Source organism: Chanodichthys erythropterus, chromosome 5 (assembly GCF_024489055.1).
Source record: "Chanodichthys erythropterus isolate Z2021 chromosome 5, ASM2448905v1, whole genome shotgun sequence".
NCBI lineage: Eukaryota > Metazoa > Chordata > Actinopteri > Cypriniformes > Xenocyprididae > Chanodichthys > Chanodichthys erythropterus.
This window is the reverse complement of record NC_090225.1, coordinates 11,433,834-11,567,783: the sequence shown is the minus strand read 5'-3', so window position 1 is coordinate 11,567,783 and position 133,950 is coordinate 11,433,834. Positions and strand designations below refer to the sequence as shown.

At 36.1% G+C, this 133,950-nt stretch overlaps 8 protein-coding genes across 13 annotated transcripts; 3 read left to right on the top strand and 5 right to left on the bottom strand.

Moving 5' to 3' along the window:
- Positions 1 to 20,667: 20,667 nt before the first annotated feature.
- adss2 (adenylosuccinate synthase 2) lies at positions 20,668 to 39,713 on the bottom strand. Its single transcript, XM_067386070.1, has 13 exons — positions 39,425 to 39,713; positions 34,348 to 34,450; positions 32,402 to 32,470; positions 32,264 to 32,314; positions 30,793 to 30,859; positions 29,545 to 29,652; positions 29,255 to 29,336; positions 28,924 to 29,050; positions 25,920 to 26,074; positions 24,953 to 25,077; positions 24,756 to 24,853; positions 24,536 to 24,685; positions 20,668 to 22,500 (listed from the first exon to the last, which is right to left on the bottom strand). Exons 1-13 carry the CDS (start codon positions 39,611 to 39,613, stop codon positions 22,448 to 22,450), a joined length of 1,377 nt encoding a protein of 458 aa, XP_067242171.1. The 5' UTR covers positions 39,614 to 39,713; the 3' UTR covers positions 20,668 to 22,447.
- Positions 39,714 to 47,049: 7,336 nt separating this feature from the next.
- desi2 (desumoylating isopeptidase 2) lies at positions 47,050 to 53,764 on the top strand. The gene is made up of 5 exons (XM_067385183.1): positions 47,050 to 47,564; positions 51,247 to 51,319; positions 52,372 to 52,465; positions 52,579 to 52,720; positions 52,814 to 53,764. Exons 1-5 carry the CDS (start codon positions 47,526 to 47,528, stop codon positions 53,054 to 53,056), a joined length of 591 nt encoding a protein of 196 aa, XP_067241284.1. The 5' UTR covers positions 47,050 to 47,525; the 3' UTR covers positions 53,057 to 53,764.
- Positions 53,765 to 59,397: 5,633 nt separating this feature from the next.
- Positions 59,398 to 87,904, bottom strand: dctn1b (dynactin 1b). 3 transcript variants are annotated; one of them, XM_067386060.1, is made up of 31 exons: positions 87,872 to 87,904; positions 83,895 to 84,146; positions 83,726 to 83,804; positions 83,604 to 83,635; positions 81,729 to 81,773; positions 76,401 to 76,418; positions 74,961 to 74,990; positions 74,710 to 74,883; positions 74,253 to 74,450; positions 73,940 to 74,144; positions 73,405 to 73,483; positions 73,153 to 73,312; positions 70,907 to 71,011; positions 70,597 to 70,788; positions 70,360 to 70,473; positions 68,077 to 68,229; positions 66,873 to 67,033; positions 66,543 to 66,711; positions 66,014 to 66,082; positions 65,723 to 65,935; positions 65,461 to 65,622; positions 62,756 to 62,887; positions 62,552 to 62,677; positions 62,325 to 62,467; positions 62,015 to 62,184; positions 61,879 to 61,908; positions 60,740 to 60,849; positions 60,460 to 60,646; positions 60,307 to 60,380; positions 60,138 to 60,227; positions 59,398 to 60,057 (listed from the first exon to the last, which is right to left on the bottom strand). In XM_067386060.1, the coding sequence occupies exons 1-31, from the start codon at positions 87,902 to 87,904 to the stop codon at positions 59,920 to 59,922; spliced, it is 3,843 nt and encodes a 1,280-aa protein (XP_067242161.1). In that variant the 3' UTR covers positions 59,398 to 59,919. The 3 variants fall into 3 exon arrangements, with proteins under 3 accessions (XP_067242161.1, XP_067242162.1, XP_067242160.1); XM_067386061.1 differs by having other exon boundaries at positions 60,740 to 60,852; positions 61,897 to 61,908; positions 74,970 to 74,990; positions 81,753 to 81,773; XM_067386059.1 differs by lacking the exons at positions 61,879 to 61,908; positions 83,604 to 83,635 and having other exon boundaries at positions 60,740 to 60,840; positions 61,997 to 62,184; positions 74,970 to 74,990; positions 81,753 to 81,773; positions 83,694 to 83,804.
- Positions 87,905 to 96,864: 8,960 nt separating this feature from the next.
- Positions 96,865 to 100,222, bottom strand: LOC137020460 (probable N-acetyltransferase camello). 3 transcript variants are annotated; one of them, XM_067386064.1, is made up of 3 exons: positions 100,136 to 100,198; positions 99,528 to 99,600; positions 96,865 to 97,589 (listed from the first exon to the last, which is right to left on the bottom strand). In XM_067386064.1, exon 3 carries the CDS (start codon positions 97,582 to 97,584, stop codon positions 96,907 to 96,909), a length of 678 nt encoding a protein of 225 aa, XP_067242165.1. In that variant the 5' UTR covers positions 97,585 to 97,589; positions 99,528 to 99,600; positions 100,136 to 100,198; the 3' UTR covers positions 96,865 to 96,906. The 3 variants fall into 3 exon arrangements, with proteins under 3 accessions (XP_067242165.1, XP_067242166.1, XP_067242167.1); XM_067386065.1 differs by lacking the exon at positions 96,865 to 97,589 and having other exon boundaries at positions 97,915 to 99,600; positions 100,136 to 100,222; XM_067386066.1 differs by lacking the exons at positions 96,865 to 97,589; positions 100,136 to 100,198 and adding an exon at positions 99,881 to 100,128 and having other exon boundaries at positions 97,915 to 99,600.
- Positions 99,560 to 112,270, top strand: rhd (Rh blood group, D antigen). Of its 2 annotated transcripts, XM_067386063.1 has the most exons (11): positions 99,560 to 99,687; positions 100,195 to 100,277; positions 103,818 to 104,010; positions 104,796 to 104,946; positions 105,795 to 105,942; positions 106,596 to 106,771; positions 106,996 to 107,133; positions 109,374 to 109,498; positions 109,676 to 109,755; positions 111,677 to 111,750; positions 111,956 to 112,270. In XM_067386063.1, the coding sequence occupies exons 3-11, from the start codon at positions 103,838 to 103,840 to the stop codon at positions 111,980 to 111,982; spliced, it is 1,092 nt and encodes a 363-aa protein (XP_067242164.1). In that variant the 5' UTR covers positions 99,560 to 99,687; positions 100,195 to 100,277; positions 103,818 to 103,837; the 3' UTR covers positions 111,983 to 112,270. The 2 variants fall into 2 exon arrangements, with proteins under 2 accessions (XP_067242164.1, XP_067242163.1); XM_067386062.1 differs by lacking the exons at positions 99,560 to 99,687; positions 100,195 to 100,277 and adding an exon at positions 103,003 to 103,345.
- A 180-nt stretch (positions 112,271 to 112,450) lies between these two features.
- On the bottom strand, positions 112,451 to 118,942 carry tmem50a (transmembrane protein 50A). The gene is made up of 7 exons (XM_067386068.1): positions 118,793 to 118,942; positions 117,858 to 117,973; positions 117,634 to 117,746; positions 115,095 to 115,162; positions 114,917 to 115,009; positions 114,731 to 114,797; positions 112,451 to 113,684 (listed from the first exon to the last, which is right to left on the bottom strand). Exons 2-7 carry the CDS (start codon positions 117,957 to 117,959, stop codon positions 113,639 to 113,641), a joined length of 489 nt encoding a protein of 162 aa, XP_067242169.1. The 5' UTR covers positions 117,960 to 117,973; positions 118,793 to 118,942; the 3' UTR covers positions 112,451 to 113,638.
- A 256-nt stretch (positions 118,943 to 119,198) lies between these two features.
- Positions 119,199 to 122,117, bottom strand: mgst3b (microsomal glutathione S-transferase 3b). The gene is made up of 4 exons (XM_067386069.1): positions 121,857 to 122,117; positions 121,595 to 121,717; positions 120,747 to 120,819; positions 119,199 to 120,297 (listed from the first exon to the last, which is right to left on the bottom strand). Exons 1-4 carry the CDS (start codon positions 121,980 to 121,982, stop codon positions 120,197 to 120,199), a joined length of 423 nt encoding a protein of 140 aa, XP_067242170.1. The 5' UTR covers positions 121,983 to 122,117; the 3' UTR covers positions 119,199 to 120,196.
- A 479-nt stretch (positions 122,118 to 122,596) lies between these two features.
- On the top strand, positions 122,597 to 127,568 carry rsrp1 (arginine/serine-rich protein 1). Its single transcript, XM_067386398.1, has 6 exons — positions 122,597 to 122,855; positions 124,067 to 124,642; positions 124,973 to 125,201; positions 126,713 to 126,731; positions 126,990 to 127,070; positions 127,147 to 127,568. Exons 2-6 carry the CDS (start codon positions 124,075 to 124,077, stop codon positions 127,282 to 127,284), a joined length of 1,035 nt encoding a protein of 344 aa, XP_067242499.1. The 5' UTR covers positions 122,597 to 122,855; positions 124,067 to 124,074; the 3' UTR covers positions 127,285 to 127,568.
- Positions 127,569 to 133,950: the final 6,382 nt, after the last annotated feature.

Here is a 133,950-nt window from a genome sequence, read left to right as displayed (position 1 = left end):
GCGTTTTGCACGGTGGTACTTTTACCTTTTGCACTCTAAAATGTGACAGAAAAAAATATCAACTGTGGGGTTGATTTGTTTTCTATGCTTTCATTTTCTTTACATTTTTGTTGGCTTCTATTGTACTTGACCGCCTTAAACTACTGTTATCAGCTTATTATACTCAGAGGGTGAAAACTGGAAACTGTCGCTGGAATACTGGATGTCTTTCTTTGACTTTTGTTCAATGGAAATGAAGCTGTGAAATGGCCTATGAAGCATATCCATAAATTGGACACCCCTTTAGTTTACTTGAAACCCGGGAACCCCAGTGTGAAGAACAACTCTGTCAAATTCAAACATGGTGGCTAATGAGTATGGGAAAGAAAAATAAATATGTTGAATTCAAAGACAATCGCTGTCTGGATTTAAAAAAAAAAAGAAAAAAAAAAAAGATTCGACTTCACATGTAATTGCTTCCCTTCTGAGATTTTTTGCTATGTTGACATTGTTCTTTTTATGGATTTAGACATTTAGCTTTGACAATCATAGTATGTTTCATTTTCTCAAGGGAAGTAAATTATGAGGCTGTTTAGTTTTGTACTTTTGGTGTGCTGTTGGTGAAATTTTTAAATTGTGTGCAAACTGCAATAAATTATAAGAACCTTAAACTCTCCGTGCCATTTTTCTGTCAGAAACTTCTGGCGGGATTGCCAGTGCAATGACGATGTGCAGATTGGTGAGACGGTGTTTGTGTTTTTGCATTCAGTTCAATAATCTTATTTACTGTAGATGCTCGTGTGGGTGGAAACATGTTTTCCAGTGCGTGAGGTCTGTGGATTGAGTATACTGTCCGAATGAGTGTGTGTGTGGACGCGTGTGTATGCGTGAGTGAGTGTACGTGGTCTTACATGGCTCATGTGTATATGCTGCTTTAATGTCTGGCTGGTGCTCCAGTAAAGGCGTGGGTTGGACCTGGGAAAATGTGCAGCAGCTTGTACGAAGACCATCCCCTCCCCCTGCCTCACACACACACACACACACACACAGCTACAGGCTGCTTCCAAAGCTCCTCAAGTACAGTTTTCCAGAAAACAAATCAGCTTTATCTAATGTCTCGCTGTTCGGCAAACCTGGCCTACAGATGCACTAAAGGCTGACCACTTTTAAGTCAGCGAGCGTTACTCAACAGGCCACTGCCACAGATGGTCCCATGCTGTAAGCCTGCCCCCCCTTCCTCATACACATACACACGGCACCTCCTTCTAATTGGTACGAGATTTAGTTTTTGAACACGTTTTGGATTTAAGATCCATTTGTGCTTTTATTATGGTGGAAATATGAAATGTGCCTTATTGTTTTGTAGACTTATAAAATAATTGTAATTTAAACAGTAAAAAATGTTTAGGTAAAAACCTGTTAATTCACTCAAAAAAAAAAAAAAAAAAATGCTGGGTTAAAAACAACCCAAGTTGGGTTAAATGTTTGACCATCCTGCTGGGCAGTTTTATTTAACTCAACTATTTATTACAATTACTATTTGGCTGGCTTAAAATGAACCCAAAATAGGTTGGAAATTAAAAATCAGACAGAAAATTACTAGAGGTAACAATAATAATCAAAAGGTGAACATGTATTTAATAAATGCTTATTGTTTAATTATTATTCATTAAACATAACAATAAATGTTAATTTTTCAACCTATTTTGGGTTAATTTTAAGCAAGCAATACAGTATCTTTTAAACAATAGTTGAGTTAAAGTAAACCCAAGAGGTTGGGTCAAACATATAACCCAAACGCTGGTTCAGAACAACCAAATCGCTGGGTTTGTCCATATTTAACCCAACTTGGGTTGTTTTTAACTCAGCAGTTTTTAGAGTGTTGGTTAATGGTAAGTTCCCATACATATGGTGAAAAACTAATAAATATTGGCATTTCAAACTGCTAAATTTACAGTTTTGGGAAGTAAAAAAGTCAAATTATAATTTACAGTGAAATAACTATCCTCCTTCTTAGTTTTTTTAATCAGTTATGTACATTAGGGTTTAATTTTACATCATAAATTAATGTTTATTGCATTATTTTAGTGTCATGTGTTTTATGACTGTGCACCTTCAAAATATTAGCATTTACCAGCATTAGCATTATGTGAGTTTGATTCATCGTATGTGGATTTTTCATTACCACCTGTGTTTTTGGTGGTTGTCAGTGTAACGTAAATGTACAAAACAGAATTTAGTACTTCATTAAGTTGCTATAAGATTATAATAGTTAATTAAATATACAATTTTTATGTACAGTTGTAAAAAAAAAAAAAAAAGTGTATAAATGTTATTTCTAGACAATATCGTGCACACTTCTGCTGATTTTCCGAGAGATGAAATTTGATTTGTGGCTACATTCACATACAAATCTGCACCTAACATCTGGTTGGAACGGACAGTTGATGCGTCGCCGAGGCATAATGGTTTTCTCTCTTTGCTTTTTTACTATGAATTTAGGTCATTAATTTGTATCTGTCCTTTGTTTACTCAAGGAGCAGAGACAAAGGGGCAGCTGTGGAAACATTTGGCTGTGCCGAAGGGTAGTGGGCTCGACGTGATGAGTGTATTACCAGCTTGGGCTTCTATATGTAGCTCCACCACAGAAGTTAGCGGGAGCTGCATGCCAGCGTACTGGGGGAGAGCGCCGCACATGGCATCAATAGGGCAGCCGTTGCACTGAGGTATGACTGATGCTGCCCACGCAGATAGCTGCTGAGTGCCTCACCACTCTCTGTGACCAGCTCCAAATATAATGTACATTAGAGGGGCGCAGACAGGAAGAGGCCTTTCTGTTTGTTTGCATTCAAAGAGGAATTGCAGCAAATGCTGCTCTTCGTGAAGTTGGTGAATTTATCAGATGTTGTTAACTCTTGTGTTCTGATTGGCCATTTTAATAGCTTATAAAACAAAATTTAACAGTGAAGTGTCCTGTTGATTCTTTATGACTTTTCTTAATCTTATGAGAAATGATTATAAATGAAATGAATTATAAACAAATTTGATAACACTTTTGCCATACATGTTACATTAATTATGCTTAGAAAAAATTATAGGATAGTCTATGCACTGTAGAGATACACTTCTGCCAGTTGTTTATTTTGTTTTCTTTTAAAGTTTTTTTTTTTCCCTACAATGTGTTTTATGCTCAGGTCAAATTGACCTCAAACAGATATGTTACTATAATGAATACCAGTCACACTTCTGTCTACTTTGAAAAAAAAAAAAGGATGGTTAAAATTCTTCAAAATATGTATATCATATATTTGCATCATATTTGCATCAATGGATCCATGAAGAACCTTTAACTACCAGGGAATCTTTCCAGTGCACAAAAGGTTCTTTATAGTGGACAAAAGACATACTATAAAATATAAATGTAAATAAAAATATAAATAAAATGTAAATAAAAATTTAGTACCCTTATATATAAAAATTTATATATAAATATAAATAAAAATATAAATGTGACCCTGGACCACAAAACCAAGTCATAAGTTGCACGGGTATATTTGAGGTTAATTAATATGGGGGTGTGCGGGACCCCAAACCTAAAGACAATCAACACAACATAAAGGTTAAACATATTAATAACAAAAACAAAATTAAATGAAAATGAACTCAAATTGACCCTGAAGTCATACAGAAACATACTGAAAAAATACAGTAACACAGACCACAACTCATTAAACAGTTTAAGTATTAATCAACAAATATAATTTGATCATAAAGGATAGCAGTGTTGCATATATATGACCTGTTATAATATTCTTAACTAAATATTAAAACAAAATATTTAATTTAGGCTTCTAAACCCCATAAGAAAATTAATTTCATTTCCACTTCTCAAGAAAGTATGAGTCAAAAAGTGCTGAAAATTCAACAGCGGCCATCAGTTAAGATGTAGGAATTTGAGGGAATGAAAGGAGCATTAAGTCCTACATGAAAGAGAAAGGAAAAGAGGAAAAAAAGTACAAGGGCTCAGCAGATAAAAGGTGAGAAAAGCAGGCAGGAGGGACGACGTCTTCTTTCTTTCAGTTGTCTGCCTCATTTAAAAGGCAGCCATTGTCGAGCGCCCTGTGCACAGACAGAAGGCAAGCAACAAGCGGCCTGTCTTGGCCCTTCAGACAATGCAGTGGTGCTACAGCCTGTCAGGGGTGGGGGAGAGGGGTCTGCGTGGGGGAATATTTTTGGTTTAGGGAGGGGTGCGTCATGCACCCTGCGTCCCCCAACAAAAGAAGACGCAACCCCAACTTAAATGTTAGTATGAGTGTGTGTGTGGAGTGGAGTGAGGAGTGAGCGGCACAGACCTCACTCCATCCACACAAGCACACTCGGGGGGTCTGTGGAGCTCTCTTGAGCACAGATAAAACACAACATTTCTTTTGTGTGATTCTTCCATAGCAAAGGGGGGTGGTTATCTGAAATGAGTGCACAATTTTTTGCCAGTTTTCATATGAACATTTTCAAATCCAGAATTTAACTGACATTGAAATGTTTGAAGGAGATATTTAACTTCCTGGTAAAACACTACAACTCCTTCACTGTCCTATGGAAGAATTCCAATTCATTTCAATTAATTAGCGATTGTTTTTGAAAAGTCTTTATTATATATTATATTATATTATATTATATTATATTATATTATATTATATTATATTATATTATATTATATTATATTATATTATATTATATTATATTATATTATATTATATTATATTATATTATATTATATTATATTATATATACTAACATTAAAAAATAACCATTTTGAAAGTCTCTTTTACTCACCAAAGCTGCATTTATCAAAAATACAGTAAAAACAACATTGTGAAATATTATTGCAATGTAAAATAACTATTTTATTATATTTTAAAATGTAAATTTTTTATTCCAGTGAAGGCAAAGTTTTACTTAAGTCTTCAGTTTCAAATGGTACTTCAGAAATCATTCTAATATGCTGATTTGCTGCTCAGGACACATTTATTCTTATTATCATTGTTTAAAGCAGTTGCTGCTTATTATTGTTTTTTTGTTTTTTTTCTTCTTCTCAGGATTCTTTGATAAATAGAATGTTTAAAAGAACAGCATTTATTTAAAATAGAAATCTTTCATACCATTATATATGGATTTTCTGTCACTTTTGGTTAATTTAATGCCCCTTTGCAGAATACAAAAAATAATAATTTGTTATTAAACAAATAAAATTTTGAATGGTATAGATTAGTGACCACTAATGACACTGTATAAATGACCGCTGTCCCAAACCACAGATTTCCTACATAGCTGGGTTTCTGTCATGTCTCTCTACTTTCGCAATTTCTTCTCAAATAAAAAGAATAATTTCTATTAAAATTAACATTAAACAAGTCCATTTAATTGGTAATAATTGCTATAATGTACAGTCAGTCAGTCATTATAACAAAATATACCCCTAATCCGAGACTTATTGTGCAATAGTTACAGGTTGACTTTACATTATTCCTTATTAGCCAATACAATTTAACACTTCAATCAGAAATTGTTTTAAAATAAGTCAGGACTCCTGCATTTCCCTGTCTTAATTCTGTTCATGTTGTAGGAATGGCAAACCCTTGATGTGAGTCGTTTGGTCGGCTGTTTCATTCTCTCTGAACCAGCTGTTGGTCGCACTTCTGCCCACTGTAGATAAGTGGGCAGCAGGGTGTGGGATGTTGATAGGGGTTCTTGGCAGGATTTAGTCAGCAGCGAGTCAGCACTTTTCCTGGGTGCAGTGCTGTGACCTTACGGGGGTCAGAAAGGCACTGCATATATGCATCTGTTTATCTACCTACATTAACAAAGTTGTCCATATCTTGCAAAAATTATAATATACAGTGCTGTTCAAAAGTGTGGGGTCAGTAAGATTTTTTGTTGTTGTTGTTTTTGAAATAAATGAATACTTTTATTCAGCAAAGATGCATCAAATTGATCAAAAGTGAAAGTAAATACATTTAAAATGTTGACGTTTAAAAACCATGAAAGAAATGTATCATGGTTTTAAAAAAAACTGTTTTCGCCATTGATAATAATCAAAAATGTTTCTTTGAATACCAAGTCAACATATGAGAATGATTTCTGAAGGATCATGTGACTGAAGACTGGAGTAATGGCTTCTGAAAATTCATCTTTGCCATCACAGGAATAATTACATCTTTAATATATATTTAATTTTATATATATATATATATATATATATATATATATATATATTTATATATATATATATATATATATATATATATATATATATATACAATAGATGTTTTTATTTTTAAATAATAATTCACAGTATTAATTTTTTTTTTTTTTTTTTTTTTTTTTTTTACTGTATTTTTGATCAAATTAATGCAGCCTTGGTGAGCATAGAGTTCTTTCAAAAACATTTTTAAAAAATCTCAGGATAGTTTTTGAAACATTGTATTAATGTAAAATTAATGTAAATGGTATGTGCATAGGTTTGGTCTTGGTGGACTAGATCTGCTATGCTGCTGGAGCTTTGGTTTCTGCGGCTGATGCCGAGCAAGCAGGGGCATAGTTTGTGGGGGGATGGGGGGAGATAACCCCCCCAAATATTCAAATCCATCAGTTACAACCCCCAAATATTTCAACATGAAAATCACAGTAGATCTATACTAAAATATGTATAATTCATTTATTTTGTAACAATAATTTTGTTTATAATCGAATATGTGTTTGTCATAATAAAGTAGTCAAACCCCCCCTCCATTGAACCGATTGGTAACGTCCAGCCAATGCGCATCGCACTTTCACCAACACAACGCGAGTGGAGCTCTACTGTTTGAATGAAAGAGAGCAGGTAGCACCAAAAATGAAGAGAACCACTGCCCAGCCGACTATATTAAACTATATTAAATATCAATGACAAAAGTATTCAAATCTGTGTTTGTTTTCTTCCTTAATTAATCTGACTTTTGAAGGAATTGGCTGAATGAACGATTTAAGTAGCTCACTCATTAAAACGTCGAATCGCTGCCACCTACTGGCAGTTTCAATATATAACATAATTTATTTCTTTTTAGAATCACTCCGTTATGTTAGAATTTGATGAATGGTTATACATAAATTCCATAAAGTTATGATAGATAGATAGATAGATAGATAGATAGATAGATAGATAGATAGATAGATAGATAGATAGATAGATAGATAGATAGATAGATAGATAGATAGATAGATAGATAGATAGATAGAAAGATAGAAAGATAGAGAAATAAATTATCCAATAACGCTACACAAAAAAACAGGCAGCATACCAATGCTCAACCCCCCCAATGTTGAAACCAAATCTACGCCCTTGAGAGCAAGTACGACTTGCTTCTGTGAAATCCTCAGAACTTAAAATGAATGGAAACATGCTGCTTCTGCTAGAGACAGATAGATAGCAGATTTAGGCAGGTGGTGCTGGGGAGGTGGAGGGCCAGAATAAGAATTTGCATAGCGAGCAGAGCTAGTGTGTTCGTTTGGATGCGTCGTGCATGGTTATAAGAGAAAGTAGTAATGTATATGTGAAATCAATTGGCTGTGGAAGTTACATTTTGAAACATCCAATCAGAACATGAATAGAGTTTCATGGCTGAACTATAGGTGCATTCACGCCATGTTGAAATTAGCATAATTTTGAGGTTTCAACTTGTAAAAAGCGTTTACGTCCTTGTAGAGCTCGTAATTACAGGATGCAAGATGGGACTTTTCTGAAATCTCCTACTTGTACATGTGACCGCTGTACCACCTGACCACTGCAGATTAATTTAGTTGATAGTGTCGCCACAGAAACACATAATTGGACGTGAACAGCTCCGAATTATTAAAATCTTATCAGAATTTCAAAATGTGAATCATAGATTTAACAGAATCATAGATTTAACAGTCGCAATGTGACCAAGACAGCACATCAAACAGTAACAGATTCCATTCACAACTCAACCAGAGTCCCGACTATGAACACGGGAAATCTCGCAAAATCTCTCGCAGTTAAACGTGACTTTAGAGTAAACAAACATGGTGGATGATGGGTTTAACGTTCTTAAATCACTCTTAACACCACAACACAAGATAATTTGATACGATAATCTTTAGAACCATCAAGATAATTGGGACTTTGATTGTTAGAAGGGGAGAACTGGGCCCAAAATCAGCCCGATTATCTTGTAGTATGTGGGTGCCTTAACAGGTCAATACGTGCTCTACAGAAGACACTCTCAGTGGTGTGTCTGCAATAGTCATCACTAAAGAGACCCCACACCTGTCCACCCTGAACGTGTGACTCAGCAGGGCTCACACACTCTTTACACATGTGGCAGGAACTCCACATGAAGATCACACACACTGTTAGAGCAGAATATCACACTCCTACACCTTACAGATATGGCCATGCCAATACAAACCTCACATTCATAGAAACATTCATCAACACTTTACAGTAAGGTTGTATATGTTAGCATTTTTGACAATACACGTTGTATGCATTACAGTGAAAAATATTATGTGTATAAATTAACATCAACCAGCATGATCATGTGAAATACCTTTTACCCACTGTGCAACATAACATTACGAATCAAGAGTGCAGAAACCTGCCTCATCATTTTCGAATCATAAGCTCTGATTGCGTACAAAGAGGAGCATTGTCGTCTCAGCCGGAGATGCCAACCTCTCCGCTCACTGCGAGGTCCGGCAGCGCGGGCCCCATCTGTCGCCTCCACCAACCTGCAGCAACTCAGAGTGGCCCGAGGCCGACTCACAGGATTAATGCGCACATCCTGAACTGGGTTAGGGAGAGGGAACGTGGGCTCAGCCTGTGGGACCTGGCACAGCCAACGTGCCACATTCCCTCTCACAATGCTGCATTATCCACCACCGCACAGCAACCTTGGCAGGGAGCTGAAAAGAAATCCTGAAGGAGGACGGATGTGATACTGGTACTTTTAACATTGATGCGTCCTCCAAAAGGCCTCTTTATTATATCCTTGCATTGAGTATGGATGTTTGCAGTAACTGCTTCTGTGTTCACAGGTTATGAGATGTTTGTGATGAGAGACACAGCTGAATGGCTTCTGAGTATCAGATCTCTTGCTGATGACACCGTATGTAAACTTTGACAAGCAAGATGTAATATAGGCCTATAACCAAATAAACACTACAGGCACCTACTAGCACTTTTTTTTTTTTAGGGGGCATCAGTGGCAGTCTTGGCTCACTTGGTGCTTATGCGGGGAAAGACATAAAGAAAACTCATACATAAGAAATTTGAGAGGTCTTTTAAGAAACTTGAGGTCTTCTAAACTGTGTTGTTATTGTGAACTTAAACCACATATCGTAGTTAACATTTTCTGAAATGAAACTGAAGTAAAAATCTTAAACTTAAAAAAGTTCAATGAAAATTAGAAATGTTCCCTTTGCAACTGAAATAAAATAAATTTAAGTTGAAGTAGTCTACTAACATTACTAAAACTGAAATAAAAGTAAAGCTAAATAGAAATATTTAAACAAAAACTAATAAAAATGACAAAAGCACAACAAAATTACTAAAATATAAACTAAAATAAAAAACATAGCCTATTTAAAATATGACAGTAAAAGCTAATTCAAAACATTAAAGGAACACTCCACTTTTTTTGAAAATAGTCTCATTTTCCAACTCCCCTAGAGTTAAACAGTTGAGTTTTACGATTTTCGAATCCATTCAGTCGATCTCCGGTTCTGGCGGTACCACTTTTAGCATAGCTTAGCATAGTTCATTGAATCTGATTAGACCGTTAGCATCGCGCTTAAAAATGACCAAAGAGTTTTGATATTTTTCCTATTTAAAACTTGACTCTTCTGTAGTTAAATCGTGTACTAAGACTGACGGAAAATAAAAAGTTGTGATTTTCTAGGCTGATATGGCTAGGAACTATACTCTCATTCAGGCGTAATAATCAAAGAACTTTGCTGCCGTTCCATGGCTGCAACAGTGCAATGATATTACGCAGCGCCCGTGAGCCCCTGCTTGCACAGGGAACGTGCCTTGCAACCATGGAGACGTTTGTGAGAGACGCTGTGTAATATCATTGCACTGCTGCAGCCATGGAACGGCAGCAAAGTTCTTTGATTATTACGCCTGAATGAGAGTATAGTTCCTAGCCATATCAGCCTAGAAAATCGCAACTTTTCATTTTCTGTCAGTCTTAGTACACGATTTAACTACAGAAGAGTCAAGTTTTAAATAGGAAAAATATCAAAACTCTTTGGTCATTTTTAAGCGCGATGCTAACGGTCTAATCAGATTCAATGAACTATGCTAAGCTATGCTAAAAGTGGTACCGCCAGAACCGGAGATCGGCTCAATGGATTCGAAAACGGTAAAACTCAACTGTTTAACTCTAGGGGAGTTGGAAAATGAGACTATTTTCAAAAAAAGTGGAGTGTTCCTTTAAGAATTACTGTAATATCATATAAATAATAACAAAATAATACTGCTTTGAAATTATTAAAGCTGCAGTCCGTAAGTTTTGCCTCTTTGTCGCCATCTCTGTTTGAAACCTGCAATTGCAGTAATTTGCGGAATTATCTTTACATGCGTTGTGCCTCGGCACGGCTCCTCAGCGCGGATGAATCTAATGTTTGCTGTCAGTCACCACACTGGTGTGGATACTGTACTTCAGAATCACAGATTCTACGCCTTGGAAGTATGACCAATATAAGAATTTTTCACCGGAAATTGTCATCTGAACATGTAAGTAACATGTCTGCCACTTGTTCTGACCATCTGAGAAAAAAAAGCATTACAATAAATTGTGCTGCCAATGGTGATTAAATCTAACGATTGCTTAGCTCGGATCATGTCAAACTGTGCAAATTATTATTATTGATATACTTTGTTCTCAATTTCAATTCTTTGTTCACTTCGTGACTGTGTATTTAGTGTGTATTAGTGTTACCTGTAGATTTAAATTTCTCTAGCATCTCCACAGTCGTCTTTTGCTTTTGACTACGGAAAATCTCCAGTTGGCACTGATGATTGTCATTTGGACCTTTCTGGATTACAATCCACCATCAAAATGATAAGTTTAATTATTCCAGATGCTGTGAGAAAAGGTTATAAATGATCCGCTACCAGCAGCATCCTCACATGTGATATAATGTACTAGCTGGTACTTGTTATTTATGTATAGAGACGTGACGTAATGACGCAAAGACGAACGGCTGCATGCTCGAATTCCCCGCGGAAACCCACAAGTATCGCTCTTATTATAAAACATTATTACAAGCTTACGGTTGTGAATCGGACTAAGGTAAGGAGATAGTGAACACTGGCTGGTTATGTACTTGCTCAAAAATTGATTTTGGATCATTTTTAACCAAATAAGTTACAGACTGCAGCTTTAAATAGAAATGTAAAAGTTATTTTCATGGTGCAGTCTTTCAAAGTTCTTTGCACAACTAGCATCAATTATCTAAAAACTTTTTTAAATAAAACACTATTTTTTTTAATTGTTTTTTGTGATGTACTATATCTATCATAATGACAGTATTTGTTTTGTTTCATTGACATACCATCTAGCTGCAATTGAAATCACTTTAGTTGGCATACTGTTGCCACGGTGAACGTGATTTAACCAAGTACAACATGTTCCTGGATCAACATTACAATCAACCAATCAAATTTGAGTGACAAGTTTACAGTTTATATCAAGTTTAGTCTTACAACCAGGGTTAGGTGCTTCTACATCAATGTTATTCATCATTTCCCTCTGATTTTAGGGATACGTTATGGGTAGAGTTAGGTTTAGGGGTAAGGATAGGGTTAGGACTAAATTTTCAGACAGGAATATTGTTCCAAGATCAACAAAATATGTTGATCCAGGATCATGTCTCACTTGGCAAAATCATGGTGACCCTGTTGCCACATAACTATGGTTGCCTCTTCTGGCAAACATACAGTAGCTTCTGTTTGTTAGCATCTGTTGGGTGACATACATGCTTTGACTAACTTGCAATCTAACTGAAATGATAATGACAGAATATTAAAGCAAATGATTTGTGAAAGTTGCATGTGATTGGGTGACTTTCACTGTGTTTTTTTATACTTTTTAACCTTGCAATAATCGTTCAGCTTAATTATTAAAGACACTTTTTTTGGAAGTTGCAATTAAAATCCACTTGATTTGAAAATATGCACTTATTACCTCAAAACATTTAAGTAAACTAACTCATTTTTTAAAGTTGATAGAACTTACAATTTTTGTGACAAGTGGGGCGACAAAACTAACATAACAGAACCCCCCTGAATCCCAACATAACACAACATTAAACATTAACTTATATCTCCATATGTTAATCTTGTGCAAAAACACACAAAATAACACTTAATTTCAACAGTTATTTATATGGTCTGACGCAAAGCATGCTGGGAATTAGAAATCTGCTGCAGCTCAACTCAATCATATTAAGTTCAGCTTACTACAATGAAATTTTGAGTTCATGCAACTTTTTTCTATTAAGTACAATGAACTTTCATTATTATCTGAGTGAAACAAACTCATTTAATTGAATTAATTTCACTGTTCGGTTTTACAGTGTGAGGGAACAGAAACTTTGTCAAAGCAATAGTGCTTTATTTAAAGGGGACCTATAATGCAACTTTTACAAGATTTAATATAAGTCTCTTGTGTCCCCAGAATGTGTCTGTGACGTTTCAGCTCACAATACCCCACAGATCATTTATTATAGCTTGACAAATTTGCCCCTATTTGGGTGTGAGCAAAAACATGCCGTTTTTGTGTGTGTCCCTTTAAATCCAAATTAGCTACTGCTCCCAGCCTGCTTTCCAGAAGAGGGCGGAGCTTTAACAGCTCACGCTTCATTTGCTCAACAACAACAAAGCTGGAGAATCTCACGTAGCCAAAATGAGGATTGTCAGTAAAGGTGTTCAACCTTACATTGTTCAAACCGGAGTTGGATGCTGATGGAGAGACTCAGGAAGGAGTTACAACTTTTAGAATGCAACTGGATGTTTCTGAATGGTTCATGGATAAATTTATGTAGTTGTTGTGGAGTTGATTCAACTCATCGACTAGCATGTGCCGTCCTGTTAATCTTTTGTGCAAATCCAGCGTTGAATTGACCCTCGTTTGTGAAGCAGTCCGGCGTAAAATGACGGCGTGGTAACAGCACTCTACTACAACAACACTTCCTCTGCTCTAAAGCAGCCCAACATGGCCTCACCCCTTTGCTCTTAGGGGTCACTAACCCAGGAAGAAGCTTGTTGTAGTCCCTACCAGCCATGAAGCCCTTAAACAGAGAATTCTTTAAAAGAAAATATCTCGCTTTGCATTGAACTTTGACGGTCGTAACTTTGCAGATGTTATTTATGCTCTAACAGAAACATTAAACACTAACTAAAGTTAAAAAAGTGAAATCAGAATTAACCAGCCCTTAAATTAAAGCCAGAAAGTCTTGATTTTAGCTTCACATCTGTATTTTATTTCCTCATTCTGAATGACTAGTGACTAGTTTTGTTTCACCAATACATTCTTGGTGTAAATTTGCAGAACATCCCAAAAACGAAAACATCTGCCTCTTCTTCTCAACGTCATTAGCTGCGTCTGTGTGGCGTACATCCTCGTCCCAGCCTGAGATCAAGCAGGCGGGCCACAGAGAGTGAATAAGTGAAGAGTCGCCCTCCTCAATGAGCGTCTGCACCCAACACACATCTGCACACAGCATTATCATTAGTGCTCCCGCATCTCCCAGGATCACTGACAAAATGAACAATACCAACAATCACTCCCTTCAGCTGCAGCCATATGGGCGCCATACTTAGATTGCAGGGGAAGAGGAAAAAAGACAAGCAATTGTACTGGCATCTGTTTGGCAGTACTTAGAAGCTGTTGCAAGATGAATCTGCTGTGCAAGGAAAGTTTTTCCCTCTGCTTCCCTCTCTCTTTGGACAAGTGAAAGTATTGCAGGTTGAGTTCCTGTCGTCCGGCTCTTGCAATTACTGTACCTGCTCTTTAATGTGCCGTCCTAATGGGATGGGCGAGTACAGGCCCAGATGGTGAGACAAAGTGCTTTCTTCCAGGCTTCTTCTGAGACGGTGCAGCTGGATTACCTTTCTCTTTCAGCAGTCAGCACAGCTTTGAAATTTCTCACACTTCAGTTACAAGCAGTTTTATCAAATGATATCAAATAAATAAAACAGAATTCTTAAAAAAAACAACAACATTTTTAGATTTATTTTTCCCTCAGCTTGTTAAAAGTTGCAAAAAGTGATTAGTTTAACTAGAAAGGGTCTTTTCATACTCAGTGGCCACCAAAAATCCGAAATCACACTTAAAAATGTAAGTATTTGCATGTAATAATATATTAAATGCAAGCAAACAAGCAAAACATTTAATAGAAGAAGAAAAAACATACAATTTATCTATAATAAATTAATAAAAATATAAAATTAACATGTATACACATGCACACATACATATAATATTATATGTATAAATATAAAAATATAAAAGTAATTTGAATAAATTTAAATACATAAATAATTTAAAACCTATATATTGTGAATATACAGTATATAAATCTATAGGTAAGTGCTATATTCTTTTATATATTACATTTTATATAATATATAAAACATTAAAAACAAGCACACAATTAAATATCTATAAAAAACAAATAAAAATATAAATTTAATATGTATACACATGCACACACATATATGTATAATACATAATTATATATAATTATATGTATAATATGTATAAATATAAAAATATATAAAATACAAGTAAATTGCATAAATATAAATACATAAATAAATTAAAGCCTATATATTATGGAATATACAGTATATAAATCTATAGAAAAAGTGCTATATTCTTTTATATATTATATTTTATATAATATAAAACACATTAAAAACAAGCACACAATTGTCATATAAAAATGTACAAATATAAAAACTAGTATGTAAATTATTTGAAAAACAGATTAAAAACCTATAAATTGATAAATGGATAATCAGCTTGACACAGTTGGTTAAAATGAATTACAAAATGGCTCAGAAAAATAAAGTTAACCATTTGTTTGCATTTGCCACTTGCTTTGATATTGTGTTTCTAATCCAATAACATTCGTCAGATCTATCATTTTCAAGTGTCACTTATGCATCCAAGAGTGTCCAAATACACTTTGGGGCCACTTTATAACAATTGGCGAACATCTGAACATAACTTAAAGACTTCACACTCCTCCAGACATCCAGTTCTGCTGGCAGGTTTATGTGTTTGTACAGGCCGTGCCTCTTTGTTGGCCAGTCCGTGTTGTTCTCGTCCTATTACACCCAGCCGTGCAGCCTTACCCAAACAGGGCAATCCCTCCTGGGCAAATATTTAAAGTCAAAACAGCTCTGGCTCCATAAAGCTAGTTGGGTGGTGTGGCTACATCTGTCATTTGGGGGAGGTGTGTACGAGAGTGCGTGCGTGTGTGTGGACGAGCGTAGCAGCTGCTGAAACGAGTCTGGACGCTGCTGACGCCAACACCTGTCCGCTCTGGAGACATGGTGAAGCAAATGTCCAGGCAGAGCTGGCCACAGACTCCCACTGCTGTCCAACCACAGGGTGGATGATGATCTTAAAGAGGGCCACGCTTCAAAGTGCTGCCTTTTCCAGCAATGATCACCATTGTGCATGTGTGTGGCTCGACTGCCAACAAATATTGAGTTACAGTCATTTTGACTTCAACAATTTAAAGGAATATTCCGAGTTCAAAACAAGTTAAGCTCAATTGACAGTATTTGTGGCACAATGTTGATTACCACGTAAAATAATTTCGACTTTTTTTGTAACACTTTATTTTAAGGTTACGTAGTTACGTGTATTTACCATAGTAGTAACAGTAAATGATGCATAATTACATTTAACTAAACATAAAACCAAGCCCTAACCCAAACCTTAACCCTATACTAAGTAATGCTAATTAATACTATTTGTGTAATTACACTGTAACAACATCAACTTAAAATAAAGGGTTACACTTTATTTTAAGGTGTCAGTATTACAGTGTAATTATACATATACGTACTGAGTAATAATATTTAACTATATGCACTTACTATTGAGTTAGGGTTAGGATGAGGGTTTGGTTTAGGGTAAATTCCATGTAATTATGCATAATTTATAGTTATTACTACAGTAACTACATGTAACATGTAACAATGACACTAAAATAAAATGTTACCAAATAAAGTGTAGCTTTTTTTAAAGCAAAAATTGAGGTTATGGTGAGGCACTTAGAATGGAAGTAAATTGGGCTGATTTTTTGTAGGATTTAAAAGCAGAAATGTGAAGTGTATAACTTTATAAAAGCACTTACATTAGTTCTTCTGCTAAAGCTTGTGTATTATTTGAGCTGTAAAGTTGCTCGTGTCAGTCAGTAAGCGATTTCTTTTCACATTAAAATCATGTTGACTAAACTATTGAAACGGTGAGTATTTTAATGTTTATGAATTGCCTCCATTGTATAAGCGTCTCATTGTAACCCAGATTTTTGTTTGCTTTTTTAAAGAAAAGGATGTTTTTTGTAGTAATCACCATTATGCCACAAGTGCTGTAGATTAAACCAGTGTTAACTTGTATTGAACCGCACCGCACTCCTATAATTTTAATAGAACAAGTACTTCCTGGCTAAAACGATGCCAACAAACGGCTGCACGCCACTCTTCCGAAGCACTTCCGACGCCCCTCTCGGGCTAATGTTTTTCTGAGCCATGTGTTGCGTCTATAACCTCCCTCCATAACCCAACCCCCAGCCCTTATGCCCCACATACAAACACAAACTCCACAAGTTTCCCCCCAAAAAGCAACAGCCAGTACTCTAAACTCATAAACACCCCCCTGCGCACACAGCCAGCCCCCATCTGGCGGGCCCCTGGCCCTGCCCCCGTTAGAGCTGGGGTGGAGCTGAGGTCAGGGATCAGGCAGACGTTGGCCCTTTGCTCAACAGCTGCCCGTGTTCACAAGCCAGGAGGAGGAAGTGGCAGCCGCCACTGCAGCAGCAGCACATCTGCTCTAATGAGTGTGTCAAAGCCACTAATGCACTGATACACAGACACACACACAGATCTGGCCCTCCCCTGACCTTCTCTTCACACACTCAACACACCATCAGGCCAGAATAGAGCCCTTTGTGTGACAGTGTTTGTGTGCAGTGTTTGGTGAAAGGTTCAGAACTGTGTTGTGTAATGAGTCAGCTGTGACAAAGAGAAGAACCGCAAAGACATTTAAATTCATGAAAACACAAACACAGGACATTAACACACTTCTAAAGAAAACCTCAGATCTATCTATCTATCTATCTATCTATCTATCTATCTATCTATCTATCTATCTATCTATCTATCTATCTATCTATCTATCTATCTATCTATCTATCTATCTATCTGTCTGTCTGTCTGTCTGTCTGTCTGTCTGTCTGTCTGTCTGTCTGTCCTTCTATCTATCTATCTATCTATCTATCTATCTATCTATCTATCTATCTATCTATCTATCTATCCTTTGATCTATCTCTATCTATCTATCTATCTATCTATCTATCTATCTATCTATCTATCTATCTATCTATCTATCTATCTATCTATCCTTTGATCTATCTATCCTTTGATCTATCTATCCTTTGATCTATCTATCTATCTATCTATCTATCTATCTATCTATCTATCTATCTATCTATCTATCTATCTATCTATATTTCTATACTTTGATCTATCTATCCTTTTATATATCTATCTATCTATCTATCTATCTATCTATCTATCTATCTATCTATCGTCTGTCTGTCTATCCTTCTATCTATCTATCTATCTATCGTCTGTCTGTCTATCCTTATATCTATCTATCATCTATCTATCTATCTATCTATCTATCTATCTATCTATCTATCTATCTATCTATGTATCGTCTGTCTGTCTGTCTATTCTTCTATCTATCTATCTGTCTATCCTTCTATCTATCTATCTATCTATCTTTCTGTCTGTCTATCCTTCTATCTATCTATCTATCTATCTATCTATCTATCTATCTATCTATCTATCTATCTATCGTCTGTCTGTCTATCCTTCTATCTATCTATCTATCTATCTATCTATCTATCTATCTATCTATCTATCTATCTATCTATCTATCTATCTATCTATCTATCTATCTATCGTATGTCTGTCTGTCCGTCTGTCTGTCCTTCTATCTATCCTTCTATCTATCCTTCTATCTATCCTTCTATCTATCCTTCTATCTATCTATCTATCCTTCTATCTATCTATCTATCTATCTATCTATCTATCTATCTATCTATCTATCTATCTATCTATCTGTCTATCTATCTGTCTGTCTGTCCTTCTATCCATCTATCCATCTGTCTTTCTGTCTATCCATCTGTCTTTCTGTCTATCCTTTTATCTATCTATCTATCTATCTATCTATCTATCTATCTATCTATCTATCTATCTATCTATCTATCTATCTATCTATCTATCTATCTATCTATCTATCGTATGTCTGTCTGTCCGTCTGTCTGTCCTTCTATCTATCCTTCTATCTATCCTTCTATCTATCCATCTATCTATCTATCTATCTATCTATCTATCTATCTATCTATCTATCTATCTATCTATCTATCTATCTATCTATCTATCTATCTATCTATCTATCTGTCTATCTATCTGTCTGTCTGTCCTTCTATCCATCTATCCATCTGTCTTTCTGTCTATCCTTTTATCTATCTATCTATCTATCTATCTATCTATCTATCTATCTATCTATCTATCTATCTATCTATCTATCTATCTATCTATCTATCTATCTATCTATCTATCTGTCTGTCTATCTGTCTATCAATCTGTCTGTCCGTCTATCTGTCTATCAATCTGTCTGTCCGTCTATCTATCTATCTATCTATCTATCTATCTGTCTATCTGTCTATCTGTCTATCTGTCTGTCGGGTCCCACTTTATATTAAGTGTCTTTAACTACTAAGATTTAAATTAATAATTTGGTACAACAGGGGTTTCCCACTGTTATGTCATAGAGGAACCATCATCAGGTCCCTGAAGAACCTTTCAGTGGAAGGTTCTTAAAACTATTATTTCTTAGTGTGTGTTTCTTATAATAAACTATTAACATAAACTACACTTTAAAAAAAATGATTTTCATGACTCATTAACAACATTTTTTCTTTTTTCAAATCAACTTCAATAATTAATGTGGTTCAGATAACATAATTTTTTGAGTTTATGTTGATTAAACCAATCGCCTTCATTGTATTAACTCAAATTTTCAACTTCAATGAACTCAAAATTAAGGCAACCAGGTAACTTACTTTAAGTTAAACCAACAATTCTTTTTTTTACAGTCTACAAACTACAAGAAACTACAATTTTTAATATTCAAAGTCTATAAACAATAGTTGTTTTTTTTATGAAAGACTTGTCACAATAAATCAATCAAATCAAATAATTGTTTTTTCTCCTTTAAACCAATATTCTGAGAAATTCGATATTCTGGGGAAATAAAATACAAAACAAATTGTATACATGAATATTATAATACATTATATTAACTTAATACTATACTGTATATCCAACATCTAAATTGTGACTAAATAATAACAACATTATACTGATAAAACACTAAATCGAAATATGTCTAAATAATTATATCAAAACTCAGCACCCATAATTAGCATCAAAAATAAGATCTAAACGATAATCCGGCAAAGCTGATATGGTTTGAGTGCACTGAATACCTAATGAGTGCAGGAAGACTCCTTCATTCTGCAGAGTGTACAGTATGAGAGATCTCATCATTCTCACCACAGTCGTCACCTCCTACTACATCGCACATATGTGTACATTTATATCCAGGCACCTTCACCAGCCAAACAAGCCATCACACATACCTCTAACATATAGATCTGGATGTGAAAGCAAAACATTTCTATTCCAATATCTTCAGTAATAGCCTTCAACTTTAGATACTTCAATTATCCATACAGCACTCTTTATTTTTCATTCATATATGACTAGACCTTTTTAAAGCAATATAAAGAGCACTAATATGAAGAGATAGCTAATTTGATGGACCTTTTTAAAAAGGTGGAAAAGTGGTGACAAAATTAAAATGACCAAAAATGAGCACCTAAAAAATACGTTCCCATATCTAATTTGCAAACTAAATGTTTGTGCTAATAAAACATTTTAGGTTCAAGTTAATCAACTTAGGCTACAGCTGAATTTCACCTCAACTAAGCCACGCATATGATCACCTTCACCAATCAACACTTAAGAAATAACGAGGGAAAATAGTCCCGAGAACACAATGTTATTATCATCTGAGAGTAATTTTGTAAATCACACAATACTGTCAAACATAATTACGGAGCTCTGTGTTTTTCGTTCAAATCAGACGATTTGCACAAGACTATGATTGTCGCCATTCAACGCCTATTTCAAGGTAAATGTCTCCCTCTGGTGGCAAGTTGTTGAGCCTTATATTTCCATGGCACTTTTTCAATTACAAATAATGCCACAAATTACCGCTAAAAAAATAAACGAACACAAAAAGTGTTTCTTACTATATTACTTTATTGACTGGAGTGTCATTCATCCAAGATATATTACAAAGTGAGTGAGTGTTTGAGCAAATCCCACTAAATGAACATGCACACCCACCGGTATCCATCACCAGCAAAGTGTACAGTAACAGTAAATTCAAGAGAATATGGCTTTGTGTTCTGTATATACATACATGAAAACCCAGTCAGCAGCAATACAACACAGAATTCAAAGGATTTCAAAAACAGAAAAACGTGTTTTTGTGCAAACATACTGTTGTTTGAATGTTTCCGCTGTCCTATTTGTTCAGAGGAAATGTGATAATACAAGATAACTGGTGTGAAATAGACACTACTAAACATTAAACAGGTTATATCATTTATTCAGCAGCTGTGAGCGACAGAAAAAGAGTTTTCATTCTGGGTCATTTACAAAGGCTCTTTATATCACAGCATTCATTTATCCATTAAGATACTTCTTTGGATGCATGTATACTTTTGGCAAAATGGCAATGACACTAATGCCCTCGAAAAGCTAAACTATTGAAGTTTATCAATTAAAATCCATAAAAGCTCAATCAGACTAGTTTTCAAGTTTCATTGTTCATCTGTATTAACAAGGCACACTTTATCTTATATTACTCATTTATTGGTAGGTGCAGAACTGAAGGTGAGACAAGAAGCAAATCTGGGTTTATGAAACAACCCAGTCATATTTAAACATACAAGCTCTAGTGACTCTTTCGTTCAACTATTCGGAACATCTCTAACATTTAAAGGTTCTGCAGCAGCTAGCAACCGTAGAAGAAGTTTAATCATCAGTGCGTTTTACTGGCTAAACTGTACGTCCTGAGGTGGCGTCTGAATGCACATAAATGTCTTAAGGATCTATACTTTGACAATCTGTACTGAAAGGCAAGTATCCAGATATCTCAGTACTGACAATTAAAGTGGCTTTAATATGCCTGTGGCATAAAGTTGTAAAGTTGAACAATAAACATCCAAGGACTGTGCAAACATTTACATACATTCAATGGAATCAAGAGCCTAGCTTGTATAATAGTATATGCTTCAACTCTTGCATGTTTCTGTATCTTGAGGCACATTATAATTAGTTTGTTACATACTATTTTTTGGAGCAAATTAAAATGGTTTCAAATTTGAAAACGCTTCAATAAAACATTGACTGCTTCTACGTATTTCTCATTTAGAATCACTGAATCATGAATCACGCGAGTCAAAAGATTCACTTTTATGCATCTGGTAAAGAAACATTTAATCCGTCTTTTAAAAAGCGTATGTTTAAATGAAGTTGACTTGAACAAGTCAATCATACAGTCCATTTAAAACAAGGACAAAGTGTGGTAATATACATCGCATAACCATTGAAACATGAAATATGTATAAGTAATTGTTTTACCTAACCTTTTTGAAAAACTGATATCTAACAACTACTGAAGTCTGACTGTTTGAAGTAGTAGCACATTTACAGCATATGGACTCAAGATGGAGATAAGTGAGCTTACGACAGCTCAAAATAAAAAAGAAGAACAGATGAAAAACAGTTACATGATGCCAAATCCTGCCTTTTTGATTTACCACAGAAAATATAGAGAAATACTCTATTTAAACAGGCTGTAAGATGATCTGAGTGACAGAAAATGTTCAAATTTCTTGCCATGGAGCAACTGAAGTGAGGTGGGAGAGGAAATGTACGAGGCGACTTCCCGTCTCCGGCACAGAGTCCCCGAGTCCAGAGCATAATCCAGCCAGTGCTACATGCAGGCCAAGCAGCCTCTTAAAAGAGCTGGATCATTGATTCCCTTGACTTCCCAACACCAATCCACTTCACTAAAGCAAACATGGAGGAAGTCATAAGGATTAATGCATTTTACACATTCATACTGAGGGATGACTGAGGGTACTTTTACATGACAATGATGTACTAAAAATGGAAAAGTTTTTCTTTTGCATTTTTGAAAAGTTTTGCATACAGATGACAACATTGTCAAAATGATCACAAAACCAAATAAAACTCTGTATATGCATGCCAGGCCAGTAGTTGGCTCTGTCACTTTGTTGTTTTGGTTGTCAATAACAATAAACACAAATTTGCGTTTTTGTAGTTTACACGGAGACGATAACAGAATCATTTTCAAAAACTTGCGCTTTGAAACCCGTTTTCAAAAGTTTGCCTTTTCAGGCACCCAAAATGCCGTTGTCATGTAAATGGATGGTCAAAACGAATAAAATCTTCCTCGTGTAAACACCCTGAGTAACAGATTTTTTTTTTATTTTTACAAAAATCTAGAACCTGAAATCTGAAAAATCAATACTTAGGTTACTTTTTCAAAACTCTTCACACAGAGAGCATAACAGCAGTCTGTGAGCTAAACTGTAGATTATTTATAATTTCTCTGGCACAAAATGCATTCGATGACTACATCTTTCAAATTATATGTCTGTAATTTGTCATGTTTACAATTACATTGAACCACCACCAAAACTCTTTGTACCTACAGGCCAATTTGCACATTTACATACTCTTTTCAAAACTGTTAAACCTAAATTACAACATAATACAACACTGAATAAGACTAAGATTTCTACAGTAATATCATACCGAAATATATTCGAAATTGTCTGGGACATAAATTTTGTTGTAGTTTTCTACTTCAGTTGTAGTGGTGTTAATTCACACTTTACAAAAGAAAACATTCTGAACTGAACTGAATCAACACTGAACTGACTTGAGCTGAATAATGACATTATTGTCTTCTGTAGAATTGCTTTACAGCAGAATTGAATTAGTCTCATATTTAAAGAAATTTGCATCAGTAATCATTATTTTCCTGTTTATAAATGTAAAGCTGCTTTAAAACAATCTGTATTGTATAAAGCATTATGTATAATGGTGACTTGACCTGTTTTTTAGGGCATTTTCACACCTGTAGATCATTTGCTTTGTTCCAAAACAAGGATTAAAATTGTTACATTGTTGCAATTTCTTCTTGGTTTGGTTCGCTTTCACACAGCAACATTTCTAAATGGACTAAAATTAGTTAGTATGAGGAAAGTATGAGTAAGCTCTCCTCTCATTGGTCAGCTCACACCTGTTTATATTCTAGGATTCGGCTCATAGCATTCATCAGTCAGGATGGATAGACAGCTCGTGGGTGGATTGTGGCTTTCTTTGTAGCTGTCTTTATATTACTTTCTTACATTACTTCTACTATTCTACTATATTACTTCTACTTTATATTACTAATCATTTTAGCAAAAAGCAAGGCTTTGTCTGTATTTTTATGTGTTTTGGGAATTGGAAATTTCAATAAGGCATTTCACTTAGTCTTTGCTCCAGGTTAACCCACAATTCATTTTGAGAGGCATTAGAAAAACAAACACTGCAGCTTTTCATGCAACATATGTAACTGCCCATCATATATTGTGATACAGCCTGGTTCATTGGTCCGTTGGGTTAGATTGATTTCACCACAAGCGAACTGCTCCAGAGTTTGTTTGCAATCGGGCCGAGACCACCTCGTTCAGGCAATCTCGAGCCGATTATTTTGATGCGGATCTGAGCTTGACTGCCATGTTCACATATGCCTAAAATGAACCAAACCAAGCGAGAAAATGCACTAGGTTGCGAAACAACTGCTCCAAATGAGCCAGGTGTGATAATGCCCTTAGATCAGTGAATGTGTTTGTTGGGTGACAATCTTTGCTAGTGTTATGGAAAAAGTGTTTTGTTACTTTTAGTGAATTTTGAATGTGAAATTTACTGCAGTGCCAAGCTGAAGGTTGGTAAGGAGAATGTGTGAAGAGTTTTTGAGAAATGACCCAAGTATTGAGAAATGTGTCCTAACGATTGTAAAAGTCTTACCAGGCACACCCAACTGATCTTCAATGTAGTTGACGTATTTCTTTGCATTTTCTGGAAGCTCATCAAAGGTCCGGACAGCAGACGTGTCTGTTTTCCAGCCTGGCAGAGTGTCATACTGCACTTCAACCTTCTGTAGCACTTCTTGGTTTGCTGGGGAAAATGTATGATATTTAATAACTACACTAGATTTTATAAAATCTATATGTGATGTGCTGCTTACCTGGGAAATGTGGGATGGTTTCACCATCTACTTTGTATGCCACACAAACTTTGATCTCGGGAAGCACATCTAAGATGTCTAGTTTGGTGAGAGCTAAGCTAGAGAGACATATAGAGGGTATACAGATGCATATAAGATAACTGTATTTTATAGAACACAGATACATAAAACAAAAGGAGAAATTTCTGAACACTCACGCTGTGAAGCCATTAATCATGTGAGCATATTTAATAAGCACAAGATCCAGCCAACCACATCTCCTTTTGCGACCTGTGGTCACACCCACTTCCTTGCCTCTCGTCTGCAAGAGCTCTCCGGTTTCCTGCGCACAAGTACACTATGACTAAAGTGCAACATTCAATTACTTTGTGTATTTGTGTATGGGTATCTGAAAATTTATAATAAAAAAGTTAAACAGTCAAGCTTTTGTGAACATTTTAATGGTGACACTTTACAATAAGGTTCCATTAGTTCACACTAGTTAATGCATTAACTAATATTAACTAACAATAAGCAATAATTTTTTTTTTTTTACAGTAATTATTTATCTTTGTTAACGTTAATTAATAAAATCATGTTAGTTCATGTTAGATCAGGTCCATTAAATATTACCAGATACAACTTTTGATTTCAGTAATGTATTAGTAAATGTTGGAATTAACATTCAATGAGACTAATAAATGCTTTAGAAGTTGTTGTTTTTTTCAATCTTATTTAATGTTAAGTAATGTAGCTAACTAATGTTAACAAATGGAACCTTAATGTAAAGTTTTTCCATTTTATTAACATTTCAATTTCATATTTAGTTTTTAAGGTGACCCATAACATTCTTTTCAGTGACTACAGAAGACAAATAGCATTTAGATATCTTATTTAAAGTAATGTTTAAGAATGGTCCTCAAACCATTTCAAATCAATACAATTTTTATTTTTACCTAAATGTCTCATTCATTATTCATTGTCATGTAGTGTGATAGATTACTGACTGCTGTTCCTCCGGACTCATTATTGCTGTTTAAATCTATCCATAACAATAAACGTGCTCGAGTAAAGTCAGAAAAACACTCACAACACTTAAATTCAAGGGAAAAGAAACAGTAGCGAGAGCTCATTAAGCATCCAAACACTGCGAGAAATAAAAGAGGAAAACAGGCAGCTGCTTACGTTGTTCTGTTCTGTAGGGAAAGCCCCAATCCCAACTCTCGTGGTGTAGGCTTTGACAACTCCATAGACTTCACCAACATTCTGGGGTGGCATGCCCAGACCCGTACACACCCCTCCCACAGTGCAGTTTGAGGAAGTCACGAAAGGATATGTCCCTAAACGAGAGCGTCACATCACAACACTTTATTTTGATTGTCCTCAACAGACATTACACTGACTATAAGTAACTTTGTGAGTACTTCAACTTATTCTACTAATCTTAAACCCTAAACTGACAGTCTACTAACCATCTAAAGTTGACATGTAGTTGCAAAGATACTCATAGTTAGTAGAATGCCTAAAGTGGACCATCGAAATAAAGTGTAACCTTGAAGGGTTAGTGAAGCTTTAGGGCCTAATGCTTCACTAAGGCAATGACAATGTTATTTTCATTATGTACCTCTGCATCTCTCGATTTTTTAATTTATTTTAAAAAAGCTAGTGGCACACTATACTGCTTAAAATCACATAACCATAAAAACAAAAACATTAGGAACTAAAACATTTCTTTTAACATACAAGCTAAATATAATCTGTTGCAATAAAATAAAATTAAATAAACTGTCTTGTTTGTGTTTGGGAAGCTTTAGAAAATGTAATGACAGTTATCTTTATTACTATATGTACTGCAGCGTGTCAGGCATCTGACATCCGTCAATGTCTAATTTACTTTCAAAAATTAGAGGCGCAATACAGTCATGTCACATAACCATTAGGAACTATAATAAAAAATGATTAACATGGTGAAGAATAAAAAAAATAAAAAAATAAATAAAAATAAAAATAAAAATAAAATAAAATAAAATAAAATAAAATATTTTAATAAAATAAAATAAAATAAAATAAAATAAAATAAAATAAAATAAAATAAAATAAAACAAAACAAAATAAAATATGGGGTGAAGTTTACAACTGGGAATCAGCTGGTTAGCACACTGCATAGTTGTTACACATGGCCAGGGAATGGCATGTGCTGTGTGTTTTGGTGTTTTTCATCTGTCAATGTCTAATTTACTTTCAAAAATTAGAGGCGCAATAAAGTCATGTCACATAACCATTAGGAACTATAAAAAAAATGATTAACATGGTGAATAATAAATATAAGCAGCAAAAAAAAAAAAAAACCTTTATAAAATAAAAATAAAATAATAAAAAAACAAAACAAAAAAAAACAAAATAACACAAAACAAAACAAAAAAAAATAAAATAAAATAAAAAATAAAATAAAAAAATAAACTAAACTAAACTAAACTAAACCAAACCAAACCAAACCAAACTAAACTAAACTAAACTAAACTAAACTAAACTAAACTAAACTAAAATAAAATAAATATGGGGTGAAGTTTACAACTGGGAACCAGCTGGTTAGCACACTGCATAGTTGTTACACATGGCCAGGGAATGGTATGTGCTGTGTGTTTTGGTGTTTTTCATCTGTCAATGTCTAATTTACTTTCAAAAATTAGAGGCGCAATAAAGTCATGTCACATAACCATTAGGAACTATAAAAAAAATGATTAACATGGTGAATAATAAATATAAGCAGCAAAAAAAAAAAAAACCTTTATAAAATAAAAATAAAATAATAAAAAAACAAAACAAAATAACACAAAACAAAAAACAAAACAAAACAAAATAAAATAAAATAAAAAATAAAATAAAAAAATAAACTAAACTAAACTAAACTAAACCAAACCAAACCAAACCAAACTAAACTAAACTAAACTAAACTAAACTAAACTAAACTAAACTAAACTAAACTAAACTAAAATAAAATAAATATGGGGTGAAGTTTACAACTGGGAACCAGCTGGTTAGCACACTGCATAGTTGTTACACATGGCCAGGGAATGGTATGTGCTGTGTGTTTTGGTGTTTTTCATCTGTCAATGTCTAATTTACTTTCAAAAATTAGTGGCGCAATAAAGTCATGTCACATAACCATTAGGAACTATAATAAAAAATGATTAACATGGTGAATAATAAAAAAAAAAAATAATAAAAAAAAAAAATAATAAAATAAAATAAAATAAAATAAAATAAAATAAAATAAAATAAATAAAATAAAATAAAATAAAATAAAACAAAATAAAATATGGGGTGAAGTTTACAACTGGGAATCAGCTGGTAAGCACACTGCATAGTTGTTACACATGGCCAGGGAATGGTATGTGCTGTGTGTTTTGGTGTTTTTCATCTGTCAATGTCTAATTTACTTTCAAAAATTAGTGGCGCAATAAAGTCATGTCACATAACCATTAGGAACTATAATAAAAAATGATTAACATGGTGAAGAATAAAAATAAATAAATAAATAAATAAATAAAAATAAAATAAAATAAAATAAAATAAAATAAATAAAATAAAATAAAATAAAATAAAATAAAATAAAATAAAATAAAATAAAATAAAATAAAATAAAATAAAATAAAATAAAATAAAATAAAATAAAAATAAATATGGGGTGAAGTTTACAACTGGGAATCAACTGCATAGTTTTTACACATGGCCAGGGAATGGTATGTGCTGTGTGTTTTGGTGTTTTTCATCTGTCAATGTCTAATTTACTTTCAAAAATTAGAGGCGCAATAAAGTCATGTCACATAACCATTAGGAACTATAAAAAAAATGATTAACATGGTGAAGAATAAATATACGCAGCAAAAAAAAAAAAAAAACTTAATAAAATAAAAATAAAATAATAAAAAAACTAAACTAAACTAAACTAAACTAAACTAAACTAAACTAAACTAAACTAAACTAAAATAAAATAAAATAAAATAAAATAAAATAAAATAAAATAAAATAAAAATAAAAATAAAAATAAAAATAAAATAAAAATAAAATAAAATAAATATGGGGTGAAGTTTACAACTGGGAATCAGCTGGTTAGCACACTGCATAGTTGTTACACATGGCCAGGGAATGGTATGTGCTGTGTGTTTTGGTTTTATCCATTACTCACCAAAATCAATGTCCAGCAAGGCAGCATTGGCACCTTCCACCAGGATCTTTTTTGGAGGTCCATGTAGCGCATCATGCATGAAGAAGACTCCATCTCTCACCATGGGCTTTATCCTATCTACATATGACTGAAAAAAAAATAGTCAATGACAGAAAGTGTGTGAGGATGTTCAAAAAATGTGTAATATCAGTTGATAACCAATATGATAATGATGTGTTGTGCATCTCTACCTCCTTTATGATAAATCCGAACTCTAACTTGTATCAAACTCTTGTAATCCTAACCAACGTTATTAACTGGTGTTAACTGGTATGACATTCAAACTCCTCACCTTGAGTTTCTCAAGTTCCCCATCCACATCAATCTCCAGTGTAGGGTACATAGACTTATACTGTGAGGCCAAATTTTTAAATCTGTGAGAAGAGACATGAGACTGCTCAGTTTACATTGCGATAGAGTAGTAGCGTGATCAGTTGCTATTCCATTGTTTCTGGTATGGATTAAGAACTGGAATAAGTGTTTTTACAGAGGGTGTGGTTTAACAGCATCTATTGAATGTGACATGAATGGGTAAAATAGTTGAGTTGTCAAGTTCAGTTGAACAGGTAAGCACACCCTGACCTCTCTGAGAAATCCTTAAAGTCAGCCAGAAGGTCACATATCCTCAGGCCACTGCGAGCTGCTTTGGCTGAATACACGGGGCCGATTCCCTTTTTAGTTGTTCCTAAACTAGGTAGTGAAACAGAAACAAGGTGAGACTCGTGAGTGATATTCATGTGCATTAGATAGACAGACTCTCGTTCCATGTTGGATGTATGTGTTGTGTATGATTTAAAACAGGGGTCTGCAACCTTTTCAGGGACCGCTAAGTAAAAGAGAACAGAGCAGGAACACTCTGTTACATACATTATATTTACATACACTATCATTCAAACATTCGGGGCCAGTACATCTTATATATTTTTTTTTTGAATTAATATTCTTATTCAACAAGGATGCATTAAATTGATAAAAAGTGACAGTTTTTATCAATGTGCTACATTTGTTTCAAATTTCTGTTTCAAATAAATGTTATTTTGAACTTTCTATTCATCAAAGAATTGTTAAAAAAAATCATGGTTTCTAGAAAAATATTAAGCACCACAACTTTATTATCAAAATTGATAACGTTTTCAACATTGATAATAAGAAATGTTTCTTGAGAACCAAATCACCATATTAGATGATTTCTGAAGGATCATGTGACACCTTGATGCCATCACAGGAATACATTAATAATGTCATAATATTACTGTAATAAAGCCTTGGTAAGCATAAGAGGCTTATTTCAAAAACATAAAAAAAAAATCTTTTTTTTTTTGAACAGGCACTGAATGAATCATTATTGATGTACGTATCATTTATTTGTACACTACATTTTAATTTAATTTAATGTAATGTAGGAGGGACTATGAAATATTCAGCTGAACTTTAGCTTTGATTAAAGTTAACTTGTGGGTGTCAGGGAAAATGCACAGATTATCCAGTATTTCATATTGGATGGTATTAAGATTGAAAAATGTTTTCTTTTAACTTTGCAAGACATAATTACTTATGATTATATATAAATTGTTTCACATAAAATAAATAAATAAATAACCATCTGGGACAGGAACGTGCCTGTATTATCCAAGTCTAGAAAATCACATTTGATTTGTCCATTATAAAACAATTGCAAAATACAGATAAACCAGTCAGCTACTAAGATCAACCAGAGAGCTTAGAAAAGCCTCAGTTACATCTCTCAAAGCAGGTTCTCTTTTGTTATGAACTCTTGTCATAACATGTTGCTAGCGTGTTGTATGCGTGTGCATAAAGCAGGGTTTTTACTTTTTGCCAGCTTGCTGTTGCCTCTCCTGTTCCTGGACTCCATCCACAGCTTGATGGAAATCAAACACTAGAGGCAGGAGAGTGTATACATTACAGTGAGACAGAGCACTACTGTGCTGGAACTCATCTCTCTGAGCTCTGAACCCAACATGCCAAAGCAGGTCACCATAACAACACTTGTGTTGACTACAATTGATCCCAGTGTCCTTTCATTTTAACGGCTCCTGCTGAGAATCTTGAATTACAACAATACACTAAAGGCATAATAATTCAAACACATACCATTCATTTCATTGGATTTTGATATGCTATTCTATTAAGTTTTAAAAGACTCTTTGATTAGGTGACATCTGAGAGTGGTATCTGCCCACTTCACATCCCAAAAACGTAAACACAAAAAAGCAGGAGGGTAAAAATGCATTGAGGAATCAAATAAAATTTCAATGCATTAATTAGAAGTTTTAGTTTTAAAACTTAGAGCTAGCTAGATTTGCAGCTCCCGAAGGAAATGCCACTGCTTGCAAGGCATCAAAAGAACAGTGTTAAAGATTTAGGTTTAGCTTTGGGCTTTTTTTTTCTTTCAAAAGCATTGCTCAGTACAAAGTGGGTAATAAATGGTTCATATATGTAAAGAAGACAGTATGCAAATATTATGACAATCTCATGGCCATCAGTTACACTTTGAATGTGGAGATAAAGGGTGGTTTTCAAAATGTAATCTTAAATTTCTTGATCAAGTACAAAGTTGTTGTTGTTCCAAATCCAAAACCCCAATGGACTTCATAAACATCAATGCATTCCTTTGGCTTAAATTGCATACACTACCATTCAAAAAGTTTGGGATCAGTCAGAATGATCCTTTCATCCAAGTACACACTCAGAAAAAAAAAGTAAAAAGGCTGTCACTGAGGCACATTTGAAATTAAAATATATTAAAATAGAAATTTAAATTGCAATCAAATTCACAATATTACCTTTTACACTGTATTTTGAGCAAATAAATGCAGACAGTGAACATAAGTACGGAGCCCCTAAAGGGACATGATATAAGAGGAAAAATAAGTCAATGCTTTTGCGTTCTCTCTCTCAAAAAAAAATTGCGTTCCCCCGAGAAACGTAAAAGTTTTTTCGAGCGAACGCAAAAGCATTGAAATATTTTTTCCCTGCCATCTTATATTTTTTCCATCACCATGTCTCTTTAGGGGCTCCATACACAAGAGAATTCTTTCAAAAAACAACCTTTTGAATGGTAGTGCAAGTGTATTCAGCACATATTTAAAAGTAACTATGAATCCAAAATAATCAGATCATATTCTGACTAAATTTCAGATTTCATGATGACATTATTTAATAATTACGTTGTAATAAAACCAGATTATTTACAACCCAACAAAACCAAATTTTGTCTGTAGTTCTGAATGTAATTCAGGGATCTGACAGTGTTTATTTATCATGGGAGCCATCAACCTACCAATGTGTGCACGATCAGAGATGATGAGCCTGTTCTCCCAGCCTTCTAGACCTGCAAGCAAAATCACTGTTAAACTCATATCAATGCTCACTGAAACTCGAATATAAAGCACAAGGGCACAAACAGATAAACACAAACCTTTTCCTTTCCGCAAATTCTTCTCAGCCTCCTCGAAGAGGCCCGGCAGGTGAATGACTACACCATTACCTGCAATCAAATGAGGAGCTGTCAGTCATCATGGCTTTCGCACGACACTTAAACCTGAGTTAACTGCATCTTTACCCTGGGAAAAAGGCCAGTTTTAACCCTGGAGTGTTAAATAATGTGGTGCTAGAATGTTACAGTGGGTTGTTTAGCAACAGACAACTTACCTCATTAATATTCATGCACAGAAACTTGTTTCTTGTGTCACGCTGTGTTCGGTTACAGTGGAAACACTTCCACAGATGGACGTGCAATTAATGTCCAATTAACATTATTAACTTCGTAAATGTGCAAATAAGAACATCAACCCTTACAAAGGTGGAACAATTTACATGTCTTCTGGCTGTGGTGAATTAGTATTTTAAAAATGAATGTTTTGACTAGAATTCTTTAGCCACTACAAATGTTACCAAATTCAATTATTCTCGTAATGTTGCTCTATTGGTTTTATTACGCTGTATATAGTAAATTAATTTAAAAAAAAAATACCCCAGGCTTTAAAAATGTGAAATCTTGAAATATGAAACAAAAGGTTAAAGGTGCCCTAGAATTAAAAATTGAATTTATATTGGCATAGTTAAATAACAAGAGTTCAGTACCTTGAAAAGACATACAGTGAGTTTCAAACTCCATTGTTTCCTCCTTCTTATATAAATCTCATTTGTTTAAAAGACCTCCGAAGAACAGGCAAATCTCAACATAACACCGACTGTTACGTAACAGTCGGGGTGTATGCCCCAATATTTGCATATGCCAGCCCATGATCGAGGCATTACACAAGGGCAGTTAGTATTACACAAGGGCAGAACGTCTGGATGTGCACTGCCGAATAATCAGACTAGGTAAGCAAGCAAGGAAAACAGAGAAAAAAGGCAGATGGAGCAATAATAACTGTTAGCATGTTGCTAATGTACTGTTAAATGTGGTTAAAGTTACCATCGTTTCTTACTGTATTCACAGAGACAAGAGCCGTCGTTATTTTCATTATTAAACACTTGCAGTCTGTATAATGCATAAACACAACTTCATTCTTTATAAATCTCTTCAACGGTGTAGTGTTAGCCAGTTAGCCACAGAGCACAGGCTCAAACTCATTCAGAATCAATGTAAACATCAAAATAAATACAATACTCACATAATCCAACGCATGCATTCAGTATGCTTGACGAACACTTTGAAAAGATCCATTTTGAGGGTTATATTAGCTGTGTAAACTTTGTTTATGCTGTGATAGAGTCGAGAGCTCGGGAGGGGGTGGAGAGCGCGCGATTTAAAGGGGCCGCAACCTGAAATCGGCTCGTTTCTAATTATGCCCCAAAATAGGCAGTTAAAAAAAATGTATTTAAAAAAATCTATGGGGTATTTTGAGCTGAAACTTCACAGACACATTCAGGGGACACCTTAGACTTATATTACATCTTTTAAAAAAAAGTTCTAGGGCACCTTTAAGAATTAATCTGGATCTAAAAAGCCCAAATGTGTCATTTCAGGAGCTGGAATGGACAAGAAAGGTAGGAATACTGGCAAGAAATATCAAACTTATACAAGCAGAGTATACTTGCATTAAGTGGTAAAGTGCTCTGTACTAGGAACATCAAGCATTTCCTATAGATCATACTAATCTACAGTGCGGACATATGAATCAGAAGGCCAGAACACAGTGGTGGCCATTAGCAAAATTGGATCTTTGCAAATAAACTACATAGATTGCACTCAGCTATATTAGTCTGAATAATCTGGCCAGCATCCAGACTCTCTAACAGGAGAGGGTGGCATCCTCAAAGAAAGAGCCACAAATATAGATCTGCTGTATTGTATGCTGTATTGGTTGCATACAAGACACTCTATCCAAACAGAGAGGGGTAATTTGACATACTCACCAATGAAGGCTGTGACCTTAGGGTTGATAATCCCACTTGGTAGAAGGTGGAAATCATATTCCACTGAATCAACCACGACCGTGTGTCCTGCATTGTTGCCCCCCTACAGGAGAGAAGAACACATAGACTTTGGGATAGTTCAACTCAAATATTAAAATTCTGTCATCATTCCAGAACATCATGATTTCACTTCTTCTGTAGAACATAAAATATATTTTGAGAAAAACCTCAATGTTTTGTCCATCAATGCGCTCCAATGTCGTTTGGACCTCAAAGTTCCTCAAAATATTGTTTATGTTCCACAAAAGAAAGCAAGCTTTTGGTTGAACTATCCATTTAGCTTACATCAAGCATTACTATTGTATGGTACAGACATGCTTAGACAAGCAGTTGTGAAATGGAACATTTGAAGCATGTAAACACTGATTTTGGTTGTTGGGTGTGGATTCAATGTGAGAAGAGCTCTACTGCTCAATTAGACAACATAAAAGTAGGAATCCAGACGCACTCATTCCAATCACAAACATTGCTCTTAGGCAGAGTTTAATTTGTTTCATTTTCATTTTAACTGTCACGCCACATGACTAAAGAGCAGGGAAACCTCAGAGCACACTTGCTACGCCAACTGTTACCATTCTTAAGAATAATCAAGAGTCCTCACATGTGTCGTTTTTCAACATGTCGTCAATCAGCTCTGACCTTGTGTCATGTCTGAGGGAGTTCCCACAAAGTGTGCACAATAAATCAGTCTTTAATCCAGCAAGGAACAGTGCAGAGCTATTTCAGGACAGGTCTCCTTTGACCAGTTTAGTAGTGCGTGTGTTTGGATGCCTCTCCTTTTTAGATCCATTTACGATGTTCTCATACCCATGGTGACCAAAAGTGTTGCTTGCTTTAGCATTACTATTATGGACTCCTATTACAAGGTTGCTTTTGAGTCAAAGGGCCCAACCTGGGAGGTTTAAGCACAGATTGAACTAATACATCACATTGTTATTAGCAGCGTGCTGACAATTTAGAAACTTTAGAAACATTGACTTCATGTAATGAATGTGGTGTTTCTGTAAGCAAAATAATCACAGCATAGTATAAAAGGATTAATCTGTTCTATTGTAAAAAGTGTAATAAACAGGTTTAACAGTTATTGAACATACATTCATAACCCATTTTGTTTGAATAATTTCCAAGTGTAATATTATTCAATGAGGAAAAAACATTAAGGATGGGATTTGACTCCATTGGGAATAGAATGGACTGTGAAAAGTGGCTTCTATACAGTTTGGTAGCTTCTTTTTTTTTTTTTTTTTTTTGAATATTCTGCACAATTAATGAGTGCATGTTGTGTTAAGATAATAAATAGGCTCAATTCTGATTTCATGTTGACTTTAAAGCAAATTTGTATCAATATTATATACAATTTTATAAGATGTGGTTTCTAGGGAAAATACGTACAGTATAATTTGTTTCAGAGGAAACTCAGAAGAGCTGAGTTATTAACTTAAAACATTACTTTCATATGATGTTTGTCACGTTTGCTCTCATGACTATCTCTGGGGTTTTAGGCCGTGTTGGATGACATCCAGCATTCCAAACCTGGCAGGCTAAAAGTGGCTAGAATGAGTGATCTGCTCCAATGTCTGTTTGAAGAGTAACAAGGGGTTGAGGAAATAATACAGGGATTACTACCAGAATGCAGTTGAAAAGGTACCAAACCAATTCCAAAAACTAGTTTGACTGAATATTGCTTTGCGTGGTGAGATTAAAATTGTGTTTTTTATATGGCTTGGTTTGTTTTGTTGGTTTCTCGGAAAAAATAATATTTTCAATATATCAATTTCAATACAAGAATATTACTTTTTGCATTTACTGAATTTAAAAGCATGTCTAAAGTTCACAAGAAAGAAAAAGCTGGCATTCAGATCTCTCAAGGATGATAAAAGATATGTTCCAAGTCAAAAAAAGGTTTAGGTTTTAGAAATTGCACTCTCAATGGGCAAATTCTATAGCAACAAACCAATTCGAGCTGAGCATATTATAATAACATTTTCAATTTCTTCTCTAAGTCTAATTCTAGCTTTAAATTTCCTTGACCTTTCTAGGTTTCTGCAGAAAACAGTCCTTTAAAGATGCACATTATCTTTTGTTTCTTTGTCATGCACTTTACAGCAAAAAAGCAAAGGTTTTCATTGTAGAAATGCATTAATACCAGTCAGCCACAATGTATTTATTTCTACAAAGCAAAGTGTATCTACAGAGGAAAAAGGAGTAGCTTTGGAGTAGCTCATGAGGAGTAGCTCGTGTCATTTGAACATTTAAGCTCCTAAGATGCGGTCTGCTCTATGTATAATGAAACAGCTTTTATTAGTCTTGAAACATTTCAAAATTTCTGTGTGTAAAAAACAAAAGCGAGAAACACCAGAAATGAATCAGGAAATCAGCTGATAAAAATGTCCTCAGTCACATAAAGTATTTGGGACTTAACTGATTAACACTAGGTTTAAAAATGGCAGCATAATTATCAGCAAGCAGCATTCTTGGCCTCACCGATAAAAAAAAACAGCTGTGCATTACACAGTTTATCATGCATGACCACCGCAACACTGCAGGCAAGAGAGTGAATTATCAAGCTGACCCCAAGGATTCAGACATGCCTGACATTTATGGTTAAAATACATTAAAACAATAAGTGGCAGATTTATTGTCTGAAACAAATTGAGTCAATTACACAGTCAGTACAGCATATCTAATCTATATTTGACTGTGCAACTTATCTGTCAGAGCAACAGATGGCCGTTCATTCTTGTCAGACTTGGTGTTAAAGTAGCAGATCAAGAAAGAAATGTGATACCAAAAGCATATAGCTTGACTAAAGGATGTTCATAAACACTCCTATAGACGGTTATAGCTCACAAAGATATCAGTATAACAGGCTTGTAGTGCCATAATAGATCTGTAAGAGTGACCATTTCAAGCCTAAAAAAAATTTAACAAGCCCACATGCCTGGAAAACCCATAACCAATAAGCAACTGATTTGTTTTTCCCCAGTGTTGTACTTATAAAACATATTTAACCACACAAACTAGGCTTACATGAAAAGAGTTTAATGTGCAAATAAAACGGACATCATAAAAAGACGCACAGTATGAAATGGCTGTTCAGACGGCATCATATTTGATCCTCTAGTCTGCCCCGACATATCAAATTGGTGTGACACGGAACAGCATGATGGTCTTTCTTCCATTCCATCTGCCCGTAAGGAAAACCAGTCAGACTGCTGAGTGCAGTGTTTTTATAAAAAGACTAACACTATCTGCTTTCTGTCCCATCCGCTTGGACAGCATACACATGACGCTTTGCATAGTGCGCTGCAGAGTGACTTGTTTAAATGGAGTCACAACCTTGGCAGAATACAAACTTCTTAGGAGAGAATTCTTGCAATGTGAGCCTGTTATCAGTACCATACATAGCAACAGGGGGGCGTAAAGTGGCCTGCTACTGCTACCACAGTGCAGTAGTGTGCTGCTTTCTAGCATAACATAACATAACACAACCACTGGGGTATTCATACCTCAACAAGTTGCCCAATTGTCCCTAAAAGTCCTTTTTTCACAAATCTAAACATTTAAAATCAACCGGTGTACAATCTATATAGAATAGATTAGTAATATAATAGAATAAATGTGTGTTAATGTGTGTGTGTGTGTGTATTATAATATATATATATATATATATATATATATATATATATATATATATATATATATATAAGTGAGAGCACAGCAGTGTCCAAAAGTCATAAGGCTGTTATAGTGACACCTGTTTCTTTCTGACTTGTAATGGGAGATATGTTGACACATGGAGCCATATGCTATGTAAACCTTACTTTACTACCTGAACCAACTGCTTAACAATATATATGTGTATTTTTAACTGATGGAAACAAGCATTTTAAATTTCTCTAATATTAGCATGTTTTTCATGACCATGGAAACCTTGTATTGAGAGGTCATAGATTCTTGAGTAGAGAGAAGTTGAGGCCTATTGAGTAATATGTGTCAACAACATCGTCAGATTGCCAAAAAAAATTGTCAAGTGTTTTTACAAACTAAGGGCACAGCTATGAAATCTAATAAAAGTTTAAGTAAGGCAAAGGTCTACTGTTAAAAAAGTACATCTTCCTTTTCTAAACACAAAATAATGATTCCTTAACATGTTTATATCAATATTTCTGCTTAATGTATTTATATTAATATTTCTGTTTAATGTAGACCAAATTTAATTAGATTTGTGTTTAAAAAACATTCTATTGGTTGAAAGTATAAATGTTGCTAAAGGCAGGTAAAGTTGTAGAACATCATGTCTCAAGAATTACTGAGCTGCACAGTTGTGTATAACACATGACAGAAAATCAAATAGCTATAGGTTAATGTTGAGTAAAATCAACCATTGTTTTAATTATTAACAAAAACAACATCTGGTTTGACTGCATTACTCATAAAAAAAACCACACCTTCGCGCGCGTCATAGACTTCAGAGGAGTCCTGCGCTCATGTGAACAACAGTCTGTGTTTACATCCTTAAAACACATCCCGGATCATCCAAATATTAGCTGATGTACTAAATAAATCTAGTTAGATTTCAAGCCTACAATGGGCAGGCCTGCGGTCAGCCATCACTCTGGCTTCAATATCACATAATTCAGTCAAGGTGACATTAGCAAACACCCTACATAGTGCACTGCTAGCGAAGCTAAATTACACAGTACGCACGAAGAGCAGCATTGTAATTGACGTCGCTCGCGTGCAGACAGCGTCGTCGATAATAATGGAAGCGCGCTGTAATTCCTATTTCCGCATTAATAATACAGCAGCGAACTGCTTCACAAGAACTGGCCAGCAAATTCTACGCGAGCACTCACAGCACTTAACATTCATTTCACTAGTTACACAGGCTGCTCACTGATTATCCGTGAATATTTCCGTGCAAACCTCGTGGATGATGTACGCAGCTCATCACAACTAACAGTTACACAACATACATATTCGCATATTCCGGGAGTACTGCTCATAAACTAACCTGGCATCTGCAGACCATATCAGCGTCCTGAGCCAGCAGGTCTACCACCTTTCCTTTCCCTTCATCGCCCCACTGCGCTCCGAGCACCACGGTCACTCTGTTGCCCACACTTGGGCTCGTCACCCGGCTCGTTCTGTCCTCGCCGTGGGATCCTCCGTCCTGCGACTGTGCGTTCCCGCTGTCTGACATGACCGTATCCCCTCTGCTCTCCCTGTAGCTCCGCAATGTTCCTCCGACACACGCACACCTGAGCAGACACCGAGGGCGGAGCACTGCTTGCGTACTAGCAAGTGGTGCTCTGCAGAGCCAAATGACGTCCAGCTCCCCCTCTCTGGGTTGAGCTTGACCTCGTTCAGCTCCACCTCTGTGGGCATGAATAGACTGTTTTGGTTGGGGTGGAGGGATAGAGTTATGGCATTAAATGGTATTAAAGGGATAGTTCACCCAAAAATGAAAATTCAGGGTTACACTTTATTTTAAGGTGTCTTTGTTACAGTGTAATTAATATATATTTCATTACTGAGTAATATTAATTAACATCATGTACTTACTATAGGGTTAGGGTTTGGTACAAACCCTTTTGGGGTAAGTACATGTAACACCTTAAGGACACTGTAAAATAAAGTGTTACCAAATTCTGTCATCATTTACTCACACTCAGGTTGTTCCAAACCTGTAAAAATGTCTTTGTTCTGTTGAACACAAAGGAAGATTTTTGAAGAAAGTTTGTAACCAGACTTTTTTGGGTTTGAGTTCTAACCCAGAACTGTTCAGTTTTCCACATTCTTTAAAATATCTCAACATAACAAAAAAAATAAATAGGTTTGGAACAACCTGAGGGTGGGTAAATGATGACAGAATTTTCATTTTTGTGTGAACTATCCCTTTAACTAGTTATTACAGTTTTTGAAGCTGTCTTGTTGGAAAATGGCTTGATTTTCTGCATAGTAGATGAGACAACAATGATGGAATATTGAGGATGAATCCAATGAAACTAGGGGTTAAAGGCCTGACTTCTAGGACTCAGTGTCTTCCATTTGTAAAACTCAGTTGAGTTACAAAAACATGGTGTAACACAGTTAGTAAGTGTGGGAAGAAGGAGGCGGGAACCGGCGAACGTTCACCAAAACTTTAATTCAAAATAAACAAATACAAAATGAAAGTAATGCCGGCAGACCCTCGCGGACGTCTGCCGGCCACACAAACATAATAAAACAAAATGAAGTCCAGGCCTGGTCCTCTCTCGTCCTTCACTGTCGTCGCTCCTCCTTTTATGCTTCCGGAGCTCCTCCGTGAAAGACTCAAGGCCGGTGCGCCTCCCAGGTGGAGCTCATTAACTCTCGCGCCACCGGCCTCATGCCGTTCTCTCACGGCTCTCGCCCGCCCTGGTCGCCACACATGGACTATCTCTTCAGTTTCACTTATAAGACTTTAAAATTGCTTCTGTTATTGCATGGAAAGACCACTTTATAATGGTGGAGAAACTCTGGATTGGAAGACTAGCAGCTAAATATGAACGGTTTGAGTCTTCCCCAAACCCCAAAACCATGTTTGGCAGAAAGGATGGCGCACTGTTGATGTACACTGACAGAAGACCTTGTACGACTGCTCACATCCTATGAGACTGAAGGAGAACCAGAACTTTCTTGAGTAAGGATGTTTACCAAGGCCCATTTCAGATGCTTTTTGTCAGCTCAGCTTTAGAAACTCTGCTGGTAAGAACAGACACTATGCTTTATAGTTTTCACAATGATTTAATGGGATTACCTGCAAATAATGGATTCATGCAACTTAAGCCAAGTCATCATGTGGTCGGGGGTGAGTGGCAGAAATCAGATTATCAGAAGTATTTCCTTTAAAATACATTTAAGATTCAAATACATTTTATTTGGAAAAATGTGATTTAAAAATAAAATGTTCATTTACCTTGGTGCAGAGTTCACCCGAAAGACTAATTCGCCGCTGATGGTTCCCTCAAGATTTTCTTACGGGGTTTTATGATAGGGGTTTTGAGTAAAATAGGGTCTGTGCGGTAAACATAACTTGGTGATAACATTTTGGTCTACAACATAAATTACACACACCCATATCGAAAACACATTTTGAAGCTGTTATTTTATCTTAAAAATGTATGCTTCTATAAGTAACTAGATAAAACTGTTTGGGGTGTGAATGTGTGCAGTGTGTGAACAAGAATCGTCAAGTTATGTTTACCACAGACCTCTTTGTACTTAATAAACTGAAAAACCCCATTGGAAAATCTCAAAGGAAACACTAGTTGCAATGTAGTCTTCCAGGTTTTGACATCATCCCTGCACCACTCTATTAGTTGTGTCCCAAATGACACACTATACACTATGCACTTATAAAATGCATTATGTACTCAACTGTGTATTGTACCAATATTATAAGGTTATTTTGTCATTTAACATCAGAGACTAAAAGCCACTTCCCCTCCACATAAGGAAAGATGCAACAGTTGAGTGCATGAAGTGTCCATACTTTGTTTTTTTAGTTATTTAAGTGCATCATCCAGGTATTTAAAGTGCATCTTTTCAAAATGTTCAGTGATAACACACTGTTTTTACTACAAAACAGGATAAAATATTGCATAAGTACACAAACTATTGTCACATCTATTGTCATGTCCCATCCTTTGTGATTCTCCTCAACAGATCACTCGAGGAACATGCTGGTAAAGATGGAGAACAGCGTGTTGTTCTTTTGTAAATTTGGCATGAATAGACTTCTGCTGCTTCCCAACTGGTATAACCCTAGACATTCCGTGGTGCTCTACCTAAACCAGAAGGAGCAAATTACTATCCTGAAAATGTTGGACGGAGGTCTGCATGTGGAAAATTACCCCTTGCAGATGGAGATCAGGAGTGCCATGCGAGGGGGGTCCACGACTGTCCCTTGGTTCAAACACAACATGAACAGACCTGTCTGTTACATTGACAAGAGAGAGGGCATTGAGTTGTGGGCCCAGGTGAGTTGGAATAGATCTAGCTTATGCATCGCAAAAGGAAAGTGTTCCTTCACAACTCTTTGTCTTTTATACATGCATTTTGAGTATTCTGGTTTGCAATATTCATAAAAACTGAAATTTTACAGTTGCAAAGAAGCATTAGTGGTTTTAAATAGCTGTATTGTGATGACCTGCACATTAGGTATCTGTACTGTAGGCCAAGTACAGAAGTTACCAAGTGTACATTTAAAGTCACCATGAAATCAAAATGGACAATTCTTCTTCTCTTCTCTGATGATATTGACTGGTGCGCGGGTGGGACGACCTGTCACTCATAAGAGATTGCAAATTGCAAAGCACAACGACCCAACAATCCAATCAATTCACGATGGACAAAATGAAGTCCTACGGTTTTTTTTCTCACTCGGATATACGTCACAATAGGGAAGAAAAGACTATCAAAACTTCCGTTTCATGCCGACATTAAAAATAAAAGTTCCTAAAAGGTTCCAGCAATGCAATAGAAGAACATTTTTGGGTTCCCCAAGAACCTTTCAGTGAAAAGTTCTTATAAGAACCACTTTTTTCTTAGTGTAAAGCACATTTTAGTAATCTAAAGAACCTTTTGTGTAATGGAACGGTTTAATGAATGTTAAAGGATCTTCATGGAACCATAGATGCCAACAAAGTATCTTTTATATTTAAGATAAGAAAGTGAGACACTTCTTCTTGTCTACCATGAAACATTAATGTGAAGCTACACAGGAACAATGACCATGTGTTGCAGATCACAGAAATGACCCATTTTGAGAGTGCATGTGCACCATTACTACAAACATGGTTTGGTCTGGTCTTTACTGAGCTGTGTTTAAAATAGTATATAGGGAGTGAGTTGTTTATGATACTCATATAAGCCAAGATTAAAAAAAAAAATACAAATTTTAACTTTTATTTTACTTAGTATTACACTGTCATATTTATTGAGAGTATATGTTTTTTTTTTGTTTTCAGACCTTCAGCATTTATGAGGATGCAGACTACAAAGACATGACTAACAACTGATCTGTTGTTTTAAATGGCATCATTGAAAGATTCTTGTACAGACAAACTCAACAGAATTAGTTAAGGCATCCAGTTCATCCAGCTATCATAACAACCAGTTATATAATTAAAAACAGTTTGAAATCAAGTGGTATGGAGCTGCTACCAAACAATATTGGTAATTCATGCAATGTGCTTAAAAAGTCAGGTAAGTTGTTTGGGTACTGGGGGGTTGGCGATGATTCTCCTTTTTTTCTATTTGTGAAAAATCTGAGAAGAAAACTACTGTGGATACTATAGCACTAAATAAGGCATAGATTGTTTGTAGATTTCCCATTTTATGGGCTGCCCACTAAACAGACACATTCATGTTATGAAGTAAGTGTTGTCTAATTGTGTAGCAATATAATTTAGAAACCATATCATATGACCATCTAGTAGCTCGAAGCCTTTTAACTGAGTTATCGTTTTGTGTCTTGTAGACCATCAAGGGAGATGTACACTTTAGACAAACACAATTCCAGGGTAATATTCACTAAAAACTTAGCACTTAATAATAGAATATGTTCAATTTGCTGTTATACTTAATCATTTTCTCAATGTATTGTTCACAGATTTGTTTTAAGTAATCCATCAAAGGATCTGCTAAGAATGTTTCTTAGGCCTATGTATTATGTAGATTCTAATGCTGTAATTTAATCAGCATATCTGAGATAAGTATGAAAAGCACAGTGTTGTTTTTGTCATACATATTTTTCAGGGGGGTAAAAAAAAAAAACAAAGCCACTATGTTATGAGGACCAGAGCTATGACAGCATGTTTTTCTATAAAAACAAGTTGGTATCATTTTTTCTCGCAGTGAAATACATGTGAGGCAACTGATGATAGTCATGAGTTCTCTTAATGTCTCACAGCTTGTGTACTGGAAGAGCTTTGGCTGTGTTGAGAATACACTACAATGATGCCTTTTCGCCCATGCAGACATCGATTTGTGAGTATGTATGACACATGCGAATTGACAATCTTTAAGTTCAAAAATTAAATTAATCCTTCCTAAACAATTAGCAATATGAGCCACACATACAATGTTTAACTGGGGAAGAAGATTGTTATACAGTGGATGTGTGCAAGTGTTTTGATATTTTTCTTTTCTTTAGGTATAATGGAGACAACTTTGTGCACAGTGTTGAAGCCAACTTCATTGTGTAGGAGACTTACTTTAATGCAACCATGTTTCAGGTAATATGCATCAGGTGTGTGTGTGTGTGTGTGTGTGTGTGTGTGTGTGTGTGTGTGTGTGTGTGTGTGTGTGTGTGTGTGTGTGTGTGTGTGTGTGTGTGTGTGTGTTGTAGAAACACAAAACATTCCTTTGGCTCGGTAGGTAGCCTTGCCTTCATGAGGCCCTTGATGAGAAGTGTCATGAAGAGGCCTGGGGACCTCATGTGGGTGCAAGTTTATCTCAGTTTAGTTTTCATAACCTGGCTTTATCTCAGGGGATATGAGCAGTCAGATGGTTTATTAGCAATGGAAGAAAAGGGAATGTGTTTCATGTCTTTCAGAAATACAGGAGCTGTTTTTACTCTGAAAAACTGGGTAACCTTGAACAACCCTATGAAATTATGAATAGGAGTTCCAAGAATTATCTTACCTTTTCTCAGGAACACAGTGCTATTTACAGTATACAGTCTTTATTGTAAAGATTGTGGAGACAAATTACGGGTGGATGTCGCTTTCTTTTCAAATAACTCTTCAAGATATTAAATACTAAAAGGATTTGCTGTGTTAGCAGAAAATATGCAATGAAAGTGCTCGGTTTCAGTGGAAATCATAAGAACTGATAAGTTGAAAATGTAAAGTGTACTTTACTGCATGTGCATATGCACACAAATTCGTTGTAATGTTAATAAATTTGGGGTCTTCTCAATGAGCGTCTGCATGTCTGAGGTTAGTAATTTGCATAAAACACATCCATACTATTTCCATAAGGGTCTTCCACAACCTTTACTTACATATATGATGAAATATGTATTTAAATAAAATATCTGCCTATGTATAAAATTTTGTCTTAACACATTTATAAGGCCACCCAGAGTACACTGTAAAAAATAACTGTTGGTTTACCTTAAAAAAGTAAGTTACCTGGTTGCCTTAAAATTTTGAGTTCATTGAAATTAAAAATTTGAGTTAATACAGTGAAGGTCATTGGTTTAATGAACAGAAACTCAAAATATTATGTTATCTGAGCTACATTAATTATCTAAGTTGATTTGACAAAAAAAAAATGAAAACAAATCATAAAAATATTTTTTACAGAGTATGTGATTTTTGCATTCATGTGATTTCAGTTACTTATATTTAGAATACATTTTAGTATGAAAATTATTGATGAATCTTGATTTGTCAGTGAAAACAGTGTACGTAAATTGCACACAAATTTTCTTGCATATAGGCACAGTTAGTGATTGAGACTAGATTTTAGGATGTCTTACTGAAGCTGATTTTAGGATTAGATACTACTAATAATAATATAATTCATATATTGTGTTCAGTTTAATATTTGTAGTTGATGATCTTGACCACATGATGGCAGAAACTTGATGCTCTGTGGTGAGAAATACCTTCTTATTTTTTTCCAGTCAGCTTTAGAGATCTTCGTGCTGTATTTGCAGTTCAGACATATATGGAATCTAATGTAAGCTATTCATTTCTCCTGTTATTCCTGAAAATAACAGACATTTAATAATAATTATATATATACATAATGAAAACTATCTGTTTTCTTCACAGACGTGACCAGCACTTGTGTGGTTTTGATCCATGCCTTCATTTTACTCATCATACTGTGCTTTTCCAGCTATTTTTTGGTGTAGATTTAGTTCACTGGGACAATTTATGTAATAATGGATATAGGAATGATTTACACAGCTTATTTGTTTTATAAATATAGCCCATTGCTAAAGTTATTTCAAATCACATATAGTTTAGATACGCTCTATGGACCTTATCCATTCAACACAAGCAGAATGAATTATCTGTTTAATTTATAGAAATTACCAAACCATTATTGTTGATTAAGTTCACTGGGGCCTATTTTTTAAAGTTTTTAAAATCACACAACCAATGGATGTTTGTTTGTGTTTCCTTCCTTTTTTTTTTTTTCCCAAATGTATGTTTTCCTGTATTATATTGTCACAATGAGCTCTGTTATTTGTGTTACAATTGTTATTCTAAGTTGCTTTCTGTATGGATTCGAAACAGGCATGCTTATTTATTATAACCATTTAATTTGCATAATTATAAACTTTTATAATCGCTCAAGGGTTAATTGTCATTTCCTTCCCCAAACACAAAGCACATACAGGTCTGCTCTTCTTGTAAAATATATACATAGGCTACTTCTTTTTTCTCTGTTCCACAAGAAAACTGTAAAAAAGTTGATATATCTTTGGTTTTAGTATCGTAAGGGTGCGTATCGATGCGATACATTACTGTAATGATAAAGTGTCCATATGTGTAGGGTGTTTTGTTCTACAAAAGCATCTGAGTGGCAGTAATGCACTGCTGTGAGGCTGGGCATCATCATCATCAGGCACGCGCATTCACAGTTCACCCGCACTATCGCAAGACAAGACACACAAAACGGGGGAGGCTGCTCATATCGTGGGTGCTAAACGTCTTCCTTTTATCTGAAGTACATCTGCTTTCATTTCCGTTCACTGTAAATATCACTTCGTCGTCTGAATGGCTGAATCTTCAAGGATATTTTTATCTTTTGTGTGCCGTTTATTTTTGCCTCCGCTGGTCATGAAGCTAAATGGCAGTTAGCCTAGCAGCGTCGCTACTCCCTGTAGCTGGACTAAATAGAAGTGGCCTAAAAATTCCATCAATGAAAACCCCTTTCAGGACCAGCTCTTAGATGTCTCTTAACTGTTATAAACCAGCAAAGGTCATAAGGACGCAGCAGCGGTGCTTACAAGGGAAACAAATAAATCCGGGTGCTGAGAAATAGAGTGAAAAGAAAAACGGAGGACAGCAACAGCAGCAGCAGCTGGTCGGCAGCTAAAGTGAAAGAAAAACATCTAGATCCCTGTGATGGCAAACGAGCCGGTTATTCTGAACGTTTATGATATGGTAGGTGCTTTTAAAACAAATACAAGTAACTCACTCCCGGGATAGAGGTGTGTAGTATTGCCATTAATTCGACACATCCAATAGCTGTGTCCTAAAACAAAGTGAGCTGCTAATTAGGCAGCGTTTTGGACACGTTTGAATGCGTGCGTAGTCAGCTTACTAGGTTTTGAGACACAGCCATGTCAGCATGCATTTTAAAATCGATAAAGCACCATTAGTAAATGTAAAAGAAAGAGATCATGTTTTATAGACTTAGGAAATGTGTGTACGATTCCATTGGCAGCTTATCAGAATGGATCCAGCCTCTTTTAACAATATTTAAGTCTAACCATAGCTCTGCAGTAAAAGTTCATCAAGTTTATTCGTGTGTATTGAGATGTGACAGTCTAGCTAAAAGCTGCGACCCAGTTAATTCAACTGTCACTTGAATCCACCTGTGTGATCTGAGACAGCTGTTGTCGAGAAATCATGGTAAACACCGTTATCCTTTCTAAAACGCCTCAATTAATCAGTATCACGCGAATAAGAGAGTATTTGGACTCTATATCAGCCTACACTCCGCACTACAGCAAACCTTCGAGTGACACTTCTTTTATAGTCCAATAAACGACTAATTAATATCAAGTAACTTGAGTTTCAGAACATTTAAAAAAACTTAAAAGCGTCTAGCTTTGCGTGTCAGCAAGCACGGAACAGACAAAATTCCGGACTGGAATAGCGCATAAAAGTGGAGCGGAGCGACAGAGAATTCCCATCCTCGCTTAAAGCGTTCTGTAATCACTCGAGTAAAACTCCACTTCAGGTTTTCTATTCCATGCTCCAGAGGAGTTTCAGAGAGAGCGGAAATGGTGCAACAGTCGGTTCCAGGGTTCCAGAAGTAAAAAATCCCATTCATTTTCTCCACTCCGTGGGGGAATTGATTTTTAACAATAAAATATAAACCGTTAAAGACAGATGTACAGTGAGCTACGAGGTAGTTAATCGATGGTATATGCTTTTGTTGAACTCATCAATCCTTTTTTTAAATGATCATGTTCAGCAGTGGAATTAGCCTTTCGCCGAGCCCCGCCCCCCTTAGTTACTGTTGCTTTGTCCGACAAGCCGTAGCGCTGTCACTCCACAAGCAATAAAAAATACATCGCGGAACAAAGGATACTGACCACACATCGACAGACAAGACAGAGCAGGTTACTTATGATATTAAACAAAGTCCCAGCTTTCAAATTGTGTAGTTATTAAAGAAATTCAAACAATAAAAACCGTTTTGTTGCTCTTTAATGTGTCGTGACCATGGTCGTGACAGATTGCTGTAGATCCTCAGTTCAACCGCTCATAAAAACCGATCATCTCTTCCTATTAGTCCATGAACATGAGAATGAATGTTGTTTCAAACGCGGAAAGACGTCAATACACACCATTTTTCAAGTTTAACTCCATCGAGGTTAATCTTTTAACTACTGGCTGCTTTGTCGGACAAAATGGCGTATGCGGCGTTCTGATTGGTTAGATCGCTTGTCAATCAAACTCCCGGCGAAAGGTCAATTATTGCTGGAAAATTGGTAGTTTAGTCAGTCTCATGTCATATATAATGCAAACCACTTTATTTTGCAATTAAAATAGTCGCTTTGTGTTGTGAAAGGTCTATTTTTTATAATAAATTATAACATTGATTTTACCCCAAATGTACAAATGCAATGTGAGCTGAAAAGAGACTATAAAAATTGATTAAAAATATTGACGTAGTGTCATTGATCACTTAGTAACGTGAATAGCCTCCATTTAAAGATTTACTCTGTCTCATGTGTCTCATTGACCCCTTAAAACAGGGTCATGGAAATGTATACTTTCCTTAGGACTCTTCACTTATGTTGGGCTATTTTGAGTTTATGTTCTCACATAAAGATTAAGACTAGAAATTTGAGCCTTGCCAGGTTTTTTTTTTTTTTTTATAAAGTTGTCAAGTAATCATAATTTGAATGAGAATCACTTTACAATCTGTATTAAGCCTATAAACCATGAAGGATATTTATAGCCCATTTAGCTAGAGATGGGAAATTTGTCCATGTAGGGGTGCGTCCCGAAAGCATCGTTAGTCAACTATGGTCGTAAGTCCCATTGAACTCTATTAGTAACGAGGGAACTTGCGACCATAGTTCGCTTTGGGAAACGCAACCCAGGATAGTAGCCTGTGATTTCTAATGTGTAGTTTATAATTTTGAGGCTAATTCATTATAAATGTTAAGTATGATATCCATGTATGCATGTTCCCTGAAACATTGGTGTCATGAACCGAGGTTCTAGCATGACTATGAGGTCTTTTATTTAAACGAAAAGTCCCCTAACAGCTGTTCCCATAGAAACTTATAAGTGTGAGCTCTCCCACATAGTTCAGGTCGGAGCTTGTAGATTTTATTTTCTAATCGCAGCTCTATTGGCATGAGAGTACTCTCACTGAAAATCACACTTAGAAGCCAGTTGCTGATCACAGAGAGACTAATCCCCAGTTTTGTGATGAAGGATATGTATAATAAGCTTTGAAGTAATTGAGGCCAAAGGGATAAGTGTCTTATTTCACAGCCCTGAATGAGGAGGAGTTGGAGAACTGTCTAGTTACTTGTTTTTTTATTTTAAATTGCTTCAACAAAACATCATTTTACTTGCCAAAATCCTTTTGGAGCAATATGCATCTTGGCTACTTTTAGGTATATGCATGAATGTATTACAAATATAAACTTAATGTTGTAAAGCATTGGTCATCTACAAAACAGCAGGTTCACTGACATCTTATTTTTTGGTGAAACAATCAGTTGGGGCAGCTGTCAGTAGTTACTTCCTCAAAGAACAGAGATAGGTTCATGAGATAGGTTTGGGTGTGAATACAAAGGTTTTTCAAGTACTCAGTCACTTGTACACACCCATATGTTAGCATCAGGAGTTGCCAGATTTTCACAACAAAACCTGACCAATTGCTACTCAATACTAGGTCAAATCCGCATTCCAGGGGTTAAAAATAATGTTATCTGGCTTGGCAACACTGATCAGCATACTTTAATGGTTGCACAGCAATTCACAACAGATTATTTCAAAAAGATCAACAGAATTCTACAGAATTTTAATGCTTATTCACTGAGTTCTACACATCCCCACCTCTTGTGTTTATTGAATATTTTGGATATATTCTGATAATGTTTATAGCTAGCTCTTGAATGTACACTTCAAATATTTGAGCCACCCACAGCATTTAAAAAAGATCAACAGAATTCCACCACATTTTAATGCTCATTCACTGTTCTACACATCCCCCACCCCTTGTGTTTATTGAATATTTTGAATATATTTTGATAATGTTTATAGCTAGCTCTTGAAGGTACACTTCAAATATTTGAGCCACCCACAGCGTTTTAAAAAGATAAACAGATTTCCACAGAATTTTAACACTCATTCAGTTCTACATCCCCATCCCTTGTGTGTTTATTCAATATTTTGTTTGAATAATGCTTTAAGTTGCTTACAGTATGGTAGTACTGCAAGAATGGTTTATGGAAAATGAGAATCTATTGAGTATATAAAGACACATTATTAACATCCTTTTCAGATTTAACCACTAAATCATCCCAGTTGTCCTTGAAACGCTTTTACCGTTTGACAGTACGTCACTCAGACTTGTTATGTTTCCTTATAGTACTGGATCAATGAGTTCACTACCTCTCTGGGAATCGGAGTATTTCACTCAGGAATTGAGATCTATGGCAGAGGTAAGGTTTGCGTTATGACTCAGACACAAATGAGTCAGGCTACTCAGAAATCCAGTGTTTAACTTGCATGACTTTACAAAGAAAGAAGGAGGTGTTTAAACATGACTAAACCTCACATCATAGATGATCTGTTGATGTAACAGGAAAAGACCTTGACATTTTCTGTGGTTTCTGCCTCCAAAGGCTTCCAGTTTAATCAGAAGAAAAGTTGTTTTGTTTGGCAGTTCTAGAGAGTTTGCATTGGCATTCTTGAATGTTTTCTGTGTGATCAAATTAACTAATAAGAGCCTTCCAGGGTATGCTTCAAAATAAGGACACAAACTAAGGTGTTTTTATATTTGCTATTCGGCAAGGTACTGAGTAGTACAGTCAAACTTATGTATGTTTTTTTATTATTAAAAATAAGTACAAGGAAAAATACAGTGTAAGAAAGATAAACAGTGCTTAAATTTTCAGGAACAGCTGGTCTATTTTATAGCAGCATTCAAGTAAGAAATTTAATAATGAAATATAAAAATAAAACTGCATAGTCTTCACTGTGTGAATTAAATACCCACTGATTCTTCTTACATACTGAGTCTTATTAAAGCTACAAAATTTCTTCAGTCGAGAGTCAAGTGATTTTTTTTCTCTTTTCTTTGCTGTTTGATTAACATTAATGACACAGCAGCAGGTTTATTAGACTGCTGTCACTTTAAGACCGAATGTACGGATCTAATTTAATCTCAAACAGGTTACATTCACTTAAGATATAACCGACTGTGTTTATGTGAACCTTGTGTATTTTTGACATAACCTTGTATGTATTTGACAGTTTAAGCATAATAAGACTTTTGCTGTGACAGCTTCATGTGTGTGCTCTGAAAACCAAATATTAGAACAGTGTGTGTGAAAAAGTTTAAACTGACAAAGCTTTAAAAGCATGCAAATTCTAAAATATGCCCTGTAGCACAATACTAACGATCTCTCTGTAAAGGCAGGTCGTGGAGACATTTGAATCATTCTCATAGTCATATTGCACACACCTAACTCATACTTTCTCTTGTTTGTAGAGTTTGCCTACGGAGGACATCCTTATCCTTTTTCAGGTATATTTGAGATAACACCTGGTGACGCCACAGAGCTCGGAGAGACATTCAAATTCAAGTGAGTCCGAATATTTATCACCATAGCGATCAGACTGAAAGATATGTCTGTAAAAACCTATTTCCTCTTTCGGCATCTCTCACACCCTATTCAATTTCTACTTGCTTTCTCAGAGAGGCCATTGTTTTAGGGAGCACAGACTTCACAGAAGAGGATGTGGAGAGAATTGTGGAGGAAATGGGGAAGGAATATAAGGGGAACGCCTACCACCTCATGCACAAGAACTGCAATCACTTTTCCTCAGCACTATCAGAGGTAAGCCGAAGGAAGTGAATACATTAATCTAGTGGGTCCATGTTGCCATAAAGAGCCAAAAATCTCACCATATCCTTATCACGTCTGCTCCAGATCCTCTGTGGTCGAGAAATCCCACGATGGGTGAATCGACTGGCCTACTTCAGCTCTTGTGTGCCCTTCCTTCAGAGCTGCCTGCCAAAGGAGTGGTTGACGCCGGCAGCACTGCAGTCCAGTGTTAGTCAGGAGCTCCAGGGTGAGCTGGAGGAGGCGGAGGATGCTGCGGCCTCTGCCTCAACGCCTTCCTGCGCTGTGGCACCCGCTCCCAGACCTACCCGACACCAACCGCGCCGATGAACCCCGCTGCCTTGACTGACAGGCCACCTCTGGTTAGAGCTGAACCACAGCTTCTGCTGCCAATAGACCCCTCGCCCCTTCTCCTGAGAGGCTAGCAATTCACCAGCGGACTAGATGAAACCCACCTTCTGTGTTCACTGATTTATTTCAGTACGCTCAAGTGACCGTTACGGGCATGGAAACTATCAATCTTGTTTACTGTAAAACTTTCCATGGGTTCGTCAGTGTTTTGAATTCATTTTTTTGGCCTTTTATGTTTTGTTTTAAAAACTCAGGACTTGAATACAATGGCTCTGTTCAATCACGTTTTTTTGTTTTCTTACGCTGGAGATGCTCGCTAGCCTTTTTCCCCTTATTCCGAAAGAAAGCGCCTAGTCAGAGACCTTTTTTATGGAGAACATTTGTTTACAGATTTCTTGTGTTCCAATCCGTGTATGATTGTGTTTTTGTGTGCGGATTACAAAAGCCAAATCTCCACACTTTTGTAATGACACACATCCCACACTATGGTGACTGTGCCTGAAGATTTTTACTGTTACATGCTCAGAGAGCTCTGCACTCTTTCTCTACCTGTTTGGTCTGATTTTAGTGGCAGACTTCTTATCCTACGAGACCTTCCTCAGATGTTTTACACCTTTTTAGTTTTTAGAGTCTTGTATGTACTTGAGACAACATTTGTATTCCATTTTATGAATATTAAAGAAAGTATACAAGTTCTTGAACAAGAGTTCATTCTGACAACTCAATGGTAACATACAAGAGTGTTGTTAAAAGCAGAATATGTAAGATTTTTGGATTAAAATATCCAAAACACAAATATGTTTTATAAGACAGGTGAGCAACTGTTTGGATACATTAATCGACAGAAAACTAATCATTGTTATATAGCTCAACACAGTAAGTCTTATACATAAGTCTTATACAGTCTCAACATAACACCGACTGTTACGTAACAGTTGGGGTGTACGCCCCAATATTTGCATATGCCAGCCCATGTTCCCAACATTATGAAAGGCATTAGACAAGGGCAGCCAGTAATGTCTGGATCTGCACAGGTGAATCAACAGACTAGGTAAGCAAGCAAGGAAAACAGCGAAAAATGGCAGATGGAGCAATAATAACTGACATGATCCATGATATGATATTTTTAGAGATATTTGTGAATTGTCTTTCTAAATGTTTCGTTAGCATGTTGCTAATGTACTTTTAAATGTGGTTAAAGTAACCATCGTTTCTTACTGTATTCACGGATTTTCATTTTTAAACACTTGCAGTCTGTATAATTCATTAACACAACTTCATTCTTTATAAATCTCTCCAACAGTGTAGCATTAGCCGTTAGCCACGGAGCACTGTCAAACTCATTCAGAATCAATGTAAACATCAAAATAAACACTGTACTTGCGCGATTAGACATGCTGCATGACGAACACTTTGTAAAGATCCATTTTGAGGGTTATATTATCTGTTTGAACTTTTTTTTTTAATGTTGTTTAAGGCAAGCGCGAGCTCTTGGGGCGTGGAGCACGAGATTTAAAGGGCCGCACACCCTGAATCGGCTCATTTCTAATTATGCCCAAAAATAGGCAGTTAAAAAAATTAATAAAAAAAAAAAAAATCTATGGGGTATTTTGAGCTGAAACTTTACAGACACATTCAGGGGACACCTTAGACTTATATTACATCTTTTAAAAAAACGTTCTAGGGCACCTTTAAATCTTGTTTTCTTGATTTACCGCGAGTACCATGTTTTACCATCATTAATATCAATCTAGCTTACTGCAGAGTGCAACAAGTGTCTCATAGCAGCCACCGAGCGAACTCACAGAGTAGCGTTATAACAACTTTCAACACACAAATATATATAATGTGATAAAACAGCGCTGCGTTACCCCACATATGCTTGACCGGAAGAAGTGGAAGCGCTCGTCTGTGGCATAATAAAAGTTCCACTGCTCTCGAGCCATGTGTCGCGCTCGTCTCTCATTAGCAATCGTTCCAGTGGCCTCGTTCTGCTCCGATGGTTTTCAGCCACACCCTGCTTCATACAGTAATGTTAATAAATATTTAATACGTTAGCTCATCCATGAATATGATTTCTGCCCGAGTCCCGTCGGATTCTTTTCCACCGGCTGTAGACGTGAAGACAACACCTCCCATGATTCTGTGAAATCAAGGCATCATCAAGCTACACCTTTGTTTTGAATAAGTGACCTCTAGTGGCGAAAAATTACATATTGTGCCTGTAAAAGGGATAATTCACCTTGAAATTTAAATTCTGTCATTATTCATTACATACAGACGCTTCTGTCATTATATACTCACTCGTTGTTTTAGATCCATATGATTCTCTTTTCAAACACAAAAAGAGATGTCAATCAGAGTGCCTGATCTTCTCCATAGAATGAAAGTGAAAGGTTACTAGTCTACAAAACTGACAAGCACCATGAAAGTGGTCCATACAACCCATTCACTATATTCTAAGTCACCTGGAGCTATATGATAGCTTTTGTGTATGAAAAAGAGCAGCTTGGATTTTCTACTAAACATCATGTGAATTTCAAAAGTTATAAGACTTTAAAAGTTAAAAACTTTTTTGGGGTGAACTGTCCTTTAAATGTCTAAATAGTTATTACAGTGCACTAAATTACTGTATATCATCAATATTTAACATAGTACAGCTAAAGGGCATTCAGTAGCACACATCTGTCAAAGCATTATTTCACCCTTTGTGTCAAGCCGAATATTTTTCAAATGAGCGAACCTGTTGGGATGTAGAATTCGAGTTACCAATATCAAATCATTTTATTATAATGGCAAATTTACTCACCCTCATGTTGTTTCAAGCCTGTATGACTTTCTTTCTTATGTAGACCAAAAAAAAAAGGTCGGTAGCTAAACAAATTTGGTGACCATTGACTATCATTGTATGGACAGAAAAATCATTGAGACATTTCTCAAAATATATCCTTTTGTATCTCACAGAAGTAAGTATGTCATAAAGGTTTGAAACAACACGAGAGTAAGGAAATTATTACAGAATTTTCATTTTTGGGTGGCATAACCCTTTAAACTAAGCTGTAAGAATGTAACAATCAAAACAAACAATTATTAGTTCAATTTTTTGATTATCAATTTTACGATTATTATTCTCAGAGCACAGTTAAGATACCAGACACTGTTTCCACAGTGTCTGTATTCATAGTCTCCATATTCTGTGCGTTTGTCCTCTTACAGCAGGGAAAGGCCTTCAAAATGTCACTAATTCCATTCGTAAGAAGGATTGAGAGGAATGGGTCCACAAGTGGGCCGAGATAGAGAAGAAGATCAGATACAAGTCCCAAGTAGCAAACGTAGGAGCTTAGAGACAATGCCTTGAACAGTGTATTTAGGACAAAGGGGAGGTAAAGTATACTGTAATTACACAAGATAGCCGCCTGCATACCCAGAATCTTGTTTCTGTTAGTCACAGGTGCTGACCATTTTGTACACCATAAGGCTCTGAAAGAATCCAGAAAGAAAAACACCAGGAGTGGTAGTGGGAGAAGAAGAGCTATGGAAAACAAGACGTCATATCCTTGGTAAACCAGAAAGAGTATTGCAAACGGAGCTGCCCACACAGCCAATGAAATCATGCTTGACTGCTTGAGTTTTACACAGAAGGTGTTATATTTTGGACAGGTTACCAACAGATATCGCTCCTGTGCAACGCAGACCATGAACACGATGTTGGAAATGATGCCGAAGTAGAATATCAGGTAGGATATATCCATACTCTGCATACTGGTTTGCTTGTTGCCCTCCGCAGATGCCTTCGGCCGGCCAAGGATGCTGAAGATGTCGGATGCGAGCAGGCTGATGAGGTAGACAGGAGCAGCCTTGCCGGTTTTTGCCTTCATGCCCATGAGGTAAATAGAAACGCCGATGCCTGGAAGCCCAACAGCAAATGTGATCCATCTGACAATCTCTTGGATGTTACCTATTGCGCTGGTGCAATTGCTGTGAGGAGACGTATTATTACCGTCCAATATTTTGGTGGTATCCATATGTTGCAAAATCACACTGGTAGTTCCTAGTTTTGTTCAGACACCCAAATTGTGATTAATATATCCCATCTGATGCCATGTTAAGAAGAATATATTCATCAGTTCCAGTAAGTGATGCAGAGTTGTGTGGCTCTTGACTGTGGTAAACAGATCAGTAAGAGCAACATAAAGAGGGCATATTTATTCAACAGTTTTATCTATCAGCATTTTTATGGCTCTTCTGCAAACTGTTTCTATAAGCTCTTTCATTGCTGGTTAGTCAATGCAAATATGTCCCATGTATTCACATTAGTTTTTATCTATGCAAGCTCTTTCCAAAGCACCTTTGCCCCTCTGAGGAGAATATAGTGCTGGGTTGCGCCAGGAAGGGCGTCCTGCGTAAAAATTAATTACGCCAAACAATATGCGAGTAATAGCTTAATAATTTATTTAAATTAATTCACTCACAATATATATAATATAAAGATGCCAACACATTCAACAATACTGTAACAGTATGCATTTTGTACAGTTAATAGATTAATAACTTAATAGTAACAAAGCAAACCATTGCTAACTTAAGACCACTTGAATACTGACAAGCTCTTGGAGCAAATATACAACAGTTAATAAATATTGTTATCTAATGTCCTCTTTTTATTTGAGCCAACAGTTGCATCTGCCTGATGCTTTGATCTCGCCCTTGCTTGGCACTAAATCTGATCATTCACTCAAAAGGACAATTGTATATTCTTTACAAAAGCACATTGGCGTGGCACATTCAGGCATGACAGTTAAGCACACAGAGTTGTTAAATCTTTGACTTATTATTTATGTGAAAAGCATACTCTCTTTTCGACACCTGGATAACTGTTTTGAGTATAGAAGAGGGCAGAGCCAGGCAATCACAGCATCTGATGTGCTGATGACCAGTTATTGAACATGCACTCAATCACAGTTATGCAGAATAAATAGAGCCCCAAAATTGTGTATTTGTCGATCTTTGGCCTCCCGATCCAGAATGTTCTGGATACACTTCATGTATGAAATGACCAAAGTCAAAGGTTTGATACTCACCTTTATATCTGAAACACTTGATTATCAAGGTGAGGTTACATTAGTGAAATTTCATGAGCAAAAATGTTCTATTGTCAAAAGCCATGTATGAAGCACAGCTCAGAATCACTTTCAAACCAAGCAGCTTTCTGTTGATCAACGCTGAGAATCCGTGTGACCAACTTTGAAATTTGCATGGGTATTCCGAATTGAAAGGACTGGATTTCAGTAGTTCAAAAGTAAATGTGACCAGACAATGAATTGGTCAACTAGATTTTTATCCAACTTTTAATATTTTCTGAAGATAATGTAAGCTTCAGGTAGTTGCCAAAGCGTTGCTATGAGGTTTTCAATTGTTTTCATTGGTTTATAGTATGTTGCGATACAATTGCTAGGGTGTTTGGTGGTTGTTTACTGGTCGAATCACATGGCTCGGGACTTTCCTCCTATTTTATTGGAATTGTTTTCCTGTTTTATCACCTGTCAGTTGAAAATCATAAGTCTAATCACTTAAAAAGCACCACTAATTAAACACATAGATGGTTTAAATTTAAATCCTGTTAGCTAAATACTTGTAAACATGGATCAATGGCAATCCAAACTGGGAAGAGAAAGAAAGGGATTACATGGATACAGGTACAGTACAAAGCAGCAGGGGTCATGCTGAATCATCCATTTCATACCTTGATAATAAAATATCCTCAGCATGTCTCGTGTTTCAAATCTGTAACCTTTTTGTATCATTTTCACAAATTTTGTTGTGGTAGATATTGGCCACGTACACACTAAGTTTCAGGAGTGACAACCGCATTTAAATGAGGGAGTGAATCCCCTAAATTATCGTTACATGTGTGTACGGAACACGACTCACTCTCGAAAATGCGATGATTGACAGCATGGAAACCATAGTGACGTTCTGGCGTCTCTCGTGTTTGGTATCCGTTATCGTGACCAAAGTAATATTAAAGTGACAAAACACTCGTTATTTTCAGCAATTTAACTAAACACGCTAACACAGTCGACGGAGGCTTCGTGTTTTGTTTATGCTTGTATAGCCAGTTTCACACAACGCGCGGCACTCATTCTGTGTTGCCATGGTAACTCATTATAAGCTTGTTGTTTAAGCTAGTCTCATAAAGCAAACGGATTTATGGAGTTATTAAAGTGAGCAGACATGAAATACCTGTATTTTTCGGGAGTTAATACGGTTGTAGAATGCGGTTGTCACTCCCGTATTTTACAGAACTGTGTGTGTACAGAACGAGATTAAGCGCTAAAACGTGAACTGACAACCGAATTTAGCTGCAGTGTGTACGTAGACCTAATGAAGCACTGGTTTGTGAACATAAATATGGATAATAGTTGTTTACACAATACATTCTCCATAATCCCAGCTAACAAAAATATATTCTAAGAACATTTTGCTAACGTTCCCATTAAGTTATGAAAGCGTTATTTCTGATTGTTCCCTGAACGTTCAAAATGTCCTGAACGTTAAGGAAACATTCCACTTTACAATTTTGCAAACATAATGCGCTAACATTTTGACAACATTATTAAAGACCAGATAACTTTGAATGATATTAATGTTACTGGAAGAATGTTTGTTCATAACTTTGCCAGAACGTTAGACAAACATTTGACTATAACGTTTCAGAAAAAACATTAACCAAAGTTCTGAGATTGTTCCCTGTTAGCTGGGATGTCTGTTTTTTCAATTCTGGGGTTTTGAAGATTGACTTTGAGTAAGTTTCGTTGTTTGTAAAGAGGCGATGGGTCATTTTAAGTCTGGAGAAGGTGATGAACTCTCTGTAACTGTGTCTGTGAAAGCACCAGACGATGCACCTGTTCCTGCCCTCGAGCGCAAGGCATCATCACACGGCCGACTAAAACAGCATCTCCTTTCTTCTCCTCCTTTGCCTGAGAGCACAAAGAAAACGAATGAGCGATTTATACAGACCCAAACGATGTGGATCAATGTCATTCTGTGCATCTCTTACCTTCACAAAGGAAGTGCAGGGAAAAGTGGCAAAATCAGACGAGACTTGAGCTCCAGGCCTATGAGTCACTACATGTTCAGCAACCTCATCCTTCAAAGAAATATGCTGCTTAAGTAAATAGAGGAGACATTTTAATGATGTCTATGGTTTTTAAGCATTTTGATTTTACCTTAAGCCTATCGAGGGTGTCGCTGAGCGACTGCAGTCTTGCAGTTTGCTCTAGGAGCTGCGCACTGGGACTCACTGTTAATCAAACACAAATAACACATAATTCATGTAAAAACAACAGAAATCTGTGTTGTCAAGTCTAATTATGACAAACCTGGAGATTTCCCTGTGATGTCCACCACTTTCACATTGGCACTCATCTGGAGCAGAGTGTCCAGTAGTTGGTCTGTTTTGCGGTAGAGGGCGCTAGACAACACCTCCGGCCTGCAGCCCTCTCGCCAGCCCAGCTTTGTCACGTTCAGAGGAGGGAGAGACGCCAGCTGAACACGCATCTTTTCTGCCTGCATTTCAGACACACGAAAACAAAAGTGAGAGTACTGTATTTCCTCTGTGCCTGCATTGGGGAAATGTGCTTGTGAGGAAGTGGGAGAGACCTTCAGTCTGTTGTTCTCGTTCTTCAAGTGCTTTATGCTGAGTCGCTGAGCTTCGATCTGCTGAGTCAGCAGTGGGGAATCTATCACTTGCACTCCAGCAGCTGCACACACTCCTATTAAATTACATGTTAACAAAGACAGAGACAACTGATATATTTCTCTAAAATATTTAAAAATATATAGAGATTAAAGAAATTAATGCAAGGACTTTGTGAAAATTTAAAAGTGCCAGTAAAGAAATTTATAATGTTACAAAATATTCTATTTCAAATAAATGTTGTTCCTTTGAACGTTCTATTAATCAAAGCATCCTGAAAAAAAATGTATCACACAAAAATATGAAGCAGCACAACTGTTTTCAACACTGATAATAAGAAATTCAGCTTTCTTGAGCAGCAAATCAGCATATTAGAATGATTTCTGAAGGATCATGTGACTAATGTGAGTAATGATGCTGAAAATTCAGCTTTGCCATCAAAGGAATAAATGACATTTTAAAATATGTTCAAACAGAAAATAGTTATTTTAAATTGTAATTATATTTCACAATATTACAGTTTCTTACCAGTGTTTATTAAACTATTATATTAAAACAAAACATCTCAAAGGAAGCATCTTCCAGGTGGATTCTATTAAATCCATTCAGGATTTTCTTAATAGGCCACCAAATTAAGATAATAATAAAACAGCTACAATAACTGTGATTTCAAATATTAGATTGGTTTACAAAGCATATATATATAAGTGATAATGCACATTATCACAAAAATAAACCTAAAACGTTATATTTAACTGACTAAATATATTAGATGAGAAGACAGAGACCACAAAGTTTATGGGAGACATGAAATACCATGCAGAATGCTATAAGAAAGGAAACTAAATTGTTGTGAATTGTTCAGCAGTTTTAAAATGATTTGAGCAGAATGTCACAACTGACCAATCAGAGTCAAGAGCTGTGCATTAAACAAGCCTACCATAAAGCACATGCAACTTGTGAAAGGGAAGCATGATCAAATATTTGTAAAGCACAAACTAAATATTATTGCATCTAGTAACATACACAAGAATAACTTGCATGCACACATGCAGCACACAGAAAGACCATGAGTAAGAAACTGGAGATATTTAAATGCCACACTGACAAACAAATTTACCTTTTTGTTCTTCTATAAGGAATACAAACAATGAAAGACACATTAGACCGGTTAAAATGAAACTTAAGAAAGACATTTTAACTAATTGTTTAAGTTAAACTGATTAGCGGTCTCTTACCAGCAGTGATGCCACAAGTCACAATGGAGGCTATGCCAGAGGCTTGACTTCCTCTCAATCCCTCAATGGTCATCTTTGATTGGCTGTTGATTCTCTGCTTAAGCTCTGCTTTCTCTGCCTCTAGTTGGTCTATGTCAGCCTGGAGAGCATCCATAGTCTCCTCAAACTCCCTATGGATTATAATCCACATATTAAATGTCTTTTTTACAGTATTATCCCCATCACTATCCTAGGGCATTAAGAACCACATTAGGAGTTAGGGAGACAAGCTGCTGGATAAATATGTGCAAGAACCCCCATCATCACATACTTTTCTTTCTTTTTCAGGATTGAATGCGTCTCATCTAGGATCGTCTGAATCTTCTCCACTCGCTCATCTGCATCTTTAGATGCACTGTCCAGCTTTTTCTCCAGCAAACTGAGACGCACATTGGCCTCACTCAGTTCCTCTCCCTATATGAACAGGACCATTTTCACATAATTTGAAGATTTTGTTATCTTGTGCCTCCAAGTATGTCTGAGTAAGAGTGTTTCTACCTTTATTTTAAGGGATTTCTTCAGCTCTTTGATTACTGTTTCTCTGTCCTCAAGTTTGAGACCGAGTCCTTCAGCATCAGTGATTTCTGCCCTTAGTGCCGCTGCTCGGACTTCAGCAGGAGATATCTATACAATAGATACATAACAAACATTCATATCCAGTGTTATACAGGCAGATGGACAAACTGAGAGAGACAAACTTACCCCATTCTGTGGTCTGTCAGAGTCATATTCTCCCTCCTGCATAGCGGTAGCCATCTTGTTCATGGTTGCTATGACAACACTGCATGACTGCCGCAGACACTCTTGAGGGTTTATGCCCTGTGACCCATAGATCTGAAAAAAAGATCCAAAGAGATTAAATTACATCCTCACATTGTCATTTATATATTATATTATATTATATTATATTATATTATATTTAGTGCTTTAAAAATCGCTTAATCATGATTAATCGCATCTAACATAAAAGTTTGTAAATAAATATATATATCTGTGTGTGTGCATTTATTTATAAGCTTTTATGTTAGATTGCGATTAATCGATTTGACAGCTCTAATTATATTATATTATATTATATTATATTTAGTGCTTTGAAAATCACTTAATTGTGATTAATCGCATCTAACATAAAAGTTTATAAATAAATATATATATTTGTGTGTGTGTTCATTTACAAACTTTTATGTTAGATTGTGATTAATCGATTTGACAGCACTAATTATATTATATTATATTATATTATATTATATTATATTATATTATATTATATTATATTATATTATATTATATTATATTATATTTAGTGCTTTAAAATCACTTAATTGTGATTAATCGCATCTAACATAAAAGTTTGTAAATAAATATATATATTTGTGTGTGTATTTACAAACTTTTATGTTAGATTGCGATTAACCGATTTGACAGCACTAATTATTATATTATATTATATTATATTTAGTGCTTTAAAAATCACTTAATTGTGATTAATCGCATCTAACATAAAAGTTTTTAAATAAATATATATATATATTTGTGTGTATTTACAAACTTTTATGTTTATTTATAAACTTTAATGTAGATTGTGATTAATTGATTTGACAGCACTAATTATATTAGATATTATATTATATTTAGTGCTTTAAAATCACTTAATCATGATTAATCGCATCAAACATAAACGTTTGTAAATAAATATATATATTTGTGTGTATTTACAAACTTTTATGTTTATTTATGAACTTTTATGTAGATTGTGATTAATTGATTTGACAGCAATAATTATATTATATTATATTATATTATATTATATTATATTATATTATATTATATTATATTATATTATATTATATTATATTATATTATATTATATTATATTTAGTGCTTTAAAATCACTTAATTGTGATTAATCGCATCTAACATAAAAGTTTATAAATAAATATATATATTTGTGTGCATTTACAAACTTTTATGTTAGATTGCGATTAATCGATTTGACAGCACTAATTATATTATATTATATTTAGTGCTTTAAAAATCGCTGAATCGTGATTAATCGCATCTAACATAATCGTTTGTAAATACATAAATAAATAAATAAATATATATATATATATATATATATATATATTATATTTGTGTGTGTTTATTTATAAACTTTTATGTTAGATTGCGATTAATCGATAGCACTAATTATATTATATTATATTATATTATATTTATTATATTATATTATATTATATTATATTATATTATATTATATTATATTATATTATATTATATTATATTATATTATATTATATTATATTATATTATATTTAGTGCTTTAAAGGGATAGTTCACCCAAACATGACACATGACTTTTTTTCTTCAGTCGAACGCAAATTATGATTTTTAACTGCAACCGCTGCCGTCTGTCAGTCAAATAATAGCAGTGATTGGGAACTTGAACAATAAGAGTCGAAAAAACAAATCCAAATGAAACCCTGCGGCTCATGACGACACATTGATGTCCTAAGACACGAAACGATCGGTTTGTGTGAGAAACCGAACAGTATTTATATAATTTTTTACCTCTAATACACCACTATGTCCAACTTCGTTCAGCTTCCGGCTAGTGAGGTCGGATCGCGCTCTGACAACGGAAGTGATGTCTCGCGCTCATTGAAGTATATGGGCGAGACATCACTTCCGTCATCAGAACGCGTTTTTTGACCTAACTAACAGGAAGCTGAACGAAGTTGGACATAGTGGTGTATTAGAGGTAAAAATTATATAAATAATGTTCGGTTTCTCGCACAAACCGATCGTTTCGTGTCTTATGACGTGTCGTGTCGTCACGAGCCGCAGGTTTTAATTTTGATTTGTCTAAGCAAGTTTTATTTACTGTTATAGTTGAAGTTCCCATCTACTGCTATTATTTGACTGACAGATGGCAGCGGTTGCAGTTAAAAATCATATTTTATTCAGTAAGGATGCATTAAACTGATCAAATATGACTGGAAAGACATTTATAATGTTATGAAAGATTTATTTTTCAAATAAATCTCTTTCAAAGAATCCTGGAAAAAAAAAGTATCACCGTTTCTTCAAAAATATTAAGCAGCACAACTATTTTCAACATTGATCAAAATAATGTTTCTTGAGCAGCAAATCAGCATAATAGAATGATTTCTGAAAGATCATGTGACATTGAAGATGATGCTGAAAATTTAGGTTTGATCACAGGAATAAATTACATTTTCAAATATAATATTTCCCAACATTGCTGTATTTTTGGCCAAATAAACGCAGCCTTGGTGAGCATAAGAGACTTCTTAAACAATCTTACTGACCCCAGTAGTGTGTTATTTTTAATTTCGATTTTGTGGTGACCCATACATGTTATTACAGGGTTCACCCAAACATACCTGTTCAGCTGCTTTAAAGGCCATGTCTTCCAGTTTGACGGCTGGAAGTCCCTCATGTTCACTGAGAGGGGCGATGAGCTGAGCGGCTGCTGCTGCCACTTCCTGGAGCACAGCATTCACCCAGGCCAGCTGCCTTCTGCTCTCTGCCAGGGTCTCACACACCTACACACACATAAACCCCATCAACGGAAGGCTTAGATATTGAAGATATGTATAGAATTTAACATACAGAGTATATGAATAAGATCTGGGTGCCCATCACCTGTGGTCCGAAGCTGAGGGCAGCTGGGATGCCTGGTGCATCTGTGCCTGGCATACGACGGCGGATCTTCTTGCAGAACTGTCGTATGTCACTACAGGAAGTGTCCAGATCCTTCAGCAGCACACAAAACCCTTCCTCGTCCTGTCCCGTTTGTATGAAGGCCCTTAGACGCCCCACTTCCACAGCCATACAGTCCAGAGCACTCTGGGTAAACTGCAGACACACATGAATTATGTGTTATAGATGTGTGTAACAGGCCCGCAGTGTGTCTCTATCTGATTTTTTTTTTACTTTGATGTGGTCCGCTAACTGCATGGTACAGTCCTCAGGCTGTTCGGCCAGATGGATACTGTAAAGGTGCTGCAAAAAAGAGAAATGCATGTCAATAAATAACTAGACTTGCACTTTCTGAAGAAAATACCAGAGTTTGAAAGGTGAACAATATTAGTGTCTTAGGTAAGTTCAGGTTTTGGTTTGTAAATGTGGGACTGGAGCTGCAGTGTACATCTTGTTTTCTGTCAGTTAAGAATGAGAATCAACACATAACTCAGCTTCTTCTTTGCAGTGTAAATATTGTGGGTTTAAATAGACCAATCATGTACAAATAACACAAAAAAAGACATCAAATGCAATGTCGTATGCAAATATTAGCAATGACAGCATCACTGTCTGTTATTTTAATATAATATAATATAATATAATATAATATAATATAATATAATATAATATAATATAATATAATATAATATAATATAATATAATATAATATAATATAATATAATATAAACTAAGTGTTACAAATGGCATTATGCTATGATACCTGATAGTATTTAATAGCTTTGGTTAGAGGTTCCACATTGACAGTTTCATCCAGCAGGTCTTTGTACAAGAGGTCTATGAGGAAATCCAGGGAACGCTCATGGACGCTCATTTCAGAGTACAGAGAACCCACACGCTTGTACACGTCCACACTGCACTGACTCAGAGCACTGCAAGAGACAGATAAAGAGGGAGACATCTTAAAAAACAGTATGCCTTTTGAGGTTGCTTCAACAGCAAAAATAAAGGCATTTTTTGACTTATTTCATGAGTTCTTTAATACTCTTGAGGATGGTAAAGCTTCAGAAAGTGCAAGTTCAGGTAAACCTACTGTTCATATTTGTGCAGTGCAGCCTGTAGCAGAGTGAGAGAATAGATGAGTCCTGCAGCAAAGCTCAGCCGTTCGCCGGCGGCTCCTCTCATCCCAGCCCTCTGAGAGCAAGTCTCAGTCAATTCAAACTTCTCCTGGGCCTGCTTACTGATCAGCTCTGCCTACAACATATACACACACAAACACATTCAACCAAAACTTGCAACAAGGAATCTTGGACTGGAACTGTGGGACTGAACTGGGTCTGTGGATATGTTTAGAAAATGTGTAAAAAATTTAACAAAATAAAAAAAAAAAAAAAAAAAAAATTAATAATAAAAAAAAAAAAAAATTAAATACAAGCAAATAAAATAATACTAATAGCTTAATATGAGTAAAAATAGCTTAAAACAAATAAGTTAATGATTAAATAAATAAATTAATTAAAATAAATAAGTTAAAAAAGTAAATAAACACATACAGTTAAGACATCTTAACTAAATATTTTCCAAATAATTTTTTAGACATATATTTAATATTTTCGAAATAATCAAACAAATAAAATAGTAAATAATTAAATAAATTAAAACAATAATATTAAAATAAATACATACAAAAAATGATTAAAACAAAATAATAAAAATAATTAAAATGTAAATGAGTAAATAAATGCATACATAAAAATAAATATAAAATAAATATTTTAAAACAATCATTAAATAAATGAATACAGTACTAGAATCGTATGAGTTCAAAAAAGTAAAGTAACTTTAAAGAATAATTCCATCTAATATTTTAGACATTTATAATATTAATTTTTCACAGAATAAATTGGGACTTTATGCAAAAAACTACATATATGTCTTTAAAATTTTAGGATTTGGTCCTCACACAAAGGTGATCATTTTTGGGAGTTCAAGGCATCGAAAAAGACTAAAAAGGCCAATCACCTGAGCCATAAATGTGACTAATTAACAAAAAACTGTGAAAATTATATGTATGTTTTGACAGCAGAATGGTGTAGTTATGACATCTACCAGCAGGGCTAAGCTAACCAGCCAAAACATTGACCCCTTACTCCCCTCTACTAACCGCAAACAGCAATGCAATAACATGTAATGAAAATAATTAAAGCTATTGGCATACCTTAGTCATTGCAAATGCTGGGTACACTCCCGAATGTAAACACACACATATATTCTGAACCATAGTTCTGAACATTCACCTTGCAGATGAGTCGTGGGATGAGCAGTAGAGCCAGGATGCAGTCATGGTCTCCTCCGTGTTTCAGGAAGGAGTCAGGCATGAAGGAAATCAACAGTGACACCTGTCTGTTAGCCTGAACGACCTCCATTTTACGCAGCTCCATTTCTATGGCCTAGAGTTACAAACAGACATACAATTTTATATGAGAGACACATACATCTGTTTCCTACAGATTCTTTTTTATACCAGCAGGTGGCAGACATCCACTAACAACACAATAATCAATGGACAATACTTGTAAAATATATATAGACTACCTTTCAAAATTTTGAGGTTATGTTTTTGAAAGAAGCCTCTTATAAACACCAAGGCTGCATTTTTTTTTACAGTAATATTGTGAAATATTAGGTTACACTTTATTTTATAGTGCCGTAGTTACATGTTACTACACGTACTTAAAGGTGCCATCGAATTGAAAATTGAATTTACCCCGGTATAGTTGAATAACAAGAGTTCAGTATATGGAAATGACATACAGTGAGTCTCAAACTCCATTGTTTCCTCCTTCTTATATAAATCTAATTTTTTAAAAAGACCTCCGAAGAACAGGCAAATCTCAGCATAACACCGACTGTTACGCAACAGTCGGGGTGTGCGCGCCCAATATTTGCATATGCCAGCCCATGATCGAGGCATTACACAAGTGTAGCCAGTATTAACGTCTGGATCTGCACAGCTGAATCATCAGACTAGGTAAGCAAGCAAGAACAACAGCGAAAAATGGCAGATGGAGCAATAATAACTGACATGATCCATGATATCATGATATTTTTAGTGATATTCGTAAATTGTCTTTCTAAATGTTTCATTAGCATGTTGCTAATGTACTGTTAAATGTGGTTAAAGTTAGCATCGTTTCTTACTGTATTCACGGAGACAAGAGAGTCGTTATTTTCATTAATAAACACTTGCAGTCTGTATAATTCATAAACACAACTTCATTCTTTATAAATCTCTCCAACAGTGTAGCATTAGCCGTTAGCCACGGAGCACAGCCTCAAATTCATTCAGAATCAAATGTAAACATCAAAATAAATACCATACTTACGTGATTAGACATGCTGCATGACGAACACTTTGTAAAGATCCATTTTGAGGGTTATATTAGCTGTGTGAGCTTTGTTTATGCAACGATAGAGTCGAGAGCTCGGGAGGGGGCGGAGAGCGGGAGCAATTAAAGGGGCCGCAGCCTGAATCGGCGCATTTCTAATTATGCCTCAAAATAGGCAGTTAAAAAAATTAATTTAAAAAAATCTACGGGGTATTTTGAGCTGAAACTTCACAGACACATTCAGGGGACACCTTAGACTTATATTACATCTTGTAAAAAAACATTCAATGGCACCTTTAATATAGTAATAACAGTAAATTATGAATAATTACAAGTAACTAACCCTAAACCAAACCCTAACCCTAACTGTAACTCTATAGTAAGTACATGTAGTTAATTAATAGTACTCAGTACCTATTTGAGTAATTACAAAGTAACTACGGCACTGTAAAATAAAGTGTAACCAAATATTATTATGTTATTTTAAATGTAACAACTGGTTTTCTATTTAAATATATTTTAAAATGTAATTTATTCCTGTGATGGTAAAGCTGAATTTTCAGCATCACTACTCCAGTCTTCAGTGTCTCATGATCCTTAAAAAAATCATTGTGTGACTTTTAGTGCCGCAGTTCACTCTGTTTCGCCCAGAAAAAGCACACAAGTTGTGAGAAATCAAGATGAACAAAAACGTGACACAAAATACAATTCATGTACCTTCTTCTCTGAGGTGAATATATTCTTGTGTTCATCATAACAAGAAGTGATTGCGTTCATGTCTGTCAATTGTCATCAGACAAACAGAGGTCTGGTCCAGAGATATAACTCAATGAAGAAAGTACATGGATACTTTTTTGGGGATTTCTAAGCGTTATATTTCTAACTTAATTTTTTAATCTCAATTTTAGGGTAATCTATCCCTTTAACCTTACAAAAAACTTTTTTACATTTCTTTCAGAAGAACGCTGTAATGGTTCCTGACTCATTTTGAGTTTTACACAATCCGCAGTTCAGTGAGAAATTAATCATCTGAGAATTAATTTCATAATTCAAACCAATGACTTCTGTGTGCAACTCTGATTCACCAATCATTTTGACTGATTCATTAAAAAGAAACTGCATGAATTAATTTGTGAAATGGATTCTGAACAGCAGTGTAAGAAACATTGTTTATGTGTTCATTGAATTCACCTTGGCATAGGCTTTGGTTTCAGCGAATTTAATCTTAAAATCAAAGATCTCCGCAGGCTGTTGCTGCAGCTCAGCGTTGGCTTCCTGTTGGCTCATCAGCTCCCTGTTCACCTCCTGTTCCACACACACACACACAGAAATTATGTGATGTACATTTCACATACACTGTGGTTTGTAAAGTGGGCATTTAAAGCAGCATTAATGTGTTGTGGTTTATGTTGTGAAGTACAGCAGAACCTGCAAGTGTGCAGTGAGCTCTCTGTATTTCTGGATGGTCTGCTGGTAGTCTGCCACTGTTTCTTGTGCCGCTTCCACCCGCTTCTCTGCCTCCCTGACACCGGCAGCACCCAGATCCAACTGCTCTCTCAACTCCAGCTCTGTCTCTCTAGCATTCTCCTGCAGCTCGTCATTCATCTCATTGATGGCTTCCTACATCAGCACATGCACACAAATATTGCTCAACATACACATCCACACAAACACAACTGATCCACATACACATCACAACCTCAATATACTGGACATCACACTCTCTTTGATCACTCACCAGATCTGTGACAGTTTCTTTGAGCTCCCGTACTTTCTCCTCCAGGTCCAAATTACGCTCCGTCAACATCTCCACCATCTCCTCTGCCCCGAGAGCAGCATCCACCTGACATATTATAGTGATCATTACCATATACCCACATTAAGGAAAAGCACCAAAAAATACCATGGAATTACACTGACAATAACTTTACAGTGGTACTCAGAATTATTGGTACCCTTGGTAAATATGATCAAAGTTGACTATAAAAATAAATCTGCATTGTTTATCCTTTTGATCTTTAATTCACAAAATTAGCAAAAATCTAACCTTTCATTGAAGGAAAAGAATTGAAAGTGGGGGGAAAAATCACATTATGAAATAAATGTTTTTCTCCAAAACACGTTGGCCACAATTATTGGTATAATGCCTGATGAGTTTGGAGAACACCCGACAAGAGATCAGAGACCATTCCTTCATGCAGAATCTCTCCAGATCCTTCAGATTCCCAGCTCCATGATGGTGCTTATTCTGTTCAGTTCACTCCACTCGTTTTCTTTAGGGTTTAAGTCAGTGAACTGGGATATTGTGTTGGTTTTGATGTTTGTTTTGGATCACTGTCCTGATGGAAGATCCAACCACAGCCCATTATTGGATTTCTAGCTGAAGTGGTCAGGTTTTGATTTTTTATCTGTTGGTATTTGATAGAATCCATGATGCCATGTATCTGAACAAGATGTCCAGGACCTCCAGCAGAAAAATAGGCCCACAACATTAAAGATCCAGCAGTATATTTAACCGTGGACACGGGGTACTTTTTATCCATGTGTGCACCAAACCCATCTGGTGGGTTTTCTGCCAAAAAGCTCTTTTTTTAGTTTCATCTGACCATAGAAGCTCATCCCGTTTGAAGTTCCAGTCTTGTCTGACAATTGAATATGCTGGAAATTGTTTTTGGATGAGAGCAGAGAATTTTTCTTGAAACCCTCCCTAAAAACATATGGGGATGTAGGTGCTGTAGGTAATTTTTTTAGGCTTTCTGAGACTCAAGACTCAACTAATCTCTGCAATTCTCCAGCTGTGATTCTTGAAGAGTCTTTGGCCACTCAAACACACACAGGTCCTCTTCCAGGCAGATTTGTAACATCTTTAGTTGATTGGAACTTCTTAATTATTGCCCTGATGGTGGAAATGGGGATTTTCAATGCTTTAGCTATTTTCTCAACAATCTTTTTCTGCACATCAGAACTATATTTTGTGGTTTTACTCATTGTGATGAATGATTAAGGGAATTTGGCCTTTATGTTTCCTCATTTTTATTCTCCTGTGGAACAGGAAGTCATGGCCGGACAATTTCATGTTCATGATCACCCTGGTGTGCTAAAAAAAAAATGTAAATATGAATGGGAATATATTTCAGAGATATTTTACAAAAAAAATCTAGGGGTACCAATAATTTGGCCAATGTGTTTTGGAGAAAAACATTTACTTCATAATGTGATTTCCCCCCACTTTCAATTCTTTTCCTTAAATGAAAGGTTACATTTTTGATCAAAAGGATAAACAATGCAGATTTATTTTATTTTATATATAGTCATCTTTGATCATATTTACCAAGGGTGCCAATAATTCTGACCACCACTGTATATAGTTTTTATATTAAATATAAATATATTAATAATAAATTCAATTTAATTAAATAATAATAATTACATTTTAATGTATTTTCCTTTGAATATGCAACAGAAAAAAACATGTTTTTGGACTTGTACCATAGCATTCTTTGAAATAGCTTGAAATACCATATGATATTACAATATTTTATTGGATATGGTATCATAATACAATATTCATTCAGTACAATGGTACATAAAGCAAAGTTGATTTTTGGACATGCCAAAACAATATGAGTTATTATGTAAATTAGCATAATTTTGGACATGTACCATAGTATTTGAAGTACCTTGGAGTACCTTATGGCATTGCCATGCATTTTTGGAGATGGTACATGGATATGATATTGATTTAGCACTATGGTACATATCAAAGTTCAATGATATTACCATGTGTTACCATCACTGTACCATGATTTCACCATAGTACTTTTTTTGATCTAAAGTTTAACTGTTACTTTAACTCTTATTAAACTAATAATAAATGTTATAGATTTTTATGTTAAGTGCCCAAAGTTGCAAGAGTTTGAAGAAGTCACAGAAATATAATAAGCTGTCACTACATCTCTCCGTTTTAGTACTGGCACAACTCACTTGCTCTTTGAGCTCATCGATAGTTTTCTCAGCCATCTTCATTTCCTCCTGTAGTTTCTCTTTCTGGCATCTTAGTGTATCCAGCTCAAAATTTTTCTTCTCCATTTGTTTCTGTTGCTTTGCATATTCTTGTTTCTCTGATGCTGACAAGTCACGCATCCTAATGCACAGAGCAATTGATATTATAATCTTCACAGAGCACCATCACATGAAACCAGATCAATTGAACAATGAGACTGAACACAGACTCACCTCACCAAAGCCTCTTTCAGTCGAGCATTCTGCTCCTCTAACTGCTTTATATGGTAACTAGAAGCTGCTCCATCTGAACCTGGATTTTCAGAGAAATCAATACTTTAATTTCAGCAAGGGCTCATTAAATTGATAAAAAGTGACACTAAAGACATTTATAATGTTACAAAAGATAGAAATCTTCCAAATCTTCCAAATAAATACTGTTATTTTGAACTTTCTATTCATCAAAGAATTCTGAAAAAAAGTATCACGTTTCCGAAAATTATGAAACAGCACAATTTTGTTTTCAAAATTGTCTCTTGAGCAGCAAATCAGCATATTAGAATGATTTCTGAAAGATCACATGACTGAAGACTGGAGTAATGAGGCTGAAAATTCAGCTTTGGATCACAGAAATAAATTTCACTTTAAAATATATCAAGATGATAAACACTTCTTTTAAACTGTAATAATATTTCACAATATTGCTGTTTTTACTGTATTTTAAATCAAATAAATGCACCTTGGTGTGCATAAGATAATTTATTTGTACCTTTTTCCTCAATCTCATGTTTGAGTATCTCCAAGTCCATGGTCAGCTCATCCACTCTCTCTTTTAGAGCGTCAGCCTCTAGTTGCAGTGATTCGGCCCGTTCTTCAGCCATTTCCTTATCCAGTGTGGCCATCTCAATGGCATCTGCTGTATCTGACATCTCTTCCATGTAGTGCTCTTTAGCTTCAAGAGCTTCTTTAGCTTCCTACATGGATATGAGTTAGCTTCATTATCCAAACAATGACACTTATCATGATATACAGTATTCTGGACTATTACTCATTACTTTTACAAGGAAAAATAAAGTTGATACCCTCTTGGCCTCTTTGAGTTGTTTCTGCAGTTCATTTTGTTGTTCCTGCATCTTACTCTTCCACTCCTGCAGCTGCTCCAGCTGAATTTTGTGCTTCTCGAGTTCCTTCAGCTTCGCCTTGTCCTCCATCCTCTTCATCTTCAGCGTCTCCAACTTCTCCTCCAGATCCTTCACCTGGGCACGCAGTGACTCCTCTTCCTGCAAGACAGTAGTTCAAAATGCACCTAAAATTACAAAAATCCATTTAAACAGGTCAGTAGCCTTGAGTGAGTTCTTTCACAACATCTGTGACCTTGACGACTGAAAACCTTTACAGACATTTTCACAGTGCAAATGATGCAAAAGTGAATACTTGGCAACACACATTCTAGTATAAAAAATAAAATAAAGACAGCACTATAATGTAGCCAAAACAGAGGATAATTTGTGTCTGTATGTGTGACTAAAAGCATATGACCTTGCTGGGGCCTGGGATGGGAGGAGCTCCAGGAGAGGGCAGTTTCCCCAAAGGTGAAGGTATAACTGGAGCAGCCAGTGGCGTTTGGGCAGGTGTGCTGGGTTCACTGCTGCTCATCTCTCCAGCAGACGCTGATCCAGAGCCCACCTTCACACCCACTCCAGCCCGTGTTTGCTGAAAGAGAGACGCAGAGATCATTGACGCTCAACAATACCAATAAAGTCTCAAATTAAACATGTGACTTGCAGGACTGAGCTCACCTTGGGCCTTCTGGCCGTGGTCTGAGGAGAGGACAAATGTACACAGATATATGACCACCACGGGTTAGTAGAAAGATGAAGAAAGGAGAATCAAAGAAAAAAACAGGAGAAAACACACATATATAAAGATTAGTAACAGAAAAAGGCACATGCATTAAACAAAAACTCCAGAAGTGTCTGAGTGTGCCTCAATAAACCTTCACACATTTATCTCATCACATGTTGACAAGATCTGCTGTCTGTCTCATGTCCCTAATATAAAAAATGCTCTTTTAGCACATAAAGAGTCAAACACTAACCCACTATGAAGCTGTCTGTCTGCCCACAAAGCAGAGTGCCTGGCACCAACTGGGTCAAGCAAGTACACTCGTTTACATATAAGCATGCACACATACACACACAGACGGTCAGCACATGCTTGTATTGTTATACAGATCATCTAATAGTTACAGTACAACTCAGACAAACCTGTTGCACATACACTTAATAGTGAATAGATTCAATACTGAATCTATATGCCATGTACATAAGATTATACTACCGTACAAAAGTTTGGAGTCATTAAGATGTTTTAATGTTTTTGAAATAAGTCTCTTATGCTCACCAAGGCTGTATTTATGAGATTGAAAATAAAATACAATAAAAACATTAATATTATGAAATATTATTACAATTTAAAATACCTGTTTTCTATTTTTAATATATATTTTTTTTATTCCTGTGATGGTAAAGCTGAATTTTCAGCATCATTACTCCAGTCTTCAGTGTCATATGATCCTATCATTTTAATATGCTCATTTGGTGCTGAAGAAACATTTCCTTTAGTTATCAATGTCGAAAACATTTGTGCTGCACAATATTTTTGTAGAAACCTTGATATGTTTTAAGGATTCTTTGATGAACAGAAAGATCAAAAGAACCACTTCTATTTGAAATAGAAATAATTTATAACATTATAAATGTCGTCTGTCAATTTTGATCAATTCAAAGCATCCTTGAAAAAAAGTATTAATTTATTAAAAAAAAATCTTACTGACCCCAAACTGACATGTATATACAAAGTTGCCCCAAAAGTCACACTTATGAAAAAATATTTTTTGAAGTTGTAAATAAAACGTTTAATTCAGTGGGTTAAAAATTGTGCTAACTTCTCTATAAATGAAAATCACTTAAACTATAAATATGATCCATTGACCAGAATAATATATCTATATTTTTAGCATATTAAGAAAACAAAAATGTATTAATCAAACAAATTAATTAAAATGAACTTTTTAACAATGAATACAACACTAAGAATAAGAACATGCACTAACATACCAACAATCAGAGTAAAACAAAAAGAAAATTTTCTCCAGAATAACATCCTAGTATGGCAATAAACCACTGAGCGTTTTGCATGCCACAGAAGTAATAAACAATCTTTTGTACCTTACGAGTCGTAGGTGCCTGTCTCATCATATTGACGATTGAAGAGAAAAAAACACAAACAGGTGCACACACACACCAGGTGCAGAAAAAGAGTAGGAAAAAGGATTGAGTCACATTAGCAGGAGATCGAGATGAGAGCAGGCCAAGCCCACATCAAAGCCACAAACACTCATACAGCAGTTGGCAAGTGCTAGCCAGACACACACACACACACACACAAACACACACAGCGACGGTGTTGCAGGTTGTCTCTGCTGCAGCTGAAATGACTCTCCTCTCTTGCACTGCAGCGATTTTAATCCTTTTTCTCCAACAAGAACAGAATCGAGCCCTTTTCTAACCACTTCTCTGATTATAATGCTGTCCTTGAGGCTCTGCTAAACAGTAGCCGTCTCTCTCTGTCTGCATCCATCTCTCGCTCTCCTGCTCTTTCCACTCGTAAGCTCTCAGTGCCGCTCTGCTGTGCCAACGGCTGCTTAGCAAGTACATTACATCACTACACATACACCCCTCCCTCCAGACAGACAGAGAGAAGGAGACAGGCTGTAACAAAAGGGGAAAGAGGGAGAAAGGGAGGGACTGATGGGAGTCTAGCCTGTATCCTAGCAACACTCCATTAGTATCTCTATGGGCTCTTCAGGCCAGTGCAGTGGCAGGAACATGTTTGAGTGCAGGCAGATCATGCTGCTATTCTACCTGTTTTACCAACTTATTGTTTAAATTGATGATATATCTACACAAGTTCAATAGTTATGTAAACACAAATCATTGGCTAATCTTAATTCAGTAACACTCTACAATAAGGTTCTTATTGAACATTGAACAATTAACATCAGTTAACTACCCATGAGTTAACTACAGGTAGCCAGCAACCCATTAGTTAACTACAGGTAGCCAGAAACCCATTAGTTAACTACAGGTAGCCAGAAACCCATTAGTTAACTACAGATAGCCAGCCACCAATTAGTTAACTACAGGTAGCCAGCAACCATTATTTAACTACAGGTAGCCAGCCACCCAGTAGTTAACTACAGGTACCCAGCAACTCATTAGTTAACTAACTACAGGTAGCCAGCCACCCATTATTTAACTAACTACAGGTATCCAGCCACCCATTAGTTAACTAACTACAGGTAGCCAGCCACCCATTAGTTAACTACAGGTAGCTAAACACCTAACACCAGCAACCCATCATTTAACTACAGATAGCCAGCAACCCATTAGTTAACTACAGGTAGCCAGCAACCCATAAGTTAAATACAGGTAGCCAGTAACCCATAAGTTAACTACAGGTAGCCAAACACCTATTAGTTAACAACAGGTAACCAGTAACCCATTAGTTAACTACAGGTAGCCAAACACCTATTAGTTAACAACAGGTAGCCAGCAACCCATAATTTAACTACAGGTAGCCAGCAACCCATAATTTAACTACAGGTAGCCAGCAACCCATCATTTAACAACAGGTAGCCAGTAACCCATAAGTTAACTACAGGTACCCAGCAACCCATCATTTAACTACAGGTAGCCAGTAACCCATAAGTTAACTACAGGTACCCAGCAACCCATCATTTAACTACAGGTAGCCAGTAACCCATAAGTTAACTACAGGTATCCAGCAACCCATCATTTAACAACAGGTAGCCAGTAACCCATAAGTTAACTACAGGTATCCAGCAACCCATCATTTAACAACAGGTAGCCAGTAACCCATAAGTTAACTACAGGTACCCAGCAACCCATCATTTAACAACAGGTAGCCAGCAACCCATAAGTTAACTACAGGTAGCCAGCAACCCATCATTTAACAACAGGTAGCCAGCAACCCATAAGTTAACTACAGGTAGCCAGCAACCCATCATTTAACTACAGGTAGCCAGTAACCCATTAGTTAACTACAGGTAGCCAAACACCTATTAGTTAACAACAGGTAGCCAGCAACCCATAATTTAACTACAGGTAGCCAGCAACCCATCATTTAACTACAGGTAGCCAGCAACCCATTAGTTAACTACAGGTAGCCAAACACCTATTAGTTAACAACAGGTAGCCAGTAACCCATAAGTTAACTACAGGTAGCCAAACACCTATTAGTTAACAACAGGTAGCCAGTAACCCATAAGTTAACTACAGGTAGCCAAACACCTATTAGTTAACAACAGGTAGCCAGTAACCCATTAGTTAACTACAGGTAGCCAAACACCTATTAGTTAACAACAGGTAGCCAGCAACCCATAAGTTAACTACAGGTAGCCAGCAACCCATTATTTAACTACAGGTAGCCAAACACCTATTAGTTAACTACATATAGCCAGTAACCCATTAGTTAACTACAGGTAGCCAGTAACCCATTAGTTAACTACAGGTAGCCAAACACCTATTAGTTAACAACAGGTAGCCAGCAAACCATAAGTTAACTACAGGTAGCCAGCAACCCATTAGTAAACTACAGGAAGCAGTAGTAACAGTCTGGACCAAACCTGGCTTACATTCGGCACTTCTGGCTTGATTCTGGTGTTGTTTTTTTTCAGTCTTGTGTCAAACACCATTAAGTTGAGCTCTGCCGTGAGTTTGGCCAACCAAAAGAAACAAAAAGCAAAAGAGATCTGTCCTGGCTTGAGTTTGGTTAGAGAGAAAAAGAAACCAGTCAGCTGAGATCTGGGTTGGTTTTGGGTATGTATTATGAACTAACAATGAAAAATCCTTCAATTTTTTTTTCTTAGTTAATGGCAATTTCAACATTTACTAATATATTATTAAAATCTTATCTGAGCTAACATGAACTAAAAGTGAACAGTTTTAGGCCATTTTGTATTAACTAATGTTAACAAAGATTAATAAACATTAAAACTGCTCATTGTTAAAGTTAATGTATTAATGGGACCTTATTGTGGATAACACATCAGTTGTTAACATTAGTTAGTTAACATCAGTTGTTAACATTAGTTCATGTATTAAACAACATTAAATAACAATGAACAATTTGGTTGTAGCAGTGTTTATTATTCTTTATTAATGTTAGTAAATTCTAATTGTTCATTGTTTGTTCATGTTAGTTCACAGACCTTTAACTGACATTAACAAACAGAACTTTGGATTTTAAAAAATGTATTAGTAAATGTTGAAATTACCATTGACTAAGATTAATAAATGGTATAGAAGTATTGTTCTTTGTTAGTTCATGTTAACTAATATAGTATATAATTCTTTATAAAACATTCTAAGATTTGAAATTTGATTCTGTATGTTTTAAATGCATCACTGCAGTTTGTGAGAACATTATTTGCAGATCCATTACAGAACAGAGTAGGGAAGGATGGAGACAGATTGATGTATCACATTACAGCTCTGCAAGAGAGAAAAGTGATGTGTAGTAGAAAATAGAGAGGGGGGGAAAACAAAAGTGAATAATAAGCCTGCCCTTTCCTCTCTGCATCACATTCCATACTAGCCTCCATTTGTAATTTTATAATTTTACACAACTGCTATATTAAATATGCTATTTTTAAAAAAATATACAATGTTAACACAATATAACGCAACTGATAAAAAAGTCTTCTTGGGATTTCAACACAGTTCTTACACAGCATGTGAGTTTCTGTAGTCGTTCATAATTCCACCAAGACGACCATTTCGCTATCATTGACTTTCATTAAGATCACTTTGGTGGGTGTGGTAAAATTGGTTTAGCTTTAAATAAGAAAATAAACAAATAAACCATATTGACCAAGCTCTGTTTCTATTACCAAAGTCATGCTAAATTCATTGATGTTACCACTGTTTTCTAATATTAAAGAAGCAAAGGAAATTTAATTAAAGAAGCCAGTTAAACACAGGCCCTCTTCTCCATTAAGATGTCTGTTAATATTGTTTAATGAACTTGAGCTGACATGACTTAACAGTGAACAGTTGTAAGCCTATTTAATGTTAACAAAGATTAATGTTATAGAAGTGAAGGTTGTAAACACAGGCCCTCTTCTCCATTAATGTCCATTTTTTAAACCTCAGAGCAAGAGCTCCAAACAATCCATACTGACAGCCTGAACCAGATATCCTCCTAAATACCGTTACCCTCAAGCACTGACAAATAAGAAAACGCAGGGATGCGCACATGGGCTTTCAAGTTCAATATTTCAGTGGTGATCTAATGACAAGACAGCTAATGCCAAGCCAGGCTACAGTACAAGGTCTGGCTCAGGGGGAATCAAACTCTCAGTCTTTAATCAAACATAGTTTTATATCATACACTCTTAAAAAATAAAGGTTCTTTATTATCATTGATGGTTCAATGAAGCTGACATCTATAGAACCTTTTCAATGTGGAAAAAGGTTCTTTAGGTTATATAATTTTTTGGATTATATAATAGTTTGTCACACTAAGAACAAAAATTTTATTTTAAGAACACAATCCTTAAAAAATTACAGTAAAAAATGTAAAGCTTCTTTTTAACATATTTTTTAGTGATGTAGAAATACAGTAGTGGACAAAGGTGATATCCAGCCTAGGAAAAAAGACATCTTCACCCTTTATTAAATTTATTAATTTGTTAAAGATATTCTAAGCATACTGCGCAGTTGTGTTTAGAGTCAATTGTTTTATTTGCGATAATGCAATGAAACATAATTGTGCAGACATCATTTTTACCATTTCTTTGCTTTAAATTGTTCAAAATCCTCAAAATGTCTGTTTATTTCAAAGAATAAACTCCACTTTGAATTTCCCATGTGGTCTTGGACATTTTTAATGATTGTACATACACAGAAAATACTGCTGCTCATATTAGTTTTGAAATGTATTTAAGTGAGGATGAACCAAGATAAATATGTATGCAGAGGTTAATTTTAGGACTTTTCATGTCTTTTATGATACATGTAATAAATGTGCATTAAAACCTTTAAGTATATAAAAAATAATGCATTTTATTTAAAATAACACTGACACAACTCATTTTTAAAATTACTTTTAAAAAATGTGCAATCTCAGTAACAAAGTTATTGTGAATACTCGCACTAACACACCAAAAGCAATATACTGTAAAATTTAAAGTTAAATTTGTTCACTCACATGGTCACTATATCTGTCTGACACACATAAACATATTTTACTCAGCATGCTGATTCATAAAATCCATTTAAAAGCAGTCATTCGCCAAAGAACACTGCCATCCAGCTAGCAAAGCACTTGCACACATGAATTAATGTACATAAAATTAACATAAACAATATAGTAACAAACACTCATCATGAACACATACACACACACAGGTGATGTGCCATTTGTGTGATGCCATGCATGCAGAAGAGCTGTATTATCATTGCTATGGAAACAGAGGTTAGAGAAACATGCAGCACCTTTTTTGGTTTGGTTCCTCGCTGCACACTCAGACGGAGGAGGAAGAGGTGACAGATTAAAGTTTGATCAGTCGGTGTGTTTGTAATGAGCATAATTGTCTCTCACATACAAACACAGCAAGACTCCCACAAAAACAGTGCAATAATAATTTTGTCTTAGACAGATCCCTTATAAAGAGTATATGACAGGTTGAATTCATGCATGTTTGTTAAGGACCCTTTGTGAAAAAGAAGTACACTTCAGCATCATTTTTAAAAACGAGTACCTAAATAATATGCTTAAGTGTGAGCTGAATGTAATGATTTCAAATTCACAATTAAATGAAAATGTAGTAGGCTATTGTTTACATTTATTTTAAATGGGATTACAATAGTTAAACTAGAGTGCTTTTTTGACCCACTTAAGTACATCTTTATGTGTAATTTCATAATTCTATGTCTTTTAAATATGGTTAAAGTCAACTGCTGAATGTAGTGACAAACATTTATGGTAATTTAAGTAAAATATACTTTAATGTAATTTCTATTGTATGTCATGTATTTGTAATGATGAAGTTGCAGTTTGGTACATTTAAAATATATTCATTTTAAATGTAATATTGAATTACACAGTTCAAATTATAATCAAGTTCTTTAATTGTGCTTTAGTATGTTAGTCAACACATCAAAATAAGTAAATACTTCTTTAAAGCACAACAAAATATTATTAAACCATAATGAAACCTAATTAAACCAAAACGTCTCATTTGACATTAATACAAAGTGCACTTTTTAAAAGTGTACTTAAGTGTGTTAAGAAACAGGTGTATTCTTTTAAGTACCCTTAAGTGGTCTTTGATTTAATTAATATTATACTATCTGCAAGTTTTTTTTTGTTTTTTTTAATATATACTTTTAAGATTTGAAATGCTCTACATTCAGTAGAATTAAGCACACTTCTTTTTCACAAGAGAAGGACTATATGTGTGTTTGTGTATTTTTTTGGATGGGGGAATTACAAAGTGAAAAAACATGCTTGTTTAATTCATGTTAGATGTGAAAACAGAAGGGATTCAGAAACATGTCCACTTTTACAGACACAGATACAGGATGAGCAGTATTTCGTGGCCAGAGGGTGTTACTATATCCCCCTCTGCTGGAAAGGAGAGGTAATTCGCAATGATTTTAACGTAAAGTAGTCAGCCTCAGATGACGCATCACTAAATCACTAAACATGGCAAGAGCTACCTGAAATAATGAACTCTAATCTGATTGGCTGGCACCAAGGTGAACCTCAGGCTGTTGTCAGAGGCAACAACAGGGAAAACTGTACCGGGGCCTGTAATAAGGGGCATCACTAAGGTAATGTACAGTTGAGCTGAGCTGTCGAGGAAGAAATATTAATTGGATATGCCAATAAGATTTCTAGTCTGGCACCAAATTTTTGAAAGATATTCAGTTTCATTTGAGCTGTTTATCAGCAAGTAAACTACATATTCATGAGGAGAGCAGAATATTCTTCTTTGTTCTAAATAATGTCTTTGAAATAGTATGTATTCGTTCCTTTTGGACAGAAGGAAATTCTAACTACACACATTTCAGCTAACTTCTCAGCTATTTTTGGTAGAGCCAGTGACAGAGCAGACTATTATTGTGGTATCAACAATTCCAGATAAACTCGCCTGGCATTTAAAAAGTCAAACAATAATTGGTGGCTTTTTAAGATTGGTCAGACAGTCCTTTCCTGTCTGAGTGGGCAGTTCTTGGCCAGAATAAACTGTAAAAGTCTGGCTATGCAAGACTAAACACCTTTTCAAAAGACCACTGGAGTTTTATGGGAATCAAGATATTGAAATCCCTTTCCTCACTCACCACTTTGTTTGACTTTGGACCTTCGATTATCTCTGAGAAGGAAAAATAAAATAAGATGATTACAATTTCATGTGAAAAAAATGTGGTTGCAAGCAGATATGTGCATGAAACTGATTTCCAACCTCGTTTCAGCACTTTGGAGGTGGCAGCTTCAGGTGTGTCAGGAGATGTTGTGTCAGCCAAATCTTCAACTAACTGAATCTGCAAGAGGTCACAGCAGTTTCCAAGAGCATTTACTGTACATGTTTTCACTTGTCAGTGTTTATAAGCAGCAAGCATCCATGGGAGTACCTGTGATTGGCGTACAAATATCCCATGGTTCTCCTGACAGGTGAAATATCGTTTGCCCTGCACAGTCCCATCATTCTTCCCTTTAGGTTCATCTAGAATGACTCCCACCCATTTTCCAGAGGCAAAGAGGGTGTTTCCAATATATGCCACTGTACCTCGATGACCTTTACCAATGACTTCAACCAGTGAGCCCACCTTAACAGGCCGCCCACCTCCATCTGAACTCATTCTGCTGCTGCCACTACTGGTGGTCTGAGGATGAGAGAGAAAAACCCTTAAATGACAAAAAAGAGCTTTTGATTAAATCAAAGAAAATACATCTACTGTACATGCAGCTACATGTCATCTAATCTCATTAATTTGCAACTACATGTCCACTCCCAGTTAGAGTATTAGTAGACTGTTAGGATGGGTTAGGAAAAGTATTTGGACTCTTTCTGGTTGTCAAATATTAGTGGATCATGTTCACTCTGCCAGGACACATGTGTGAACCTGAGGAGAAGTGACTTCAGCTGACATCCATTAAAAATCACCTTTGAGACCAGTCACAAAAATATTAAAGTAATATAAAAGCAAAGGGGTGTCCGTTGATAAAATGTATCCAAGCTTCCATTACTAATTCTGTTGCGAAATGTCACAAACTAGATACGATGGCTGGGAAATTTCTGAGATGTTATTAGAGTAGGAAGCAACACAACTGTGTGATACTGATTTTATACAACAATAACAAGAAGTTCATGTTAAGAAATGTACGTTTAAACCCTGTTGAAATAACAGCATATGCTGGTTAGGTATGTTTTGAAGCATGGCAGCTGGTTTATGCTGGTCCTTAGTTGGTCATGAGCTGGTTTAAGCTGGTCCTGAGCTGGAGCTAGTTGCTTAGGACCAGCATTTGACCAACTTAAACCAGCTAAGGACCGACTAAGGACCTCAACCAGCTGCCATGCTTCAAAACATACCTAACCAAATAAGATCCCACCCTCCCTTCAGAGCGCTCTTCAGAGCCACGCCTCCTCCAAAACACATAAACGCGGACAGCCAGAGCAAAACCTGCGGCATTAAATCATGTCTCAAAGCACATAACATTATAATAATAATAATGAACGTAAACAAAGAGCTCTGACTTGTACCACCTGACTGCTGCAGACTCATTTCAGTGTTGATAGTGTTGCCATAGAAATGCATAATTCAGAGTCCGAGAGCAGCTCAGAGTAGAACGTCAAGGTATGCCATCTCTTAATTACGGTAATTATGACATGGCATGAAAGCAGCATTAGCTTGTTGTTTTGGTTCAGGAGGAACTGTTGTTTGTTTGTGGCGCTCAGTGACTGTTTGTCTACAAACGTGCTGATGACGTGCGATGTCTGTGCGAACAGGTACGTGGAGGTATGGAAATTCAGTTTGACAGGCAGGTAGGACATCCTATCACTGCATTCGGACTAAATGCAATGATTGAACAAAAATTTTTTGTTCCTGAGACTTCCACAGAAGATATACAGTATGTACATTTTTAATATTTAGACCACTTATAGACAACTATTATCGATTGCTATCAGGATGTGCAGAGAGTTTCAACCTATATAACAAAAAGTGTTTATGAAAAACATTGCCTACCCTATCTTTAACACACAATACTGTCAATTTCTTTGTCTGATTTTGCCGTTTCAATGAAAATAGTTTCAAGTCACAGCAGAACCACTGCAACACTCTTCAATTCTGTTTGATCCCATATTTTTAACAAATCAGTTGAATTAATCATTCATTGTATAATAAAGGCAGTTCACATGTTTCGTTCTAGAATGAATCAGCATTTTCAAATGAATTGGTGGAATGAATGAATGAATTACTGGCATAACAATGTAACATGATGCAGAAAGAGTCACAAACATATCCCCATGACTAAAATACTTACTGTGAGTCTGTCTGGAACACACAAACACAGACAAGTGGAGTGACACAAACAGTGAAAAGTCCCAGTGCTGCTGGAATGTATCATGTGTATTGGCAGCTCAGCCAATCAGATTCGAACCAACTGTATAATTTGTAATTAAATGCAATGACATTCAGACATTTTGTGGATTAAAGTTAAAACACTTCAAATACACTGTACTATACTGAATAGATGATCTGGGGGAGTTAAAGCTATTTGCAGACTCCTCATTAGGTCTCTCATGCCCTCCAGATTGCATGTCTGAGAGGACAATTGAGGGTTATTTGGAGCACTCAGACCAGAGCTCAACAAAAAAAGTTTGTGACGCAGCCTTTATCTTTACTGCAGAAGACTCCAAACAATGCAGAAGCACTGTTACCTGCAGTCACGGTGTGCAGAAACTCACACACACCCCAGCTGATCCTGAGAGACCTGCTCCATTTCACTTCCATTTAGTCATTTCAATTGTCTATAATCACACAGAGGCTGGGGTCCAAAATGAGTTTTATTTCTGAAACTAAAAATAAGTAGCGGCCACATAAAGGTAACAAGCAAAGGCACAATTATTCTTGCTGACTCTAATTGTAAACTCTAAAAGCTCTGAGGAGGTGGGAACATTAGGTTACAATGTAACAATAGAAAGAGAACACAAATGATAGATGTGACCTCTTCGCAACTGGAAAACTGTGCATGGCAGCAGCTCACTGCAAGGTGACATATTCATTCATTATTAGATAGATTTAATATAATGACGTTGCTGACTAATGTTGAAAGATTAAGCTGAATAATACATTGTGAGCACAGGACTGGAGTTACGGAAAACTGACTTATGACTCAGCAGAAATAAATCACTAACTGTGTTGGTAAGGGTGGAATCCTGTGAAGCTTGTAAAAAAGCTTTAGAATTAAAAATTTACATTTTGATGCTTAAAAATTGGAGCTTTTCCATATATTTGTCATGTGCTAGACATAAAAGTCTCTAAAAGTTAAGACTGACGGATGCATTTTCTGTTTCTGAATAAGTTATATGTTGTCCATCAAATCTTTCTCCACATGCATTTATTAAAATAGAGATAATATGGTCAAATTAATATATAAACACACATTTGTTTTTCTATCACAGTGGGGACTTATTGACCTCTATTGTTTTTATACTGAACTACTGAGATCTTCTAACCCTAAACCTAATCCATTCCAAATCCATTTTTAGGTTGTCATTAAGACATATCTGGTATGTTTTCCTCATGGGGACCACTGGTTGCTCCTCATAATATCCTTTTTAATATTTTAATATCCTTGGGGATGCATTGCTATTCACTAACAGTCCATTTAAACTTTGGTTTTATGTTCATAATAGTGCTGTCTAATGTTTTACACAGGAAAAGGGCATAAAATCTATGTCTGGAAATCTAGGCAAGAAGTTATTACTACATTTAACCATGTCAGCATTGAGAGACTGAAGTTTAACTATACAGTAAAGGCTTTGGTTCTTTTTTAATACTAGGATTTGGGCTGGAATAAAGTTAAAATAATCTAATTTAATATGATTTGTCAAAATGCTTATAAATAAAAAGTTAAAACTAGTTAAATAGTGAACACATTTAAGGATTGAAATGCAACATTTCAGATGACATCAATCTGTGCATGTCTTTTTTTTTTTTTTTTTTGCTCTGTTACTCAGCAAATGTGCCGAAAATTGCACTGCTCCATTAACGGCCTGCAGTAAAAACTGCCTCATACATACAAAAACACACACTGCAATTGATTGTAGCAGTTTGTACACAAGTGAATGCATTTTAGCTAAAAGCTGAGCCTAACAAATTCCAAAACACAGACTGAGCCCACGCATGCTCTCGCTACAACACCTGCATGTCCACACTCAGAGCATCAAACACATCTGCTCATCACTGCACAGAACATACTAATTCTACTTCAATACAATTAAGAAACAAGCATGTATTCACATGTAGGTGTTTAAGGGTGGCAGACAGACAGTATGTGTGTGACAGAAAGAGTAGACAGAAAGGGTCCACTGTATGTCACTCACCCTGCTGTAAGTGTATCTTTTCATCTGAGACATGCTGCTATTGCGTCGCCGTTGACAACGGGTCCTTGCCTTGCTTCAGCAGCCAGCGCAGTCTTTTCAACCCCCCCAACCCACTGTTTGCCTAATTCTCTCTGTCTGCCTTTCTCTATCTCCACCTTATTCTCATCACTCAAACCTTTGTCCATACGATGAGTGTTTGAGATGTGCGGTTTGGTTCAGCTCCAGCAGAGGCACAGTCTGAACCCCAGAGAGGACACAGGAGAGACACCAGAGGAGGTCCTGCTGGATGTCTGAGCTCAGATGAACCAGCTAACATGTGAATTGTCAGAATGATGTCAGCATTAAATTGAGTTAGAATGTGTGTTGTGTGTGTCTGTGTGAGCCTGTCTGACCGATCTGTGCTGGTAGGTGAGTGTGTGAGAGCAGTGCAACTGCGCTAATGTCTGTGCTGCCTTCTGCAGGAGAGCAAAAGAGGCAGAACTGGGTCCTAAAGCCCTCCACCACTGAACAATGATCAAACATACATATTTATTATGTAAATGTACTCTTTGTGTGATTAAAAGACAAACAGAGAACACTTTCCCCTGGTCTTCTCAAATTTACATACTTTACAATAAGGCCTAATAACAGAGGATGACCAAAGTTATTATTTACAGTGTATGATTTACAGTATAGCTCATTGAAATAAAAAAAGCAATATAAAGAAATATTGAATTAATAATGACTTCAAATTAAAATGACAACTGAATATATAAAAATAAAAGCTAAATTAAAATATTAATAAATATAATATTTATACATTATAATATAATAATACATAAATTATACTAAAATATCACTGGTGCAGCTATTTGAAAAGTGTTGTCAAAGCAATCTAAAAAGACCTCACCAGTGTCACGAACGTCTTTGTTCTAGGACTTTTATTTTGATATTCTTTTGTCTTACTGTGTCTGGTTTTCATTTCCTGTGTTTAATTCCTGTTGTACCTTGTTTCTATAGTTACCCTTGTTAGTCTCTATGGTTATTCTATATGGTTACACCTGTTCCTCATTATTTTTTTACTCAGTGTGTTTATCGTTGTCTTTACACCTCATTGTAAAGCTGTTATGTCTGCTGTGTGTCCTATGTCATCTTGTTGGATTATTGCCATCGGCTCCTGCTTTGTATTACCTTCAAACCAACTGTGAATCACAAAATTACAAGTGTTTATGTGTGCATTGAATGACTTGCTAAAGATCCTCACATCTCCTCGTCCCTGCTACACCCGTGACAGAACGACCGAACATTATGGATCTAGCAGCAGTATGCCTCCTCCTCCACACCCAGGATGATCGCTCCCTTGAGGATCATACTAGTGAGTTTTTGGACCTTGCTCATCAGACTTACTGATTTTGTTGAGGCTGGTGCTCACAAAGAGTGATTTCTTTTTCACCATGGGTGAGGTGGAGGAGGACGTAGACAACCTCTTGTTCGTTATGGACCCAGCCGTCATGGTCCCCGTGCCACAGTCTACAGTTGTCATGGCTGCCAGGCCAGACTGAATAATTTAAACTCAAATAAATATCTGTCACTTTATTTATTTATTTGTTAAGTAACAATGTAAAACCTGAGATAATGTACTACATTAATGCAGAATCCTTCAGGATAGGGGTGGGTGATATACTGCTAGAGATTTGGACTATTACGCTCGTTGCTGTGCTGCGCGGTCACAAAAGCTTATCATTTGCATGTGTTTTTAAGCATTGTGGTTTAAAAACAAGTGGCAATTAGCAACTCATTTTAGCATATACGTGCGCTGAGAGACACGAGTTGCGTCCCAAATGACACGCTATAAGGCCAAGTTGGCCGTTGGATTTATAATAGAGTGCCCCAGGGATGACGCGTTTTTGTAGGCAAAACCCGGAAGCGAATTAGCATTTTAGGACTTCCGGTTCCAATGCCGTAAAGTCTATGGGTTTTTTGAATGGGTTTTTGCTAAATCGCCTGAAATAAGGTCTGTGGTAAACAAAGCCTCTAAATACTTTCACGTTTTGATCTATGACATAAAACACACCAGTTATAACCCACTTGTGATTTTTTTAAACTTTTACTGCATCTTCAAATCGGCAGTTGCTAACAAATTGCTAAAAGGGACTACTTCCTTTGGCAGGGACTTTAGACGTCATCATGACAAACCAGACATTTGGACAGCATTTCTCATGAAAAAGTGGATAAGTATTCATACACAGCGCAGATCATAATCAGCGAGCATGTTTATAAATAAAGTTGTTTTCTAAATAAAGTTTGAGGAAGCTTGGTGGTGGTGACGTTGATCCGCGACCATGGTGTGCTGTAGTCCGTTTATAGCCTACTGTTAGCCTTTTATATCTGACGACTTTATTTAGGCTTCAAAATCTATAAATGTTGTGTTAACTTGTAAAGATTATCTTGATAGACAAAACATGTAAGTGTCATAACCCTTTGTTAAACACAGAGCTTATTTTCTGCGATTTTCCAAAAGTCTAAGGGAAAAATGAATAGGCTTTCAGTCGAGGGAACCCGTGCGCCGCTAACTTCCGGGTTGGCCTACAAAACGCGTCATCCCTGGGGCACTCTATTCTATGAGAAAAAACTGTCATGTTCACACCGCCCCGACAAACACCAACAAACGAGTCAAGTCTGACTGGGAAAATTACACAACTACATACGTGTATGTTAACAATATTGTAAAGCAAGTTTATTATATTAATAATATAGTATAATATACATTTTCTTTTTATTAAAGTATTGAGGCAAAACAAAAATACTAACCTGAAATCCGAAGCGCGGTTGATCTGATCGCAACCTATTGTGTTGCGGTTGGTGTACCAGTTTTTAAACTTTTTTAGCGCCTTTTTATTTATGTGACCTATGTAGGCCTATGCAACCATGTAGCTAAACGATCCAAAACGAATTAATTTAAAACGAAACTGAAGGTAAACCTAGCTGCGTTGCTCTCATGGTGGTTATTACTCTCTCTTTCGGTGGTTATTACTCTCTCTTTCGGTGAAGTCGAGCAGTGCTCTTGCTGAATGGCACGGATTGCACTAAACACTATTTAACTTGAGCAATATGTTTTTTTAACTGTATTTTATTTTTTATAACGAACAAGCTGCAATGTCACGTTTCCACTGCTTTGTTGTGTGCGTGAGGCGCGGGCGCGAACAGCTGTCTTGCAGGGGACTTGCCTCATCGTCATGGCAACGGTTCGTGAACAGGTCAGATTACGTCAGAGTTGATTCCGTTTGTTGGAAAACTGTTCACACTGCGATAACATTCCACGACCCAACAAACGCCGATTAAACATGTTCAGTCGGGTGAAAACAGACTATATAGGGGTAATGTACTACTAATGTACTAAATAGGGGTATCACACCGATCCAACAAACTTCAACAGACGAGTTTGTACTATGTACACACTATGTACTTCTGCACTGTACTCATCCATCCGTTAATTGTATAAGGATGTTCTGTCATTTAACAACGGAGTCTGATCCCCCCTCCCCCTACTTAACTGAAGCTGGGACAGTTGAGTGCATGAAGTGTCCAACATTTCACACTTTAGTTTTTTCCGTTAATTTATGCATCATCCGGGTATTTAAAGTGTACTTTTTCTTTTGGAACTTTCAGTGTGAACGCACTACTCACACTATAGGTGCGTCCCAATTCGCGTACTTATGCACTATTCTATGACGTTTTTAAGTATAAATAGTGCGAGTAGTGCGTTGACACTGAAAATTCCACAAATCTGCACTCTCTGTTTCTCAGCGCTGTCTGAGAGACACGTGACATGAAGCCGCTGCTCATAGAGTGCGTGAGGACTGAACTGAGTGCTTTTTGCCGACTAATTGGGCTGAACGGTTAAATACACATATTTGTGTGCCAAAGTGGCCATATAGGCTATTTGCAAGTAAACAGAGCCATTTATGTCTTAAGTGAAGGTATTGAGAAGACAAGGCATGAGTATAATGGATCGGTACGGTTGGTCTTAAAGGTGCAATATGTAAGAATTTTGCAGTAAAATATCCAAAAACCACTAGGCCAGTGTTATATATGTTGTTCACTTGAGTACTTAAAATATCCCAAATGTTTTCAACTATTTGTAAATCGTGAGAAAATTGCAATTTTAACGTGTGAGGAGTCGCCTGTCAATTGCCCCATACCCGTGTTACCCTCGGTTTCCGGGTTTATTTTGTAGAAACCATGGAAACACCAAAGATGCTTTAATATTTACATGTTTTAATAGACAAGGGAACAACTGTTTTGATATATTTATAGACAGAAAACTAATTGTTATATAGCTCAACATGTTTAGTCTTATTGTTTAAATCAATTTTCTTGATTTTTTTGGGAGTACCATGCTTTACCATGCCTCAGAGAAAAACACTATTTTGTCAAGTAGCTAACATGGCATAATCAGATGCAGCTTTATTTTTAGTAACAGTAATACAGAATTTTCTCCATAATACAATACGTTTTAAAATTAATTGCATGCCATTTATCAACACAAGCCATCCAATATTTAATATGATATTCTAAAATCGATCTATCTTACTGCAGTGTGTCTCAAACAAGTGTTTCATAGCAGCCGCAAGCAAGCGCACAGAGTAACGTTATAAACATAATTTTCAACAAACTCAAATGCCTCTAATATGATAAACAGAGCTGCGTTACCTCATACTCATGACCGGAAAAGCGGAAGCGCCGCCGGCGACTATGGCATAATAAAAGTTCCGCTGCTCGCGGCGAGTGTTGCGCAATCGCTCCAGCGGCCTCGTTCAGCTCCACGACACTCGGTCCTGCTCTGCTTCATACTACAGTAACGTTAATAATCTTACCCATGAACATGATTTCTGCCCGAGTCCTATCCTGATTATTTCCACCGGCTATGATGTGAAGACCATATATACCAAGATTCCTTTGTTTTGATTAGGCCTCTAACGGATGAAAAATATTACATATTGCACATTTAAAGGGACAGCATCCAAATGTACTTTCTGTCATCAAACAAAAAAGAGAGAAAATCTCTCACTGCTTGCTTTTGTATCTTTAATAAGAATAAAGGTACATTTAATTTACACAGTAAAGATTATGCATTGTTTTTTATACATTTGATTACTTTCAATTATTTAAATTGTGTCTTTGTTCTATTGTAGTTTTTAAATGACATTGAAAATGGTGATAAGAATTATGAAATTATGAAAAAATTTGAGATTAAAAAAAACTTTATTTAAAGCAAAACTCGTGATATATATTGTTATTATAGTGATATAAGATTTTGGTCATATCACCCCCCGCTACTTCAGGGTGATAAAGAGAGTCCTGATTACTCTGTTGGGATTTATAATGTGATAATGACCAGCTGACGGTATCCTTTACATGATATTAATCACTGGATTACTAAAGGCCATCTACGGCTTTGTACAGAGGCATATAAGACTGTGTTAAGGCAGCAGGTCTCTTTAAGACCGGCTGTCTATTCAGCCTCTCTGTTCCTCTCCAGGCCTATTAAAATGTGACGCAGGCAGCTTCCGATATAAAGCCAAACACAGAGAGTGTTCAGTCAGGAGAGGTGCGCACAACCTCGGCAGACTGACAAACAAACACATACACACTGACAGGATTACCACTCTTTATAAACTACAACTGCACTGAATCCCTGGGGGCTTTTTTCTGTATTACACACTCTGCACAGAAAGCAAATGCTGATGTTTGCAACATACTCCCTGTTCACTGATATACAGTTAGAAGGGACAGATGCACAGCTGAAAACACTGTGCTCACAAAAAACAGTAAGCAATTGTGGGACACTCTGAGCAGACATTCAGACAATGCATAAATCACACAATGACAGATTCTATTATCTGACCACTCTATGAAACAGTGCTGCTCATCTGTATCGGTGGCAGACAGTGGCACAGTGCTTTATCAGGCTACAGAAATTGAGTGCAACAGTCGAGTTCTGGATGTAAAAACTCTATTCGCTTCTCCATAGGAAAATTGATTTTTAATGATAACTTATAAACATTTAAAGACAGAGCTACTGTGAGTTCAGTCAGTGGTATATGCTTTTGTTGAAGCCATCTGTTCAAATTATGTCAACTTGTTTTAAAAATAATCATGTTTAACAGTGAACTTCATGGTGAAAAACTACATAACCCATGACACGGTATACAGAAAATTCCACAAATCAGAGTCGAGGGGAGCAAATTGCCCCCAAAAAGCTGCACTCTCATGCACTGCAAATGACTTACTTGGGTTGGTCAGGTAAAGTTCAAATATATTCTTTCAAAATATATATAATCAATGACTTTAAATGAATAGTTTTATATTTCATCATTGTTTTTAATCTGATTATGCATTTCACAATGCTTCATGGGATTGTAGTTCATCCGTTAAGTACACAGTCTTGTACCTTTTGTACAAGATTTTCTAATTTTCTAATAATTTTTTGCTTGAAATAAAAGTTTGTGATGTGATTCACAGCTAGTTGGTTCATGGCTTATATTGCTTTAATGAAGTCTAGTTTTAAATCCCTATGGTAAAAATGAATAGAAACAAAGACTTCTTGAACCACCATTGAAAAAGTGGGCACTGTAAGCAGGGGAGGTACGGGGTTTGGTCAGTCGCCCCTCACTGCAGTACACTCGAGATTCAGGGGGCGGAGTCGGGTAGGTTAAGGGATACGTAAAGTGGGAGGAGTTGGATCCAGATCCAGGGGGTGGAGATGGGTAGGTTTAGGGATACGTAAAGTGGGAGGAGCTGGATCTTGTGTTCTGCAGTGAGGACCATCTCGGTTTGGTGGGGAATGAGGTTTGATTGCTAATGCAGAAGACACAAAGAGGATATAAAGAATAACAGTATGAGGAGAACATGAAATTCAATGAAAAAACTGCATCTGATGCACTTATAAACACTGTTTTAGCTTAATTAACCCTTAACTTGAGACATTTTATAGTAAGAATGAGCCTGCTAAGAACATTAATATAATCTAACAACATGACTGTGCATGGCATTATTATAATATAGAGGTTTACAATACTCTGGACAAAATTGTCCCTGGAATTAACTGATAAAACCTCAATTGATGATGAATTAATTAATAAAATATCATTTTTATTAAAAAACAAATAAAATTAATAAAATAATGATAAATAGTGATAATCTCAAAGTTGAAATTCCATATTTATTTATTTATATGCATATAATTTTACAGATAAATAGTATTTATATAAACTTTATATACAGCCTAGAGATTAATTTGGTGTAAATCATTACTTAAATGAAATTATTAGAAAAAATAGCCTTTTCTGGAGACACATTTAATGACTACTTTGAGCATAAATGAATGAAGAAGGAAACTACTGTGTGAAATAAGTATGAAAGCAGTGTAAATTCGCGTACACTTGCTTATTTTCTGTGCAGTGATGATACACTGATCAAGCACCTGCTTGGTCCGTCTGTTCCTTACCCATGAATAAACAAACAAACAAAATAATAATAATAATTAAAAAATTACTGAATAATACAATCTTAACTGTAATTTAAGTAAAAGCTGTAGTAGCAGTGAACAGTAAAAACAATAAATTCAAGGCTAGATCCATAGCCAGCATCAATCCTTCCATCGATCAGCCACCGCCTATTTATACTACAGCCGCTACATCCCTCAACTGATTAGTAGTTACAATCGCAAAAACAAATAGAGGATGTGAGGCCATTGAACGGTTCTTTCATGCTCTTTATTTCAAACCATGCATTTGAACTTACCGTGGTGTTTTGGTGCTGTTCTTACAAAGCGTGTTGTGTCTATTCCCGTACAATGTGGATATGACAGCTACTTCCTGAGGAGCGCTACGTCACACACAGCGGGAGCGCCACGCTGCCCGCGAGAGACCGAATTCGAATGGGAGAATACCACAAAATAGATTCTGAAGCTCATTCAAATGATCAACAATCCATTCTAATGTAATGTGACCAGATTTCTGAAATGGAAACCGGAGACATTTCCTATTTGAGTGATCAAAATATATTACTTAATAATTATTGCAATGTTTTTTTTTTTGTTTGTTTAAATTGTAAATAGCAAGCAGTTCAAAATAATATTATATTAAATAGCAAATTTAAGACTTTACAAAATAGATAAAACAAAATAAATATCAGAAGATATGATAAATAAAACTGTATTTAACAAATATTTTTAATATTTTCTATTTTCATTTTCACAAACTGTATACAGCAATTACAACTTTTTAAATGTTTTATATGTTTGTGCTTGGAAAATACTTACTATCCTTAATTAGGCTTATAATTTTGCATTTTAGGCTCATTTTAAGCACAAAGTATGTGTTTTCGGCAAATGTAGGCCTAATTATTGCAAGTTGTTTAGATTGCTTTATTATTATTATTATTATTCATAACTGGGTGTACCTTCTCCATATGATATAATTAAGATGTGTGTTTGAAAATTGCTGTGACTGCAGAACTTTCGGGGATCTTTAAATTTGTGTAAAACAATCCCGCACCCCGCCGAGGTCCTGTTATAAAGCACATACAAACAGTAAAAATATATATATAAAAAAAGAAGGCAACAGGGTTGTAATAACAGGGTTTCAATTGTTTTAATTTACCCTAAATTAACTAAGCTAATATTGGTTTGTAGTTAATTTAGTCTAAATAAATTTGGGAGTAAATATTAGTTTGTAGTTGTAACAGGGTTGCATGAGCATTGATCTTAATGATCTTTCTTTTTCATTTTATATGTTAGCAAATAATTTATCAGACACATGGGATTTGTGCCTCTAATGCTTAAATGAAATAAATAATGGAATACCAGTGTGCATTGTATTTTTGTCATTTATCTTTAAAATAGTGTAAACATTGACATACTATGTTAATCCTTTTGTGAATCTTTTATTTTAAAATGATATCAAATTAAACATTTTAGCCATTTTTTTTTTTTTTCCACCGGGTGGACGAATACGAATACAAACTTTTCTTTTTTTTCTTCTTTTCTTATTTTAGCATGACATAAAACCACCAGTCCTGCTGTGTGCATATTTAAACACCATGAAATTGATCAGCCTGGCAGGAAGTGATGGCCACACAAACTCCTTCTCTTTTTTAAACCCAATGCTGTCATACAGCTTATGAGCATCAGTTTGGACCATAGAGGTGAAAAGCACGACCCTCTTCACATCGTGTCTGGCAACAAATTCCAGGGCTGTTTTACAAAGAGCTTTCGCAAGGCCACGACCCCGAAACTCCCTTTTCACAGAGATCCTTTTCAGTTCCCAAGCACCTGGCTCCTCCACACAGGGCAAAATGCCCACCGTCCCGACAATAGATCCTTTTAGTTCTGCCACCCAAAAGCAGCTCCTGCTGCCAGTCTGCATGTAGGAGGTCCTGATGTCCAACAGATCCTCACTGAGCCCAAGTTGAATACCCTGCTCAAAAATATACTGTACTGCCACTCGACCGGCAAGCATAACCCCACCGACACCAATAATGCAGGTCAGAAATGAGCCGGAGAGGACATAGATGAGAAGGAAGATTCCACACAGCGCAGCTTGAGTCCATGGCTGCTTCAGGGCCAGAAGATAAACAGTTTCAGCATGTTCTCTGAACCCAGTGGAGTATAAGGTCCTCACAGCTGAGTAATCTGCATCCCGATACTCACGGATCCGATACCACGACATCTAGGCTTTAAGCAGAAGACAAAATATTACAATAACCTCAAGTGCCTTCTCAGTCTGTAAAAGTTTTAGAAAGCTATTAGCTTTTTAAATCACCCCAAATGAATGACAAAGCACAATATTTTGCAGAGTGTGTAAATGTCTTGAGTACTAGTTAAGCTTACCATTACACAGGCTTGTCCTGCTTTCCTATCAAAGTGACCAAACGTGCTTATGTGCTATTATAGGTGCAACTGCAAATAGATGACATCCGAGCAAAATGTTCTCCAAAAAAATTTGCTGATTCAATTCAAACAAGCTATGTCAAAAACTGTGTTTTTTCAGTTTTGCTGACTGAGGGTAAAACTTCCTATATGAAATCACATGATCTTTGCAACTTCAGACCACCGATGTTGCTCACAGAGCTAATCAAACCCAGCTAAAAATCAGGTCAGGATGATAAATTCTACTGAAAATTCAATATAACATCTCAAATAAAAACGTTAAAACACAACACTACATTTTAAAAAGGTTTTATTAATTTATCTCATTACAACAAATTACATTTGGTCTCATCAGAACAAAGCAATTTATCCAGATGTTGCATTACATGTTTAGAGTCATTTAATCATTCAGTCACGAGACAATCAAAAATGCAGGAAAAGGTCAACTATAGGTCATCTGATAATACAGGAGAGTGATTATGTTTTTTGTTAATAAGCATAAACTATTAACACAGATACGTAATTGTCACATTCTCACTGCCACTGTAATCGACATCAATGCTACGGAGGTGGAAATGCGTCACATCATTCGTACTGCACGCAGCTCCTGTTAAACACAGTTTCAAGTATCAGTTTCAAGGCATTTACATCATGCCTCTGTTGACCAAATACATTTATAGAAAACTGCACTGTTTTTCATAGAAGAGGACAGGCTACATGTATAATACATTGAAATGATCTTAAGCAACACAAGCTATCTCAAGGACTATACAGCATCTTCCTCAAGTACACTTCCAAATATTGAATAGATTCATTAAATATTAATTCTCCTTCATTGACAGGTACATACATTAATGGTGCTCAGACAAGATTTGGACACCTTGTTTTGCTTCAATTCATGGTTGTTAAAGTAAATCAGATTTTTAAAACAATAATTTAAACTCATACAATAAATAGATTTTTTTATACCTATATGAACAGTTTCTTATAAAAGAATAGTTCCCTTTTTTAAGTTAATGATTAAGAAATATGCAAATGATAATAGTGGTGTTTTGCTTCTTTAGTGATTTGAAAAAAAAGTGACTTGTTAAAAAGCCTGTTCATCAATAGCAAGGTGGGCTCAGTGAAACTGCAGATCTCAATTTCAGTAGTGATCTTGTTTTATGATGAATTGGTACTCTATCAGTGTGAAATTAGTCAGCTTGGCAATAAACTCTGGAGCACTAAATTCTCTGATCTTCTGGTAGCCCATGTGCTCGTATAGCTTCTGTGCATCCGTCTGGACCACCGAGGTATGAAGCATCACTCCTAGATAACCACGTTCACGAGCGAAGTCTGCCACCGTACGGCACAGCGCTTTGGCAATGCCTTGTCCACGGTGAGTCTTTTTAACAGACATCCGCTTAAGTTCCAGGAAGTTCTCGTCTTTCGCTGCAGTTAAACACCCTACTGTACCCACAACACGACCTTGGCTCTCTGCCACCCAGAAGCAGGCGTTAGGTGGATCCAGGTAGGTCTGCTGAATGTGGTCGAGATCTTGATCAAGGCTAGTCTGAATGTACTTAGTGAACATGTAACTTATACACTGACGGCCTGCGGCCAAAAGCAGCGTGACTGCTAGTACAGGTAAAAGGATGGACTTTGAGCTTGTCAGCAAAGCGCAAAACACACATCCCAGAATCATCTGCGCTAGGGGCTGTTTGAGAACGTGCATGCAGGAAGGTGGGATGTGCTCGCTCATACCAATAGTAAAAACCTCCTTTACTTCTTCATGATCTTCATCTCGGTAGCGACGAATCTGCACCTCAGCCATGACCTTCAAATCAGAAATAACAACACAGAAAGCTTAAGACTGTGTATCAAATCAAATCCTATTACACCCGTCTTATCATAATCATATCTTGTAAGTAAAAAACATTTCATATCTACATCTAGATATTGATATTGATAATTGATAAATGATGGAATTTTTTTTTTTACATTAAAAAAAAAATGGGTTAAACAGTATTAAATCTAACTTTCCCAGCCTTAAGTGTTTCTATTTAGATCAAAATCATAAGAAACAGCATTATATAGTTAGTGGCACAGAAACTCACAAATTACTCGGTCACGCGAATGCCTTGATCCTGATAAGACGAGATTTCCAGGTTACTGACCTTTACTCGATGACTATCGGCAACCAGCGAGGACATATATAAAGCATTTGTGTGTTTACGGAAGTGTTCAGAGAGCTTTACAAAATCATTTGCAATGAATATTAACTATAACAACATGCAATTAAATTATGCGAATCCAGAGCGACGTTCCTTCTGGATTTTGATATTTTTATATACAAAAAAATCTAGACAAACCTGTACTGTAAATGATCCTTTTGTGCTGAAACTAAAGCTTTACTTTGTTCCAACCATAGACCGTTCCAACGGTTCTTCTTCTCTTTTGATGACAGCTTTAGAAGGAGCACTACCGCCATCTACTTGAGAGAAGGAATTATAAGTACGATGCATTTGGAAGACTTGATTGAGACAAGTGGAAGGGTCATTTATTTTTTCTTTCTTTCTTTCTTTCTTTCTTTCTTTCTTTCTTTCTTTCTTTCTTTCTTTCTTTCTTTCTTTCTTTCTTTCTTTCTTTCTTTCTTTCTTTCTTTGGATATTAGCTTAAATATGTAGGCTATTTTAAATGTATAGCCTAAGGGAATTTAATATAATATAATATTATATAATCCTATATGTATATTTGTTGTGAGTTGTATATGTTTGTACAAATTTTCTATATTTTCTGTATGCAATAAATAAATAGAATAAATAATAATAATAATAATAAACTGGTCTTTTCTAAGCCGTTTATAGTCAGCTAGCGGACCTCGTTGAAACCACATTCATGGGTGGTCCTCTCGAGCATCCTGGGCATCATGCCCTATCTCTTTGAATGGGGAAACATCAAATTCTCCCAAACTGTTCGCCAACCTTACGATTACATTTCATATTTGAAATCACCAATGAAATCTGACAACAACTGTCTTATAAATATTTTATCCAAACGCTTGAATCATGACAAAAAACTGTATTTTTTTTTTTTTTTTTGGCTGGATCAAGCTAATGCGCATGCGCAGACCTAAATGCTCGTCTCTTTTGCCATGTTTCAGAGGCGCGCGTCTGAATGTTTCTATAGAAACCAGTGCTTCTAACGGCTGCGATTGGCTCTTATTTAGAAGGCGGGGCTTATTCCGCCATATTGCGTGTCTCCCATTCAAAACCTATGTTCAAAACAATACGAGTGATACGTCTTGTGTTATTCTATAGTCTTTGGTTTACGTTACCCGTTTCCTCTTTCCGAGGTCAGTCTTCCGATGCTTGACTGAGGAAATAATTAGGGTTTAATTAAGTAATGTTAAAAGAACAGATTTCGACAGCTGTATATTTGCCATCGAATTCGTTCCCCACCACCCATGAGGTTCTAATTTTTATAAAACTGGCTCAGTCTTGGACTTCCTAATGGCTTTGTGGACAGTGTTCTGACCTCTAGTGCAGTTAAGTACAAAGAATTTTAGGTTCGAGTCCAGGCTCGTGGAATTTTCCGGATCCCGTCTGCCTTCGCTCACCAATTTTGCTCATATTTAATATCATTATAAATGACAAAAAGGCAGAAAATGAACATTTAAACTGATGCTGGTTAAAGTCCATCCACATATATGATAGAATCAGCATATTTTAAGTCACTGCATCAACATATCTCATCATATTTGCTGTCGAATTCTGTTCCTCCCAATGAGATTCCAAAAAGGCAAAAATTGAACATTTAAACTGATCTAAACTGGTAAACTTTATATCCGTAAATCAACTCTGATGAACTATAATAAAGTGCTCTCACCTTCATTACTGCCATATCCAGTATCACTCTGGAGGCTGTAAGCTGGATCACGAACAGTGATGTACAGTGAACAGTTTGTACTGATCTATCCTTGAGTAACAACTTTTTAGCACAACCTCTGTTTTGTATTGTCCCTTTGTATTGACATTCGTTCACAAAGCAGTCCAATGTGAATTGATTCGTGCAGACATAAACTAATCTCTGTAGAGTTGAGGGAGCATTTTCTTTGAAAACAAAATTAATCCACCTCGTCTTCAGTGGCTCAGAGTAAATGGAGAGAGCTGTGGATTAATCCATCCAGCTACAGAACACCTAAAATGCTTGGCAGATGTTTTCGTCAGAGAAGCAATGGCGGACTGTGTATAACTCGCTGTGAACTCACTCAGGGTGGTTCTATGTTAAAACGACAGTGTCTGTCAACATTCGTGGGCGGGGCCTGTGGCTAATGTGACATCACATTGCCAGGAACCTGCAAATGGCTTGTTCTGAGACACTGCTTATGATTTATGGGGAATAAAAAAAGGAGTGGTTGGATTTTTATCATTATAGGGTGGGTCTGTACACCTTAAATAAATGAGAAAGAATGTATTGTTGCCTATGTAATGTATGATGAGTTCAAGATCTAGTCTAAATGCATACAATTATTTACACTTATTAATGTGTTTATACTTCTTGGCAGAACACAAATTAGGGTACCATGGCAAACCAAATAAATAGAAAATCAATTGGTTGGTTCCAACACTCATTATTGGCGCCTGGTTCAATCCATATAATAGCCAATAAGCAGTGGTCTGTCTTAGCACGGTATCAAAGAAAGGGTAATGGATTGGCTGACATGTTTTCTTCGCCAACCAGTCGCTCTTTTTTGCGTACAAATCAGGTAGTTCTTCTCGCTGACCAATAGGATGGATATAGGACTCTCTGTTTGATTGGGGGTTTTTTTTTATATGTGAGAGATGCGTATTCCACATTAACTAAATCTTTTAGTTTTGTACTTTCTGAGACTGGCAAACGCTGAAATGGCATAACCAAAACCCCACAAACAAGCTAATTATATTATAAATAACACTGCAATATGCAGTGTGCAATATGCATTTTATCTCCCCCAACATATTTCTTATGTGGTGTATAGTGGATAAAATGTTTAACAATTTCCAAAAAGGCAAATTAATTAGGCCCAATTTATCTCAATTAAGTGAACATAGTAATTCATTTTAAACAATTTTACTAGTTTAGTCAGATACATTTTTTTTATAGAATTTAAAATGTGCTGTAGAACAGGAATAACCCAAACGTTTTATCTTAATTGCATCATTTTCTTTGCTGGCTTTTGATAATGTTGCTTATAGGTTGTACTATACAAAGAAACACTGTCCATACATGATATACTGTATTACACACACAACATTATGATTAATTGCACATGGCATGGGCGGCATTTTTGGGAACACCTCTTACGCGCACATGATCTTACATACTCTTCTTCATCTCTGGCTGGTGTAGATTACATTCAGAGTTTGTCACAGTCATAATGGCTCCTCAGTACGCCCCCAGTCTCCGCTCAAGACTTCCTCTTGTGGCCTTCCTGCTGGAAACCGTCTTTGTACTATTGTTTGTCTTTTTTGTCAAAATAGAGCAGCATGAGCAGATTGACAGAAAGTATGACAGTAAGCTTTTCATCCGCTCATATGCAGGTTAGTAAGTCTGATTTACATTAAAGCTGTGTTATGAATCTTTTAAGGGTTCACACTTGCATTCATTGTTCTTAAAGATAAACCTAAGGTTATTTATGAATACAACATCAAATCATATAAAGTTTTGTAAACCTGCTGTGTTCATATATTAACGCATGCTAATGCAACAAAAGACTAGTCATATATTCAGCTCAGTAATTACTTCCTGGGCTTTTTTAGTAACTTAAACACATCAAAAACTACTTGCAAAGTTCATATGCATATGAACATACTTAAAATGAATATGGTTTTACTTTGTTTTGTTTGTAAATGTGTGACATGTTGCCGTTGGGGTGTGGAGCCACAACATCTCTGGTTTTAGATGATAAGAAGTATTTCTATAAAAGACTGACTGCCAAGTGTTTCAAGTTTTTATTCCCATATTGCTTTTCATAAAAATGACAAATATTGGAAATGCAATATTTTTCTGCAGAATTCCAAGATATTCATGTGATGATATTCATGGGGTTTGGATTCCTGGCCACGTTCCTTGTACGATATGGTTTCAGTGGATCAGGGTTTAATGTGCTGTTAGCAGCCATGGCCATCCAGTGGGCCATCATGATGAATGGCTTCCTGCTGCCACAACGCCAGTACAGAAGAGAGATACACATCAGTATGAAGAGGTACATACATTTCAGGTCTTAGCTGATGATTTCTTACAAAAGCAACCCATAATGAGTAAATTTTAAAGGAATAGTTTACCCAAAAATAATTTACTCACCCTCAAGCCATCGGGTGTATATGGCTTTCTTCTTTCAGCGAACACACTCTGAGTTATATTAAATAATATCCCTGCTCTTCCCAGCTTTGTAACAGCATTGAATAGTGACCGAATTTTTGAAACTCCAAAAAGCGCATCCATCCCTCATAAAAGTAATCCACATGACTCCAGTGGGTCATGCGTTTTTGTAAGAAAAATATCCATATTTAAAACTTTTTAAACTATAATCACTGACTTCTGGGAATGGCCATTGCTTTGCATCATAAGGCATTTATTAACCCACTGGAGTCGTGTGGATTACTTTTATGAAGGATGGATGCACTTTTTGGAGCTTCAAAAACTTGGGCACTATTCAATAAGCTGGGAAGAGCTGGGATATTATTTAATATAACTCGGACTGTTTAGCTGAAAGAAGAAAGTGATATATACCTGATGAGGGTGAGTAAACTATGGGATAGTTTTCATTTTTGGGTAAACTGTTCTTTTAATGGCAGTTACCATGAAGACACTGACAGCTGAGTAAGCCATTCAATTGAAAATGAAACATTATCATTTAAAAAAAAAAAAAAAAGTCCAAACGTTTGCTCTGGTACATTTACACCGAAAAACGAATGAATTTGCTCTTTATAATCATAATCTTTACTTTTGTCGTAATTTAAAAAAAAAAAAGTTTTTTTCCTCACGTAGTGTGATTGAGGCAGAGCTCTGTGCAGCATCCGCTCTGGTTGCAATGGGAGCGGTCCATGGGAAGACAAATCCTGTCCAGCTTTTACTAATGGCTCTGGTGGAGGTCACTGGATTTGTGATCAATCAGTGGATCCTGCGAACCCTGCTCCATGTAAGAGAAGTAGCCTTCCCTGATAAAAATGATCACTATCATATACCCTCATCTTAAGGTACATTGCAAGCCAATTTCAATACAGAAGAATGATTTCAATGAAGAATGATTCATTAAGTTGAATGAATCATTCAAAGATTCAACCATTAAACGTTAGGCTTGTTCGACTTGAAGCAGCACACAGACATCAGAGCAGATGGCACCATATGCTTTTAAAATCGCTCTCGCGGTACTTTGATGTCATTTATTGGTCTGTGCAGCGCTGCTTCAAGTTGAACAAGCCTAGTTATTTGTTTGTTCCCGAATGAATTATTCCTGAATCAGTGGATCCTGAAAATACCCAGTATTACATTCCCAGATATAAATTTTCAAAATTTCCCATATCCTAATCTCTAGGTACATTGCAAGCCAATTTCAATTAAGAAATCTAATATAAAAAAAATGCCTCATTATATAAAAACTGCTAGGCCAATGTTTTCTGCTATATCTTGCAAACAGACTTTTTTATTGCATAGCACTGAAAATGTATTATTAAAATGCGATATTGTTGGGAATATCATTGACAAAAATAGTTAATATATTAATCATTAAAAAAAAAAAAAAAAAAAAAAAAAGATTTGCATATAAACTGTCTTTGCATATAAGTCTCTATTTAAAATGTCAGGAAATTTCAGTAAAACCAGCTTGCAAAACAGTGATATCAGTGAATTACTGTCTGAACAGGCTACTTTTGAAAGACATTCTACTGTACTAAGAATGAACATACTATTTTATTCAGACAGAGTATTTTAAACAGAGTATTTTCATACTGTACTAAGGCAATGATTGAAACGGTGCTCATGTTTCAGGCAGATCCAGTGTACAGCATCATGCTGCTCCATATCTTCGGAGCCCTTTTTGGTGTGATGGTGTCATGGGTGCTGCACAGAGAGGGAATCAATCCAAAACATGAGAAAGAGAAAACTGACCGTAACACTGGCTTATTCGCAATGCTTGGTGAGTACAATAACCAGTCATCTCTCAAACTCAGAAAATACCTCAATGCTCTAAGCCAGTACTACCTTGGTTTCAGACCATAACCATGATAGCACATCAGATGATTTAGTGAGCTTTAATGTTAACCAAGTGAATATTTAATAGCACCTGTGCTTATGTCATACATAATGTTATATTCTAATTTACTGCTTTAAATCACTCCATCGTATGACATTTTCATTCTTTCAGCAAAGCAAAAAGCATTGTGAGTTTTATAGGTCAATATCTCTCACAAAAGAGTGTTATGGCCAGAGATTATTTACAATTTGTGTGATGCAGGCCTATAATGATTCAGCTATTTCGATCATAAATGAAATTGTGAACGAATCGGTTCAATAGGCTCAATGAATGATTCAGTGAGTCATTTGTCGCCACCTGCTGGTGTAACCTGCAGAAAGAGTCACTGAAAATTCCCAGACTGTCTGGAACAAAGAAAGACGAACGGTTTGATTAATACAACCAGTGGATAGTCCCAGTGCTGCTGGACTGTTATATCAGCTCTTTTGAACGACGCTCACCCAATAAGATTCGAGGAACGAAGTGTAATTGTTTTATATCTATATTTTAATTAAATTATGCACAGGGAACTTCCTCCCTTTCTCTCTTTCTCACAGGAACACTGTTTCTGTGGATGTTCTGGCCCAGTTTTAACTCGGCACTGGTGTATCACAGGTGGGAGAGAGAACTGAAGCTCACTGTGATATATGGGACTTATCTGGCTCTGGCCGTCAGTGCTGTCATGGCGATATCCGTTTCTATGCTCACCAACTCCAAAGGAAAGATGAACATGGTGAGAGGCTGTAGGAACAATATTCACACAGAGCACCTCCCTCACTGAGTTGAAGACAATCATATTATAATATAATAATACTGTGAAATCTGTCACATTATGAAAGGAAATGCGTTGTGAACTCCATTTGACTTTGTTAGGATCCAGGAATGTCGACCGTGTTTTAATTTTTATTTTTATAATGGATACATCAGAGTCATGTTTCACTGGTGTTCACTGCACAGGTTCATATCCAGAGCTCGGCCCTGTCTGGTGGTGTTGCCATTGGAGTTGCCATGACAGCAGTCCACACTCCGTGGATTGCAATGACGATTGGCTTCTTTGCCTCTCTCTTATCAGCCCTGGGATTCCGGTATATGAAGGTCAAGTCAACCACAAAATGTTCTTATTTACTCAAATTTTATTGATTTCTTGATATAATGCTTTATGCAATTCTTTTTTATTGACCACAAAAAGAGAATAAAAAAGTCCCGCTCGCGCTCGTCCATATAATGGCAGTGAATCAAGCTTTTTTTTTTTTTTTTTTTTTTTAAAGATGCAAATATATCACAGAATAATCCCTTGCCGTATATTCTAAGTGTCCTGGGCGTATACAGTAGGGTTTGGAGAAAAACAAACCGACATTTAAAGGGTTAGTTCACCCAAAAATGAAAATAATGTCATTTATGCCGTTCCACAGCCGTTAATCTTCGGAATGCAAATAAAGATATTTTTGTTGACATCCGATGGCTCGAGGCCTGTCTAGCCAGCAATGACATTTCCTCTCTCAAGATCCATAAAGGTACTAAAAATGTGTCCATGTGAGTACAGTGGTTCTACCTTAATATTATAAAGGTAAAAGTATATTTTTTTAAAAAACAAAACAAACAAAACGACTTTATCTAGTGATGGTCGATTTCAAAACACTGTTTCATGTAGCTTCGGAGCTTTACGAATCGAATCAGTGGTTCGGAGCACCAAAGTCACGTGATTTCAGCACTTTGACGGTTTGATAAGAGATCCGAATCACTGATTTGACTCAAAAGATTAATAACACTCCGAAGCAGTGTTTTGAAATCGGCCATCACTAGATATTGTTAAAAAGTCATTATTGTGGGGGTTTTTTGGCGCACAAAAAGTATTCTTGTTGCTTTATAATATTAAGTTAGAACCAGTGAACTCACATGAACTGATTTAAATATGTTTTTAGTACCTTTATATAAAGTTAAAAATATTAATATTATAAAGCGACAAGAATATTTTTTGTGCACCAAAAAACCTAAAACAAAATAACGACTGGCCGATTTCAAAACACTGCTTCAGGAAGCCTCGGAGCATTATGAATCCAAAGTCACGTGATTTCAGCAGTTTGGCGGTTTGACACGCGATCCGAATCATGATTCGACACAAAAGATTCATAACGCTCCAAAGCTTAATGAAGCAGTGTTTTGAAATCGGCCATCACTATGTAAGTCGTTTTTTTTTTTTGTTTTTTTTTTGACGCACCAAAAATATTCTTGTTGCTTTATAATATTAATATTGAACCACTGTACTCAGATGAACTGATTTAAATATGTTTTTAGTACATTAATGGATCTTGAGAGAGGAAATGTCATTGCTGGCTATGCAGGCCTCACTGAGTCATTGGATTTCAACCAAAATATCTTAATTTGTGTTCCGAAGATGAATGAAGGTCTTACAGGTGTGGAACGGCATGAGGCATGAGTAATAAATGACATTATTGTCATTTTGGGGTGAACTAACCCTTTAATGTATTCTATAAAAAATGTTTTGACCCTGGCCTTTGAGCTTCTCTGGATGGCTGGATGACGTGCGTTTGTGAGACTCTTTTACTGTTGCAGTACACTCCATGTCGCCCAGAAAATGTCCACAAGTTGTGTCAAGATTAAAGGAATAGTTTACTCAAAAATGAATATTATCCCATGATTTACTCACCTTCAAGCCATCCTAGGTGTATATGATTTAATTCTTTCAGCCCAACACAAACAGAGTTATATTAAAAACATCTAGGCTCTACCAAGTTTTATAATGGGAGTGAATGGTTCTCTAGACTTTGAAGCCCAAAAAAGCTCATCCATCCATCATACAAGTAATCCATACGGCTCCAGGGGGTTAATAAAGGCCTTCTGAAGCTACTTAGTGCGTTTTTGTAAGAAAAATATCCATATTTATAACTTTATACTGGCTTCCGGCGACGGCTGTACACAAGTCGAGTTCCGGTGGAAAAGTGAACTCTGACCCGATGTATGACATAGGATGTAGGAGTAGCGTAAGTGAGAGTAGACGGTTCTCACAGTTCAAACAAATAGGGCTGGGCAACAAACTCAAGCTTCTCTTCTGTTATATTGAAATCCTTTGACATTTCTCTTTAAAAATTCTGGTTTTAGACTTCTAATTCGTGACCGGTGTTTGGTTTTGCTCTATCCTCTGCGCTTCCATTAATTTGTTGTTAGGCAAAATTTGTAAATAAAGCTAGAAACGGTTTTGATTTCAGGCTGTACGACAAATAACGTGACTATTTCAAAGGGGTATGATGATTTTCTATAGGCACTGTATTTCACTGAATGTCAGGAATGATTCTTTGTTTTTCTCTTTCATTCAGGATCACATGCTGTTTGCTTTTGAGTGTCACGACACCTGCGGCGTCATCAACGTGCACGCCATACCAGGAATTCTGGGATGGTTTGCTAATTTAATTCTACGGCTGGCCAGTAGTGAAAGCACAATGTAAAATGATTTTAACTTTTATTCAGTCATATTATGTGTATCTCCATAAAATGGCATTAAATAAAACATAACAGTAAATTGTTTGTTAAGCTAAAGCAATGATCACAGGCATAAAACGGGAGCTTTAGATGTTTTTCTGAACTTTTAATGTTGACTGTGTTGTATTTGTGTTCTCAGAGCTATGCGGTTTGCTGTGTATCAAATCTGTGTTCTCCTCATAACAGTGTGCATGAGTCTGGTGATGGGCACAGCTACAGGTAAACCACTGATGAAGATCATTAGACTGGCATATTTAATTTCTGTGTGTTATGAATAAATTAAGATCAGCACAGAAAGCACCTTTGGCTGTTTTAAACAGTTTTACCAGTGCATATATTGATATGCATTTTTGTCTGAGTGATAATTTGTGTTAGATTCAAATTCTTTCTAAGAAGAAAAAGAAAAGATAAAACCGGTAGTCCACTTTAGACATTCAAATAACTATTCAGTGCTCAGCGTAAATGAGTACACCCCCTTTGAAAAGTAACATTTTAAACAATATCTCAATGAACACAAAAACAATTTCCATAATGTTGACAAGACTAAGTTTTATATAACATCTGTTTAACTTCTAACATGAAAGGAAGGTTAATATTATAACTTAGATTACACATTTTTCAGTTTTACTCAAATTAGGGTGATGCAAAAATGAGTAACAAAACAAAAAACAAAACACCCCACAACAAAAACTACTACATCTAGTACTTTGTATGGCCTCCATGATTTTTAATGACAACACCAAGTCTTGTAGGCATGGAATGAACAAGCTGGTGACATTTTGCAACATCCATCTTTTTCCATTCTTCAAGAATGACCTCTTTTAGAGACTGGATGCTGGATGGAGAGTGATGCTCAACTTGACTCTTCAGAATTCCTCATAGGTGTTCGACTGGGTTCAGATCAGGAGCCTCTGAATCATTTTCACCCTGTACATTTTCAGCCTTAGATGTGTGTTTAGGATCATTGTCATGTTGGAAAAGTGCATGACGACCAAGGGCACAGAGTGATGGTAGCATCTTCTCTTTCAGTATAGAGCAGTACATCTGTGATTTCATGATGCCATCAATGAAATTCAGCTCCCCGACACCAGCAGCACTCATGCAGCCCCACATAAGGACACTGACACCACCATGTTTCACTGTAGGCACTATGCATTTTTCTTTGTATTCCTCACCTTTGCGACGCCATACAGTTTTGAAGCCATCGGTTCCAAAAACATTCATCTTGCTCTCATCACTCCAGAGTATAGAGTCCCAGTAGTCTTCATCTTTGTCATCATGGGCCCTGACATACTCTAGGTGGGCTTTTTTGTGCCTGGGCTTTAGGAGAGGCTTCTTTTGTGGACGGCACCCATGCATGCCATTCCTCTGCAGTGTACGCCGTATTGTGTCACAGGAAATAGTCACCCCAGTTTGGCTTTCTACTTCTTTAGATAACTGCAGTGAACTTGCATGCTGATTTTCTTCAACCCTTCTCATAAGAAGACGCTCCTCTCGAGGTTTTAACCTCCGTGGATGACCTGCAGTTCCATCTTTTTTAGATTTTTGTACCACTTTTGCTATAGTATTCTGACTGATAAGTAAAGCTTTGCTGTTCTTCTTGTAGCCTTCACCTTTCTAGTGTAAAGAAATTATTTTCTTTCTCAGATCTTGTGACATTTCTCTTCCATGTGGTGCCATTGCTGACAGCATGAAATGGGAAGAGGTTTTAACACCCTTTTATAGTCAACTGTCTGCTGGACTCACCTGTGGTTGAATTCTTGTTAAATTAGACATTTGTAGTCTAAAATTTAGCTTTGCTCCAGAGACTTTCAGTGGGGTGTACTCATTTTTGCATCACCCTAATTTGAGTAAAACTGAAAATTTTTGTTCTGTTTAATATCTGCTAACACTTTATTTTGATGCTCCCCAACAGACATTTTACTTACTAACTTTGCAAGCACATGTCAACTTATTCTACTAACCTGAAGCAGAACCTACCAGTCTACTAATACTCTAATGAGAGTTAGTTGACATGTAGTTGCAAAGTTACCTACAGTTAGTAGAATGTCTAAAGTGGGCCATCGCCCTGACCAATTAGTTTTTTGTGTTTTGGTTTACTGAGGCAAACTAAACATACAACTAAAATTAAAATTTGCAGGACTTTTCCTTAAATGGAGTTTCTGGAGACCCCAACAAGACAGAAAATGCTTCGATGACCAGGCATTCTGGGAGGTGAATGGTTTTGTTTATTCATATTAATTTAAATATGGTGTCTATCATGGCTAAATGCCAATCCTTACTCTCACTGTGTTTGCATTCATCTTTTATCATTTAAAGTGGAATTAATGACATTATACACATTAAAAAAAAAAAAAACCTTAACTAATATTTCCAAACATGTTTATGGTTGCTAATTATGTATTTCTTCCTCTTGTAGTTTCCACATTTGGTGGTAAAGAAATGAAGAACTTGTGGGCACATCGATAAGAGAACATCAGGCATAAATGCATGAATGCAGTTAGCACAAAATGTGTATGTGTGTGTTTGAGAAGTCAGAGGTTGCTTAAGTAAACAATCTACGATATAAAATGTCCATGAATGGAAATCAGTATGCTTTCTAACTGAAAAAAAATCATACAAAACAACAACGGCAAAGAAATTTCCAAGCCTGTGGAAATTAAGGCTATATTAAATTACTTAAGTGGAAGCAAGACACACAAAGAATAGTTTGTTTCATGATGATGACAAATTCATAGTCATATACCTCCACACCTACTAATTTAATATATAAAAAATATCCTGATGGAACACAGTACATTGACCTAGCTCATAAACCCATTATTCATCTGTATTTTGAATATATGAATATAGTGAAAGATTGAACTTTTGGAAAGAAAAAACACTGGCTCTATACATATTTACAATAATTTTATTCATTTTAAACCCACAGTTAAATGAAGTTTAGCTACTTTTTGTCAGAAGAGAGACATGGATTACATTAAAATGTTACATTCTTTTAGCATGTAGAAATTACAGAATCTCTAATTTGTCAGTTTATAGACGAGTCAAAATCTCTGACGTCACCTTAATTCTCCCATAACCACTGAAATAATAAGAAATTGTGCTTTTTTAAAAAACATTAACATTTTTATACAACTCCCACATGCCCAAACATAAACATAGAGAGTGAGCTTAATGCTTCATAACACAAAATATATAACCAGGGTTCCCACAGTCAAGGAAAATATGCTGTTTGTTTCTACTAGTTGCAGAGAAAAAAAAATTGACAGTGAATGTACATGTTTCTGGTGATGCTCAGCTGTAAGAAACTAATCTTGCTCAGTTCAATCTCTGTAAAATAATTTTTAAAAATCTGTAATAATGAATGACTGAAAAAGGTGTGGGAATCCAAAGAACATAATATATAAAAATCTTCCAAAAGTAAGACGTCGAATAAAAAACCCTGTTGTAGTGATGTCAACTGACTGAAGGTTGAGCTACGACTGAACATGAAATTTCAAGAAATTATGCATGAAAGTGATCCGACAGATACAAATTTGGTGGTTTATGTAAAAAAGAAAAGACTTCTATTCAAATGACAAAACAATAAAAATAGAAACAAAGTAAAGCTGAATGTTACACTCATTTTGGTTAACAAACGATTCTGCTCAAAAACTCTCCCTGCTGCCGTCGCATAATATCACCTTACTATATTCTGCAAATCAATGTTTTCTTTCCTTTTGAGATTTCTTCAAAAGCCAGGCTGAAGATATCAGCTCTACTGTGCACTTTGAATCTGAGAATTATGCAATTTCAATATGTTATGTCACCGTTATTTTATTGCATATATGTAATTTGTTATTATAAACACAGGGTGAGGTCAAAATGTGTCCATTTTGACTGCAGAGTCTGGATTTGATTTGCATTTCTCTTGTGTACACCCGCTGTGGCCACACAGGAAACAAGACAAAGAAAGGTAGAAGGAATATATTTAAGAACGGGAGTCGTCTGAGGGGTTGAAAAGGGGAGAGAAAGAAATAGCGAGTGCAAATAAGCAGCAATAAGTACAGAGGAATTGAGAGTTGATGGACTGTGGGATTTGATTAAAGGAAATGGAACTTCACTGCCAGAGGTCCTCAGTTCGGCCAAACTTGAACACAAGACCACTGCAAGATTGAAGGGGAACCACAAATCAGAGCTCAATCAAAACATCACAGTTTCGTGTTTTTCAGAATTTGCAGAGTAATTTATTATAATTTGCAAGAATGCTAAATCTCAGACAATTCTCAGGAAATTACAGGTTGGGTGATAATTCATATACTGATGATGTTCAAAATAATTTTATTGCACTTTAATGGGCCATACGGCTTCCTAAAAAGTATTCTGAAAGTCATTTTAATGCCTTGTGACTAACAGATGTTTAACAGCATTATTATTTTAATTTTCAGTTTCATTCTGTTTGAATCAGTTTAATTGTGTAATCAATCACTTCAATAAATATTTATTGAAGTCTCCACATGGCATTTTACATACAGTAAATTGTTTTATTAACAATATAGGTTATACAACTAAACTATAGGTATACTATTGCACATAATTTATTAAAATATCCTTCCTTGTGGTCATTTAGTGAAATAAAACATGCCTTGACTATTTTAAAATGGATTTTTATAGTATTTTACTTGCATTAAATATTCTGAATTTATTTGGTTTATGACTATATGGTTTCCCTGAGTTAAAAAAAACACCCTTCTGAGCAAATACATAAAAAGATACACTACCTTTAAAAAGTTTGGGGTCAGACTTCTTTTTAGAGAAATTAATACTTTAAGCAAGTATACATTAAATTGATCAAAAGTGACAGTAAAGACATTTATAATGTCACAAAATATTTCTATTTCACATAAATGCTGTTGTGTTGAATTTCTATTCTGAGAAGAATCATGAAAAATAATAAGCAGCAATTGTTTTCAACATAGATAATAATAAGAAATGTTTATAATGGCATATTAGAATAATTTCAGAAGGAACATGTGACACTGAACACTAATGATGCTGAAAATTTAGCTCTGCATCACAGGAATAAATTACAATATTTAACAATGTTAGAGTTTTAAAAAAATGCCAATAAAAATGATATCACCCAACCCTACAGGTAATGCAGTGATATATCAATCTGTTCTGATGCGAGATTCTCTCTTCTCAAACTTACCCAAAGAAGATGAATGCATTTTGGAAGAAAACTGCAATACCAGGATACACTGACAGATCCTTCTTGTCTGTTCATTCATAATACAGAAAAAATAAATAAATAGAAAAACTTAATTAGCATCTATATACAAACAGAAACCCGAAAAATCTTTTTCTATAAAAAAAAAAAAAAATCTTATCCTCTTACCAGTCACAACAAAACCACCAAACAGAATCCACATAGAGGCGATAAGAGACCCGAAGGCCAACATGAACCCGATGAAGAGCCAAATTCTGGCACCTACCCAGACACACATTGAAATCACCTTTCAGTCATGTAGTATTAAAATAGCTACAAAATGTCATGATGCAAATGCAGCGCTTACCAGTCTGTCCCAAGCAGCCCTCGCTGTAGCTGTCTCCCCTCACCTGGCCATTTGACACTGCGTTGATCCTGCATTCAAACAAAGTCCCTTTAAAGGCACAGTATGTAAGTTTCGCCACTAGAGGTTGCTTATTAAAAATAATAAAGTCGTAGCTTGATGACATTGTGAATGAGTGTGGAATCATGGGAGTTGTCATATTACCTCCACAGCCGATGGAAAGCAATCCAACAGGACTCAAGCTCAAGGCAGTAATTGTGTTCATTAATGAGCTAATGTATTAAAGTTTTATTAGCTTTACTGTGGTGTGAAGCAGGGCAGGGCCGAGAGCAGCCATCTTTCTCAGGCAGCTATTTCAGTCATGCAAGTACAGCTCTTGGGCCCTATTTTAACTATCTAAGCGCTTGGTCTAAAGCGTGCAGCACAAGTGCACTTAGGGTGTGTCCGAATCCACTTTTGCTAGTTTAACAACAAGAAAAATGGTCAGCGCGCCAGGCGCATGGTCTAAAGGGGTCGTCCCGGTTCTCTTAATGAGTAATGGGTGTGTTTTGGGCGTAACGTGAAATAAACCGATCAGAGTCTCATCTCCCATTCGCTTTTCATTTGCTATTAACACCGTGGAATTTGCGAGCAGAAAAACTGAACTCTTCTCTAGTAAGGAAACGTATCTACTCATGCGTGAGGTTAAACAGCACAAGCAGACCATCTATGGGACAAGCCAGATTCCACCGAAGCATTTTTATCTTTATGCACACAATAATAATCTTTTACATTGAAATCATTTTCTTTTTAATATTTGCAATTTTTGTGCACGGCTGCACGTCCCTGTGTGTGTAATAAGCAGAGTGTAGACGTGTTGTTCACCTGCATATAGGCGCATATTACTAATGCGCTCTTTAAATAACAAAATAAATATACCATTGACTTTAGACCAGGTTTCAGTTGGTGCAGTCGTTTTCAGTTGCCTCAAAATAGCAACGGGCCGACAACGGCCCTGAACAAACCTCATTTTCACACCAGCACGCCCATGGGTGCACGAATCCACCATGGCATCATGTATTTGCTATTTAAACAACGTGGCGCAAGACGTGAAAATGATCCAACTGCATTGGGCTGAAACTAGCAAAAAAAAAAAAAACTTGTGTTGCGCCTGGCACCGCATTGCGCCGGGTGTATGATAGGGCCCCTTATTGCTCTCCATGGGAAAACATCAAATTCTCCAAAGCTGTTCACCAAGCTTAAAGGTGCCCTATAATTTTTTTAAAAAGATGTAATATGAGTCTAAGGTGTCCCCTGAATGTGTCTGTGAAGTTTAAGCTCAAAATACCCCATAGATTTTTTTTTAATTCATTTTTTTAAATGCCTATTTTGGGGCATCATTATAAATAAGCTGATTCAGCGCTACTGGCCCTTTAATTCTCGAGCTCCACGCCCACGTAGCTCGCTCTTGCCTTAAACAGTGCATAAACAAAGTTTACACAGCTAATGTAACCCTCAAATGGATCTTTACAAAGTGTTCGTCATGTATGCGGCATGCATGCGTTGATTATGTGAGTATTGTATACTGTTATATTGTTTACATTTGATTCTGAATGAATTTGAGGCTGTGCTCCATGGCTAACGGCTAATGCTACACTGTTAGAGAGATTTATAAAGAATGAAGTTGTGTTTATGCATTATACAGACTGCAAGTGTTTAATAATGAAAATAGCGACGGCTCTTGTCTCCGTGAATACAGTAAAAAAAGATGGTAACTTTAACCACATTTAACAGTACATTAGCAACATGCTAATGAAAAATTTAGAAAGACAATTTACAAATATCACTAAAAATATCATGATATCATGGATCATGTCAGTTATTATTGCTCCATCTGCCATTTTTCACTGTTTTCTTTGCTTGCTTACCTAGTCTGATGATTCAGCTGTGCACATCCAGACGTTAATACTGCCTGCCCTTGTCTAATGCCTTTCATAATGTTGGGAACATGGGCTGGCATATGCAAATATTGGGGGCGTAATTATGTTGAGATTCGTCTGTTCTTCAGAGGTCTTTTAAACAAATGAGATTTATATAAGAAGGAGGAAACAATGGAGTTTGAGACTCACTGTATATCATTTCCATGTACTGAACTCTTGTTATTTGACTATGCCACGGTAAATTCAATTTTTCATTGGAGGGCACCTTTAAGATTAAATTTCATATTTGAAATTACCAATGAAATCTGACAACGCACGTGTAGTCATAAGCGCACGTCTCATAACACTTTCTCCCAATCATTGTAATATGAGTGCACCGTCTATGTATATCTAAAGTCTTTGATTGAAATCCACAGAAAGTGAAACTCAACAGGTTGTTAAACAATGCAGTCATGGTGACGGTAGTCATTTCACAACCCTGCAGTTAAATCAAGGCTAAAGAACAGGAAGAAAGATCTAGGACAGTTCAAATTATGTCACAGAGTCTGTCTGCGTGGACAATAAACAAATGCTTTGTTCACGTCATTAGAGGAAGCACCAACAGGAAAACAGGTGTAACTCACATGAGGAAGGCTATAGTCGCTATAACCCCACAGGTATGATATGCGTGGTGGAACTCTTCCTCTTTAGGGTACATTATCGCTGCATCAATGATGATCCACCAGCCTGTGAAAAACTGTACATGTTCAAAGTGTGAGAAGAAAGATCATTAGTTTGGGAATCACTGTGTTTTTGAGATAAAGTGCAGAGGACACAGGATTTACTTGACATCATCAGGAGGACGTACCAGAACTCCAGCTGCGATGGAGGCGATGGTGTTTCTCTTCTCACCCCAATCCACATTACACTCGCAATCACCACATCTGATCCCATCCAGAAACCCCGACATGCTTCTGATTTCACCTGATCATTCAAAGAAATACGGTTCTTTTGAGATATTGTGCTAGTTTTCCTAGTAAAGAGACTTACTCATATTGAGTAATGAACAAGGCCATTTAGCTTATGCTTTTATCCAAAATGAATAGCTTTGAACAACACATATTACAGTCACAATCATGGGCAAATAAATAGATATTTTAATTTAAATAATTTCAAAACACCATCCACCACCTCTCTCTCTCTCTTTATGTTTTATTCAACAAAAATGCATTGAATTAATTAAAAATGACAGTAAAGACATTTATGATGTTACAAAACATTCCTTTTCAAATAAATGCTCATCATTCCAACTTCCTATTCAGGAATCAATTACATTTTAAAAAATATTAAAAGAGAAAACTGTTATTTTAAAATTGTATATATATTTATGTATAATATATTTAATATTTTTATTTAAAGGGTAATAAAATCCACTGTTACTGCGTAAGTGCGGCGCAGCATCACTGACTGCGCACACGCAGAGCACACATGATCATCCTGAACCAAACACAAATAGCACACAAAAGGATTTCCATTTGTCATGTTTGCGACCAAAATCTGAATATTGACACAAGCGATCTTTAACATAATAGTTCAAAACTACGTTTCCGCTCAATTTTGGACGAAGACGTCGAGTGTTAATGCTGTAATCATGTTTGATCTCTCATGTCCGGATGATTTCTAACCCATAGTTGCTACATCACTGTTTATATAAAGTATAGCGCATAAATGAAAGCAGAGTGATAGAGAATATCTTATGAATTTTCACAAGGACTCATGCTCTGTAGCACAATAAATTCTTACCTGCACTTTTCTTGAGTTTTTCTCGTGGTTCGCAGTAAGTGGAGATATACTCCGCAGTCTTCCGTCTCAAACAGTGGCTCTGAGCCACACATGCGCAGTGCGTTCTCCATCATCCCCAGCACATCCTATCAAACAAAATGTGCACTCACTAAAGGTTTTACATCTAAATATCTAAACAGCACTTCTGGTAAAATTATAAGAATTTTCTTTATGAACAGTTTTAGAAAAAGCTATTATACATGGAGCAGGTCGCCCCCTGAATGGCGCCTGTGTTGACATCACATGACCAGCTGTATCGTGCAATTCAATGTGTTGACTAATACCCAGTTTTGGCTAAGTTACTCTAAGTAATTAATTAGTTGCTTCAATAGAGGAATTAGATTACTGTACTAACTACTCTGTCAAAAAAAAAATTATTGATTTACTTATTACTATTTTGCTAATTTCTAAATCCCTTATCATCAGCCTCGACCAGTTGAACAAGTATATACTTAAAACTGCTCTTTTAATTTTTCTAAATAATAATAATAATAATATAACGTTGCATAAACTGACCAAAGTGTTTAAAGGGAGAAGGTTATATTAAAAACATACATTTTAACATCAGACATTAAATGTTTATGTTAAATCCATTATTGTTTTATACAGAATTGTTCTATACAGTAATTAATGCAATTCCATCTGAAGTGGCTGTAATGTAAATACAGAAAAATTTGGTACAAACCAAAACCCTCTGATTTGAATGAATTAGCCTTATTGAGTAGTAAGAATATCATAGTAACTATCCACAACACCATAGTAACGCTCTAGGGTCTGTTTATAAATAATTTAACGCTCCAGTTGTCCTAAAGCCCTGCCATATGCTACTTTAAATATTATCAGAGAGATAAGAATCATGTAATTAATTTCATTTTCATTTATCATAGACTTTCTCACTTTCAATCAGTCAAGCACTCACACGGGTATATTTGAATCTTACACAGATATTTTATTATTAATTTTTCTGAATTTATTGATATAACATAGGGTGACCCATACATCCTAATCAAACCAGGGCAGTCTATGATATGCTGTCTAAAGTGGTTATTAGTTCTGCACCTGAAATATCCTATACAGACTGTGGTCCACAAATGAAAATGACCTAAACTAGACTCAAACCCAGGTCATCTGCACAGAAGCATCATGAAATGATTATCTGGTCACCTTAATTGAAGTCTGAGAAATACAGCATAAAACTTGAGTACCAAAGTCTTAGAAGTTGATTACATGTAATTGAATATTATATATGTGAAAATTACAGGATGGAACAATGCAATTAACAAAAAAAGTATAAAAGTGAAAAAAAGACTTGCTGAAGACTACATTAAGTGGCAAGGATTAGTTTTATGTTGTATGGTGTTTCCCTTAAAGGACTCCAAGCAGTTTGAGAGCCACAGAGATTGAGAGCAGAATGACTCCCAACAGCCCGACGTATCCGTATACACCATGCATCCTCTTAACAGGATCTGAAACAGAGAAACAACACTGGTGATGAGGGCTAAAACTTATATAATGTTTGAAAGATCAACCTAAACACTGAAAGTTCTATTAAAGTATATTGGTGTAACCTTTGCAGGTTTGCAGACACAGACTTCATTGTTTTGTGTAACAGTTTTACGAAAACACTTTTTTTCTTAATGAAAATTAGATTTATTTATGCTCCCACGGTCAGTTTCATTAAACTTTTTATTTTGGGGATAACAATATCTTGCAAACATGTACAGTGATTTAAAATGAATGATTATACATATGTCATTTAAATCTATAATTTAATGCACAAATAAATGCTATGATTTTTTTGCATTTGTACTCTGATTCAGAAACAGATGTGAACGTGCTTTTGCATTTGCGATAACTTCTGAGAAACATCTGAGAATTGGCTTCAGGCTTCCACATGTGCATTGTAAAGACTTACCACCTGTGTAGTAACCCCAGGCATAAGAGAATCTGCTCGTTACCCAGATGACTCCTAACACAGAGGCAGCAAGCTGATATGGGAGATAAAAATGCAAGATAAACAGAAGTGAACTGGGTCAGAGGGTGTTTATATGAGAGAGGAAGAGCACATAAAAAGAGATTAAATTAACATGTACCTTATGGAGATTTACAGTGCACTTATTACAAAGACAATTCCCTCTGCTTCCACCCTTGATCAAGGTCAAGTGTTTTGATCAAAGGCACAATGATGATAGATTATATATAAACCCTTATGGGGGTTGAACAAACAACATTTTTGTTACAAGCCCATTTTAGTATGAATTTGAATTGGCTACCTCCACATTAAACTGGGTTTGGAATGGAATGGCAGAAAGAGAATTTTCTGAATTACAATTAAAAGAAATTTTATAAACTCTTTTAAACAAATCTTTCAGCAAAATATGACTCATTAAGACAAATTCTGCCAATTTATTCAAATATATTTTTGTGTTTAATGCAAACTAAGTTCAATACTGTAAACACCATAACCTCATCAAAACAGATTTGACAAAATGCCCACTAGAATGTTTGGGATGACATCAAAATGTGAGGTATTCCAGTGCATTCTATAAAATGAATGTTCTTCCACCAAATTTCATAAAATATATTAATGTACGTTTTTAATGTCAATGTAATCAGTGTATTTTGCAAATACATTATGTTCCAGGAAATACCCCATATGCTATTTGATGACATTTAAAAAAAAAAAAAAAAAAAGTTGTATGAGTTTCCTTTTCTTTTCTTTGAATTGTCATTCCAAATGGCACACACGTCTTTGATACTCACAGGATACTCTAATGCAGCAATAGTCTGAAACACCAGCCACTGTGGATACACCTCTAGTGTGTTCTGGTGCGCTCTCTGAATACAGTTGAAAATGGGCTCCTTATCACTGTACATGGTGGGATACTGTAGACAAAACACGAGCGCAGAAAAACACATTAAACCAAAACATCTGCAATAAAACATGCATAAATCAGAAGTCAACGTTAAACGAATGAGTGGCATTTTGGAAAGTCGAGTAGTATGCATTGCATATGACGCCTACCTTTATCCCATACTTCTTTCTTGCACCACCAACTTTGAGCCCGAGATATGACAACATGAAAAAACTATACATATATGTAAAAATCGCATAGCCAAAGTTGGCCGGAAGCAAGTTCTCAACCGCCATTTTCAAATGCAATGGTCAGGATCTGTCTCCTCGAGCACAAGATAGTCTCCTTTTATTTAGACTGAAATAAGTGCTCTATCATGCAGCTCACATAACCGTGACTTTATTTGTGAGAGGCGAGGTTACTCACGGGAAAACAAGGTAAAATCTCGCGATAAAATGCGAGCTCTCGAGAGAATATAACCAAAGACTATAGTATAGAATAACAAAAATATATCTTATTATCTATTATATATCATATGTCTTAAAGGGACTTTGATATAACACACCTTATGAAATATGTATGTATGTATGTTTATACTTGATTGAGTATGTATGTATTATGTATGTATGTATGTATGAATATATATGTGAAGTAAACAAAATATATGAAAGTTTTTCCTATTCATAATGATGTTAAATTATTCAAGTCTATACTGAACTTTAGTGTACTCAAGTGAAAAAAAAAACAAGATGAAAAAAAAAAAAAACTTGGTTATAAAAATACTGAATCATGGTTTAAATGACTATGTGGAACGGCGTTGATGAATTTTCTAAGTGGTGCTTCTCGAATTTTCCAGATCCCTCGATGACGTCAGTGGGTTTCGTTTGAATAAAAAAAACGGTCTCTGCACACGAGCCACTTCACGCTGAACCACTCGCGAGACGTCGACGTTTGGTACAGATCACTGCCGACTAACTATCCGCAAATACCGTTTGTTTCGAGAAATTGTCCTTTCACTGAAAAGGATACATACGAGGAAATAAACATTTGTTTTATTTCACAGCTTTTTGTGTTGTAGTTCAAATTGTTTCCGTTTTGAACTCGCTCGAGGAGGATCCCGCGATATACATTTTCCTCCTCTCTTACTGTTGGATCAGGTCACTTTGACGGTAAGTTACAGCTTGATAATGGCCAATATGTATTTATTTAATGTTATTTATACAAAGTACATTAACCATTGTTTGTTATACATCTGCAGTCCCTGTTGAATTAGCGGTAACAGAAATTATTTGAAAGCGAACATTATCAGAATAGATTTATTGCTATATGGATTATGACATTTGGATTCTGTCGTAGTGATATTTTAATAACGGGGGTTAATTATTAGTGTTTTCAGTTTCTTATGAAATGTTCCAGATTCGAGATTGTTGTGTAATTTGATTGACAGGAGGGGGCGGAGACTGTTACACAACATCATCACCTGACCTACTTTGTTCCAGAACATTCTCTTGACTTTGTTGCTCATTACTGCTATCTGTATTGTTGTCGTCTTCAGTTTTCATTAGAAAATATTGAAAACTGAATATTATTTTGATTTAATAATAATGATAATTAAATTATGATTTGTAAATCTAAATCTATTTTTTTAAGTTTAAGGAATATTTTTAATGTTTAATTTATAGATATCCTCATACGCCCCAGTTGATTAATCATTAGACAATTGTTTTCCGAAGTGTTATGTTTAAATACTTAAACGGGTAACTTACTCATTTAAATAAATCTAAATATTAGATAGAGGCAGGTTCACAAGTCTTGTTTCATTTCGTTGAGTTAAAGGTTTTTACAGAGAGGATTTTAGAGATTGTTTTGAAATTCCATAAATCTGAAATTGCTGTCAACAACCAGAAAGAAAGGAAAATTACCTTCATTTTAGGAATAAAATGTTGAATATTTTGGCGCAGCATTTAAAGATGTATATTTTAACTGACAGTGTGATAAAATCATAATCACTTAATAATGTTTTTCTTTTTTTTTGTGGGGTGTTTTCTTTCCACTAGTCTGAAAGATGATGTTAAGGAAGAAAAATAAACCAAAATTGACAGGTGCATGAAAAAGCATGAGGAAAAAGTGAGCAGAATCCATCTACTCTGTTGAATAGTTTTCTACAAATGATCAGTTAAAAACATGGGAATGTCAGGAAATGTTAAAACACTGATTTCCAGGTTGGGAACACCCCACAAAAAAGGCACAGTGAATGCTGAGAAAATTCACATACAGATTTATGCAAAATTCAGCATGAATGGATGTATTTATCACTGAATGTGAAATGATTGATTTAACGGTTAGTTCATGAGTAACATCTAATGCTTTGTGTTTGTAGGTTTGATCATGAAGCAGGAAGCCAGCCCTGGACGTGAGCGTGTGAAGCTCATCTTTGATCAGGAAGCTCCATCCGGTCGCAGTTCCTCTCGCTCCAGCAGCAGCAGCAGCGACAGCTCGTACTCCAGCAGTAGAGGGAGCCGCTCCTCCCGCAGGTCACGGAGCTCATCCTCTGACAGTGACTCTTCCTCACGCTCACGCTCACGTTCACGTTCCCGTTCCCGTTCCCGCTCTCATCCGCGGTGCTCAGGCCGTTCGCGCTGCCGCCACAGGCACCATTCTCCTCCTCGCCGCTACCGTGCACGCTCTCGCTCCTACAGCCCTACTCCTGAGGGTTCCTCCCATCGCAGACGCTACCATCGCCGCAGTCCTTCTCCATCTCCCTACAGGTACTCCAGACACTCCAGGCGTTCTTCATCCCGATCCCGCTCTCGCAGTCGCTCTCCGGTCTACTGGAGGGGAAGTAGGTTTGTGGGGAGGTACCGGTGTCGTTTCTCCCGCTCACCCAGGAACGTACGAACATACAGAAGCCGGTCTCGCAGCCGTGAGCGCTCTGCCATCCGCCTCAGCCTTGAGGGTAAGATCAGCTTTACCTTTAATTATTGAATATTTTCTATAAACTTTTTAAAATATTTGAAATACTACTTAAAATAACAGTAATAATTATTAAAATTTAAGTTTATTAAAAATAAGTTTTTAAATTTTATGTAATTTTGCTTCTTTAGTAAATGTATTTAATGTAAAGATAATTAGGTATCTTATTGACAAAAAAAGACAAAATTAAAGATTAAGAAAAGTGTTTTATTTGCAGTGTAGTCAGTTGTTGGGTGACTGACTAGTTGATAATGCTGACCAATGACAAGGAGGTAAATTATAAAATTAATTGGCATCCTAAAATCTCCCACAGAGAAGAAGTATCTCTTGAACGTCGCTAAAGCAAATGCCTCTCGGATTCTGGGAGTGCAGAATTTAGAGCTGCCAGCTAGCCTGAAGGAGCTGGAGGAGGATGAGAAGAGGAGATCTTCATCAGATAAAGAGGAAAGGGTGAGGGCTGACCTGGCACCACAGAAGACACCAGCACAGGTGAGCCTCACACACAAACACATGACTGCAGATGTGTTACTAACACACACCTAGTGTTTGTTAGAACTGTTATGTTGCATGAACGTCCCGAGCGGTTTACAGAATTCCAGCTAATTTCTCCAATAAGATTCTCATCTGTACTTTGTTATATCTGATCTCGGGACATTGCCTAACCCATTGAAACGCGTCTGTTTAAAATGTGATTGCGCGCTGTACTTGCCCAACCTGGGTCACCATGTAATCTGTCTCCTCAGACATGAATGATTTTGCCTGATGGATTTAATGGAATGATGAACAGCTCATGTCCGGATTAGGTAACGGTACACGTTAAAGAGTATGTACTACTGTGCGTGAGTGTGTATGTGTGTGAATGAATGAGCACATGGCTATTATTCCTCTCACTTTATTGAGGAGCTGCATTTAGCTTCAATTGCTTTGTTTTTTTGTATCGTTTCTGTTCCTGTAGAGCTGAAACTCCTCCACCCTTTGGACAAAGAGGGAGAGAGGGGGAGGTCACATGACTTGAATGACACCAGCTTTAAGTCTTATATGCACAACTGCAAAGGTTAAGTAACAGTGTATGATGTCAGCGGTAGTCTTGTGTCGAACAAAAATGGACCACATGCTTTTGATTGACCTCACATAGAGCTAAGCCACTTTCAGCCACCGCACAACAACACATACTGTATACGAAAATTTTGGGGTCAATAGAATGTTTATTTATTATTTTTTTCCCGCAAGTATGCATTAAATTGATCAAAAGTGACAGTAAAGACATCTATAATATTATAAAAGATTTCTTTTTCAAGTAATTGCAGTTCTTTTGAACTTTCTATTCAAAGAATCTTGAAAAAAATGCATTAAAGTTTCCACAAATATTAAGCAGCACAACATTGATAATCAGAAATGTTTCTTGAGCACCAAATCATCTCAAATTTATTAAAATGGAAAACGGTTATTTCAAAATTGTAATATTTCACAATATTAATGTATTTTTGATTAAATAAACGCAGCCTTGTTCAGTATGAGACTTTTCCAAAAACATTAAAAATCTTACTGACCCCAAACTTTTGATTAGAAGTGTGCTTTAGAAGTACAGGAAATGACTTGTTTGCTGATTGTTGAACTGGGTTGAGTTGTCATTTACCAGAATCTTCCTCTGTTCAGCGTGCGTGAAGACCAGACAGACCTCACTCTACGGTGATGGATGGGGGTTTGGAAAAATATACTGTCTCATCATTTTAATAATTTTGGCTTTGTTCATAAGCAGCAAAAATCCAAATGATTATTTGTTTTATTATTATTATTTTTGACTAATTTAGAGCCGTTTAGCAGCTTGTATAATGCAAAAAAAAAAAAGTGTAATTAATAATAAATTTTAAAAGGCATCAATGTATAAGATTTAACTTTTGGATATTGCATTTTTTTTTTTTTTTTTTTTTTTTTATATTCCAATGGTGTGTGAAACTGATGTATGTGACGCAAGTCTAATTTCATTACTTACAAAATGACAATGCAGTCTTAAAAGTCTGATTTATGAAACATTAATTGGAAATGGGTGCAGTGTGAACAAAGCCTTTTGTGTATAGATTTTCATTTTTGCTTGTAAAAATACTATTGAAAATGTAAACTGGTATTACCCCATGGTGAATGGTGTTTTTGATGTCAGACTTGATTAGAAGGGCAGCACTGGTATTGCAGTCCCTTCAGTTTGCTTTTGCATGACTTGAGGTCAGTTGAGGGTGTCTTCATTTAGAACTGAAAATCATGTGACACTGAAGTGAGGCTTATATCAAGCAACAGTGTGGTCAATATCCTTTTCCTCTTTTCCCTGTCTTTAGGTAAACGGTGTTGCCAATGAAGATGATGCAGAGACTTCACAGACATCACCCAAGAGAAGGCCAATTATCTTCAGCCTCAATGTAAGTTCATGAAAACTTGATGATTGTTCGAATGTACTGAAATATTGAAGTTGATCATATCTCGTTATATTCACAGAATACCGTAGCCAAACCTTCAAACAGCCCGACGCTCCATGACAGTAAGGTAACATCAAGAGCCGACAGCGTGGCAGACAGGAAGCCATATGGGCAGTGGGTCCCCATCAGCAAATCCTCTTCTAGAAATAAACACTGAGATTAAACAATGGTGTAAAAAGACTGTAAATAGTGTAAATAGTTTGTTTGTGAATTAAATAGTGTAAATAGTTTGTTTGTTAGTGATCACTTGGGTGGGGGTGGGTGAGTAGGGAGCATCTGAATTCATCAAATGTTTTCTTTCAGATATAAAGTGGGTTTTTTTTGGAAGAAGGCAAGAGGATGTCAAACAGGTGGGAAATATTGTGTACATATTGGCATTTTTGTGCTATATAGTGGATGTTTCTGAATAAAGGACGCAAAAAGATTGCTGGTGTGTACTTTTTTTGTTTTTTTTTGTTTTTTTCTCGAAAATTGTAATAAATTTTACCTGAGGTTATGAATGACTATTTCCAATTTAGTTGAAGCTTACAGTTCAAGAACTACAATACACTCCTAATGTGTAAAATATCTCTCCAGGACATAAACCACTAGATTAATAACACCTGCTACAGTATTTACTGAATTGTTCACCCACTTTTGGCACACAGTGGTTATCTGATGTTTAGATGAAATCTGTTACTTTAAACAGTAATGCTGGGCGAGTTACTTGCACAAAACCTAGAACATCTCTGGGTCTTTTTTTTTTAAAATAAGTATTATGTATGATTTAATTATAAGAACATGAAGGCTATTTTAGTTGTTTTTTTTTTGCATTTTTTTGTTTGCATTTTTTTTACATTTTTCTGCCAATTTAAACACATTTCTAATGACCAAAAAAATGCTAAATTATTGTCATGAATGAAAACAAAATCATAAGCAGAACTAATCAAAAGTCTGGACACAATATTTTTAATGTTTTTGAAAGAAGTCTCTTATGCTCATCAAGCCTGCATTTATTTGATTAAACATAGAGAAAAATGTGGTGAAATATTATTACAATTTAAATTGAGGGTTTTCTTTTTTAATATAATTTAAAATATATTTTATTTCTGTGATGCAAAGCTGAATTTTCATCAGCCATTACTCCAGTCATGATGATTGAGTCTTCAGTCAGAATGATTTCTGAAGGGTCATGTGACACTGAAGACGAGTAATGGCTGATGGAAATTCAGCTTTGCATCACAGAAATAAATTATATTTAAGCATATAAAAAAGTAACATTTCACAATATCACTTTTTTCTGTATTCTTGATCAAATAAATGCAGGCTTGGTGAGCATAAGAAACGTATTTCAAAAACATTAAAAATAGTAATGGGTCCAGACTTTTGTACATATTATTTCCCAATTAAACATTGGGGTATTTTGCCGGAAGAGAATGAGGTCTGATTAAAAAAACAACAACCTGATCTTCACGTTCTGAACTCTGGGTGGCGCTGTTGCACTTGCACATTAATTGTTGACGAGACACAAAAACATCCAAAGTTTTCCCCAAAAAATATTTTAGTGGTTATTACAAACCAGAATAACATTCGATAATTGTTCATTATGAAATATGAGTAAAACAATGTTAGACTGTTGATTCCACAAAAAATAAATAAAACATAATTGACAGCTGAAGTAATGCATGACAGAAAGCTGTATGACTCGAGTCAAACCAAGTTGTTTGAGAATCCCAACTAACCCAACAGCAACTTTCAGCACAAGTAAAACAATTACCACTTGGTGATACTATTAGCACAGAAAATAGCTGCCTGTTGTTTTTATTATTAAACTGACAAATCAAGTCATTCAATCAAACTGTCATTTGCTGGCACAGAATGAGCAGCATTTGATGTGTGCCGACATGTTGTCTTGAGACAGAGGTATAGGCCTAGTCCTTCTCAACACAGTTAATGATTTGGAATGCTCTCTCACTCATTCCCACCCACACTCTTCCCTCAGGTGATTGGTGGTTTTAATTGATGATTTTAGTCTGATAACTTGTGGTGTAATAAGACTTCTGTACACGATCCAGTAGTTGTATTCAGCACGCAGTGTCTACAGAGAAGCTTGGTTTGGCACTGGCACAAGTCAAGAAACTTTGTTTCTCCCCTTGCTGTCTCTGTACGTGTGTTTTTAGCCTGTATTCTGAGAGTTTGTGCCAAAACTCCTTTTGTTGTGCTGCTCTTTTCAACATGTTCACTCTTGACTCCACATGGCATCCCCTCTGAAGTAGACCTGGTGATTTTTGTGCAGTTGTTATAGCTTGAACAAAGGAGGGAGGATTGTAAACACCACACACTTTTGATCTAGTGCCTAAACTGATGTTGAAAAAAAGAAAAAGAAAAAAGGTTAAGTTATTACCTCAGAATCACTATGTGAGCATATGCAAATTTTATATGAGCACATCTGTTTAATCTCCACCCTAAAGCAGAGAATCTAAAGCATTTCATAAACTCACCAGCAGTGATTATGTGACATTTGTTTGTGCACGAATAAAGCAAAGTCAGTGTTGTGCAACTCACCACAGAATCTGATGAAGCATGTTTTGGAGCACAGGAAGAGACATTATCGTTCTGAAGGATCTGTGTCTTTTGTTTTTGCTGTGTGCTGATAAGATCGGAATGAAGCATCTCAGACATTCACTAACACACGGCTGTACACTGCGTTCCACAGGTGTCTAGCTAATATATATGCAAATAAAAGAAAACAAACTAGTTGGGAATACTTGAAAAGTATTGACTTCAATGGTATTTTTTCCCCCATACTATGGAGGTCAATTGTGTACCAAATGCATCTTTAATCACATTTTCAAAGCAGAATTGGCATTTGCCAGATGATGTAATCAAGCATAAGATTTATTCACCTCAGTACTGTCAGCTGTGCCAGTGGTCCTACAGCTGTTCCTGATCACAGATCAGATGTCCCGGTGCCTCCGGGATGGACACGGTAATTATGGAAGAAGTAACAATCGGGATACGGATCACTTGATAAGAGATGCACTAAAATCAAAGGTGCGCACATACACAGATCTCTCTTTTCTATTCACACACATTTTCAGCTATTCCTCACTCATTCTGATGTGCACTTGCAGTTTGCCAAAGGGAGACACCACAGGCCTCAATTCTGGAATCCCTGGCACAGTCACAGAGGAGTCCTGATGAACACAGAGAAAAATACAGTTGGGGGGAAAAAGTGTATAAAGATGCAGATAAAGAAAGCCATTGTTCGGCACACACAAGCCGCCTTTTCATTTCGGTTTCGAGAAAAATGGTACATGTAAGCCCTCGCAGGCAAACTGTATTTGATGTTTAATTCGCTTTCTGTGATGCCACCACGGATGCCAGGCGGTTATTTGCGCTCATCACATGAGTGTAATCTCACGGCGCCTACACACTGATTTTCTCCCAAAACATCCATCATTATTGAACAAGTCTGCAAATGAAACTCATTCAATAGCCATCAATCTCCGGCACACGGACAGGTCTGAAAGCTTCTGAAATAACTGAATCCGTCTCATCTGCGTTTCGCTTAAAAGAATCATTTGATTGATATGAAAGTAAAACAGTGCTATAAAGAAGTAGACTAAGGAGGTCTATACCTGGAGGCTGAAGGACTATTTTTGAGCCAATCAATTGAGCTGTAAATGTCATCACTCTGGGCTGCGTTTCCCAAAAGCATTGTGAGCCCAAGTTGACCGTGCAGGCCATTGCCACCCAACCAATGTTATAGACAATCAATTTAGCTCAGGATGATGACTAGCTCAGGAAAATGAATAGCTGATGGCACCAGCACACAGCATACATTCCACCGAGATTCCGACTTGTAAAAAGCATCCATGTCCTCATAGAACTTGAGAGCTCTGACTTGTATCACGTGACCGCTGTTCCAGCTGACCACTGCAGATTCAGATTTGGCATTGATAGTCTTGCCATAAAATGCATAATTCCGATTCCAAGGACGTGAAAAGTTCAGAGTAGTGTTAGAAGCAGGAAAAATGGGCAAGCATAAGGATTTGAACAAGTTTGACAAGGACCAAATTGTGATGGCTAGATGACTGGGTCAGAGCATCTCCAAAATTGCAGCTCTTGGGGTGTTCCCGGTCTGCAGTGGTCAGCATCTATCAAAAGTGGTCCAAGGAAGGAACAGTGGTGAACAGACGACAGGGTCATGGGCGGCCAAGGCTTATTGATGCATGTTAGGGAACGAAGGCTGGCCTGTGTGGTCTGATCCAACAGACGAGCTACTGTAGTTCAGATTGCACAAGAAGTTAATGCTGGTTCTGATAGAAAAGTGTCAGAATACACAGTGCATCACAGTTTGTTGCGTATCGGGCTGCATAGCCGCAGACCAGTCAGGGTGCCCATGCTGACCCCTGTCCACCACCGAAAGCACCAACATTGGGCACGTGAGCTTCAGAACTGGACCACAGAGCAATTGAAGAAGGTGGCCTGGTCTGATGAATCATGTTTTCTTTTACATCACGTGGATGGTGGGTGCGTGTGCGTGTGCATTGCTTACCTGGGGAACATACAGCACCAGGATGCACTATGGGAAGAAGGCAAGCCGGCGGAGGCAGTGTGATGCTTTGGGCAATGTTCTGCTGGGAAACCTTGGGTCCTGCCATCAATGTGGATGTTACTTTGACATGTACCACCTACCTAAGCATTGCAGACCATGTACACGCTTTCATGGAAACTGTATTCCCTGGTGGCTGTGGCCTCTTTCAGCAGGATAATATGCCCTGCCACAAAGCAGAAATGGTTCAGGAATGGTTTGAGGAGCACAACGAGTTTGAGATGTTGAATTGGTCTCCAAATTCCCCAGATCTCAATCCAATCAAGCATCTGTGGAATGTGCTGAACAAACAAGTCCGATCCATGGAGGCCCCACCTCACAAATTACAGGACTTAAAGGATCTGCTGCTAACATCTTGGTGCCAGATACCACAGCACACCTTCAGGGGTCTAGAGGAGTCCATGCCTTGACGGGCTGTTTTGGCAGCAAAAGGGGGACCAACACAATATTAGGGAGGTGGTCATAATGTTATGCCTGATCAGTGTACTTTGCACTGTAAATTTATAGTAGGCCTATAGATCATCTACTCATTGCATATCGCAGTACAAACACTACAGCTCAAAAGTTTGGGGTCAGTATGATTTTTTATGCAAGAGATTATTTTATTCAGTAAGGATGCATTAAATCAAATTGTAAAAGTAAAGACTTTTACATTGTTACAAAAAATCATGAAAAAACATAAGTTTCCACAAAAATATTAAGCAATATAAGTGTTTTCAACATTAATAAGAAATGTTTCTTGAGAAGCAAATATCAAAGGGTTTGATAAATAAAGCCTTTGTGAGCATAAGAGATGTTCAAAAACATTTAAAAATCGTACCAATGCCAAACTATTGAATGGTAGTGTTTTTATATTGCATATCACAAAAATAGTAAGCAGTAGGCTATGTATTATACACATTTTTTGAACCCCCCCCCAAAAATATTTGGCTTTATTTCCAAACCCAGGCAAACAAAACACAGAGCGACAGATAAATCTAAAGGTTTAGCAAACATATTGCTCTATTCCTCCAGAAACGGGCCATTGGGATTGTAAAGCAGGCACCAGTCGGACGATGAGCCTTTGGTAGATGTTTGCCACTCTGAGGTAACCAGCAAAAACACCCCAAGCAGTTTCACTTATGACTACAGCTCTTGTGGATTGTGGCGCGTGGATTTGAGGTGAAACTGTTGAATGGAATTCTTTCTTTCAATGGAAGCCCTATTTCTCCAAATTTGGAAAAAGAGGTCTATATGAAGAGCCCAAGTCAAAGTTGCACAATGAGCAGCTCAGATATCAAAGGGTTTGATTTGTGTGGCCCCCTTCGTCTAATCACCCGCAGCCAATACTGCCACTGAGAACAAAAGCAGGAAATCATAAACACGGCACGGCTCTAATTCTCAACACACCAAGCTTTGAAAGCAGCCACCCTAAAGCCAATTACCCCTGCTCCCCCCCACCAGGATAATTCATAACATATTCATTTATGCAGATGCCAGAGATCTCTGATACACGTTCAGTCCTATACAGTCTTCTGAGGATGATTTTAGCTTGTGGATTTGAACTGGGGCTTGATGAATGCAGAATGCTCTGCGTGTCTGATGAACCATATACATTAAATCATGCTAGAAAGTGCTGATGCTTTGTTATTTATTTTTGATAGGAACAGACAGTACAACAGTCTGTGAAGATCTGTGATTCGCTTTGAAGTCGGTTCAGGTCACAAGCCTCTTCTCTAATCTCCCGAAGCTTGAGGGCAACGATGACGGAGATAACTCAATAATTGACACTTTGATGTTGCAGGAATCTTCAGAAAAGATAAATGATCATGTCAAGTTCTCACACTCACTGATGCAGTTGATTAATCACTCTCTTTTTCCGTGATTTATGCATGCAATTGAATTGAATTATTGCAAATTAATGCACTTAGTGGTCAATGTGGTCTTTACACCTCAAGGGTTCATTGATATTTTAATAATGCTAAATTAAACTGTCTGGAGTCAATTTACCTCAATTAGTACACAGTTAGTAAATATTTCATTCCTAAAATGCACTAGTTTAGAACTACTCAACATCATACCACAAAGAATTAGCCTCCATAACTAGTTGAGAAAGAACAAGGCACATTATTATTTTAGTATTATTTATATACTATTATAGTATTTATTCATATTCATACATTAGTTTTTTTTATTATTTTAACTTAGTTTTAGTAATTATCTCATATAGCTTAGTACAATTACGTT

Excerpts from the sequence above, each read along its gene's own strand:
- adss2 (XM_067386070.1), bottom strand. The coding sequence starts at position 39,613 with ATGTCAGACAGCGGGAACGCACAGTCGCAGGACGGAGGATCCCACGGC. Across the intron at positions 25,078-25,919 it reads TCCCTACAGAACAGAACAAC|GAAACCGGAGAGCTCTTGCA; the intron begins GTAAGCAGCTGC and ends ACTTGTGCGCAG. Across the intron at positions 22,501-24,535 it reads AGATCAGTTGGGTGTGCCTG|TGAAGTGGATTGGTGTTGGG; the intron begins GTAAGACTTTTA and ends TGTTTGCTTTAG.
- desi2 (XM_067385183.1), top strand. The coding sequence starts at position 47,526 with ATGGCAAACGAGCCGGTTATTCTGAACGTTTATGATATG. Across the intron at positions 47,565-51,246 it reads TTCTGAACGTTTATGATATG|TACTGGATCAATGAGTTCAC; the intron begins GTAGGTGCTTTT and ends GTTTCCTTATAG. Across the intron at positions 51,320-52,371 it reads AATTGAGATCTATGGCAGAG|AGTTTGCCTACGGAGGACAT; the intron begins GTAAGGTTTGCG and ends TCTTGTTTGTAG.
- dctn1b (XM_067386060.1), bottom strand. The coding sequence starts at position 87,904 with ATGTCTCAGATGAAAAGATACACTTACAGCAGG. Across the intron at positions 74,145-74,252 it reads AACTCAAAGAGGCCAAGAGG|GAAGCTAAAGAAGCTCTTGA; the intron begins GTATCAACTTTA and ends ATATCCATGTAG. Across the intron at positions 62,888-65,460 it reads CCTTTAAAGCAGCTGAACAG|ATCTATGGGTCACAGGGCAT; the intron begins GTATGTTTGGGT and ends TCTTTTTTTCAG.
- LOC137020460 (XM_067386064.1), bottom strand. The coding sequence starts at position 97,584 with ATGTCGTGGTATCGGATCCGTGAGTATCGGGATGCAGATTACTCAGCT.
- rhd (XM_067386062.1), top strand. The coding sequence starts at position 103,183 with ATGGCTCCTCAGTACGCCCCCAGTCTCCGCTCAAGACTTCCTCTTGTG. Across the intron at positions 105,943-106,595 it reads TGGCTTATTCGCAATGCTTG|GAACACTGTTTCTGTGGATG; the intron begins GTGAGTACAATA and ends TCTTTCTCACAG. Across the intron at positions 111,751-111,955 it reads ATGACCAGGCATTCTGGGAG|TTTCCACATTTGGTGGTAAA; the intron begins GTGAATGGTTTT and ends TTCCTCTTGTAG.
- tmem50a (XM_067386068.1), bottom strand. The coding sequence starts at position 117,959 with ATGTCGGGGTTTCTGGATGGGATCAGATGTGGTGATTGCGAGTGTAAT. Across the intron at positions 117,747-117,857 it reads CCATCGCAGCTGGAGTTCTG|TTTTTCACAGGCTGGTGGAT; the intron begins GTACGTCCTCCT and ends GAACATGTACAG. Across the intron at positions 115,010-115,094 it reads GGGCTGCTTGGGACAGACTG|GTGCCAGAATTTGGCTCTTC; the intron begins GTAAGCGCTGCA and ends GTGTCTGGGTAG.
- mgst3b (XM_067386069.1), bottom strand. The coding sequence starts at position 121,982 with ATGGCGGTTGAGAACTTGCTTCCGGCCAACTTTGGCTATGCGATTTTT. Across the intron at positions 121,718-121,856 it reads GAAAGAAGTATGGGATAAAG|TATCCCACCATGTACAGTGA; the intron begins GTAGGCGTCATA and ends TTTTGTCTACAG. Across the intron at positions 120,820-121,594 it reads TTGCTGCATTAGAGTATCCT|CTTGCTGCCTCTGTGTTAGG; the intron begins GTGAGTATCAAA and ends CTCCCATATCAG.
- rsrp1 (XM_067386398.1), top strand. The coding sequence starts at position 124,075 with ATGAAGCAGGAAGCCAGCCCTGGACGTGAGCGTGTGAAGCTCATCTTT. Across the intron at positions 124,643-124,972 it reads CATCCGCCTCAGCCTTGAGG|AGAAGAAGTATCTCTTGAAC; the intron begins GTAAGATCAGCT and ends AATCTCCCACAG. Across the intron at positions 127,071-127,146 it reads CAATTATCTTCAGCCTCAAT|AATACCGTAGCCAAACCTTC; the intron begins GTAAGTTCATGA and ends TTATATTCACAG.